This window comes from Phocoena phocoena, chromosome 20, assembly GCF_963924675.1.
Source record: "Phocoena phocoena chromosome 20, mPhoPho1.1, whole genome shotgun sequence".
NCBI classification, from domain to species: domain Eukaryota; kingdom Metazoa; phylum Chordata; class Mammalia; order Artiodactyla; family Phocoenidae; genus Phocoena; species Phocoena phocoena.
In genome coordinates this window covers 58,936,452-59,077,538 of record NC_089238.1, presented here as the reverse complement: position 1 = coordinate 59,077,538, position 141,087 = coordinate 58,936,452, and the positions used below count along the sequence as shown (strand labels likewise).

The 141,087-nt window shown below is 54.2% G+C and overlaps 3 protein-coding genes and 1 pseudogene across 3 annotated transcripts; 3 read left to right on the top strand and 1 right to left on the bottom strand.

Annotated features, from left to right (window-relative positions):
* Positions 1 to 28,263: 28,263 nt before the first annotated feature.
* Positions 28,264 to 59,034, top strand: ANKRD11 (ankyrin repeat domain containing 11). The gene is made up of 11 exons (XM_065898721.1): positions 28,264 to 28,350; positions 34,431 to 34,569; positions 41,976 to 42,146; positions 42,260 to 42,463; positions 43,143 to 43,285; positions 45,788 to 45,935; positions 46,260 to 52,735; positions 55,094 to 55,192; positions 55,264 to 55,407; positions 56,769 to 56,861; positions 58,849 to 59,034. Exons 1-11 carry the CDS (start codon positions 28,264 to 28,266, stop codon positions 59,032 to 59,034), a joined length of 7,890 nt encoding a protein of 2,629 aa, XP_065754793.1.
* Positions 59,035 to 65,061: 6,027 nt separating this feature from the next.
* LOC136140658 (small ribosomal subunit protein eS6-like) lies at positions 65,062 to 66,462 on the top strand (annotated as a pseudogene).
* Positions 66,463 to 88,950: 22,488 nt separating this feature from the next.
* Positions 88,951 to 113,335, top strand: SLC22A31 (solute carrier family 22 member 31). The gene is given in 12 exon segments (XM_065898423.1): positions 88,951 to 89,275; positions 108,541 to 108,681; positions 108,802 to 109,286; positions 110,575 to 110,678; positions 110,768 to 110,901; positions 111,281 to 111,324; positions 111,508 to 111,653; positions 111,755 to 111,856; positions 111,972 to 112,186; positions 112,549 to 112,660; positions 113,030 to 113,103; positions 113,106 to 113,335. Coding segments are annotated over 12 exon segments (2,112 nt in total).
* Positions 113,336 to 114,023: 688 nt separating this feature from the next.
* CDH15 (cadherin 15) lies at positions 114,024 to 132,913 on the bottom strand. The gene is made up of 14 exons (XM_065898422.1): positions 132,872 to 132,913; positions 127,071 to 127,229; positions 126,770 to 126,925; positions 125,544 to 125,688; positions 119,227 to 119,387; positions 118,371 to 118,499; positions 117,772 to 117,957; positions 116,610 to 116,863; positions 115,840 to 115,982; positions 115,443 to 115,679; positions 114,995 to 115,234; positions 114,742 to 114,878; positions 114,469 to 114,636; positions 114,024 to 114,248 (listed from the first exon to the last, which is right to left on the bottom strand). Exons 1-14 carry the CDS (start codon positions 132,911 to 132,913, stop codon positions 114,024 to 114,026), a joined length of 2,382 nt encoding a protein of 793 aa, XP_065754494.1.
* Positions 132,914 to 141,087: the final 8,174 nt, after the last annotated feature.

The following is a 141,087-nucleotide window of genomic DNA, read 5'->3' as shown; positions in this document are numbered from 1 at the left end:
GGCTCCGCCTGCTGAAATACTGACCGTCTTCAGCCTCTTAAGCATTTGGTGACTTGTCTAATATTCATGAAGTCATGAAGTCATTTCTCAGAGTTTCCTTTCACTGAAATTCAGAGGGAGCAGGCAACAGGACGCTGTCAAATCCTAGGGTGAGATATTGTGCTTCAACACGAGCATTTTTTTGTTTGCCGCACGTAAGGTTAATTCTTCGAGATGCATATGCCTCGCAAGATGTGCTGGAGGGGAGCTGTGTGTTTCAGCCACTGTGCCACGTGTTACTGAAAAGCAGTGAAATGACACGGCGGGTGCACCGTGAGGGCGGGGCGGGCTGTCCCCCAGGGGGTGCGGCGCGGGGCCCTGCCTGTCCTTACAGGGGGGGTGCCCAGCTGAGGAGGCTCCGCCCGGCCCCCCGCACATCCTGCCGGCCTGGCAGAGCGCTCAGGGCCTTGTTGTGGCGTCGCAGTGCCGCCGGGTGTGCCGTTGTGTTGGCCGTGTGTCTGTCATTAGAAGCGCTACCTGTACCCAGCTCCATCCAGCTGCCCGGGGCTGGTGTTCGTTTGTGAGGAGTCTTCCTGCTAATGCTTATGACCCTTCGAGATGCTCTTCAGAGACAGGTAGAAGCTTCCTGTTTACTTTCTCTTGTTTTATAACTTTACGTGTGTGTTCGCGTGAAGTAAATAAGCCCTGTAACAGTAGTATTTTCATACTGAAGGTTTAATCATTCCACCTCCTTCCTCCAAACTCGGGATTAAAAGTAAGCTGGTTCCGATGGTCCCCTTTGCTGAGCAGCTGCAGGGCGTGAAAGAGGCTTGGGGTCCGGGGGCGGGGTGGGGGTAGCCACCCAGCGGGCTCCTCTGAGCGCCTGGCACCCCGTGCGGCCCGGCGGGGCTCGGCGTGCAGGCTGGGTCATCCGGTGGACGGGCCACCACGGGAGGCATCCGTGCTGAGGAGTGGCGTGGCGTGGCCGGAGTTGGGCTTTCCTTGGGCTTTCCGAAGATAAGCTGCTGTGTGGTCCCCACAGGTGGGGCAGAGGTGGCCACGGCCCCGGGGGGAGGTGGTGACGTGGCTGTGCGGCGGTGTCGGCGGGGCGGCCCTGATGGCAGGGGCTGCGGGCACCGGGGCTCTGCTGAGGTGCGCGGTGGCCCACCTGTCACAAGGCCCTGTCTCTTTGACCCATCCATCTCTAGGGACCCTCGTCTCACGGTTATTTTTGAAGAAGGTAACAGCTTTGCTGAGATACAGTCGGCACACCACACAGCCCCGCCTAGCCTCTGTGTCCCCACGGCTGCCTGCGCACATTCTCACCACCTCAGCAAGAAGCCGCGCCCCTTGGTCATGGCGGCCCCCCCCCCCCTCCCCCGGCAAGCCACCCACCTGCTCTCTGTCTCCGAGGATTTGCCTCTTCTGGACCGTGTGTGTGCTGGAATCATACACTCTGCTCCCACGGAGAAACACGCACGTGTGCACCTGGGCACGTGTCAGGAACGCGTTGTCTGTGACGGCAGAAACATGGAAAGAACCCAGATGTGCTGAATGTAACTTGCAGACATGTTAAAGAGATTATATCTGATGTTTCATTTAAGAACTGTGGTCTGATCCTGTTTAAGTGAGACTGCATGTGTGCTCGTAGCACCAGCCATTCACTTGCTGAGCTGAGGGAGGCGGCTTCCTTCCCAGCCCCTCAGGCCTCGACAGGGCCTCTGCTGTGCCCCGGACCCCGGCTCCCGCTCCTGTGGGGCTTCCAGGAGACCCCCTCCCCGAGCCCCCTGCTTGTCGCCGGAGAGCTGAGCCTGGAGTGCGCATGGGCACGCAAGCTGCTGTCCTTTCCCCTTCTTTACCGAACCCTCCAAACCCACTGTACTGCCAGCTACACCCTGTTTCTTTGCTCCCCTCCACAGCAAAAGTCCTCTTAAAGAAGTGGTTGGACCTTTGTCTTCAGAGCCTCTCCTGCCCCCGCTCTTTGAGTGCTTTGTGGAGACAGAGTTTAAATACAACGAAATGCACCAGTTTTAAGTATACAGTGCGCAGAGTTTAACAAATCTTCGGAGCCACGTTCCTACCACCACAATCCTGACGCAGAAATCGCTGTCATCCCAAAGTGCCTCTTCAAAGCCAAAACCTTCGTCCCATCCCCTGGGCCCAGGAGACCACTGGTGTGCTTTGGTCACTGTAGATTTTCTTTCTCTAGACTTTGCTGTGAATGGAACCACACCACTCCATTCATCCTTCCACTCAGCGCCCATCCCATGGGTTTCGTGCAGCACCTGTCAATGTCTACAGACATTGCACTGTTTCCAGTTCTTACCTGTTATGATCAGAGCTGCTGTGAACAGCTGTGTACAGACACTGTGCCTGTGTTTTCCTTTCATTTTGGTTAGTGCCCAGAGCTGGGATTTCCAGTAGGGGAATGGTTAACTTTTAAAGAACCTGTGAGACTGTTTTTCAAAGTGACTGTACAATTTTGTGTTCCCACTGGCAGTGAATGAGAGTCCATCCAGTTGCTCGTAGCCTCACCGTCACTGGGTATGGTCGTTCTTTCTAATTTTGGCCATTCTAGTGGTATACTGTTGTGGGTTTAATTTTCTGTTTCTGTAATGACAAATGATGTTGACTGTCTTTTCTTGTGTGTGTGTTCCTTGTATGCTGTTTTGGTGAAGTATCTATTCCTTCATATCAATTTTATTTGGTCCATTTAAGAACTGGGTTGTCTTACTTAGAATCCTCTCTGATTCTATACTTTAGAGAGTTCTTTATATATTTTAGACACAAGTCCATTACCAGATTTATGTCATGCAAATATTTTCTCCCAGTTTGTGTCTTGTCTTTTCATTCTCAAGTATCTTTTGAAGATCCAAAGTTTTTATTTTAGTCCAAGCTAACAGTTTTTTTCCGATACTTCATGCTTTTGGGGTCTTAAATCTTTGTCTAACCCAGTGTCACAAGATTTTCTCTTATGTTTTCTTTTAGAAGTTAGGTAGTTTGGGCTCTTATATTCAGTTCTAAATCCATTTTGAGATTCTTTTTGTATAAGGTTAAAGGTTTTTTGTTTTTGTTCTTTTTCTTTTTTTTTTTTTGCACGTGAGGATATCCAGTTATTCCAGCACCACCTGCCGACCAGCTGACTGTTTGCCACGCGGTGGCTGTACCTTTACTGAAGATTAGCTGCATGTATATGTGGGTCCATTTCTGGGCTCCCCGTTGTGTCCCACTGATCTGCATGTCAGCCCTTAGGTCAGTGTTACATCGTCCTTGTGACTGTAGCTTTGTAGTAAGTCTTGAAATGAGGTAGTGTACGTCTTTCCACATTGCTCTTTTTTAACACTGCTGAGGCTACGCTGTGTGCTTTTCTTGTCCATGTTCATTTCAGAATCAGGTCATCAGTTTCTACCAAAAAAAAAGTCAGCTGGGATTTTGATTGAGGCTGTGTTAAGTCTGTAGATGAATTTGGAGAGAATCAGTATCTTAACAACATGGAATGTTACGTGTATTTAGAGAGGACTTGCACATATTTTATCCCTAAGTAATTTCGGGGTGCTATTGTAATCGTCATTTATCTATTTATTTATTTACTTTTCATTATTATTATTATTATTATTTTTTGCGGTACGCGGGCCTCTCACTGTTGTGGCCTCTCCCGTTGCAGAGCACAGGCTCCAGACGTGCAGGCTCAGCGGCCATGGCTCACGGGCCCAGCCACTCCGTGGCATGTGGGATCTTCCCGGACCGGGGCACGAACCCGTGTCCCGTGCATCGGCAGGCGGACTCTCAACCACTGCACCACCAGTGAAGCCCCCATCTTGCTTTTTTAAAATTTCAGTTTTCTAATGTTGGTTGGTACTGCATATACAAATAATTGATTTTTTTTTTTTTTTTTTACAGTAGCGACCTGTTTTACATATTTGCTAAATTCAGTTATTGTGATAGGTTTAAAAAAAAAACAAACGTTCGGGCTTCCCTGGTGGCACAGTGGTTGCGAGTCCGCCTGCTGATGCAGGGGACACGGGTTCGTGCCCCGGTCCGGGAAGATCCCACATGCCGTGGAGCGGCTGGGCCCATTAGCCATGGCCGCTGAGCCTGCGCGTCCGGAGCCTGTGCTCCGCAACGGGAGGGGCCACAACAGTGAGAGGCCCGCGTACTGCGCAAAAAAAAAAAAAAAACACATTCTATAGAATTTTCTGTGTGGTTATGTTTATCACATGTGAGTGGAGACGGTTTTACGTTTTCCTTTCCATTCTGTGTACCTTGTATTTCTTGTCTTACTGCACTGTCTAGTACTGCAGCCCAGTACTGAAGGGAAGTGTTGAGAGTGGGCACTCTTGGTGTGTGCAGTCTTTCACAGTTCAGTGGGTTACTGTTGAGTTTTAGTAGGTTCCCTTTATTAGCTTGATGAAGTTTTCTTCTTTTCTTAGTTTGCTCAGAGTGTTTAAGGCAAACAGGAGTAGAGTTTTGTCCTATGCGCTTTTTACCTATCAAGATGATAATTTTTGAAAACGCAATAGAGAAAATTCAGTGAAACCAAAAGTTGGTTCTTTGAAAAGAAATAAAATGGATAGACTTCTAGTGAAACTGATCGGGGAAAAAAGAAGACACAGATTTTCAATATGAAGCATGAGAGAGGGAACATCACTATGACCCTGTAGCTGTTAAAAGGATGAGGGAATGTTATGAACAACTTAGATGAAACGGACAAATTCCTTAAAAGAGAGAAACTACCTAAGCTCACTCAAGAAGAAATGGATCACCTTAGTAGCCCTGTATCTATTAAAGAAGTTGAATTTTTATTTAAAATCTTGACACAAAGAGACCTTCATTCCCCGGTGACCTCACTGGTGATTTCTACCACCCCTCAGGGAACAGGAAATGTCTGTCATACACAGTCTTCTTCACCTGTCCGTGAGGCAGGATAACCTTGATACCAGAATCAGAGGAGAATGTGATGAGAAAACTACAAGCCAGTTCCCACGTCAGTATGGCTGTAAAAATCCTTGCTTTGGAGCAAAATTGATTTAGCAATTTAAAAGGATAATAATGCAGGTAGGGTTTATCTCAGAAACTCACATTTGGATTAACATTCAAAAATCAATTGCTGTAAGGTGCCATATTGATGCAATAAAAAAGAAAAACCGTAAGATCTTCTCAAAAGCTGCAAAAAAAAAAAAAGAAAAGAAAGTGACAAAATTCCATATCCCTTCACAATTAAAAAACAGTACAAAGTGAGAACGGAAGGCGCTCCCTCAGCCTGATGAGCAGGTGTTAGGGGTCCCCGCAGTGGCTGCAGGTACTGCAGTGTGAACAGCTGAGTCCTCTCCTAATGCCAAGTGCAAGTAGGTTGCTGCTGGCACCTCTTTTGTTCTCTTTTTAGAAATAACCTTTACTGCTGAAGCAATACTCTGCATTGTGGAAAATTAGGAAATACTGATAAGAAAAAATAAAGCATACAACACCACGTTTTCACTGCCGAGAAAAGAGATCTTGTGTGTGTGTGTGCTTACACGTGTGCAGGCATGCATTGTGTGTGGGAGGCTCTGGGGCCCAGGTAGTCCACGTGGTCCAGGTGCTGCTGTGGGGCACTTGCCCCATGGCCAGTGGTCAGTGGCTGGAGTAAAGGTGGCTTGATTCCACGGAGGGGCCGTGTTTGCTGGCCTGCGAGCTGATTGCTTGCAGTAAGTCTCTTAGTATGTGTGTCTGTGTCTCTGGCTGACCCTGACTGACCTGATACGAGTGTGTAATGTATACTTATTAATTTTATAGAATCCCCTCTCTACAGTCAGTGACTGCCGCCTTCCATGTCAGTGAGCCCTGTCTTGTCCACTGCGTGGACCACGGAGAGACCTCCTGCCCCTGCTCCTGCCCACGGAGCCGCCCTTTCTGGTCCTGCCTTCATGCTCTCCTGTTGCACGAGTACCTCGTCCTGTGCTGTTCAGCTTGCCTATTTTATGGGTCATTAAAATGAAAATCCAGGGGCTTCCCTGGTGGCGCAGTGGTTGAGAGTCCGCCTGCCGATGCAGGGGACACGGGTTCGTGCCCCGGTCTGGAAAGATCCCACATGCCGCGGAGCGGCTGGGCCCGCGAACCATGGCCGCTGAGCCTGCGCGTCCGGAGCCTGTGCTCCGCAATGGGAGAGGTCACAACACTGACAGGCCCGCGTACCGCAAAAAAAGAAGAAAATCCACCTTTGACTTTGCCTGGGCTCCTGTTACACGTTTGCTTTCTATTGGTTTTGTGTAATTACCGTTATCACATGTTCCTTCTGTGCTTTGAGGTATATTCTGATTTGAAAGTCTCTTTATCGAGATACCTCGATTATTTTCAAAAAATAAATACATTTTCCTCTAAGAACCACTATGCCGCTGTTTCCCAGTTTACTGTGCAGCGTTTTGTCATCCCCAGTTTTGGAGGCTTTTAGTTCCCACTCTGATTTCCTTTCTGACCCTCATCCTTAGAAGTGCATTTCTTAATTCTCAGATTTAAGGTGTCCGTGGTCTCTCCGCCCCCCATCTAAACTGTATTGTGGTGTAAGAAGTTGGTCCTTTCAGATTTGTTAGACTGCTCTCTGGGCTGTGTGTGGCCAGTTTTCAAGACCAGTTGTCCTGTGTCCTTGAAAAGAATGGGCATTGAGCGATTACTGACCGGGATGTTTTGTATGTGCTCATTGGATCAAGCTGGCTATTGTGTTCCAGTCTCTCGTGTTCTAGTGTTTGCTGGGCTTGTCTCCTTGGCCCTTTAGCTACTGAAAGGTGCTTTAAAGCCTGTTCCTGTGATTGTGGCTCTGTCTTCCCTGTGGTGTCAGTTTTTGCTCTTTACTCTGAGGCTGTCTTCTGTGTTTCGTGAAAGGAGCCTCTGCTGTGAGGTAGTGACATACCTCATCACCTCCTGGGTTGGGCCGTGTAGCAGCCTCAGTTCCTCTGCTTACCATTTAAGCAATGTATCTTTTCTCTCCTTCTCTCGAAATCCTTCTAGGTTGTTATGTTCTTGATATCCCTTGCTCATTCTGAGCTAGGTGGATTGCTTTTTCCTTTCCAGTCTGACAGACTTCGTCTTTTAGCTGTATTTCTTAGTCCTCTTACTTTTGTACTTAATAAATATTTAGTTCTTTCACATTGTACTTGTTTATTCTGACTTTTCTGTCTCTTTTTCTCTCTTATTTTGCCTTTTTAGATCTTTTTCTGTTCCCTTTTTATTTCCTCTACAGGTTTGGGAATTACACACTTTTTGTGGTCACCTTGGACGTGAGAGTGACGTGTAGCAAGCCAGCCTTTTCAGACCACCTGGGACACCCCCCAGGTTGCCTTTCTTCGCGCTTCGTGTCCATTCTTGTTTCGACTGCGTTGTGTGTGTGTTTATATATTTTCACCTATAACTGCCACTTCTTCCGAATGATCTTCTTTACTGGTTTCTTTCATGAGGACCTTTGTAATGAAACCAGAGAAATGGACTTCGGTGTTTCCTTTCAGGTGAAGACAGGGCCGAGGGTCGGGGCCTCTATTGTGTGCAGGCCTTGGCCTAGCCTCCGCCGGCCCACGACCCTCGCTTCCCGCTGTGGTTCTCGATGTCTCCCAGACACCTTCTCCGGGCTGCGGAGAACTGCCCGCATTTGTCCTCAAGACTCTGAGGCAGCTTGTAGACAAGGGAAGGACATGACTCTTTTTATTCAGGGGCAATTTTGGAAGATGGAATTATTTTATCCCCGAGAGGATAAAATCTGTGTCGGTTGGTTCACTTGGAGCTGCTGACCCTGTGGCCGTGGCCCTGAGAGACGGTCCTCCGAGGCCCTGCCGGGGCACCCCCGTGATTATCTGAGCCCCTGCCTGCCTTTGTAAAGTGGAAACAATACCATCTGTTTAATGGAGGCTAGTTAGGGGCTCTAAATAAAATGACATATGAGAGTAAAGTACCATGCAAATGTAATTGGAAATGGATCATTAAACCCAGTCCCTCACTGAAGGGGGTGGGGCGTTGTCGTTAATTACAGTTGCTGTGTGTACCGGGCACTTGCCTGGGTTCCACGTGGCCCTGCAGGACAGTGGTTCTTTTCCTGATTTACACACAAGGAGACCGAGATTGCTCACGATTTCAGCCAGTGCGCACGGGTTGTTTGCCGCGTGGTCCACGGCCACACCACGCCACATGTTGTGAGGGTCTGACTTGCAGATGCCCTGGCTGGAAACAGCCCTGTCATTGTAGTTTCCCGGAGGCCTGCCTTCCCTCTACTACATCAGCTTTGGGGCAAGAACGGGGGGGGGGGGGGGGGAGCCTTCCGTGGCCCTGGGGTCCCTTTCTCAGGGCCCAGGGCGCTTCCTTGAACACCAGGAGCAGTGAGCTTTGGGAATGACGCTGGTGCAGGGCTTATCGACGCTTCTCGTCAGGCAGCACCTATGGACACGTCTTCACTCACGTGAGTTTACTCTCTGGAGTGGATTCGGGGCCAGGTCCTCTCTCTGTAGCAGGCTGTCGAGAGGAGACACAGGGCTTGCCTGCACCCACCCCCTTTCCCCAGCCCTGTGCAGAAGAATACCTGCGTACTGTGGCTTTTAAGGAAGTTCACAAAAAAGACAAATCTGAGTTGGTATTTACTTTGAAAGAATTTGCCACAGATGCAGTTTAAATAGCTGGATCTTTAAAACAGAGCACTGGAGTTTATAAATGTTGTTGTGTATATCTGTTCAGGAACTTAAATTTGCAAACGGACGTGACTGCAGTTTCTCCTGGTTTTGCATCCTGAGTCCAGGATTCTAAACATGTGGTGGCCCAGGCCTCCTCGCCCCGCACCTGCTCCCTTTCTTCCACCCCTTTGCCATGTGGGTGGAATCAGTGCGGGGGATGCTCCGAGTAAACGGAAGTTTGCTTATTCTGTAAAAACAGTTTCTTGGAACATTTTTAACATCTCTGTTTTAACTTGCAATTGTTTTTTTCCTTGGAATATTTAGTATTTAATTTTAATAATGACTGTCCTGAGAAGTGTATCTGTAGGGCCCATAAATAGATTTTTGTAACACAAAATATCAAGTTTGTTTTTTCTCTTAAAAATGTCAGCTCATGATTGGGGATTTAGTTGCCTAGTTTTCTGTACGATGGTGTAAAAATGTGGTAGGAAGAAAAAGGGGAAAAGCATGTTCTTCTCACCGCGCGCCGTGCTGCAAGAAGACCAGAGGTGATGGGGTGAATGCTGACAGTCCCAGAGATGGCGCTGCAGCCCTGTCAAGTCACGCCCTCACACCTTTGGCTGGGTTCACGTCAGCCGTCTCTCTGCAAGCCTGTCAAGCGCACACCTCCTTATACTGCTGCTTTATCCTGGACTGCATGATTTGCTTCCAGAGTCTCAAACTCGCCAAAGATGAAATGGACTGTGTTTTTCAAACCAAGTTGGAACTGGGTTCTGAGGCCGGAAATCTTGGACTGTCTGGCCTGGACCCTCCCTCGGGTCTCCTCCGGCTGCGGGCCTGCCCCCACTTCCACCTCTTCCTTTGAAGCCAGGTCTGAGTCAGTCCTAGGAACCTTGGCCCCGAGGGCCCCGGGGAGGCTCAGGTGACCGTGTGGGGAGGACCCAGAGATCCCTGAGGTGACTGCAGCCGCTGTGGGCTCACGCCCTCTGCTGTAGACGCTGCCGTCTCGTGGCCACTTCATGTCCATACACGAGTTTGCACAAAGCTGATTAATCCGGGCGCCTTATATTTTGCTTCTGTAGGTACATGATTTTGCAGTGTTTGGTATATCCGGGGATTAAAAGCACGTTTGCATACATGGAATTGCTCTGAGAGGTACCAGTGGGATTTAAGCCGTGGGCAGGGTAGTGAGGGGAGGGGGTGGGTGGTCCTTGCTTTAATCTGGAATTTTTATGCCATTATCCTCTATTTACAGCTTTCAGGAATCATCTGGTATCACCGCACATATGTTTAGAGCTGTTGCCAAGGTGACGAGCCTCGTCTCGCTACCCACACAGTCCTTCCGGGCCGGGGGACGCTTGGCGGGATCTGTTCACACAAGGGTCCCCAGGCTGTCCCATTGCCGTCACGTTGTCTGCCCGCTTGTAGCTTGATTGCCTGGTTGCTTTCCCTGCAGTGTGTTTCCCATGGAGAGAAGGGGACCCGCTTTGTTTCTGTGGTTGTTTTCAGCCGACCTCCTTAGAGATGCAATGACCGACTCAGGCTTTATATGTTTGCCAGTGGAAATATCCATTTGAACATTTTTACAGTGGTGCCTATAAACAGCTGCAGTCACAGGACCTGCGTTGTGGTTTATTGGTTTTTCCGCTGGGTTAAAGAAGTCTGAAGCCGTGTATATCACAGCGGTGCTCCTCCGGGTGTGACGGTAACTTCTCCGTCTCTCTGGAGGTTGAATTTGTACAGTGATGCGTCCTCGTGTTTCATTCGGGGCCGCCTTCTGTTCACCTGCCGTGTCGCTGTGCACTTTCAGGAAGAGAAAACTGTCAACCTTCTTTGGGTCATGGACTCCCTGGGGATTGGTTAAAAGCTGTGGATCCTCTCGCTTTTCCTGCACGGTTTCCGGAGCCTCAGGGCTCTCCAGACCCTTGGCCCTTCACCTCAGCTGTGCCTGAACTTCGTCTCAGAGGTTTGGCCCAGGAAGAGTCTCATATCATCACTCGAATTTACAGTCTCTATTTAGATGAAAGTTCCTGGTTATTGACTTTTGGGGTAGAACCTAGTCGCGTTCCACAAATGACTCTGTCACATGCAGAATACCTTTCCCCCTTTCTCTGTCAAGATCTCTTGATAATTTTACAACTGAAGACGTATGCCACCATCAGAAGTAACAGAGGGCATGGTGTGAATGACTGTGCAGTGTGAAGCTGCATCAGGTTTTTAAAAAGAATTTAGTTAGTTTCTTGCAGTTCCATTTCTAGTTGTGAACCCTAAAAGAAACTCTTAGGTATACATGTACAGAAGCGTGAAGACAGATGCTCATTGTAGCACTGTTTGTACTGCCCAAGAGCTGGAACAAAATAAATGCCAGTCAATAAGAGAATTTTTTTTCCTTTCAGACAATGAATACCACACTGCAGTTATAATAAAGTAGAACTACATTGAACAGAAGCATAGATAAATCCCCAAAGCATAATCTGGAGGGGAAACGGTTTATGAAGATCCGTGCAATGTGTTTCTTGTAAAAATATCCCGTATCATGTTTATAGGTTTACAGTGTAGCATGTAGCACGAGTGTGAAAACATGTATGGTGGTGATTAGCATCAAAATCCAAAATCTGGGCTTCCCTGGTGGCGCAGTGGTCGAGAGTCCGCCTGCCGATGCAGGGGACACGGGTTCGTGCCCCGGTCCGGGAAGATCCCACATGCCGCGGAGCGGCTGGGCCTGTGAGCCATGGCCGCTGAGCCTGCGCGTCCGGAGCCTGTGCTCCGCAACGGGAGAGGCCACAGCAGTGAGAGGCCCGCGTACAGCCAAAAAAAAAAAAAAAAAAAAAAATCCACAATCTTTGGAGAGGAGGAGGAGGAGGGATGATAGCAGGATTCATAGGGGCTCCAACTATGTATGTAATATTTTTATATAAAAAATTCCAAACCAAATATGGCAAAATGAACAGGCGATGGATACATGAATATTTCTTACATTATTTCTCATAGTTTTCTGTATGTTTCTACATTTTAATGAAACTATTAGCCATTGTTACTTTGTTATAAGATGCCAAGGATAGAAAATATTTGCTGTGAGGAGATCATAAAATGTAATAACCCATTTTAAACATATTTAGGGGCCTCCGGATTCCTGGAATGGTTTGAAAAGGAACTGCTTTTCCCCTCGACACTGTGAAAACGTGACTCAAACAACGTGTGCCACACGTGGGCTTTGGGGATTTAGAACTTGACCTCAGTTGGCTGCTGTTGACTGGGCACCAGTCTGTAATGTTTTCATTACAGTTTCATTGGTGAGGTTTTTTGTTTGTGATTGTTTTTTGTGTTTCATTGGCAGATGGTAGGGTTCGAACTGAGCTGGCCACTTGTCATGCCTTTGGTTGTGTCCAGGGGAAGCCCACTGGGTCCTTTCATGATCCAGTCCAGGCTTTGACCACAGTGGTCAGATGTCACCTTCTGTTCTGATCTTTAGTGGACGGGACTTGTGACAGTGGCCCTGGAGGGAGTTTCTAGGTGGGACGTGCGTTCTACTCCGGACTCTCCAAGCATCCTGCTTGCTAGTTCTGGGCGTGTCATTCCCACCGTGGGGATTTTGGTTTTCACCCTGTAAAATATCTGTCCTAGGACAAAACTCGTAGGGTTTTTCCAGATCATGTAGGTAAAATGATTAGTAGAACGTGAAATGTTAAATAAGGTTTGTGGATGCAGTTTGCGATTCCCTATGTTTGATTCTGTAATCAGATGATAGAGGCAGTGTATGTGCATGGTGGAAAAGCATAAAATACAAAGAAGACTGAAAGCACATTCCCGCGGGCGTCCCTGTGTTACTAGCTTCTGGAGTCTTGTTTCGTGGATTAATTGTATTTTATTATTACATGGTATATTTTAGCAAAAATGAGAGCCTCCTATCTTGTAACTGGTTTTACCTTTCCGTTTCAGATCTCAGAGCTGTTGTGTGGAAACAGGCTTTTTCTCTGTGACTGCTGATATGACCTGCTTTTTACTGTGTCTGTCAGTGCCTCGGTTTAACACAGGGTTGGTTGTCTTTTTCTTAAAGGGCCAGAGAGTAAATACTTCAGGCACCGCAACCTTAAGGGGCAGTGTTGAGGGTGTCACGTGGGTACTTGTATCGCCGTTCACAGGTGTGAGCACTGTCGGTGGCTCCGGGGTGGGCCCAGCAGGGAGGAAAGCCTGCGCTGGCAGTGCGAGGACTGTTAGGAGGGCCCCTCTGGGTCGCCTCCCAGCCATCCTCCTCTCCAGGGAGGGGCAGCAAGTGCCCACCAGCTTTTTGCTTAGGGCTCAACTGAGCCTTGCTGAGTTTACTGTGAACAAATCCCGGTTTCTGTGATGAGCATTCCCTGGCATGGAGCCACCACGCTCAGAGTCCATTTCCCTGGGTGAGGGGAGCAGCCAGAGACCCAGGCCTGGGGCCCTTCCTCGGGGTGGAGGTGACCCCTGAAGCTGGTGTGCCGCCTTCCCTCAGGGGTCCGAGGGGCCACACCATGCAGGGTGGAGAGCGGGGTGCAGCCTCTGTTGGTCTGGAGGACACGGGGAGGTCGTTTATCTTGGCTTTGGGGAGCAAGTGGCCAGTCGTAGGACACTCCACGAGTTTATCTTGCGTAGGTGTTGTGTTGGTTCCTAGGGCTGCTGTAAGTCACCACGCACTGGCTGGTGTAGGCAGCCGAGGTGCGTCCTCACAGTTCTGGAGGCCAGAATTTTAGGCTGCGGTGCTGGCAGGACACTCCCTCCCCAGACCCCTGGGCAGCACCCCTGGTCTCCTCCAGCTCCTGGCGGCCCACGCCTTCGTCGGCTCAGGGCCGCGGCACTGTCTCCCTTCTGTCACGGGGACGCTTGCTGTTGGGGTGAGGGTCTGCCCCGAGTATCCAGGAAGGTCTCCTCTTGAGGTCCTTCACTTGGTTACCTTATCCCAAATAAGGTCACACTCGCAAGCGCTGCGTGGCAAGATCTTTGGGAGGGGCCTGCCTTTCAGCCACTGCTGATGCTTCCTTGGGGTGACCATGTAGCTCTCTTCTCTTTCCCCTTTCAGATGCAATGTAGACGTGAACCAATGCACAGGTCTTAGGTGTACAGTGTAAGCGTGCCCACCCCTGGGCCTCTCAACGCCACTGAGAGGGCACTTCTGTGACGTGGTGGGGACCCCACTGTGGGGGGCCTGCCTCTGAGCAGCGCTGCCCTGTGGGCACGGTGCACCCGGCGCCGCTCGCTCGTGGACACGTGCTTTGCAGTTCGCGGCTGTCGTGCACAAGGCTCCCTCCCACAGGAAGTAGGGTGTCTGGGTAAATGCATTTTCAGTATATTCTCTCAGTGCCCTCTTGCTAAGGAAAAACCGCTCAGTTTCTCCAGGAGCCCTGCTGCTCCATCCAGCAGAGGATTTTTGTTGGGTTTTGCCAAAGTGAGCAGTACAGGGAGGAGGTGGGTCCAGGGCGAGTGTCAGCGCGTGTTGCGCTCCGAGTGGGCGGTGCCAGTGCCCAGGAAGGGCTGGGAGACGTGGGAGTGGTGCCCTGTGCTCCCGGGACCCTGGAGGCGGCAGGCCACGACCTCCACCTGCCCGCCGTGGGGCCCACGCCCCCCGTTGTCACAAAGGCACCCAGCAACAGCGCGTGAAATGTGGCCAACCATCACTACAAACAGGACTTGCGACTGGGGTGTGTGTTTAGAGTTACTTGTTTCTGGTGCGTGGAAACCTGTTTAGAAGAAGGTCGCAGTGAGTGTAGTTGCCCCGAGCAGTTACCAGAACGTCCCTCTGCTCAGGTTCCAAGGTGAAGCGTCGGGAACCGTGGACACGCGTGCCTCCCTGGTTTTTCATTCCCAAGTCTGATGAGACTTCGGGCACAGGCCAGGTGATGGTGACTTCTGGGGTAAAGGAGGTGGCTTCATGATGGGTTTATTCCTGGATGACTTAGTTGTTACTAATTTAGACTTGTTTTGCTCCAAACATCCCCTTGGCAAACTTGCCATTCAAAGAGGGAAATTACCAGCTGATTATTTAAACGTAAGGGAAGTGGAGAGGATCGTTCTTTTGGTAGCCTTTTCCTGCAAAAGACTTTCTGTTTCAGGAACCAGAGAGTATGGTGGACACAGTGTCACCAGCACAGACAGGTCTTTTCCAGGCTGCTGTGTGAGTTTAGCCACTGTGTCCCCTGTGACAGATGCCCGGGCTGGGGTGGGCTGTGTCCCGGGGAACCTCAGCAGCACACGATGGGGTGAGCGGCCTCGGCGGTGCCCGTCCCGGACAGGTGGACGCGCAGGGCTACAGGGGACAGTGTGCCACGGGGAGCAGGAGGACGCGTCTGGGGACGTCGCCCACCCTGAGGCGGGTGCCGGTGCTTGTCCTGTGGCACCGTGGGGCCCTGTTGTGACGCTGCTGCACTGAGCATGTCCGGCGGCAGGTGCGCCTCGGAGGCTGCGGTCTCTGGGCCCGGGCTTGTGCTGTGGGCTGAGAACAGAGCGAAGGGGAGGAGGCCTTCTCCGGTTCTGGCGGCCGGCCAGGGTGCCCTCCTGGGCTGGCTCAGAGGCCGAGCTGCAGTCCTTCCTAAGACGCTGCGAGTGCGTGCACACACCCGCGCCTGCGGAGCCGATAACCAGCTGCCGGGCCACCAGCCACACGGGCCACGTGCGCCCGTAAGAGCGTGTGGCCCAGCAGGCTGATGTGAACAAGCTTTTTTAAAAAGCAGGTTTGGAGGAGCAGGGCCTGGGCGCCTCACGTCCTCGGTGAGGACACACTGCGGGGCGTGGGCTGCAGGACAGGACACGTGGCACCCCGGTCTCCTGAAACAAGCCCCTGCTCACAGTTGCCCATGTGTGGGCACCGGGCCGAGACCGGAGGAGGACGGAGACGGCCGGGGTCCCTCTCCTGGATGCATCTGCGCATCAGGAGGTGTGCGAGCACCTCGACTTTGACCTTGATGCTCTGCTTGGTGTCTCCATCCATCTGTCCGGTTTCCTGATGGGAAGATGTCCCTTTATATGCAAAACGTTACACTTGTACGAAATCCTTTTGTCACCTGCCCTTTGGTTTTTCTGGCCACATAGACCATCCTGGGGGGACACGGAGGTGCTGAGGGTTGTGCAGAGTGGGAGGACTCCCAGGGCCACGTCAGCCACGGCCCCCTCCCTTTCCTGGGGAGGCACCTTTGTAGGCAGGGTGCCCCCAGCCTCATGAAGTTTGGGTTCCCACGGTGGTGGTGGCTGTTATTTGAGCTCTGTGTGACGGTGCCGGGAAGTGGGGAGGGGGTAGCATTTTCACACGGGGCCTGGCTCTCCAGCCTTCAGGGGTGAGTGTGCTGTGTGCTCCTGCGTGTGTGTGTATTCAGCCAGGCTGCTTCAGGCTCTGGTGGAGGCAGTGTCCTTGGCCTGGGCCTTCACCGCCCTGAGAATGGTGGTTCTGTGTCTTCAAGCCTCCTGGCTGCATGGTCACGTGGCCAGAAACCCATTATCGAAGTAACAATTAAGGCCTTTTCGAACCAACTGGCAGGAAAAGTGTCGAGTTTCCTGTGATGTTGCCATCACTTCTTAATTTAGAAACTGATAAAAGATCTACCCACGGGTGTCATCAGGTAGAGGGGGACGTGTCCACGGTTGCATTCACAGAGATGCACGGCAGAGGCAGCGTCCAGCCACCCGCCGCTGCGTGTCTGCTCCCCACCATCTGTACGTGCAGGCCTGGGGCAGACGCTGGCGATAAACCACCGTGAGGACAGTGGGCGGAGCCTGTGCCTGCCCGCCCCTTGTCACTGCCGGCGGCGGCTGTGGCTCTTCGCGGAAGTGACGGGACCTCACCCTTTGGGGGCAGGGAGGTGATGGCAGGAGGAGACTGGTTCCTCAGAGAGGGGGCACACCTTGGCTCTCAGGCAGAAGCCCATAACCGGGTGTTCCTTCAGGAGAAGCATCTGGAAGTGCCCTGGAGGAACACTGGCTTCAAGGGCTCCATCCTCAGCCCCCACCTCCCCAGCCTGAGAGACTGAACGGCCACTGATAAGAGCCCTGGGCAGGTGTCAGGTGTCATCCTGAGCTCTTAACATGAGGAAGGTTTACTTCCATATTTTACAGATAGAGAAACAGATATATCCAACCACAAACCCAGGGCTCTTTTTTTTCTTCATTGAAGTATTATCGATTTGCTTTGTTATATATATTTCAGGTGATACAGTATTTTTGCAGATTACACTCCAGTTAAAGTTATTATAAGATATTGGCTATAATTTCCTGTGCCATACAATATATACTCGTAGTTTATTTATTTTATACATAGTAGTTTGTGTTTCTTAATCCCCTCTCCCTATCTTTCCCCTCTCCCTTCCCGCTCCCAACTGGTAATCACTGGTTTGTTCTCTGTATCTGTGAGTCTGCTTCTTTTTTGTTATAGTCACTAGTTTGTTGTATTTTTTAGATTCCACATATAAGTGATCTCATACAGTGTGTGTTTTTGTCTGTCTGACTTATTTCACTTAGCATAACGCCCTCCAAATCCATCCATGTTGCTGCACATGGCAAAATTGCATTCTTCTTTATGGCTGAGTAACAGACCATTGTGTGTATAAACACCACATCTTCTTTATCCATTCATCTATTGATGGACACTTAGGTTGCTTCCATGTCTTGGGTATTGTAAATAGTGCTGCTATGAACATTGGGGTGCATGTATCTTTTCAAATTAGAGTTTTCATTTTTTCCAGATATATACCCAGGAGTGGAATTGCTGGATCATATGGTAGCTCTATTCTTGTTTGTTTTTTGTTTTTCTTTGCGGTACGCGGGCCTCCCACTGTTGTGGCCTCTCCCATTGCGGAGCACAGGCTCCGGACGCACAGGCTCAGTGGCCGTGGCTCACGGGCCTAGCCGCTCCGCGGCATGTGGGATCTTCCCGGACCGGGGCACGAACCCATGTCCCCTGCATCGGCAGGCGGACTCTAAACCACTGCGCCACCAGGGAAGCCCTATTCTTAGTTTTTTAAGGAGGCTCCATAATGTTCTCCATAGTGGCTGCATCAGTTTACATTCCCACCAACACTGTAAAGAGGGTTCCCTTTTCTCCACACCGCCAGCGTTTGTAATTTGTAGGCTTTGGTGACGGCCATTCTGACCGGTGTGAGGAGATACCTCATTGTGGTTTTGATTTGCATTTCTCTAATAATTAGAGATGTTGAGCATCTTTTCATGTGCCTGTTGGCTATCTATGTGTCTTCTTTGGAAAAATGTCTGTTCAGGTCTTTTGCTCATTTTTTGATTGGGTTTGTTTGTTTTTTTGATATTTAAGTGTGTGAGCTGTATCTACATGGTGTGTGTGTGTGTGTGTGTGTGTGCGCGCGCGCATGCACGTGCGTGCATGCATACACACACACATATGTATTTTTTTGCCGCGTCATGAGGCTTGTGGGATCTTAGTTTCCCGACCAGGGATTGAACCCACGCTCTCGGCAGTGAAAGCGCAGAGTCCTAACCACTGGACTGCAAGGGAGTTCATGTTTATATATTTTGGATATTAACCTCTTTTCAGTTGTATCATTTGCAAGTGTTGTCTCCCACTCAGTAGGTTGTCTTTTTAATGGTTTCTTTTGTTACGCAAAAGCTTTTAAGTTTAGTTAGATCCCCTTTGTTTATTTTTGCTTTTATTTCTTTTGCCTTTAGAGACAGATCCAAAAAAAATATTACTATGATTTATGTCAAACAAAGTTCTGTCTATGTTTTCTTCCAGGAGTTTTATGGTTTGTGGTCTTAGGCTTAGATCTTTTAATCCATATTTAGTTTATTTTTGTATATGGTGTGGGGAAATGTTCTCGTCTTTCATCTTTTATGTGTAGCTGTCCAGTTTTTCTAGCGCCATTTATTGAAGAGGCTGTCCTTTCTCCATTTATATTCTTGTCCCCTTTGTGGTAGATTAATTGACCATAGGTGCACGGGTCTCTATCCTGTTCCATTGATCTAAGTGTCTATTTTTTAAAAATCAATTAATTAATTAATTTTTGTCTGTGTTGGGTCTTTGTTGCTGCGCACGGGCTTTCTCTAGTTGTGGCGAGCGGGGGCTACTCTTCATTGTTGTGCGTGGGCTTCTCATTGCAGTGGCTTCTGTTGTTGTGGAGCACTCGCTCTAGGTGCGCAGGCTTCAGTAGTTGTGGCACGCGGGCTCAGTAGTTGTGGCTTGTGGGCTCTAGAGCACAGGCTCAGTAGTTGTGGTGCACGTGCTTAGTTGCTCTGCAGTATGTGGCATCTTCCCAGACCAGGACTCAGACTTGTGTCCCCTGCATTGGTTGGCAGATTCTTAGCCACTGCTCCACCAGGGAAGTCCCTAAGTGTCTGTTTGTGTGTCAGTACCATACTGTTTTGATTACTGGAGCTTTATAGTATGGTCTCAAGTCAGGGAGCATGATACCTCCCACTTTGTTCTTTTTTCCCTCAAGATTGCTTTGGCAATTAGGCAAGACTTGTGGTTCCATGTAATTTTTAGTATTGGATTATTTGTTTTAGTTCTGTGAAAAATGTCATACATACTTTGACAGGGATTGCATTAAATCTGTAGATTGCTTTGGGTAATATGGCCATTTTAACAGTATTAATTCTTCCAACCCAAGAGCATGGGATATCCTTCCGTTTCTTTGCATCATCTTCAAATTTCCTTTATCAGTGTTCTGTAGTTTTCAGAGTATAGATCTTTCACCTCCACAGTTAAGTTTATGCCTAGGTATTAGATTGGCCAAAAAGTTCGTTCGGGTTTTTCTGTAAGATGTTATGGAAAGACCTGAATGAACTTCTTGGTCAACCCAGTATTTTATTCTCTTTGATGCAATTCAAAATGGGATTTTTTTTCTTTCTCTTTCTGATAGTTCATTATTAGTGTATAGAAAAGCAACAGATTTGTGTCCTTAACTACTTAGGCCAGTGTTTCTGAAGTGTCCTGACAGCTTCTCATAATTTAGGAAAACAGTCTATTTCTGTCTTTGCCCTTAACACACACCCTGGAAACATGTTCACAAAATAACTCTTCATGAGATGGTGTGTGCGATGCCTCCTGATATTTTCTGTTCCGTGTTATTTCACTTTCTAACAAGTGGCTGTTGAACATGCTAAAACAACTGTGGGGCTGAGTGTGGTTTTGGAAACCCCCATGTAGGTGAGCTGTGTCTGCAGGGCACGTTCCCAGAGTTGCTCTCACTCTCATGTTTCTCCTTTGATGAAATGTCTCTGCACGTCTTTTGTCCATTTTCTAATTGGATGTTTGTCGTTTGCAGTTGTTTTGGTTGTTGTTTATTTTTTATTCATGCGAGTCCTCTGACTTGTGACTTGCAGCTTGCCTTTCCGTCCTGTGAACTGGGTCTCTCACTGAGCAGCAGGTTTTAATTTTGCTGAGACACGGTTGGCCAGTTTTTCCCTTTGTGAATGGACGGTGCTTCTGGTGTCATGTCTTAAGAACTGTTTGCCTAGCTTGAGGTCTGAAAGATTTTCTTCTTCTTCTCTTCTTTTTTTTTCCTACAGTTTGTACAGGTTTTCATACTTTTTTTAAATTTAGATTTATACCTGAGCATTTCAGTTTCATTTGACGCACTTGTAAGTGGTATTGTGTTTTAATTCTGTTTCCACGTGTTCTTGCTATCCGTAGACATGTGGTGGGTTTTCGTGTGTCGATCTGGTATTCTGCAACCTTGTTGAGCTCACTGTCTCCAGGAGTTCGGTAGAGAGACAGTCACATCATTATCACATAGAAAGTTTTATTTCTTCCCTTCCAGTCCGTTTGCCTTTTATTTCCTTTCTTCCTCATTCACTGGCTAGTGCTTCCAGTAAGATGTCCAGTAGCAGTGGTGGGAGGGCAGCCGTGTCCCGTGTCTCACTATTAGGGGTGATGCTGGCCGACGATGCTGTCCACCCTCCTGCTCACTCTGAGGGGTTCCCTGGACCCCTCTTGTGCCGAGGGTCTTCATCATGAGCCTTGATATTTGTTAAATACTTTTTCTGCACCAGTTGTTAGGATTGTGTGATTCTTCTTCTTTGGCCTGTTAATGTGGTGGATTGCGTGGATCGGTTTTCAAACACAGAGCCAGGTTTGCATGTTTCTGACCCAAGCATAGCTGCACCGGCCGCTCTAGTCGCCTTCTCCATGTGGTGACCCTGTGGGGCCCCCTCTGGTCCCGGTGCTGGATCTTCCCCCTTTTGTCCTGCAGCCGCCTGGTGGGTGGGTGTAGTGCCCGCACAGGGCCACTTTTCCCATCCCGTCCCTCCCCAGGGCTGTCCTCCTCTGGGTTCTCAGTCTGCTCTTTCTCTGGCTTGTGCTTTTGTCTCCGTGGAGCAGCCGTGGAGGCATGTGGACTCGTCCCCTGCTGTGCTCTTGGTCACCACGTTGTGGGGCTCTCAGGGTGCCGGCCTGTCCCTGTCTTCTCCTCTCATTTATTCTGCAGCTTGGTCCCTTCTCTCTAAGACATCTTTTTCCTCCTCTGTTTTAACCCCCACCCCCCAACCTTCCTAGTTCACCGTTAATTGATCAGGTTTTCATTTCCATTCTGGCCGCACAGTTCCAGTGGCTTGTGTGCTCTGTGCAAGGGAGGGTGGGTCTCGCCACAGGCTGGGAGCCTTGAGCTGCTGCCCCATTGTGTCCAGGGAGCTGCACTTCTGCACAGGGCATGGGGCCCCGTGAAGGGAGACTGTCCTGGGACAGGGTCTGGTAATTAGCCCTCCACTTTCTAAACGCCTGCCAGGGTGTAGCAGGTACATACCCCGTGTTTTTTTTTTTTTTTTTTGCGGTATGCGGGCCTCTCACTGTTGTGGCCTCTCCTGCTGCGGAGCACAGGCTCCGGACACGCAGGCTCAGCGGCCATGGCTCACGTGCCCAGCCGCTCCGCGGCATGCGGGGTCTTCCTGGACCGGGGCACGAACCTGCGTCCCCTGCATCGGCAGGCGGACTGCCTGCGCCACCACTGCGCCACCAGGGAAGCCCTACCCCGTGTTTTAAACTTTGCAATTGTGAAATGTAACGTAATATCCAAAAGTCTGCAAAATAAAAATGTACAATTTCATTCTCACGAAGAACACACGCATGTGACTTCTGTGTAGAAAACTCCAGGTCACACTCCCAGGCATGACTGCCCATCCCACCCTCCTCCAGACTTTTACTTACAATAGTCACCGCTTGATGTTTTTAATAGTCTTGTCAGCCGAGCAGTGCATCCCTCAGCACTGTTTTCAGAAACTTAGGGAAACATACAAAGTAACTTTTTTTTGCCTTGACTTGTGAGATGGTTGGGTTGTTGCAGGCTCCCACAGGGGCTGCTGGTGCATGCGGTACAGGCCTGCGTCCTGCACTGGTGTGGCCTCTGGGTGTCGCCCCAGGAGCTGTGGGCTGTTGGGCGCGCGTGCGTGGTGGTTCCTGTGGCTCCGCTCGCGCTCCTGTCAGGATGCGTCGTTTCCTCTGTTCTGCATCTTCGCTGATGCTCTATAGCTTATTTTGTTTTTTGTTTGCATTTTCCTGTTGGTTAAAGAAGCTGATCAGTTTTTCATCTGGATTTCCTCTTTTGTGAAAGGGCTGAGTCTCACTTCCATCTTTTGTAGTGGACGTTTTCTCTGTTCCTTATTGATTTGTGGGAGCTCTCTATAGATGCTGGATAAGAGATTTTTGTCAGTTATGTGTGTAGAAAATTCTTCTCTTTTGTGGGAAGGTGACCTTTAATGAACAAAACTTGTTGTTTTTAAAGTGTTAGAATCTGGGCTTCCCTGGTGGCGCAGTGGGTAATAATCCGCCTGCCAACGCAGGGGACACAGGTTCGAGCCCTGGTCCGGGAAGATCCCACATGCCACGGAGCAATGAAGCCCGTGAGCTACAGCTACTGAGCCTGTACTCTAGAGCCCGCGAGCCACAACTATTGAGCCCACGTGCCACAACTGCTGAAGCCCACATGCCTAGAACCCATGCTCTGCAACAAGAGAAGCCACTGCCATGAGAAGCCCGCGCACCACAACGAAGAGTAGCCCCCGCTCGCCGCCACTAGAGAAAGCCTGCGCGCAGCAACGAAGACCCAACGTGGCCAAAAATAAATAAATAAAATTTAAAAACAAAGTGTCAGAATTTTCAGACTTTGCCGTTATGGTTAGTGTTTCCGGTTTTGCGGGCTCTTTCTTTACCTTGAGGTTGTGAAGGTGTTCTCTACCCTGTTGTCCAGCAGCCTGTTCTCCTCTGGTCTGCAGTGTCTGGACTTGGGTTCTGTGTGGGGGTGAGTGGGAATCACCTTCATGTCTCTGCATGGACTCTGCCGGGGGGCTCAGGTGGGGGGCTCCTTGGTCGGAACATGGGTCACCGTGCACATGCGCTTGGCCTGTCGGTCGGCCCTTGTCAGCATCAGGCTGTGTCAGTACTGTTCTTCAGCTTTTTAACTTTGACTTTAATTTTTTAAATTAATATTTATTTATGCAATTTGAAGTCCTTTCCTTTTCATTTTAAGTTTATTAGCATAAGTTCTTTTTTTCTTTCCGTTTTTTTGGAAGGAAGATTTCTTTATTTATTTGTTTGTTTTTGGCTGCGTCGGGTCTTTGTTGCAGTGCGCGGGCTTCTCATTGCGGTGGCTTCTTGTTGCGGATCACAGGCTCTAGGTTCGTGGACTTCAGTAGTTTGTGGCACGTGGGCAGTAGAGCATAGGCTCAGTAGTTGTGGCACGTGGGCTCAGTGGTTGTGGCTCGCGGGCTCTAGCGCGCAGGCTCAGTAGTTGTGGCACACGGGCTTAGTTGCTCTGCAGCATGTGGGATCTTCCCGGACCAGGGCTCGAGCCCGTGTCCCCTGCGTTGGCAGGTGGATTCTTAACCACTGCACCACCAGGGAAGTTCCAAGTTCTTTCTTTTTTAAAGACCTTTTCCTTTTTTTTCTTATGCCAGTTTGGGCTTCTGTACAGGAGTCATCTTATGGTTTCCCAGCCCCTGCTCCTGGTTTGCACTCATTGTTTCCTGACAGCAAGTACTTCCATCTGGGTTCCCTCTGCCCAGGAGCCTCTGTACTGGTGCTGGGCCCTGAGTCCCTTACACACCTGGGGGTTTGCAGTGAGGACCCCACAGTAAACTTTACTGAACTTTTACTGAAAAGTAACTATTTTATAAAAGAAAACAAGTTTAGTGAGAAGAGTGGCATTGTTTCATATAGCTGCAGCTCTTTCTAATACCTGGCACCTTTACTCCGTCTGTTGCATTCTGCGGTTTTGCTTAAAGTGTGTGAAAACGATCCAGCCTCTCACAGACATGTATAGGGAACAGGGAGTCGCCTGGGAGCCTCCACGTGAGGGTGGGTTCTCCTCCGACTGGACTCGGGGCATCTGAAGACCCTGGGGGCTCCCTTGTGAAGCATTGGTCCCCTGAGGTGTGTGGGTCTCCCAAATGTGGACGGTCCATGATCACCACCAACCTCATTTGACCCGTCTTCAGGCTGGGTGCTAGGAAGCTAATGGAAGGGATACAAGTTTCCCAGAATTCATGTGAAAGCTCACATTTTATTGCTGGCCACAACTACTGTTAGTTTTCCTTGAAGCGATGGCCTCCTTTTGTTCATTTTTGAGAAAACACCTACCAGTCCTTAATAATCATAGCTTGTCTGAGAGAGTCTTTCAAGTAGCCATTGTGCCCCACGCAAACGCAGCCAGTGTGGCCACAGCCCCACCGCAGGGGCTTTTCCAGAGCCCAGTGCAGTCCCGCCAGCCCCACCGCCCGTCTGCTCAGAGTGTCGGGAGGGCAGGGAGTAGGGTTTGCAGAGTGACAGAGTGGACGACGTTTGCTGCTTTATCGAGGCAGTGCTAGGGATGCCGGCTGGCTCACCGCGGCCACGTGCCAGCGGGTGCTGGGCCACGCCGGCCGGAGAGGGCTTGGGGCGTCCTGGGGCCCTCGGGTGACACCAATAGGCCACAGTGTCCCTTGTGGAGCCCACAATAGTGCTCTGGGTGCAGTCTCTGTCCAGGGAGACCTTACTTATGGACACAGAAATTCTAATTCCATGCAGTTTTTCTGGTTTACAAAATATTAGTCGTGATTTTCTGACCCCACAGGAGAGGCTGGGCTGTGCCTGCGGCTGCCCTTGCCCAACACCCCCGGCTCGCAGGAGTGGGAGGGCTGGGGGACTTTGCTGCAGGCTCGCAAGTGCCTTTCTTTTGCCGTTACCCTGGTCGCCAGTGTGGCTGCATTTGGTGTTTGAGTCTGGAAATCGTTTTTCGGGACCGTTGCTGCGCTGTGTCCGCGTCCCCTGCACAGAGGCCCCCGTGCGGGAGAGGCGGGGCTCATTGGGCTCCTGCCCTTTGGCTGGGGTCCTGTCCTGGGCCGTTGTCTCTGGTTCCTCCTCGGGTAGCGTCTTTGCCTTGCTGTGACAGCGGGCTTTGTGGATCACTTCTCTAGGACTTAGCGTATCCTCTCGTTTTAAAGTTTGTGAGTCTTCTCTTCTGTCTCTGAATTTTTCTAGACTCTCCTGAAGCCCAGGTTGCTGCTGACCCGGTCCTCTCTAGCCCCTGCTCACCCTGCTCCTGTGTGTGTTGTCCCTCCGGGCCCCGCTCTGAGCCTCCCTCCCAGCTGCCTTCTCTGCCCCTGTGGTTGCAGCTTGTGGGGACGAGGCCGCTGGGGTGGGGGGTGGGGGGTGGGGGTGGCTGGCACAGGTCGGCAGGCGGTGGGCCCTCATCCCGCCCCATTGCGCCTTCCCTCCTGGAGCTGCGGGGCCGGGCTCTCCCTGTCCGTGGATTTGGGGCCCACGGTGCTGTGGCCTTTTCCACTCAGGTTCCAGCTTTGATCCCCACGAGGCCAGTAAAGCTGCCTTCAGGTTCCCCCTCGTGTCTTGCTTTTAGCTTGCCACTCGCAAAGGCAGGAGTTTGCTGAACGGCGGGTGTGGCAGGGGTGCAGCCACCCACCTCCCTCAGGGTTAGTTTGGAGGGAGCCTCTCCCCCGAGAGTGGCGCCTCTTGCCCACGGAGAGGGACTCGCAGGGCCGAGTTGTGTCGGGAAGGAGGAGGGTGCCGTGGTTGGGGCAGTCCCTTGTTGCGGTGCCTGCGGGGCTGGGTCTGCCCATGGTGCTCAGAGCGCCTTTGGGGAGGGACACGCCTCGTTGTGACACGAGGTCTCTTGACAAGGATGTCTGTCCTGCCAGCCTCTGTGAATGGACGTCTCCCTGGGCCCAGGACAGGCAGACGGGAAGGAGAGGCTGCCCAGCGGAGGGGCACTGCAGGGTGGTGTGGAGCCCGAGGGACTGGGCAGCCTCAGGGAGGGTCCTGCTGGGCACGTAGGGGAGAGGACAGAAGTGTGCCTGTGAGATCGCGACACAGCTGGGGCGGAACTGGGCCCATCGAGCCGTGTCCCTCCTCAGGAATGAGTGGAGACCTGGCACTCGGGGCCAGCTGCCAACACAGACGTCCTGGTGAGGCGCAGGCCTCCTCTGTCAGCTAGTGGATTGCGCCCAAAATGACGGCAGTGGCGAGTGTCTCCTGGTGGCCGGGACGCACCAGAGCCCGGGTCGGAGACGTGCACGCGGGTGTAGTGTTGAAATTTCACGCCGACGACAGCAGCGGAGCAGGAGGCGCTAGAGGAGCCGCAGGGTCTGCCGGTGTTTCCAGAAGCTGGGGGTGCGCCTTGGGGGGCCGCCGTGGGCGCCGAGGCCCTGGAGGAACGGGCCCCCCTCTTGCCCCCAGCCTCTGGGCAGCTCGTGCAGGGCTTCCCAGGAAAGGCCAGAGCCGCCGTGGGGCACTTGGTGACATCAGCTTTTGAGGCCTGGGCCGGCCGTCCACGCGCCCTCCTGGTTTGGACGCGGCAAGGTCGGGGTCTGGGACTCGTGGGTCCGCCCGGCGTGCGCTGCCTGGCTCCACACGCTTGGGGATTCGCGTCTGGGGGCACGAGCGTTGCGCGTCCACGGCTCCGTGGCCTGAGTTTCCATCTTGGGAGCAGGCAGTCAGGAGGCTTTCAAAACATTAACTTCCGGATAATCTTTAAATTTCTGTGGAAACATTGCTGATGAGTTCCCAGGTAGCCCTGGGATTCAGCAGCTGTCCTGAGTCAGGCTCTGATATGCCATTCCTCAGGCTGAGACAGCCCAGTTTGGTCGTGGAAAACTGGAAGAGAGCTCGGCGTTCACAGTTTCAAGCGCAGATAGGAACCATCATTTCCGGCCGCAGCCACGGGGAACGTGTGGAGGCAGAGCCTGACCCACCTGCTCTGTGGTGTGCTGCGGAGGCGGTGTCAGGAGGTGGCGTGGTCCCTCCACTGACTACAGTTAGATGTGTGTCGGCCAGTGAATAAGCAAGGGGACACTCGGGGAACCTTTGATCCGTTAACGTGGAAAAGGAGACAGGTTCTCCAGAGGCTGGTGAAGGGCAGGTCGGAGCTGCCACTCCAGAACGCTTCTGAACAGCGTGTTTCCAAAACCATACAGAGTAGAGGCTGTTTAATTCTGGGTGAGCTATTTACAGAACCCCTCGTCCAACACGACAAGGCGCCAGAGGTGTGATTCGGTTTGTGTGAACTGTTCTCTGGCCCTGTGAGGAGGACGTCTGCGAGGAAGGCTTTCAGGAGGACGGAGCAGACGCGCTTTTCCCTGTTCCCTCTGCTGAGCGCAGCACGCACCCCGGGTGTGATTCGTGGAGCAAGCACAGGAGGACGGGGGGTGAGGGGAGAGCTGTCCACATCGGGCAGGGGCGGGGCGGGTCAGTGTGGCCACAGGCAGAGACGACTCCACGCACAGGTGCAGAGCGCCTGGCTGTGCCGGCATGGCCTCCAGGGAAGCACCGGGCTTGTTGGGAGCAGCAGACAGGATTGAGAGACGAGTCGGCCAGCGTCTCCACTGGGGTCTCCATGGGGAAGGCGATGGGCGGAGTGGACAGTTCCGCGGGCTGTGGGGTGGTCTCTGGTTATGTGGTACCTGGGATGCGTTATGTTCGGGGGAGTCGGCGGCTTGTGTGTGAGAGGTAGGTGGGGTGGTGGGTGGTTTTGTGGGGGGTTCTTGGCCATTGCCAAGAAAGGGCTGGCCCTGGTGGGAGGGCGGTCTGTCCCCAGAAAGCAAACTGAAGATGCCAAAACATAAAATACAGAAAACACGATAACCACAGCATGTGTCCTGGGAAATGCAGGGGCCCAGGCCTCAGGCCCACGTGCAGGAGTGGGCGCCACAGCTACCTGACATCCTCCGGGCGTTCCCCAGCGGCGTCACTTGCCTACCTTCTGGACATTTGACTCGCGGGAGTTGGGGACTTCGGGGTGCTGGGTGCTTTCTGAGTGGCAGAGTAGCCCTCATCCTGACCTTCTGTTGGGGGTGGGGGCAGGGGGCTGTTTTGCAGGTGACGGCAGGTGGCCGAGAGGGTGGTGGGCATGATCCCCTGGACCTCGAGGTGTGACCCTGCCCGTGGGCAGAGGGTGCTGCCACCGAGCATGTGTGGCGCCTGACCCCCGGAGCAGGGCCCCGCGTGCACCCCGGGGTTCTGCTGTTCTCCCTCGTGGAGGGTAGACGTGCCGCTGCCGGGGCTGCCTGCCGGGCCGGTGCATCAGGAGCGGCCCCCTCAGAAGGCTGCTGCGTCCATGCGTCGTGCATCACCGACTGGAGGCGGCACCTGGGTTTCATGTGGGGTCACTGGACCTTAACCCCGTGCCCTCTGTTTTTAAGCAGACGGTTGACGATGAAGCGATGGCGGCGTGAATAAAGGCCTGCTGAGGAGGAAACGATGCCCAAGGGTGGGTGTTCTAGAACCCCACAGCAGGAGGAGCGTTCCCTGAGCAGCGACATGGTGGAGAAGCAGCCCGGGAAAAAGGTGAGCTCGTCCTCCCCCACCACTCCGCGTGGGCCTCGTCCGGGCCCGGGGGAGGGCTGGGGGTGTCACTGTCGCTTGTCCCTCTGCAGTGGGCGACGTCTGTGCCGCGAGACCCTCTTCGGGCGGCAGTAGAGGAACTGCTGTGCTGGGTGGCTGTGGAGGACACGTCTGGCTTTTTTTAAGGATGTTTGTTATTTGGGGGCCAAAGTGGAGCTTTAAGCACTAGGTCCGTGGACAGAAATTGCTGTCTGAGAGAACCCCAGTTCGGCCCCACCGTCTGTGCCTCAGGACCATGGGTTCCTGCCATATGGTTGCTGGCAGACTGAATCTGACGGTAGCTGTGCGAGTGGTCCCGACTTGAAACGCTGCTGGGTAGTTGTACTCCCCGTTTGCTTGTTGCCAGTGTGAATAGGAAAGCAGGTTGTAAATCTGCATCGTTGTGCCCTGTTAATGTGCTGGTGCCCTGGGCTCGGGGGTGTGTGCTGTGTGCTCCACAAGCTGTGACACCCAGTGTTCCCTCCAGACTGTTCTTAGAGGGACCCCCAGGCTGGTCTGTAGGAGTTACAGACTCACAGGCTTCCTGAGGGAGGGCCCACCTGCAAAGGTGGCCTCGCCCGTGCTCTGCGTGGGGTGCTGTGGCCTGTGCCCGGCCCCCTTTGATCCAGGAGGAGGACGTGCAGAGAAGCCCTCAGTGTGGAAGCTGGATGTGGCTTGTTGCTGCTTTGTCCCGTGGTTTTACGAGCAGGTCTGGGAAGAGGCCTCGGGCTCCATGCTCCTCCCAGCGCTGGGAAACTCTGGGAGTGCCGGTTCCCAGAATCCCAGAGGAATCCACTGAGGAGAGAGTAGGAGGCCGCGTCCAGATGCTGAATTCACAGGAAGGGTGGCAGGGGTCCATGGATCCAAAGCCCCTGGGAGCCCGCGCTCCTCTCGGGGCTCCAGACAGGCCTTCTGGTGGCAGTGAAGGGGTCGGGGTATTGCCATCCCAGGTGGACTCCTGCGGTCCCAGTGGCGCTGGGGATTGCAGAGAGGGAGATAGAGAAAAAGGCCCGAGGAACAAGCTGTGCCTGGCCGAGGAGCCAGCCCCGCGCCCTGCCCCGCTCTCTGCGGGACGCCGGCTGAAGCACATGCCACCCGCTGCGACCCCATCCCCTCCACAGGGCAGTGCTGTCCACCCTGGACGCTCCCCGGGCGTGGCCGTGTGACACCACAGGTGTCCACGCAGGTTTCGCAGGGGAGGGACAGGTCAGGCCTTGAGAGAGAGGAGCACCCTGACTGGAGCGGGGAGGGCAGCTGCGTTCCCCCAGACGACAGGGCCGTCTGTGGAGGAGGCCCGGGAGGTGTGCGCGGAAGCGGCGGGGTGCGAGTCCTGCGGAGCGAGGCTGTGGCCAGAGCAGCGTGCAGTGTCTTTTCTGAGCGCTGTTAGCCAGTGGTCGGGCGTGGAAGTTTAAAAACACATGTGTGGGGCTTCCCTGGTGGCGCAGTGGTTGAGAGTCTGCCTGCCGATGCAGGGGACACGGGTTCGTGCCCTGGTCCGGGAGGATCCCACATGCTGCGGAGCGGCTGGGCCCGTGAGCCGTGGCCGCTGGGCCTGTGCGTCCGGAGCCTGTGCTCCGCAACGGGAGAGGCCACAACAGTGAGAGGCCCGCGTACCGCAAAAAAAAAAAAGGCTACACAGACTGTTTAGGGATTAATTTGATGAAAGATGTGCACCCTGAAACCTGCAGAACTTTGCTGTGGGAAATTCAGGCAGTTCTGAGCCGCTGGAGAGGAGCAGGGCCTACGGGCCAAGGGTGGCTCCATAGTGTTCAGATACCAGCGCTCCCCAAGCCAGTCTCATAGAGCCGTCGATGCAGGTCCAAGCCCCTGAGGGCTTTTGGGGAGAAACCGTCGATGCAGGTCCAAGCCCCTGAGGGCTTTTGGGGAGAAACCGATAAGCTGCTTCCAAAGTGTGTTTGGAAATTCAAAGGACCTGGCGCAACGACAGCCACCTTGAAAAGGCAGGAGGCAGTCGGAGGCCCTCGGCCTTGGCTGTGAAGCTGCGGGGCAGTGGAGACAGGTGCACACCTGTCCTGGGGAGCAGGGTCCCCACAGGCACCCACGTGTGTGCTCAGCTGCTTGTCTACAAGGTGCTGAGGCTGCTCCATTGCGAAAGGGTCATCTTCTCAGCAGACAAAGGCGGGACAGTCAGATCCACCTGTTTGTGCTGTTTCTGGCGGCTGATAGAGTCCTCACTCCTACTGGCTTCTGTCGTTGTTGGTCATTTACAGATAAGACTCAGTTAGTCATAGTCGAGGTGGTTCCAGGGCAGGTGTGTGGGGTGCGGGTTAAGAGCCAGCCCTCCTCTCTCTGTACGTGGTGTGTGGGAGCTGGCTGAGCGTCCGTGGGGGACGCTGGTTGCTGGGCCACAGCAGTTTTCAGGGTGTGCCACGGTCTGACACGGAGGTTGAACTGATAGAGGTTGAACCCGATAGAGGTTGAACTTGACGTCTAGACATCCTGTTAGCATTGAGGAAGTAAACACACTGTGGAGTGTGTGTGGTTGGTCCCTGTGACGGTGCCTGGGTACTAGTGAGGGAGGCTCAGCGAGGTCTGCCCTGCTCTGCTCTGGCTGAGGGCTAAAAGCTTTCTGTGAGCACTTTTAGTGAAGTAGAAATGCACATTTCCTTTCTAGAACCTGGGATCACGGTGATCCAGACCAGGCTCTCGGGACACCCCCTCCCCCGCGAGCAGTCCCCACGGTAACACCCCGCCCCCACCCACAGGGGATGCGGACTCATGGTGGGGATCTCTGCTTCCTTCCGATGGACGTTCAAGCAGCTTCTCTGCCGATTCCTGTGCTGATACATATCTGGGTTCTTTCCAGTCCAGGTGTGATGTGAACATACATACATTGGGGTTTTTCTATGGAGGCAGCAGATAGGGTTTAATGGTTCGGCAAAGTGACTGCACAGTGCTGCACCCCCAAAGCCTAGGTCAGGCGGACCCATCCGTGCTAACACTTGGTGATGTCAGTTTAATTTGCCTTGTTCTGTCGTCTACTGGTCTCCTGTACCGTCCTCTGCAAGCTCTCCGTCTGTGATCCATCTGGACTCATTTTGAGTTTTGTGCTGTAAGGGAAGGTCAAGGTTTATTTTCTTCCCTGTGGATGTCCACATGGTCATTGTCACTGGGGAGACTGTCCTTTCCTGCTGGGTTGTAGCGGAGCCCTTGTCACCAGTCAGGTGGGGCTCAGCTTCTGCTCTTTGCTCTGAACCTTTGGCCCTTGGGTCCAGGGCCACCTATTGTGACTATAATTGTACAGTCTTGATACCTGGCAGTTTAATTTGCCCATCTTCGTTGTTCTTCAGAATTGTCCTTGCTACTTGTGACCCTCTGCGTTTCCATGTACATTTTGGAAAAAGCTGGTTGATCTCCACGCAAAGCCTGCTGGGTTTTGATTGGATTGCTTTGAATGTAGAGATGAGTTGGGGGAGATAATGCTGTGCTAACAGTACTGAACAGTGTCCCATAAGTGGGCCTGCATTTTTATCAGTCTAATTTCTGTTCTCTCAGTAATGTTTGTAATTGTCTATGTAGAGGGCTTGAACACCTTTTGTTAGATTCATTCCTATGTATTTAATGTCTTTCGATATAAATATGTAGTATTTCAGCATGATTTCCTAATGGTTTATAGTATATAGAAACCAATCACTTTCTGTGTGATTGAGCTTCTCATTCACTTACTAATTTGAAGAGTTTAATTGTAAATTCCTCTGGATTTTCTCCTGTGTAAAATCACAGCGTCGTAAGATAAATACTCCTTGTTATCCCTCAGGAAGAAGAGGGGGGCGGGGCTGGCCTGGTCTGACCGTGGAGGAGACCGCCCCCCTGAGGCGTGTTGTCACGGTGGGGCGCAGCCCGCCGGCATCTTCCCGCAGCTGTGGAATGTTCGTCTACGGTTGCACTGGAGTGGATGCACCCATTTGCCTTTTGATGGGCGGTTGCTCTTTCTTTCTTTTACTGTTATGAACAAAACTGTGAGTTTGTGTGGCACGTCACTCACTCCCCGGACTTTGTTAGAAACTCTTGAGTGGCCCCAAGCAGCGTCCGAGGCCCACTGCTCTGCCGGTCCAGTCAGCGATTCTTGTGAGAGTACTGGTGTTGCCTCCTGGTTTTAATTTGCATTTTCCCAATGCCGATCACCTTTCCAAACGTTAACTGGCTGTATGGATATTTTTTTCTGACAAGTGCGTGTTCAGATCTTTTGCTCATTAAAAAATAGGTTTAGTTTTTCAGTAGATGTGGTGAGTATAGGCATTCCTGCCTTGAACCCCCTCTCGGCGGTGGCACCCAATCTTCCGCACCAAACCTGTGTCAGGTGGGGGACGTCCCTCCCCACAGTGTGCTGGGGGTTGGTCTCAGGACCTCAGGGCTTTTCTGCAGCTGTGGAGATGATCATAATTTTCCATCCTTTTTTTTTAAAAAAAAGCATTTTTAAAATATTTATTCATTTGACTGTGCTGGCTCTTAGTTGCAGCATGCGGGATCTTTAGTTGCAGCATGCGAACTCTTAGTTGCGGCATGTGGGATCTAGTTCCCTGACCAAGGATCGAAGCTGGGCCCCCTGCATTGGGAGTGTGGAGTCTTAGCCACTGGACCACCAGGGAAGTCCCCGTCCTTTATTTTCTTAGTGTGGTGAATTACATTGGTTTTTTTAATTTCTTGCATTTCTGAATACGTTGTTATTGTGATTTGTGTTATCTTTTTTTGTGTCTGTCGATCAGATTAACCAACCGGACCAGGAGTTTTTTTGGTGGCAGGTTGCTTATTACAGTTTGGGGCTTCCACTGGTGGGTGCTGTTCTCCTGGCAGGGGCGGCGGGAGGCGGGGCGGAGGTGCGTGCAGGTGGTGACAAGCGGGCCTGTGTCCTGGTGCCTCTGGCACCGGCTCGGCTGAGGCTCGGGCTCTGCCTGCTGGTCCCTCTTCGCGCTCCGGGTGCCCTCGGAGCTGGCGGTGTGTTGTGGCGGGGTCTCCTTGGTCACCCAAGGGTGTCTCGTTGCCTGCTGAGACTGGAGGGCACGGCGTGGCAGTCAAGTGGAGGACTCTCAGGGCCCCGGGAGACAGGACTCGCGCCGCTCAGGGTTGGGCGTCCCCTCCCAGGAGCACCCGACGCCCCAGTGCTGTGAGGGCTGCTGTGAGGGCCGTGTGTTTGCCTCCGCCTCCCCGGGGTGGATTCCAGAAAGGAAGCCTGCTGCTGGAGAAGGGGCCGCCTGGCGGTAGCAGTGCCATCCTCCCTGTCAGCAACGCAAATTGGCTGGCCCGTGTGGTGCGGTGCGCTGCGGGCAGACGGGGCACTGGTTAGCCTGAGGCCCTGCTGAGCGCCCCCACCCCACCCTCAGGGCTCTGTGTGCTGCCCTTTCTGTGCGGGGCGTGTCACATCCCGATCCCCCCGCCCCCAAGGTGGCGCTTCCCCCGGTTCTGCAGACGGTGGCAGGCGAGGCGGACGCCCGGCTGGACCTCCCAGGTTGAGGCTGGAGTTCAGGCTCCCGGGTCCTTACAGGTCAGCAGGGCTGGGAGCGATGGCCACACCCGGCCGCCCTCTAGCCAGCTCCTGCTCTGGGCTGGGTCGCCCGCACTGGGCTCTGCTCCGGGGCTGCTGCGGCTGCAAGATCCGTCCCAAACACGGCCCTGCAGTGTCACAGGCCTGTGGTGACCAGAGGTGGCTCAGGCCCCGGGCAGGCGAGGGACGACACGCTGGAGGGGAGCCAGCATCTCAGGGCAGACATACTCTCCCGTTCGGTGTGAGGCCGGGCCCCTTCGTTCACGGTCACGGGGAGAGTTTCCAGTGGAGGGCGGGTTCCGTCTGTCAGCAGGCCCCTCTGAAGGTGCGTTTTCCCCGTTACTGAGTCCATCCCTGGGAACACGAGGCAGGAGGCAGCGAGGTGGTAGGGCCGTGGGTGCCTCTGAGCCTGGTGGGCAGGAGGGGTGTCCATTGCCCAGATAAGAGACTTGCTTTCCGGGCACGTGAAGTCCTGCTAGACGTAAGGACTTTGAGAGTCTAACTTGGGGCCAGCGTCTGAAAGCGTCACTCTCTTTTCCAGGATAAAGATAAAGTTTCTCTAACCAAGACCCCAAAGCTGGACCGCACTGATGGTGGGAAGGAGGTGAGAGAGCGAACGACCAAGCGGAAGCTGCCCTTCACTGTGGGCGCCAATGGAGAGCAGAAGGACTCGGACACAGGTACCCACCCGCCCCCGGCGCCCCGGTTCTGCCGCACGGACCCGGGAGGGGGTGACTCACAGCTGACAGGGCAGATTCCCAGGCAGAGGATTCCCGCACGTGTGCACAGAAGCCATGTTCCCCCAGCCCCAGCCTGCCCAGGGGCCTCCCGTGCGTGTGAGCACGGGCTCCTCTCCCTCAAGGAGAGCCTCTGGAGAACTTCACATGGGAGGATAAACGAGTTTCCCCTCAGGGCTGCAGAAGCACATAAATTAAACCCAGTTGTTTGAAATGGAGGCCAGAGGGAGCTGTGAGAAAGAGCAGGAGGCACGCAGGCCCCCGCGCGTGCGCTGCGGGCGTGCCCCTCACCGCCACGTGGCGCGTGTGCGTTCAGGTTGGTTCCGTCCGAGCTGCCTGCAGGGACGTGTGCTGGGTCCAGGCAAGAACCCGGCCCCTTTGCCAGCCGGCTCACACTCCTCCTCCTGGTCCTGGTGTCCTGGGCCTTCCCCGCCTGCCGGTCATCTGACTGCAGACCCCCTAAGCCAGGGGCAGGTGTGGGGTGGATCCACAGAGCCGCGAGGGGGCCTGGGTCCCCCAGGATGCAGCCACGGGGGAAGGAGCAGAGGTCCTGCCAGGACCGGGCGGAGGGCAGGGGGCTTTGCTGCACGTGAGGGTTTGTGTCAGGTCTCAGGGAAATGGCAGGCACAGGAATGACATAAATGAGAGAGAACTGGGAGAAACGGCAGGGGGGAACAGCCTGAAATGAACGTCTTCACTCACAACGCCTCCTGCACAGGGCGACCCCCAGGCGGGTGCGCCCCGGGCCCGCAGCCACTGAGCAGAGACCTGGGTTAGTTGCAGGCTGGTGAAGCAGGTTGGCGGGGTTGGTGGTGCCGGCTGGGGTATGGCTGGGGTCCGGGGCAGGCGGCTCGACCTCCGCGGGGTCCTCCGCAAGGGGAGGGGGTGGGCTGGGAGGAGGGCACAGGAGGTGGGAGTCCTCGCAGGGACCCTGTGCCTCGGGCTCTGGGTGCAGAAGAGACAGGCCCAGCTCAGGCTTGGGTGCCCGAGCCAGCTCTGGTACCGGAGGGCGTGGCGTCGCTGTTGGGTGCGGCTTCCTGGGTGCTGGGGGCCTGCAGGTCGGTGTCGTCCTCTGGGATGTCCCTGCCCGAGCACAGGCGGGCGCGGCGTCCTCGGGGGTGTCTGCGGGGTGCTGGCCGTGAAGGCGGCCTCCAGCAGGCCTGGGGGACGGTTGGCGTCTCAGCACGGGGCGCCAGGCAGGTGGGAAACTGAAGAACGTTTTGCAAGTGGGATTTTCCAGGCAGGGACAAAGTCTAAATACATGGAAAGTCCAGCATTTGTCCTCTTACTGTGGAGTGTCTATCCCTTTGGGGGCCCGTTTTGCTGTACCATTGACCCTTGAACAGCACCACGGCTGTGAGCTGCATGGCTCCGCTTATGTGCCGGCTTTTTCAGTAGTACACAGTGTGGGAGGAGGGGGGGGCCTTCGACTGGGTGACTGTGTCCTGCCCATCCCCGCCGCCCCCGGGGTTCAGGGGCTGACCGTGCAGCTTTCTTGTACACCTGCTTTGGTCATGTGGCAGAAGTGGTCTCCAGTAACTGGGAGAGTCTCATCCTTCGGGCCAGGACTGGGCACCTCGCCTGCAGCCCTGGTCACTGACCCCTCCCTGCCCTTCCTGATGAGCGGCCGCCTGGCCGGGCAGAGTGAAGCTCTTCCTCTGAGAGGCCTCGCTTCCACCAGGTGCCGCCTGCCCGCCTGCCCCACGGCAGATGGGGAGGCTCTTGTACAGAAGTGCCAACGCTGGTGAGCGCCGAGCTAGGGAGGCTGAAGGTCCCTGTGTTCCCACGTCCCCTCCCTGCCTGTTGGCTCCTGCCGTGTCCCTCCAGCGCCCCCTGCTGGGAAGATGTAGCCTGGCGCTCACGGGACTGTTGCAAGTGGCCAGTAGTTCTCCGGCTGTGCTCCCTGAGAGGGGGAGGCTGGTGAGCATCCCCCAGAGACCCTCGGGCTCCCTGGGAGCACCCTCCTGTTTCCCGGTCCCCAGGAGGCCCGCAGCGCTTAGTCAGGGCTGGGGCGTCCTCCCTGGAGCTCAGGCCACCAGCGGGCGGGCACCTGCAGGCAGGGAGAGGGGGCCCTGCTGCCCAGTGCCAGTCTTGGTGGGACCAGGACCTGCTTCAAATTATACTCTGCTGTCTGCTTCTTATGTGTTTAATTTCCCCGCAACGTAAGTGTACGCACACCTCCTGCTGAGGTCCGTGTGGATGAAGCCCTGCAGGCTTCTTGCTCAGTCTGACAGCAGCCCTCCCGCCTCCCACCTGGAGCCCCCAGGGCCCTTCAGAGAGGGGCCTGTTCTCAGCTCCCAACGTTTCTTTGCTTCTACTTTGTGCTGGCCCTGCAATGAGGATGTGTGAGCAGCTCACCCGTCTAGGGCTGGGATTTGGGGTCGGAGGCGGCGGGCACGCAGCTTCCCTGGTGGGCAGGGCCTGTCGGGACTCCTGCTCAAGGCTGCCCTGTGTGCAGGGATTCACTGGTGCTGGGCTCTGAGCACGCCCCCTGCCAAGTGCTGGAGGTCACGTGGGTGACCATGCAGGGGCTTGGCCGCCTGCCAGGCGTGACACGCTGTGAGTCTCTGGTTGGGAGGGCACATGCCACCCACACTGTGACCGTGGAGCTCTCGGGACCCCAGAGCGGGCAGGACTGATGTAGGACGCCGGCCACCTCCATCCCAGGCCAAGTCGAGAGGGCGTGGCTTGGCCCGCTTCTCTCTGGTCTGGGTCAGGGTGGCCGCTCCACCCGGTGAACTCCCGGGTTTGGGTGTGGGGAGCTTGAGGGGTGGTCGGAGGCCCCCAGGCAGGCTGGGGCCGGTGGCGTGGGTGATGCTGTTCATGCGGTGCTGGCGGTCTGGAGTATGATTTACTGCTGTAGTGAAAGTTGGGGTCAGTGGTTGGGAACCCCTGTTGTCCAGGCCCTTTATGCCAACCTCACCTCCGTAGATTCTGGCCTCCTGATCACGGTCACCTGTGGGACGGCTCTGTGGTCGCCCTTACCTGGAGCTGGAGCAGCCACTGCCGGGGGAGTGAGACGTGGGGGGTTCAGCCTGTCCCTCTCAGGCCGGGGACTTGCTGAAGGCCACACAGACCGCTCTTTCTTTAAAAGAGCAACGCTGGAAATTTTTTTAAAAAGGAAAAGGAGGAGACACAGAGCAGGAAACCAGAAGGGAAGCCGTTTGTCACCACAGCCTGAATGATGGTGCCCATGTGGGTCCAGTGGCGCTTGGAGGGTCGGAGTGTAATGCGGGGAGGACCCCGTGCAGCACGTCACCTGACGGGGTATCTGTCATACGTGGACTGTGCCTGGGCCGGCTTCTTGGTCAGAAGCCTGTGTTTGTGACTGATCGAGGAGGTCAGGCCCTGTGTGGTGTGGGAGGTGTGCTCTGAGGCCAAGGGACGGGCCGCTCTTGGGACAGCAGGTCCCAGTGCCGACCACCCACCTCCCATCAGCCTGCCGTGGGCCGAGCCTGAAACTTCATGGGAGACCGAGGACCTCCTCCGCCCCCTCCCCACCATAGGGTGGGGCCCTGACAATGGTGACATCTGAGGAGAGTCATAGATTTCCCACTTTCGGCAACATGGTATGCCCTGGTTGTCAGCCACGGGGCTTCTGGTGGCAGTGGACGGGCTGAGGGCAGCTGTGCCCGCCGACACCTCCGGCTGGAAGATGCCATCCTCCAGCCTGGGGGCCGAGAGGGCTCCCCAGGCTCACGCCGTCCTGCCCCCATGGGGCTGGCCCTCCCTGGGCCTGTGCGCCTTCCTAGGCCCCAGAGCGGAGACGAGGATTGGACCCAGAGATGGCCGCCACAGGAGGAAGGCACCCGAGCAGACACAGAGCAGCGTCCAGAAGATCAGGCAGGTTTTCACAATGTAAAACAGAGCATAAGGCAGCAGAAACGATTGCTGAAACGAAGCATTCGGGCGGGGGACGGGTTCTAGCGCTTACCGGGTCCACCATGAGCAGGGTGAGTGAGCTGGAAGCTACTGGACCTGAAGGCGCCGCCTTGGCTGAGGCCCAGAAGGAAGCAGGGGAGTTGCCGACCGGGGTCCAGGAGGAGCACACGGGGCCGCCGGTGTCTGCGCAGGGTGCGGGCTCCACGCAGAGCGTCGTGTGGAACCACGGGACCGCCCGAGGGGACACAGAAGGCGGCCGGGAGAGTGTCTGCAGACCACGTCCCGGAAGCCAGAGGAGATCTTCTCCCAGAAGCTCACTCTGTGTCTTTGCTGCCAGGATTCGCCGTGACTCGGGGAAGTTCTCCACTGGACGCCGTCAGTTTTGCTGGGGAGTGAAACTCCCCAGGAGGAGTGGACTCTGGGTGCTGGGTCCTGAAACAGAGGCCCTCAGGGCTGCGCCCTCCTCAGGCCCAGCCCCAGCAGAGGCCACGGGGGCTGTGGGAGGAGAGCAGAGGCGTGTTCTGGGGGAGACAGGAACAGCATTTAGGGGGAAACCCAGGGATGGCCTGGGGGGCTGGGGATCCTTGCATCTGCTAGCTAGGTGACCGTGTCCCAGGAAGAGATGATAAACGTGGCCCCAATTTCACAGAGGACCAGCGAGGTGATTGAGCGTGAGAATCAAGGCGCCATGGACATACAGGCCGAGTCACATGGCTGTGCTCTGCTTTCCTCACGGTGAGGGCACTGTCCAGGCTCATGAGACTGCCTTCCCCCCATTACCCTGGGAAGACGGCACGGCTGGCGTCCCCGGGGAACGAGGGGGCAGGGTGTGCTCCAGCCCCTGCGCCCCCACAGCACCCTTTGGCCTTGCTCGCCACTCACACGGACCTGCCAGTTTTCCAGTCTACAACTTGACACGCCGCCTGGGCTTCGTGTAACTTCTGTTCTGCTTCCGGTTGGATGTGAGAAACAAAACGTTGGCAGAGCGCTGAGGGAGCTGGGCCGTTGCCCGGGCACCTCCTCTGCCGTGTCCCCATCCCTGCGCTGGCAGGTGGGGCCGTCGCCCACCTCAGGGCAGGGCAGGAAGGACGTTCTGCAGGTCTCACCTGGGTTGACCCCCGGCTTGGCCCCTGCCGACAGGACGCAGTGGCTGGGCAGGAGGGCCCTTCTGCAGCACCAGCGCCCTGGCCTCCGCTCCTCTGTGGCCTGGGTTCCGTGGGCAGCCGCTCCACCTGCGACTCCCAGCCCGGCCAGACGTGGGCTCTCCAGATCCCGGCAGCCGCGGCACCTGTAGAGAAGTACACTCCACCACCGAGAAGTTGGCGTCTCAGAAGATGGGATTACATTTGGGGTTTTTTCCTGTGTTAAGCCTGGGGAGACCAGAGGGTTAGTCTGTTCTCCTCCACATGTGGGGTGAGCAGGGCCCCTGGGCAGGTGTGGACGCATGCTGGGGGTGCCTGAGCCTTACAGCTCTCCCAGCCCTTTCCTGAGACCACAGGCCGTGGTCGGTGCCACAGGGCCCAGCTCTGCCGCCGACATCAGAGTCTCTGGGTAGAAGTTGCTCCTTCGCTGCCCCTCAACAGCAGCGCAGGCAAGACCCTCGAGGCACCCTCCCTGGTCCTGGGCATCCACTGCCTGCACGGTCGCTTGAAGACAGAGGTGGCTGTGGCCCTTCTGCCGGGTTCCTCTGACATCTTAAATCACGGGCGCGTCTGTCCTGAAGACCCATGTGCCGCGGAGAGGGGGGCTGGGCTGCTTGCTTCCACCCTGAGGTGACCCAGTGTACTCAGCGGGTGCCACCCACAGCCCGGCGGGAGGCCGCGGGGTCACACGCTTCGCTGAGGTTCTGCTTCCGTCCTCTTCTCTGGGGGCTTCGTGTCTCCACCGCCCCTGAGAGGCCAGACACCCCAATTGTCTGAGGCCAGGCTGTGCTTCCCAGGAGGCTGGGCAGAGCAGGGCCCAGGTCACAGGGCGCGGGCAGGGCCACACGGCCTCCCCCTGCCCTGCCCCCCAGACCCATCTGTGTGGCGCTCAGCTGTGGGAGAGCTTCTGAGCCAGGCTCCTGCCCAGGTCCGGCCACTGCCCCAGCGTGGCTTCGTTTCTCGGGGCTCCTTGAAGCTGCTGGGTGCCAGCTGTGCCCTGTGCAGAGGCCTCCTCGAAGAGCCGGGGCCATGTGCCGCCCTTTCCTCACTGCTTTTGCCGGGTCGTGGGGGAACTGGGGGCGGGAAAGGCGAGCGGGGTCCTTGGTCACCCCTGAGGAGCGTCCTTTCTGAATTTCCCCCTTGCTTGGGCCTATGCCTCGTGCGTTGGTTAAAAACCAGTTGTTGCTGGCGGGGTGGCCTGTGGTGCTTGGGGGTCATCACCTAAGATGCACAGATCACCGTTGTCAGCAGATCACAGCAGCTTAAGGTACTTTTTAAGGAAATAACAGTTTACAGAAAACGCCTTGTAAGAAAATGGAAAGCGTGACACGCTTGTGGGGCCTGAGGTGGAGAGCAGCCCAGGGTTGTAGTTGTGGGAGTGGAGAGGTCACCCCAGCCCGGGGACGCGGAGAGCAGGGAGAGCCCCTCAGACACCCGGGCCCCGTGGCGACCCAGCTTCCCTCCCCGTGGTCCGCACCCGTGACCTAGGCCCCCCCATCCCCGGGCTCCCCAGAGCGCACAGGGCAGCAGGGGAGGGGTCTGAGACTTGACGGAGCCCCAGTTCCCGTGAGTAGGAGGGTGAGTGTGGAGCGAAGTGAGCTTTCGGCTCCTGGTCCGTGGAGTGGGGGGTGTCTCTTCTGTCCGCCCCCCCCTGCCCCTGTGAAAGACACGGCGCGGTGTTTCTGCCTGAGGCCGGCAGGGTGTTAGGTGAGGGGCCAGAGGAGCGCCTATGCTTGTCGTGAGGAGGCTGAGGGGCGCCGGGCTGGCGCCGTATCTCGTTAGTGCTCTGTGTTGATGCCTTTAGATGCCTCCAGCTCAGTCCACGCCGTGGTACTGCAAGGCTGGTTCGCTCCTCGAAGCGCCATGGCATGAGATGGAGGCTCCTAGAAGCAAGAAGAAAGGTACAGTACCGCCCAGCCAGCCTTGACCTCTCCGCGGGTCTCTAAGCTGTGTTTGCATTTACATCTGAACTCTTTGGAGGCGGGGTGGGGAGGAGGACCTGGACCACAGACACTAGGAGTTGCTAGACCGAGGCCCGTCCTGAGTGAGCCGGGACTCGGGGTCGTCCGTCCCGCCGCCTGGCGCGCTGGGCACGGTCTGGGGAGGCACCTGGAGCGGTGGACGGTCGGTGGGGGCCAGGCTTGGCTTCAGTGGCTGGTGACGAGGTGTCGGAATCGTGTCCCCAGCACAGCTACTGCCGGAAGAGGTGATGACGGGCAGCGTGCGTGCTGCCAGCTGTCCCTCCCCTCCCCCGCAGGCTGTGAGGCCCCGGAGTCAGAGGGCTCCGTGGCATGAAGTCTCCCCTCTCTCCTCCACGCCTCACAGAGAAGCAGGGTCCCGAGCGGAAGAGGATCAAGAAGGAGCCTGTCGCCCGCAAGGCCGGGCTGCTGTTCGGCATGGGGCTGTCCGGGATCCGCGCCGGCTACCCGCTCTCGGAGCGCCAGCAGGTGGCTCTCCTCATGCAGATGACGGCCGAGGAGTCTGCCAACAGCCCAGGTGAGCCCTGGGGGCAGGTGGTCCTGGGGCCTGGGAGGCCCTCCTTTGGGACGGTGGCCCAGCCCCGCAGGTCCCTCCCGGTAACCTCCCCCCATCCTCTCCTCGGCCTGCAGTGGACACGACACCAAAGCACCCCTCCCAGTCGACAGTGTGTCAGAAGGGGACGCCCAATTCTGCCTCAAAAACCAAAGATAAAGTGAACAAGAGAAATGAGCGTGGAGAGACCCGCCTACACCGGGCGGCCATCCGGGGGGACGCCCGGCGTATCAAGGAGCTCATCAGCGAGGGGGCGGACGTCAACGTCAAGGACTTCGCAGGTGAGAGCTCGGAGGGAGGGCCGCGGGGCAGACCCCCTTTTCCATAGGATGATTTGCTCTTTCTGTGTGTCCAGAGCTGTGCACTGAGAGAGGAGCGTTCGTGAGACCAGGAGGCCTTCCTGTGTGGAATCCTAGGTTTTCCCACGGCCCTGGGTGTTGGACCCAAACCTAGTTTAGCACCTTTTTTTTTTTTTTAAAAGCGATTTTCCTAAGTTGCGTTTTTCCAAAGCCCTGGGAACTGTCCACGGGGCAGCTCTGTGTGCGTGCCGACGTGAGCAGCCGCTCCCCGAGAGGCCTCAGCGCGTGCTCACGGAGGCCCTTCCAGATCTGCGGCCGTGGCCACGCTCTGCCTGCTTCCCTGTCTGCAGACGGGGCACATCCTCCCTGTGTGTTGACAGGTGACTTGGGCTGAGGCTGCCCCTTGTGACCCTGTGTTCATCGATCCTGTACCCTTGTCAGCTCGGTGGCCCACGTCACCCTCGCAGATTCTTAGTCTGTAAGGTTAACCGCTAGAGGTCACGAGCAACCCAGAGGCGCCCAAGTAAAGACCACTCGGCATTTCTAGGCGGGGTGCCCACCAGGCCTCTGTCCTGTCCTTAGCGCTTCCTGAGTGCCACCCAGAAGCGGGAGTGACCTTCCTGAGGGTTAAATCACGTACGTGCTGAGTGTGTGTTTCCAGGCTGGACTGCACTGCACGAGGCCTGTAACCGGGGCTACTACGATGTCGCGAAGCAGCTGCTGGCCGCCGGCGCAGAGGTGAACACCAAGGGCCTGGATGACGACACGCCCTTGCACGACGCCGCCAACAATGGGCACTACAAGGTGGGCGCCTCCCCGCAGACCCCACGGCAGGCCTGCCGTTAGACTGTGCACTGGTCCGCAGCCACCTGTTTCTCTGTCCTTCCTGTGTGCGGGGTGACCAGCAAGTGAATCTTTGACAGGCCCCGCCTCCCCTCCAGCCCAGCTTTCTCACCCTGGGTCAGCACCTGGGTGGCCTCTCGCCGTCTGTGGCTTGCGTGTCAGGGCCCTGCTCTGGCCACTCAGGTGTGGTCAGCCATTAGGAGGTGAGTGGCCATACCCAGAGGCAGGGGGGCTCTGCCTGTCCTCGTCCCTGTGCTGCTGCCAGACCCGGCAGCCTGGACGGGGGTAGACAACATGGGGTGAGCAGCCCAGGAGCCGCGAGCACCTGGGGCACGGCCCCTTAGGTCCAATGCAGGAGCCGCACGTGTAGGTGAGGGTCTGGCTGCGGTCACCACCACACTGTCCAAGAGGCCCCTGGCCAGAGCTGGGATGGTGCGTGTGATGAGGACACGTGGCAGCTGTTTGAGTGCATCTGGTCTGTCGTGGCGACCCCGCTGGTCACTGTAGGCAGGTGTCAGGGAACCGGCAGTGTGGCCAGTGTGGAAATGACACGTTGGCGCAGGGAGAGATTGGGGGTGCTCTGAGCTCAGGGTGCCGGGACACCTGGGACACCCGAGTGCTGATTACAGAGCTGACGTCAGGAATTAGTTAACGTTTTAGGGAAGACGATGGCATTATGGGGTTTTCGTTGTTACTGTTTCTTAAGAGCCGTTTTAGAGAAGTATGCTGAAAAACTTTATGAAATATCTGGGATTTGCTAAAAACAACCAGGGCAGGCAGGGACTTCTCTCGTGGTCAGTGCTTAAGAATCCGCCTTCCAACGCAGGGGATGCAGGTTTGATCCCTGGTCAAGGAACTAAGATCCCACATGCCATGGGGCAACTAAGCCCGCGCGCCGCAACGAAAGGTCCCGCCTGCCACAGCTAAGACAGACACGACACAGCCAAAAATTAAAAAAAAAAAAGATACCCGGGGCAGTGGGCAGGTATGGGGTATGGGTGAAATGAGGCTGGCTGGCTGGTAGGTGATGGAGCTGGGAGGGAGAGGGCCGCCGCCTGAATCTCCGCTTGTATAATTGTCTTTAAACTTGTTATTAGGGAGCAGTGAGAGACAATGGACACGTGGCCTCAGGTGTGGGCTCTGCAGAGGGGAGAGGGCTGAGGGCCAGGAGATGGGAGATGACCCAGGACTGTCCGGGTGGGCTGGTGGCCTTCGGGGCTGCATATGGTGGAGACCCTTTCTCGGCCGGAGGGAGGACAGCTTTGAGGGGACTTTACCTGTGTTGCTGGTCTCAGAGGGAGGGGCCTTAGCCAGGGAACGTGGTGGCCTGAAGCAGTTGGGGTGTTCATCGGCTGGCAGACAGCAAGGACACGGGACCAGAGCCCTGACTCTGACCCCAGGATTGTCCAACACTGTGGTGATTTGTCGGAGGGCAGGGGAGCGCCTGCCCAGGAAGCAGTGTCCTGCTCCCGCCATGCAGACCCAGGTACACCTGCGTGCAGCCCGGGCTGAAGTGGAGGCCGCCGTCCCGTTTGCCAGGCACCTGGGGGAGGCTGTCGGTTCCGCCCCGGCCACCCGAGTGAAGCGAGGATCGAGATGGAGTGAGTCACACAGAATTCTTTGGTTTCCTGGTGCATCTGAACGTTGTCTGCACGGGACAGTTGCCGTTCGGTGTGCAATGGCAGTATCTATAAACAAGTTTGCACTCCTTCGTTAAGAAATACATTATTGCGGGACTTCCCTGGCGGTCCAGTGGTTAAGACTGCACGCTTCCACTGCAGGGGACACGGGTTCAATCCCTGGTTAGAGAACTAAGATCCTGCATGCTGTGCCATGCGGCCTTAAAAAAAGAAAAAGAAAAGAAATACGTTACTGCTAAAAAATGTAACTGTCACCTGAAGCTCCAGGAGTCGTGATCTTTTTGCTGGTGGAGGGTCTGAAATACCGCGAGAACTACCAAAATGTGACACACAGACACCAAGTGAGCAAATGCTGTCGGGGAAATGGCGCCAGTAGACTTGCTGGGTGCAGGGTCGCCACAGACCCTCAGTCTGCAGACAACACGGCATCTGAAGCGCAGTAGAGTGAGGTCTGCTGTCCTTGCGTTCAGTGGGTCCTGGGCACGGATTAGCGACAGGTGATCTTACTTTCCTGCAATAAACAAACATGCAATAAACCTGCTTGCACAAGCTTGGTCTTTGTCTTCTCTACTGTGTAACACGCCCCCGCCCCCACCCCCCCATAAAAGCCTTCCCCCCAAGTTGCAGGAACCCGGCGGCTCGAGAGGAGCAGCCTGTTTGAGTGGTGGGTCTTTGGTGGGAGAGGCCTCGCGGGCAGCGTGAACAGCCTCCACCCCTCGGCCTGGTCGTGCTCAGGCCCTGTGAAGGGGCCGCAGTTGGGCATCGGCGTGGTGGCCGCTCAGTGTTTCTCAGGGTCCCTGACGGGCCTCTCACTGCTCCGCAGGTGGTGAAGCTGCTGCTCCGGTATGGAGGGAACCCTCAGCAGAGCAACAGGAAGGGCGAGACGCCGCTCAAGGTGGCCAGCTCCCCGACCATGGTGAACCTGCTGCTGGGCAAGGGCACCTACACGTCCAGCGAGGAGAGCTCGGCCGGTCAGTGCTGCGGGGGCGCGGGCTGGGCAGGTGGCGTCACCGCGGTCAGCAGGGCTCTCCCGGCAGCCTCCTTGGATGCCTGCAGCTGACGGGAGCTTCTGGCCCGTGAGGAGTCCCCCCCTGAGCCGGGATGGGGGGCTTCCGTGCAGGGCCTCCAGCCCCGTGTCTGTGCAGACCTCTCTGTAGCCCCTCTGCCCAGGGCCAGCCTCAACCTGAACTAAGCCAGGTGACGCGCTTGTTGGGCGGGCGCCTTCCCCTCCCCTCCCCACGTGCCCGCAGCCCCTGCCCGAAGCACCTCTGACCTCCTCCCCCCTGTCCCCGCAGAGAGCTCCGAGGAGGAGGACGACGCCCCATCGTTCGCACCTTCCAGCTCAGTCGACGGCAATAACACGGACTCCGAGTTTGAGAAGGGTCTGAAGCACAAGACTAAGAATCCAGAGCCCCAGAAAACTGTGACCCCCGTCAAGGATGAGTATGAGTTCGACGAGGACGACGAGCAGGACAGAATCCCTCCCGTGGACGACAAACACCTGCTGAAAAAGGATTACAGGAAGGAGACGAAGTCAAATAGTTTCATTTCTATACCCAAAATGGAAGTGAAAAGTTACACTAAAAACAGCACGATTGCACCAAAGAAGGCGTCTCACCGCATCTTGTCGGACACGTCAGACGAGGAGGACGTCGGTGTCGCCGTGGGGACCGGGGAGAAGCTGAGACTCTCGGCTCACACGACGCTGCCTGGCAACAAGACACGGGAGCCTTCCAGCTGCAAGCAGCAGCAGGAGAGAACGAAAGTGAAGAAGAAGCGGAAGAAGGAAACCAAGGGCAAGGAAGTGCGGTTTGGGAAGAGGAGCGACAAGTTCTGCTCCTCCGAGTCCGAGAGCGAGTCTTCGGAGAGCGGCGAGGACGGTGGGGGCTCGGCGGGGAGCCCCGGCTGCCTCAAGGAGTCCCCGCTGGTGCTGAAGGACCCTGCCCTGTTCAGCTCCCTGTCCGCCTCCTCCACCTCGTCCCACGGCAGCTCCGCCCCCCAGAAGCATAACCCCAGCCACGCGGACCCGCACGCCAAGCACTGGCGGACAGACAACTGGAAAACCATCTCCTCTCCAGCCTGGTCCGAGGTCAGCTCCTTATCAGACTCCACGAGGACGAGACTGAGCAGCGAGTCTGATGGCTCCTCCGAGGGCTCCAGCGTGGAGTCACTGAAGCCGGTCAGGAAGAGGCAGGAGCACAGGAAGAGGGCCGGCCTGCAGGGCACGCTGCCCGATAGGAAGAACTCCTTCCATCCTGGCGGGGACGGCGCCATCCCCAAGCTGGACAAGGAGGGCAAAGTCGTCAAGAAACACAAGACGAAACATAAACACAAAAGCAAGGAGAAGGGGCTGTGCTCCGTCAGCCAGGAGCTGAAGCTGAAGAGCTTCACCTACGAGTATGAGGACTCCAAGCAGAGGGCAGACAAGGCGATCCTCCTGGACGACGTGCCGGCTGAGGGCAAGCTGAAAGGCCTGAAACACGAGAGAGACCCCTGTAAGAAGGAGGAGAAGCTCAGCAAAATGAAGTCGGAGGAGAAGGAGTGGCTCTTCAAGGACGAGATGATCAAGGTCTCCAGAGAGGAGAAGTCGCTCAAGAGAATCAGGGAGCTGAACAAGGACGGGGGCAGGGCCTTCCGGGAGGAGAAGGACCGGTGTAGCAAAGCCGACAAGGAGAAGCTGCTGAAGGAAAAATCTCCAAAAGAGGAAAAGCTGAGGCTCTACAAGGAGGAAAGAAAGAAGAAGTCCAAAGACAGGCCCTCCAAGTTAGAGAAAAAGAATGACTTTAAAGAGGATAAAATTGCAAAAGAGAGGGAGAAGACCTTCAAAGAGGATAAAGATAAAGAAAAACTCAAAAAAGTGTATAGGGAGGAGTCTGCTTTTGATGAATATTGTAACAAAAGTCAGTTTCTGGAGAACGAAGACACCAAGTTTAGTCTTTCTGATGACCAGGACCGGTGGTTCTCTGACTTGTCAGATTCATCCTTCGATTTCAAAGGGGAAGACAGCTGGGACTCTGCAGTGACAGACTACAGGGACATGAAGAGCGAGTCTGTGGCCAGGCTGATCCTGGAGACGGTGAAAGAGGACAGTAGGGAGAAGAGGCGGGAGAACAAGGCCCGGGAGAAGCGCACGGACAGGGACATCTTCTCTCGGAAGAAAGACAGGGACTGCCTGGAACGGGGCTCGGAGCGGAGGAGAGAGCACGCTGCCGACAGGCACAGGGCCGTGCCCGGCTACCTCTGCGAGAAGGACAGGAGGAGGCGGGAGTGTGCGGAAGGCGGCCGGGACAGGAAGGAGCCCCCCGAGGCCGCCAAGGAGCGGAGAGATGGCCGTGCAAAGCCCGAGGAGGCGCACAGGGAGGACCTGAAGGAGTGCGGCTGCGAGGGAGTCTTCAAGGACAGGCCCGACTGCGACTTCGGGAAGAGCCTGGAGCCCTGGGAGAGGCACCACCCGGCGAGAGAGAAGGAGAGGAAGGAGAGGCTAAAGCTGGAGAAGCACAAAGAGAAGTCCAGTGACAAGGACAGAAACGAAAGACTGATGCTTGAGAAGTGTCAGAAGGACAAAGAACTTGATAAGTGTTTCAAAGAGAAAAAGGACGCCAAGGAAAAGCATAAAGACGTGCACAGCAAAGACAAAGAGAGAAAAGCATCTCTCGACCAAGGTAAAGACAAACGGGAGAAGACTTTCCCCGGAATTCTCTCCGAGGACTTCTCTGAAAAAAAAGATGAAAAGAAGGGTAAAGAGAAAAGCTGGTACATTGCAGACATATTCACTGATGAAAGCGAAGATGAAAGAGATGACTACGCGGCGAGCGGATTCAAAGTCGGGGAGGCCGGCGAGGGGCGGGGGGATGGCCCCCCCGAGAGGGAGGACGTGCGGGAGCCGCAACCCCCCGACAGGCACCGGAAGCACTCGGCCGACAGGCAACATGCGGAGAAGCAGAAAGACAAAGAAATCAGAGAGAAGAAGAAGGAGAAGGGCGCCACAGACGGGGGGAAGGACAAGAAAGAAAAAACCTTGGAAAAGCACAAAGAGAAGAAGGACAGAGAGTCCACGGAAAAATACAAGGACAGGAAGGACCGAGCGTCGGTGGACTCCACTCAGGACAAGAGGAACAAGCAGAGGCTCCCCGAGAAGGGGGAGAAGAGGCCCCCTGCGGAGGACAAGGCCAAGAGCAGGCACCGGGAGAGGCCGGACCGGGAGCAGGGCCGCGAGAGGAAGGCCAGCAAGGGCACCGACGCGGAGAAGAGCCTGCTGGAGCGGCTGGAGGAGGCGGCGCTGCAGGACTTGCGCGAGGACTCCAACGACAAGGCCAGCGACGCGTCGTCGGACGGCTTCCCCGACCGCGGCCACGACCCGGGCCTCGGCGCCCTCCTGGAGGTGCCCTTCCCGGAGCCCCCGGAGGAGCGGGCGCGGGAGAGGGAGCGGCACCGGCACGCCTCGTCCTCCTCCAAGAAGAGCCATGACCGAGAGCGGGTCAGGAAGGACAAGCCCGAGAAGAAGGAGAAGAGCGACGACTGCAAGGACACGGGCGGCCGGAAGGACAGCGGCCAGTACGAGAAGGAGGTCCTGGAGGCCGACGCTTACGGCCTCTCCTACGGCGGCATCAAGGCCGACGCAGAGGACGAGTTAGAGAAAACCATCGAGTTGTTTTCTACCGAAAAGAAGGAGAAAAATGATCCTGAACGAGAACCTCCCAAGAAGGTAGAGAAGGAACTGAGGCCTTACGGCTCTAGCACCGTGAGCCTCCTGAAGGAGAAGAGGCGGCGGGAGAAGCACCGGGAGCGGTGGCGGGACGAGAAGGAGCGGCACCGGGACCGGCACGGGGACGGGCCCCCGCGGCACCACCGGGAGGAGCTCAAGCCCGCGGCCAGGGACAAGGACAACCCTCCCGCCTCCTTCCGAGACAAGCCCAAGGACGAGGGCGGGAAGCTTGGCGAGGCCAAGCTGAAGGAGAAGGTCAAGGAGAATCTGGAGAAGGACAAGGGCGACCCCGTAAAGCTGAGCAACGGGAACGACAAGCTCCTCCCGGTCAGAGACCCCGGTAAGAAAGACGTCCGGCCGCGGGAGAAGCTCCTGGGCGACGGGGACCTGATGATGACGAGCTTCGAGCGGATGCTCTCCCAGAAGGACCTGGAGATCGAGGAGCGCCACAAACGGCACAAGGAGAGGATGAAGCAGATGGAGAAGCTGCGCCACCGGTCTGGTGACCCCAAGCTCAAGGACAAGGCCAGGCCCGCCGAGGACGGGCGGAAGAAGGGCCTGGATGGCCCGCCGAAGAAGCCGCTGGGGCTGGACCCTGCCCCGAAGGACAGGAAGCTCAAGGAGTCAGCCCCTGCCGCCCCTGCTGCCGAGAACAAGCCCCACCCGGGACCCGCGGTGGACCCCCGAGACTGGCTGGCAGGCCCCCACATGAAAGAGGTCTTGCCCGCTTCCCCCAGGCCGGACCACGGCCGGCCCACCGGGGTCCCCACCCCCGCCTCGGTGGTGTCCTGCCCCAGCTACGAGGAGGCCATGCACACGCCCCGGACCCCGTCCTGCAGCGCCGACGACTACCCCGACCTCATGTTCGACTGCGCAGACCCCCAGCCCGTGTCCAGCACGTCCGCCAGCGCCTGCTCACCCTCCTTCCTCGACAGGTTCTCCGTGGCCGCCAGCGGGACTTCAGAAACGCCGGGCCAGACGCCTGCGAGGCCGCTGTGCGCGAGCCTTTACCGCTCGGTGTCTGTGGACATCCGGAGGACCCCTGAGGAAGAGTTCGGGCTCGGGGACAAGCTGTTTAGACAGCAGAGTGCCCCTGCGGCGCCCAGCTACAGCTCGCCGGGGCAGCACCCGGAGGACAAGGCCCTGGGGCCCCCCGCACCCACCGGGAAGTTCGCCTGCCTGTCTCCGGGGTATTACTCCCCGGACTATGGCATCCCCTCCCCCAAAGCGGACGCCTTGCACTGCCCGCCTGCGGCCGCAGCCAACATCACCCCCTCCCCAGAGGGCGCCTTCTCCGGCTTACCGACCAAGTCCCCCCCTTCACACAGAGACGAGCTCTTGGCCCCGTCCATGGAGGGGGCCCTTCCCCCTGACCTTGGCATTCCCCTGGATGCCACGGAGGACCAGCAGGCCACCGCGGCCATCATCCCCCCGGAGCCCAGCTTCCTGGAGCCCCTGGACGAGGGCCCTTTCAGCACCGTCATCACAGAGGAGCCGGTCGAGTGGGCGCACCCCGCCACCGTGGAGCAGGGCCTCCCCTCTGGCCTCATCGGGGGCACCCCCGAAAACCCCGCCAGCTGGCCCGTGGGGTCGGACCTCCTGCTGAAGTCCCCACAGAGATTCCCGGAGTCCCCGAAACATTTCTGCCCTGCCGAGTCTCTCCACCCGGAGCCCCCTTACCCGGTGTCGCCCGTCTCATACCCTCTGTCGGTCCCCGAGCCGGGACTGGAAGTCAAGGACGAGGCCGGGGAAGCAGTCCCGGCCGCGGTCTCTGCTTCAGAAGAGCCAGCCGCGTTCGCCCCTTCCTCCAGGCTGGAGTCCTTCTTCAGTAACTGCAAGTCCCTTCCGGAAGCGCCCCCCGACGCGCCCCCCGAGCCTGCGTGTGTGACGGCCGTGGCTCAGGTGGAGGCCCTGGGTCCCCTGGAGAATAACTTCCTGGAAAGTGGTCACAACCTGTCTGCCCTCGGCCAGGTGGAGCCGGTGCCCTGGCCCGGTGCCTTCCCCGCCACCGAGGATGACCTCGACCTGGGGCCTTTCTCGCTGCCGGAGCTTCCTCTCCAGACGAAGGATGTTTCCGATGTCGAAGCAGAGCCTGTGGAAGAGAGTCCTCTCGTTCCTCTGGACAACACCCCCGCGCTCCCGAGCGGCGGGGATGTCTCTGTGGCAGCTGCCGAGGAACAGCTGGTGCTGCCTCCTGACCAGGTGGCCGCCCGGCTCACAACCGAGCCTGCGCCTGAGCCCCCAGAGGAGCCGAAGCCAGTCGTGCTGCCCGAGGCCACAGTGGAGGCCGGGGCCAGGCCGGAGGGGAGGGCCCCCGAGGACTCCGACCCTGGCTCTGGGCCCACGCCGGCCCCCTCAGAGCAGCATCCACCGGGGAGTGGGGACGAGCAGGCCGAGGGCCCAGACCCCTCGGCCACGCCCCACAGTGCTCCCGACGCCCCCGGGGACGGTTCGGCCCAGGCCCGCGCAGCGGATGGGGCCGGCCCCCAGGACAGTGCCGGGCTCGAGGGGCCTCCGGACGGCGTCCAGCCTGAAGCCCCCGAACCGGAACCCAAACCGACAGCCGAAGCCCCAAAGGCGCCCAAGGTGGAGGAGATCCCCCAGCGCATGACCAGGACCCGGGCCCAGATGCTGGCCAACCAGCAGAAGCAGAGCTCGCCGCCCACCGAGAAGGAGGCTGCGGCCGCGCCCACCCCCAGGGCCAAGGGCCGCGGCTCTGAGGACGATGACCCCCAGGCCCAGCACCCGCGCAAACGCCGCTTCCAGCGCTCCAGCCAGCAGCTGGCCCAGCAGATGCACACGTCCACGCGTCAGACGCGGGAGGTGATCCAGCAGACGCTGGCTGCCATCGTGGACGCCATCAAGCTGGACGACATCGAGCCTTACCACAGCGACAGGTCCAACCCGTACTTCGAGTACCTGCAGATCAGGAAGAAGATTGAGGAGAAGCGCAAGATTCTCTGCTACATCAGCCCGCAGGCGCCCCAGTGCTACGCCGAGTACGTCACCTACACCGGCTCCTACCTCTTGGACGGCAAGCCACTCAGCAAGCTGCACATCCCCGTGGTGAGTGCCTGCCCGGGCGGGGGGCGCCCCCCAGGCCCAGGACCCGCTGCGCCGTCCTCCCCGTCATTCCCCGTCTGCCCCATGGCGGCTCCCACCCAGTCCGCGTGCTTGGACCTCGGCTGACCCAGGCTCCGCCCACGTGGGGCACGCCTGGCCCCCTCTCTGGTTCAGTGCCCCCTCCATCCCCTTCAGCAGCCCGAGGGCTCCCCAGACTCCAACCCTGGCCCCCAGCGGCCCCACGGTGCCAACCCAAGGCCAGAGCCCAGACCTTTTCCTCTAGAGGCCTGAGGGCACCTCTCCTGCTCGGTCCTTCCTTGGGTTTCCGGGCTTCCCCACCTGCCCAGTCAGGCCCACGCCCCGCCTCTCGGCCGTCTGTTCGCGTGGCCCCTCCCCTGGGTGCTTCGCCCCACGTCTGTGCAGATGTGACCTGTCCGAGCCCCGCCGCGCACACCCCACCCCCTCTTCACGCCCAGACGCAGGCCGTTGGCAGGTCCTGCCACACGAAGGAAGCCACGCGGGGAGCGCGCATCCTCCACGTGCTGCTGCCCCGCCCGCCCCCCCAGGCAGCAGGCACAGGCGTCGCGGCCAGTAAAGCTGATCTCAGCCACCTGTGCTCAGTGGTAGCCAGAGCCGCCCCGGCCCCCAGGCTTCACGGTGCTGCCCAGGTGCTGCCCATCCACACCTGTGTGGCGGACTTGCCTCATTTTTTTTTTTTTTTTTTTTTTTTTTTTTTTTTGCGGTACGCGGGCCTCTCACTGTTGCGGCCTCTCCCGTTGCGGAGCACAGGCTCCGGACGCGCAGGCTCAGCGGCCATGGCTCACGGGCCCAGCCGCTCCGCGGCATGTGGGATCTTCCCGGACCGGGGCACGAACCCGTGTCCCCTGCATCGGCAGGCGGACTCTCAACCACTGCGCCACAAGGGAAGCCCTTGCCTCGTTTTTTGACCAGCCCACCCCACCCCTCCCCACCCCCACCGCCGCGAGGAAAAAAGCCCAGCTTTCGGCTTGTTCTGTCTCTCGGGCCTGGGAGAAGCCCCCCGTAACGGGCGTCGGTGCTGCACGGGATGCGTCGTGCGCTCAGACCTCGGCCTGCGCCGCCTGTTCCCAGGCAGGAAGTGGAGCCGAGAGGGGGGCCCGAGGCACTGGATGCAGGGGAACCTGGCCTGGGATCCCTGGTCAGTGAGACTTTGCTGCTGTTTGGTTTCAGTAACTAAAATTTAGACAAACAGCACCGTGGCCCCCTAGAACATTTGGAAACCAGAGAGAAAGCCATGCTCCTGCCTCCCCCTGGACCCCCGCCACCCGAGTTCACCCCGCAGCAGCCTGTGTGTCTCCTGGAGCTCAACCCTTTCTAGCGGCGGGCTCCGGTTCACAGCCTGTCGCCCCGCAGCCAGGCCCAGGCTGTTGGGGGTGAGGGCAGGCCGAGGCCTCATTCCCATACCCTCTGGAGCCGGGGAGGGTGAAATGGAGGTGACCTCACACCCACGACAGCCCCAAACAAGACCCCTATACAGAGACCACCGCAGGCGCCCAAGAGGCAAGGGGAGGCCGGCGCCCTGGGCCCCCGGGGCGTGATGGGCAGGACGTGCAGCCAAAGAGACCCGGCTGGGTGGCTTCATCTCGGGTTTTGAGAAGTTTGGACCGAGAAGTTGGAAGAGAGCATGTACCTTGAGCTTGGGCCTCGAGTCCAGCCCCTCAGAGGGTCTTGTCTGTGGTGGCCACTGTACCGTGGGCATGATTCCTCCCCTCCAGCCCGAGGTTGTGGCCACATGAGTCACCGCACCCTACTTGGCCTCGGCCACCAGGGAGGGGCTCCTCGGCAGTCCCGTGCTTCCTGGCCCCACGAGAGGCTCCAGCCGTATCTGGTGCTGTTGTGACACGCTTCCTGTGTGTTTTGGAAGCACCGGCTTCTTCTCCTGGGAGAAGCACCCTCCTGGGTTCAGGGGTGGCCCCGGCGAGCCCTCTCCTTCGCTGACGCCCTGGGAAGAGGGGCGGGCCCAGCTGTCCTGTTCGTGTGGCTTCTGGGCAGCCGTGTCCCAGTGGGTCTCAGGGTGCGTGAGGACACCCCTGCCCCTCCTCCGTCCCCTCTTGGCTGCGCAAGGGCCGAGGTGCAGATGCCCTCTGTTCTTAGCTTCCCTCGCCTCCCCCATCCCTGCCGCTCCCTCCCCGGCCACCCTCCTCCCAGCCCAGCCACACGCGGCGGGGGGACGGGCGCTCGCTCACCGACTCCTGGGGACAGGCGTTCCCCCAGCGCGTCCGCGTCTGCATGGGACCGTGGTCTCCGGGCTGACTCCTGCAAGTGGGGCGGCGGGGGTGATTCACGGCCCCCGCTGACCCCCGTCTCCCCCTGTGACCGCAGATCGCGCCCCCTCCCTCCCTGGCGGAGCCCCTGAAGGAGCTGTTCAAGCAGCAGGAGGCCGTGCGTGGGAAGCTGCGCCTGCAGCACAGCATCGAGCGGGTAAGCGGGCAGCCGCGGGCCCAGGGCGCCCGGCCCGGGTGGCTCTCAGCTCACCAGCCCCTCTCTTCCAGGAGAAGCTGATCGTCTCCTGCGAACAGGAGATCCTGCGGGTTCACTGCCGGGCGGCGAGGACCATCGCGAACCAGGCGGTGCCATTCAGCGCCTGCACCATGCTGCTGGACTCGGAGGTGTACAACATGCCGCTCGAGAGCCAGGTGGGCGTCCGGGTGAGAGGGCCTGCGGGGGGCTGGAGCGGCGCTGGGGTCACGGGCCCCCGGAGACTCACGTGCGGTCTGCCCGCGCAGCGGCCGGAGCTGCTGCACCAGGGCTTCCTCACCGAAGGCCCCAGAGAGGCTGTCACGCTGGGGACCACAGGGCTGCTGCCCCCGACGGGCACGCGGACCCAGGGCACGCCCAGCAGTTGGACACACGGTGTGCCTCGTCTGTCCACCAGAGTCCAGCCCGCCTCCCTCCGCCCCCAGGGCTGTGTTTGTCCCATGAGGTCACACCCTTCCCCAGCCGACCTCTGTGCTGTCCCTGTGGTACCTGTGCTCCTGAGGGCCCCACCCGTCGGCTGACACACTGGAGATCTAAAATGTGCAGAAAGCAAGTCGATTCCCGTCCTCCCTGATGTTCTCTCCTCCCCCGCAGCCACTGTGACTCTCAGCCCAGAGCGTGTCATTCTGGGCCAGGCCTCGGTGCTGAGTCCCCTCCTGACGGAGGCCCCTAGTGAGCCCAGGCCCCCAGGGGCATCACACAGACCCCTGGGTGTCTGAGCAGCATTCCCAGGTTGGCCGCATGGTGACGTACGGTGGTTCAGTTAAACCTGATTTCTTTCTAGTGCATTGAAGAGTCCTCACACGTAACCTTTAAGGATACCTCTTTAAGTTTCTACTTGAACGTACCACGCATAGCAACGAATTTTCCCTAAAGCAAAAACATTTGTCCACAAAGTATTTTAGGGATTGGGTGGAAGCTTTGCTTTTTTTGATATTTGCATCTGAAAGAAAAAAAAAAGAATCTGCTCACCTTTAAGGGATTGCTGGGTTTCCTCTGAATGTCAAGGAGACGACAGACAGGACTCTCAGGCTGCAGCCTCCTCCCCTCAAGCCCCTTTGTAGTGGGGCCTGGGCTTTCCCCAGGCAGGTGGTTGCGTGTGGCTGGGCGAGAGAGAGACTTTCCCGCCCCGAGACCCGGGAGGCCCTGCAAACCCAGCCGGCAAGAGCCTGTGGGGACCTACTGCTCCCAAGGCTGCCCTGCCTGTAAACCACAGTCCACCGTGGGCGGCCTGCAGCCACCCCAGGCCTCGCAGACGTCCTGTCAAAGGAGAAGTCACTGCCGCTTTTTAGAGAAGTCACTGCTGCTTTTTACCCTCGCCAGCTCGCCCTGGGGCCTCCCCAGGAGACGGAGGGGAGCCTGAAGGCGCCGCCGGGGTCCCGAGTCACCACTGGGCAGCTCCCCCAACGGGCGGCGTGGAGAGCTGGTGGGGGAGGGAGCCCTTGACCGGGGGACCCGGGGCTTGGCGTGCCAGGCCCACCCCTCCCGGACGCCCACACGTGCTTCACTCTCCCGCCAGGGTGATGAGAACAAGTCAGTGCGGGACCGGTTCAACGCCCGCCAGTTCATCTCCTGGCTGCAGGACGTGGACGACAAGTATGACCGCATGAAGGTGAGCCCCGGCCCCGGCGGCGGCGGCGGCGGGGCCAGGGCTCTTCTGGGCGGGGGCGGCAGGGCCGTGTTCGGAGGAGGCAGCTTCAGACTCGCTCTGAGCCCAGCTGGCAGTGAGGGAGCCGAGGCCTCCCCGCCCCCATGTTGCCTCTTAGAGTGTCTTCCCTCCTGTCCAGGTGTGCGGGGAGCAGCTCCTGTCACCAGCTTGCGGTCAGACCTCTGTGGGACCCCACCTTGAGCCCTCCTCAAAGGTCACAGCATCCACCCATCACCCCTGCCCCTGGCTGTGCTGACCAGTGCAGCGGGCAGAGGATGGGGGGGAGATAGAGAGAGATTAGCAAGTAAGAAGCAAGTCCTTGTCTGCGGGTGCGAGGGTTGCACCCGGGGTCCCCCGTGAACACTGACCGGCAGTGACGTGCCCGTTACAGAATTAACACCTAGAAGCCGGCACCACCGGGAAGCCCCAGGAGGCAGGGCCCGCTGCGTGGAGCTGATGGAGGCGTGACCCAGGCTCCTGCGCTGGGCTGCCAGCCTCACCCCTTGCCTCAGTGACCCTGCCTCCGGCACTGCGGCAGTGCACCCAGAGGGGCGGCCAGGAGGCCAGAGCAGAGAGGAACCAGCCTACAGGGCGTTCAGGCCCCGCTGAGGCCGGGTCCAGGCCGTGTTTCTAACAAGCTGCAAAGGTGACCGTTCGGGGGTCCCACGGTCACTCCTCCCACCACCAGCCAGCCTGAAGGGAGCTGCACGGGAAACTTACAAGAGAGAAAAAATTTCTGACCAAAGTAAAGTTAGATTCGGTACATTACAAAGACAACCTTAAGTCTCATTTCCTTAACGTGCCAAGAACTTACAAACCAATAAGAAAAATAGATGATGGATAGAAAAAGGAATTGGTGAAGTACGGAGAGTGCAGGGGCACGAAACGGCCACCCGCGTGGCCACTGGTCTCAGAGCACAGGGTGGACGAGGTCCTATTCGGGAGACAGGCTGCCCACCCTCAGTTCCTGCAGCCCTGGGACAACTCTCCGGACATGCTGGTCATGTTTCAGGGGTTTAGCCCAACAAACAAACAAACAATTTCATTTCAGTAACTGAAAACTCAGGGGTACGTACGATTCTAGTCAAGAATGCTTTAAATTAGGTGAAAGCAGCTGGACTCCTGAGGGTGTCTGAGCTGTCACGCCTTTTGTTCAAGCCTCCCTGAGGATGACAAGCGGCCCAGGCATGCCGAGGAGGACACGGCTGGCCGCTGGGGCATGTGGGGCTCGTTTCCAGAACACTTTTTTTAACTGAACTGTTTTAAGCAAATCAGAAGTTGTGACAGCTGGCCCTGCATGCTTGTGTGCACGTCGAAGAAAGTAAGGTGGTCTTCCTGCACACTGTCCCCTGCTCACTGTCCCCACGGAGGCTGGCCTTCCGCCTGCTGTGCCCTGTCACCCGCCTTGCACCCCAAACGCCGCCCCCACGTGCTGTGGTGACCCAGGCACCGTCATTCTTTCAGTTTCAACATTCTCCCTTCTCAACATGAAATACAGAGTACGCCTTTAGTAGGATAACTGTTACCTTACTTAGTACCCGCTTAAGAGTAAACACGTGAACGTTTATTTCTAAAAACTAACCAAGTGCATTTCTAAAAGGCACAATTTCCACTGTGAGTGCAAATGAAGCCAATGTCACCAACCATAAATAAGATAAATGGAAAATGAAAACAGAAGAGCAAAGAAAGCTATTATGAGTTCTGACTAGAGGCTGTGCTGAAACCCCCAGGGTGGGGGCACAGAGCAGGGACGATGGACAGACCCCCGTGTGGTCAGCAAGGCCACTCACCGCGCAGGACGAGACCCAGACGCAAGAGGTCGTCCTGAGGCCAGAGCGCGAACGGGTCCCCCGCCCCGACCTCCCGGGAGGCGCTGCGGCAGGGGGAATGGGTGCGGGGGGCGGCCGGGGTCTTGCCTCCCCTCCCCTCACCTGCTGCGTTTCCCGCGTAGACGTGTCTCCTGATGCGGCAGCAGCACGAGGCCGCGGCCCTCAACGCCGTGCAGAGGATGGAGTGGCAGCTGAAGGTGCAGGAGCTGGACCCCGCCGGGCACAAGTCCCTGTGTGTGAACGAGGTGCCGTCCTTCTACGTGCCCATGGTCGACGTCAACGACGACTTCCTGCTCCTTCCGGCCTGACGCGGCGGGACAGCTGCCCGGGGCACAGGCGAGCCCCCCCGTCCGCCGCCGAGTCCGGGCGGCGGAAGGAGACCACGTCCCCGGTGGGGACGTCCAGGGAGAAGCCCGCGCTGGGCCCCTGGCGCGCGGCTCTCTCACGCCCGCCGCCGCGGGAGGACGCAGAGCCGGGGACGTGGGCACGGACACGGACACGGCAGCCTCAGGCTCTTTTCCGGCGGCCGCACAGGCATCTCAGGAGCTGCAGGATGGAGAGCGTTTTTTTAAATTCCTTGTTTCATTTCTGATCGACTAAAGAGAATAAAAGTTAAGGCCTCCACCCCTCCCCAACAGCGGCCTCCGGGTCAGAGGGTGGGGAGAGCTTCGGGCCGGCAGCCGTCCTGTCGCCACGAAGCTGCCGACGGTGCCAGCCCGAGATCTGGGCTGGGACGCTGGGCCGGGTGAGGGCCTGGCTGCGCCGCCCGCCCGCCCGCCTCACAGGGACACGCAGGCAGGACTCCGGGTTGTGTTTTTAATGGAGTCAAATCCACGTGGTTTGTATATTTTTTCCTTTAATCTTGGGCATTTTGTTTCTCTTTCTGAGAACATAACTTGAAACACTACAGAGCCAATAATCATATAAAAAGTGTACCCGTAAACGCTGTACAGTTTTATACACGTTCACAATGTACTTTTGCTGCCTTCTAGATAATTTATTTTGCAACACATTACTGCACAGTTGTAAATAACTTATGTACTGTAACATCACTTCAGTTATGTGTAAAGAAATAAATAAATTAATTAAATGCTCTTTGTACACGACAGCCCCCTCAGGAGGGTGGACGTGGCTGTGAGGGAAGGGTTCCCGCCCTGGAAATCCCACTGTCTTCCACTTTTTTTCCTACCAAATGAGTAGCTTATAATTTTGAAACAAATACACTCACCCCCCAGCTTTCCTGCCCTCCTCTCAACGGACGACTGGGGCTGCTGGCCGGGACGGCACGGGTTACCCAGAGGCTCTTTCCCAGGGCCCATCAGAGCGGGCAGGACACGGGCGGGGCGTGTGCTGGGGCAGCAGGTCCCCTGGGTGGCACGGCTGTGGAGGGACCGCTGTCTCCCGACTCCCCGTGGGGCTGCCACGTGGGAGTCCCCACCCGGGATGTGTGTTCCGCCTGAAACCCAGCTCGCGGGGCCGGAGTCGGAGATCTGAGCCCAGCGTGACCTGGGGTCTGTGCTCCTCTCTGAGGGGGGCGCGCACAGGGCCAGGCCGGGGGCCCCTTCTGAGCAGAGGCATCCGTCCTGCCTGGTCCATCCACAATTCCCGTCCAACGGCTGGCTCGAGCTGGAGGGCAAGGGGTGGAGGCTGCAGGGCCAGGCAGGGCGTCAGGGGTGGCCCTGGCCCTCGCTGGAGTCCTCGGGCACCTCGCTCCCTCCCCCGTGCTTCCCGTACCTGGCACAGGCGGGAGCTGCAGACGTGACCCCACTTGGGAGTGAGAACCCAGCCCTGTGCCAGCAGCATGCCTCACAGAGCAGCCCTGACGGTGCCCCGGACCGGCTGGAGGTGGTTTCCTCTTTCTGGGCTGCCTGGCCCGACCCAAGCTCTCGGTTTCTGCCTCAGAGACGCCCCGGCTCTGCATTGCCCTTTGTGCGCATCCCTGCCCCCCACCGCCCCGGCCGGTCCCACCTCCAGTGACCCCGGGGCGGGGCCAGAGCCTTCACTGCCCAGCGTCTTTCTAAACAGCATGAATTAGGTCGCACCTGTTCGTCTGGCACATCCTGGCGTCAGCAACTTCAGGCCCCCCCGCAGAGACCCTGCACTCAGAGAGGTCCCACCCGTGGTAGGCGCTGGTCCTGCTACAGCAAGCGTGTCTGGAGGTGTACCCCACGCTCTGGCGCGTCTACACCACAATGATGTTGTGACATCATGACCTCCCTTTCCTGGCTCTCCGTGGGACTTCCTGCCGTGAGAGACAATGGCACAGATGCTCTCGTCACGTGGCTGTGCAGTGGTGGGCCCCAGAGAACAAAAAGGGATTAGTATCCAGGATATAAATAGAGAACCCATAAAACTCGACTGCAAAAAAAAAAAAAAAAAATTTCAAAAATCGGCAAAGGACTTGAATAGTCCTTTCCCCAAAGAAGATACACAAATGGTCAACAGGCTCGTGAACAAACGCTCAACATCACTAATCACTCGGGAAATGCAGATGAGAACCACGGTGAGATACCCCCCGACACTCATTAGGATGGCTGCTGACAACAACAACAGAAAACAACAAGCACTTGGTGAGGGTGTGGAGAATGTGGAACCCCGTGCACTGTCGGTGGGAATGTAAAAGGGTACAGCCACTACGGAGAACAGTATGGAGGTTCATCAAGTATACTTACCATGTGATCTGGCAATCTCCCTTCTGGGTGCACACCCAAAGGAATTGAAACCAGGGTCTCAAAGACATACTTGTACGCCCACGTTCATCGCGGCACTATTCACAACGGCTACGACATGGAACAAACCCAGCTATCCACTGACAGATGAATGGATAAAGAAAAGGTGGCGTATATACCTGATACATACTGATAGATGCTAGAGCATGGATGAACCTTAAGGACGTTATGCTAAATGAAATAAGACAAATACTGTACAGTTCCACTTATAGGAGGTACTGTGAGTAGTCAAAATCAGAGAGACAGAAAATATAACGGTGGTCACCTGGGGTGTGGGGGGTGGAATGGGTGCTGAAATTCCGGCCTCGGAGGCCAGACCTGGGGAGAAAACTTGGGTTGATTGTGTGGAGACAGCCTGGGTGGTAGGGCTGCGATCTGGCACAGCTGAGGGTGTACGCAGAGGAAGCCTGGGTTGCCTTGGAGGCCGGGCACCGTTGTTTGGGGGGTGCCTGAGAGGGGGAGCGGGACCTGCAATCGTGGCCTTTTCCCCTGCGTGTGTGATCGCCAACTGCACGGGCTCCAGGAGGCGTCGTGAGCCACCTCCACTCCCGTCGCATACTCCCGGGGTGTGCCTAAGCTGCCGCCACCGTCGAGAAACCCAGGACTGGTCGCCAGCCGCCACATCTGCACACCCCTAGCAAGGGGATTAACCGCCAGCACACACTGAGGAAAGAGCTGACAGGCATCCACGCTGAAAGCAGCCCTGGTACCAGATACGTTAAACCCACGAGAGCTACACAGGGATGCCCCCACGTGTCAACAGCCCTCCAAAACCACAGCTGAAAATTGTCTCTCCTGAACGCACAGAGTAAGAGAAATAAGAAGAGGAACCGCTCCAGTTAAAAGACCAAGAGAATGCTGCTGCAAGAAGCAACAACACAGACCGCTTCACTCCAGCAGACACTGAGTTCAAAAAGGAAAGTAAGGAATTAAGAAAGGCCATCGGGGACTTCCCTGGTGGCGCAGTGGTTAAGAATCCGCCTGCCGATGCAGGGGACACAGGTTCGAGCCCTGGTCCGGGAAGATCCCACATGCCGCGGAGCACCCAAGCCCGTGTGCCACAGCTACTGAGCCTGCGCTCTAGAGCCCGCGAGCCACAACTATTGAGCCCATGCACCACAACTACTGAAGCTCGCGTGCCTAGAGCCCATACTCTGCAACAAGAGAAGCCACCGCAATGAGAAGCCTGCACACCGCAACGAAGAGTAGCCCTCGCTCGCTGCAACTAGAGAAAGCCCGTGCGCAGCAACGAAGACCCAACGCAGCCAATAAATAAATACTTTTTTTTAAAAAAAAAGAAAGGCTATCGACAGAAATGCAGAGTACTATAAAAAAGAAACAAACTGAAGGGTACCAAAAAAAATTAGAAAACTCATTTGCAGAGACAAAAGCTGAGCTAAAGGCAATGAACAGCAGTATTAATAATGCAGAAGAATGAATAAGTGAAGGTAGACCAATGGAAATGAGGAAATGACCCAATCAGAAAAGCAGAAAGCCAAATGGAAAAAAAAAAAGCAATATAAGAGGCCTATGGGAGAATATAAAGTGTGCCAATCAACACATAATAGGGATTCCAGAATGGAAAGAAAGAGAAAAGGCTACCACAAATGTATCTGAAGAAATGACGGCTGAAAACTTTCCAAATCTAAAGAAGGAAACATATCCAGGTAGAGGAAGCACAGGGGGTCCCAAACCAGGTAAACCCACACAAACCTACAGCAAGACATACTATAATAAAAATGGCAAAAGTTGGGCTTCCCTGGTGGCACAGTGGTTGAGAATCCACCTGCCAATGCAGCGGACATGGGTTCGAGCCCTGGTCTGGGAGGATTCCACATGCCGCGGAGCAACTGGGCCTGGGAGCCACAACTCAGCCTGCGCGTCTGGAGCCTGTGCTCCGCAACAAGAGAGGCCGCGATAGTGAGAGGCCCACGCACCGCGATGAAGGGTGGCCCCCGCTTACCACAACTAGACAGAAACCCTCGCACAGAAACGAAGATCCAACACAGCAAAAGTAAATAAATTAATTAATAAACTCCTACCCCCAACATCTTCAAAAAAAAAAAATGGCAAAAGTTAAAGATTAAGAGAGGATTCTAAAGGCAGCAAGAGAAAAACAAAGAGTTAGTGACAAGGGAACCCCCATTAGGCTATCAGCTGATTTCTCTACAGAAACGCTGCGGGCCAGAAGGGAGTGGCAAGACAGTCAAAGTCCTGGAAGGGAAAAATCTGCAACCTAGGACATTCTACCCAGCAAGATTATCATTTAGAATAAAGGAGAGAGAAAGAATTTCTCAGACAAGCAAACACTAAAAGAATACTAAACCTATCCTAAAGGAAATACTGAAAGGTCTTCTCTAAGTAGAACAGAACTAAGAGTCTACAGGAAAGAGAAAAATCACAATTGGAAAATAAACCACTTAAATAAGCCAGTACACACATTTTTTAAAAATCAAAAAATTTCTGTGAAACTGAATAACCAGAATGAACAGCAAAAGGGTGAACATGAAGATGTAAAAAGGGACGTCAAAATCATACAATGTGGGGGAAGGGGAGGAAGCAAATGTAGACTTTTTTTCATTTCCTAGAATGTGTTTGAGCCTATATGACTACCAGTCTAGGGCAAGCAGATATAGGAAGGGGTTAACATACTTGAAAACCAGGGCAACCACCAAAAACATACAATAGCCTCACAAAAACCAAAAAGAAGAGGACATAAGTATAATTCAAGAGAAAATCATCGGGGAACTCCCTGGCGGTCCAGTGCCTTAGGACTCTGAGCTCTCACTGCCAAGGGCCCGGGTTCAGTCCCTGGTAGGGGAACTAAGATCCCTCAAGCCGCATGGACAAAAAAAAATCATCAAACCACAAAAGGAGAAACAAAAAGTTGTCAATAATTACCTTAAAATGTCAATGGACTAAAAGCTCCAATCAAAAGACACAGAGTGGCAGATTGGATTAAAAAAAAAAGAGCCTACAGTATGCTGCCTACAGGAGACCCACTTTAGGGCAAAGGACACACACAGAGTGAAAGTGAGGGGATGGAAAAGGATATTTCATGCAAACAAATGACAAGAAAGTGGGGGTCGCAATACTCATATCAGACAAAATAGACTTCAAAACAAAAGTCATAAAGAAAGATAAAGAAGGACGCTATATACTAATAAAGGATGAACACAAGGAGAGGATATTACACTCGTCAACATATATGCTCCTTATATAGGAGCACTCAAATATGTAAAACAAATAACAAACATAAAGACAGAAACTGACAGGAATACAATAATAGTATTGAGGCCCCACTCAGGGCCTCTAGACAGAGAATCAGTGAGGCAAGAGAGATCCCCAATGATAAAACAGAACAGTAAGACTTAACTGACATTACACCCAAAACAACCAGAATACACATTCCTTTCAGGGCACATGGAACATTATACAGGACTGACCACATACGAGGGCACAAAATAAGCCTCAACAAATTTCAGAGTACAGAAATTATATCAAGCATCTTCTCTGACCACAATGGCATGCAACTAGCAATTAACCACAGAGGAAGAAATGAGAGCTCTTTCACGTGGTGCCTTGCATGCAGCCGGCCACTTAAGGATGAAGCTGAAGATTTCTTTCCTGGCCACTGGCTGCCAGAAACTCATTGAAGTGGATGATGAATGAAAACTTTGTACCTTTTATGAGAATCCTATGGCCAAAGAAGTTGCTGCTGACACTCTGGGTGAAGCACGGAAGGGTTACGTGGTCCGAATCAGTGGTGGGCATGACAAACAGCGTTTCCCCATAAAGCAGGGTGTCTTAACCCGTGGCCGCGAACACCTGCTACTGAATAAGGGACATTCCTGTTACAGACCAAGGAGGACTGGAGAAAGAATTCACAAATCTGTATGGGGTTGCACTGTGGATGCCAATCTGAGTGGTCTCAATTTGGTCTCCATAAAAAAAGGGAGAAAAATATTACCGGACTCACTGATACTACCGTGCCTCGTTGCCTGGGGCCCAAAGAGGAAAAGCAGAGGGGCTTCCCCAGTGGCGCAGTGGTTAAGAATCCGCCTGCCTGGGGCTTCCCTGGTGGCGCAGTGGTTGGGAATCTGCCTGCCGATGCAGGGGACGTGGGTTCGTGCCCCAGTCTGGGAGGATCCCACGTGCTGCAGAGCGGCTGGGCCTGTGAGCCATGGCCGCTGAGCCTGCGCATCCAGAGCCTGTGCTCCACAATGGGAGAGGCCACAACAGTGAGAGGCCCGCGTACAACAACAACAAAAAAAAAAAAGAATCCGCCTGCCAACGCTTGGGACACAGGTTTGAGCCCTGGGCCAGGAAGATCCCACATGCCTCGGAGCAACTAAGCCCCCGAGCCACAACTACTGAGCCTGTGCTCTAGAGCCCCCGAGCCACAACTACTGAGCCTGTGCTCTAGAGCCCACGAGCCACAACTACTGAGCCTGCGTACCTAGAGCCCGCGAGCCACAACTACTGAGCCCACGTGCTGCAACTACTGAAGCCCACACACCTAGACCCCCGTGCTCCACAACAAGAGAAGCCACCTCAATGAGAAGCCCACGCACCACAACAAAGAGTAGCCCCCACTCGCCACAACTAGAGAAAGCCCACGTGCAGCAACGAAGACCCAGCACAGCCAAAAAATAAAAAATCAATCAATAAAAAAAGCTAGCAGAATCCACAAACTTTTCAGTCTCTCCAAAGAAGATGATGTCCACCAGGATGTTGTGAGAAACCCCTAAACAAAGGTAAGAAATCTAGGACCAAAGCACACAAGATTCAGTGTCTTTTTACTCCATGTGTTCTGCAACACAAATGTCGGTGTATTGCTCCGAAGAAACAGCATTCTCGGAAAACTAAGGCAGAGGCTCTGCAGAATGTGCTGAGCTCTTCGGCAAGAGAATGAAGAAGGCCAAAGGAAAATGCCGGGAACAGACTGTCAAGAGATGGAGGCTGTCCTCTCTCAGAGCTCCTACCTCTGAGTCCAGTCAAAAATGAGATGTTCCGACTTCCCTGGTGGCGCAGTGGTTCAGAATCCGCCTGCCAACACGGGGGACAGGGGTTCGAGCCCTGGTCTGGGAAGATCCCACATGCCGCAGAGCAACTAAGCCCATGCGCCACAACTACTGAGCCTGCGCTCTAGAGCCCGCGAGCCACAACTACTGAGCCTGCGTGCCACAGCTACTAAGCCTGCACTCTAGAGCCCGTGCGCCACAACTACTGAGCCCATGTGCCATAACTACTGAAGCCCGCATGCCTAGAGCCTGTGCTCTGCAACGAGAAGCCACTGCAATGAGAAGCCTGTGCACTGCAACAAAGAGTAGCCCCTGCTCATCACAACTAGAGAAAGCCTGTGCACAGCAATGAAGACCCAGTGCAGCCAAAAATAAAGTAAATAAATAAATTTTTTTAAAAAAATGAGATGTTCTAGGAGTTCACTGGTGGCGCAGTGGTAAAGAATCCGCCTTCCAGTGCAGGGGATGTGGGTTCAATCTCTGGTCGGGGAACTAAGATCTCACATGCCACAGAGCAACTAAGCCCACACACCACAGCTACTGAGCTTGCGCGTCCCGGAGCCCATGCGCCACGACTAGAGAGCCCATGTGCCACTAGAGAGAAGCCCGTGCGCTGCAACAAAGATCCCGCGTGCCACAACCGAGACCTGATGCAGCCAAATAAATAAAATAAAAATTTAAAACAAGAAATAAAACTGAGAAAATATTCATTATCTAACATGAAATTAACCAAATTTTTTAAAAAATGAGATGTTCTAACAAATAAGATCAGACATTAGAAAAAAAGAAATGGGAAAAAAACGATAACAACACGCTACTCAAAAACAAATGGGTTAATGATGAAATCAAAGAGGAAATTTAAAAATACCTTGAAAAAATGAAAATACAACCATACAAAAATAAAAAAAAAAAAAGGAAAACAGAACCATCCAAAGCTATGGGATGCAGCAAAAGCAGTTGTTACAGGGAAGTTCATAACAGTACAGGCCTTCCTCTAAAAACAAGAAAAACCTCAAACAACCTAACCTACCACTTAAAAGAATTAGGAAAAGAAGAACAAAGAAAACCGAAATTCAGCACAAGGAAGGAAACGGTAAAGATCAGAGAAGAAAGAAATAAAACAGAGATTAAAAAAATAGAAACAAATCAATAAAACTAAGAGTTGGTTCTTTGGAAGGATAAACACGATGGACAAACCTCTGGCCAGGACCACCAAAAAGAAAAGAGAGAGAACCCAAATAAAATAAGAAATGAAAAAGGAAACGTAACAACTGATGCCACAGAAATATAAAAAAGTGTAAGGGAAACTACTATGAACAAGGGTATGCCAACAAATTCAACAACCTAGAAGAAACTGGCAAGTTCCTAGAAACATACAGCCCACCGAAACTGTGTCAGGAAGAAATAGATAATTTGAACAGACTGAGCACTAGAAGTGAAACAGAACCTGTAATTTAAAACAACTCCCTACAAACACAAGTCCAGGACCAGATGGCCCCACAGGTGAATTCCACCAAACATACAGAAAAGAACTTCCACTGACCCTTCTAAAACTCTTGCCAAAAAAATGGAAGAGGAGGGAACACTCCCAAAGACATGCTATGAAGCCACCATCACCCTGGTAACAAAACCAGACAAAGACACCACCAAAAAGGAAAGTTACAGGCCAGTATCTCTGAAGAATATAGATGCAAAAATTCTCAAAATATTAGCAAACCGAATCCAACAACACATAAAAAAGATCATACACCATGACCAAGTGTGATTCATCGCAAGTTCACAAGGATGGTTCAACGTATGGAAATCACTGCGGTACACCACATAAGCAAAAACCAAATGGTCATCTCGACAGATGCAGAAAAAAGCATTTAACAAGAGTCAGGGAAGGAGGGGAAGATGGCGGAAGAGTAAGACGCGGAGATCACCTTCCTCCTCACGGATACACCAGAATACATCTACACGTGGAACAACTACAGAACACCTACTGAAAGCTGGCAGAAGACCTCAGACCTCCCAAAAGGCAAGAAACTCCCCACGTACCTGGGTAGGGCAAAAGAAAAAAAGAAAAAACAGAGACAAAAGGATAGGGACGGGCCCTGCACCAGTGGGAGGGGGCCGTGAAGGAGGAAAGCTTTCCACACACTAGGAGCCCCTTCGCGGGTGGAGACTGCGGGAGGCGGAGGGGGGGAGCTTCGCAGCCACGGAGGAGAGCGCAGCAACAGGGGTGCAGGGGGCAAAGCAGAGAGACTCCCCGCACAGAGGATCGATGCCGACCAGCACTCACCAGCCCGAGAGGCTTGTCTGCTCACCCGCCGGGGCGGGCGGGGCTGCGAGCTGAGGCTCGGGCTCCGGTCGGAGCGCAGGGAGAGGACTGGGGTTGGCGGCGTGAACACAGCCTGCAGGGAGTTAGTGCACCACGGCTGGCCGGGAGGGAGTCTGGGGAAAAGTTTGGACCTGCCGAAGAGGCAAGAGACTCTTTCTTCCCTCTTTATTTCCTGGTGTGCGAGGAGAGGGATTCAGAGCGTTGCTTAAAGGAGCTCCAGAGACGGGCGCAAGTCACGGCTAACAGCGTGGACCCCAGAGACGGGCATGAGACGCTAAGGCTGCTGCCGCCACCAAGAAGCCTGTGTGCAAGCACAGGTCACTGTCCACACACCCCTTTCGGGGAGCCTGTGCAGCCCGCCACTGACAGGGTCCCGGGATCCAGGGACAACTTCCCCGGGAGAACGCACAGTGCGCCTCAGGCTGGTGCAACGTCACGCCGGTCTCTGCCGCCGCAGGCCCGCCCCACACTCCGTGCCCTCCCTCAGCCCCGGCCTGAGTGAGCCAGAGCCCCCGAATCAGCGGCTCCTTTAACCCCCGTCCTGCCTGACCGAAGAACAGATGCCCTCAGGCGACCTACACGCAGAGGCGGGGCCAAATCCAAAGCTGAACCCCGGCAGCTGTGCGAACAAAGAAGAGAAAGGGAAATCTCTCCCAGCAGCCTCAGAAGCAGCGGATTAAAGCTCCACAATCAACCTGATGTACCTGCATCTGTGGAATACATGAATAGACAACGAATCATCCCAAATCGAGGAGGTGGACTTCGAGAGCAAGATTTATGATTTTTTCCCCTTTTCCTCTTTTTGGGAGTGTGTATGTGTATGCTTCTGTGAGAGATTTTGTCTGCATAGCTTTGCTTCCACCATTTGTCCTAGGGTTCTATCCGTCCGTTTTTTTTTTCTTAATAATTATTTTTAAATTTAATAACTTTATTATATTTTACTTTATTTTATTGTACTCTATCTTCTTTCTTTCTTTCTTTTTTCCTTCCTTCCCCCCTTCCTTCCCTCCTCCCACTGTCCGTCCCTCCCTCCTTTCTTTCTTTCCTTCTTTTCCTTCCTTCCTTCCTTCCTTCCTTCCTTCCTTTCTTTCTACTTCTACCAATTCTTTCTCTCTACCTTTTCTGCCTTTTATTCTGAGCCGTGTGGATGAAAGGCTCTTGGTGCTGCAGCCAGGAGTCAGAGCTGGGGCTCTGAGGTGGGAGAGCCAACTTCAGTACACTGGTCCACAAGAGACCTCCCAGCTCCACATAATATCAAATGGCGAAAATCTCCCAGAGATCTCCATCTCAACACCAGCACCCAGCTTCACTCAATGACCAGCAAGCCACAGTGCTGGACAACCTATGCCAAACAACTAGCAAGACAGGAACACAACCCCACCCATTAGCAGAGAGGCTGCCTAAAATCATAATTAGTCCACAGACACCCCAAAACACACCACCAGACGTGGACCTGCCCACCAGAGAGACAAGATCCAGCCTCATCCACCAGAACACAGGCACTAGTCCCCTCCACCAGGAAGCCTACACAACCCACTGAACCAACCTTAGCCACTGGAGACAGACACCAAAAACAACAGGAACTACGAACCTGCAGCCTGCAAAAAGGAGACCCCAAACACAGTAAGATAAGCAAAATGAGAAGACAGAAAAACACACAGCAGATGAAGGAGCAAGGAAAAAACCCACCAGACCTAACAAATGAAGAGGAAATAGGCAGTCTACCTGAAAAAGAATTCAGAATAATGAGAGTAAAGATGATCCAAAATCTTGGAAATAGAATAGACAAAATGCAAGAAACATTTAACAAGGACCTAGAAGAACTAAAGATGAAACAAGCAATGATGAACAACACAATAAATGAAATGAAAAATACTCCAGATGGGATCAATAGCAGAATAACTGAGGCAGAAGAACGGATAAGTGACCTGGAAGATAAAATAGTGGAAATAACTACTGCAGAGCAGAATAAAGAAAAAAGAATGAAAAGAACTGAGGACAGTCTCAGAGACCTCTGGGACAACATTAAACACACCAACATTCGTATTATAGGGGTTCCAGAAGAAAAAGAGAAAAAGAAAGGGACTGAGAAAATATTTGAAGAGATTATAGTTGAAAACTTCCCTAATATGGGAAAGGAAATAGTTAATCAAGTCCAGGAAGCACAGAGAGTCCCATACAGGATAAATCCAAGGAGAAATACGCCAAGACACATATTAATCAAACTGTCAAAAATTAAATACAAAGAAAGCATATTAAAAGCAGCAAGAGAAAAACAACAAATAACACACAAGGGAATCCCCATAAGGTTAACAGCTGATCTCTCAGCAGAAACCCTACAAGCCAGAAGGGAGTGGCAGGACATACTGAAAGTGATGAAGGAGAAAAACCTGCAACCAAGACTACTCTACCCAGCAAGGATCTCATTCAGATTTGATGGAGAAATTAAAACCTTTACAGACAAGCAAAAGCTGAGAGAGTTCAGCACCACCAAACCAGCTTTACAGCAAATGCTAAAGGAACTTCTCTAGACAAGAAACACAAGAGAAGATAAAGACCTACAATAATGAACCCAAAACAATTAAGAAAATGGGAATAGGAACATACATATCGATAATTACCTTAAATGTAAATGGACTAAATGCTCCCACCGAAAGACACAGATTGGCTGAATGGATACAAAAACAAGACCCATATATATGCTGTCTACAAGAGACCCATTTCAGACCTAGAGACACATACAGACTGAAAGTAAGGGGATGGAAAAAGATATTCCATGCAAATGGAAACCAAAAGAAAGCTGGAGTAGCAATTCTCATATCAGACAAAATAGACTTTAAAATAAAGACTATTAGAAGAGACAAAGAAGGACACTACATAATGACCAAGGGATCGATCCAAGAAGAGGATATAACAATTGTAAATATTTATGCACCCAACACAGGAGCACCTCAATACATAAGGCAAATACTAACAGCCATAAAAGGGGAAATCGACAGTAACACATTCATAGTAGGGGACTTTAACACCCCACTTTCACCCATGGACAGATCATCCAAAATGAAAATAAATAAGGAAACAGAAGCTTTAAATGATACATTAAACAAGATGGACTTAATTGATATTTATAGGACATTCCATCCAAAAACAACAATACACACTTTTCTCAAGTGCTCATGGAACATTCACCAGGATAGATCATATCTTGGGTCACAAATCAAGCCTTGGTAAATTTAAGAAAATTGAAATTGTATCAAGTATCTTTTCCGACCACAACGCCATGAGACTAGATATCAATTACAGGAAAAGATCTGTAAAAAATACAAACACATGCAGGCTAAACAATACACTACTTAATAACGAAGTGATCACTGAAGAAATCAAAGAGGAAATCCAAAAATACCTAGAAACAAATGACAATGGAGACACGACAACCCAAAATCTATGGGATGCAGCAAAGGCAGTTCTAAGAGGGAAGTTTATAGCAATACAAGCCCACCTTAAGAAACAGAAAACATCTCGAATAAACAACCTAACCTTGCACCTAAAGCAATTAGAGAAAGAAGAAAAAAAAACCCAAAGTTAGCAGAAGGAAGGAAATCACAAAAATCAGATCAGAAATAAATGAAAAAGAAATGAAGGAAACAATAGCAAAGATCAATAAAACTAAAAGCTGGTTCTTTGAGAAGATAAACAAAATTGATAAACCATTAGCCAGACTCATCAAGAAAAAAAGGGAGAAGACTCAAATCAATAGAATTAGAAATGAAAAAGGAGAAGTAACAACTGACACTGCAGAAATACAAAAGATCATGAGAGATTACTACAAGCAACTCTATGCCAATAAAGTGGACAACCTGGAAGAAATGGACAAATTCGTAGAAATGCACAACCTGCCAAGACTGAATCGGGAAGAAATAGAAAATATGAACGGACGAATCACAAGCACTGAAATTGAAGCTGTGATTAAAAATCTTCCAACAAACAAAAGCCCAGGACCAGATGCCTACACAGGCGAATTCTATCAAACATTTAGAGAAGAGCTAACACCTATCCTTCTCAAACTCTTCCAAAATATAGCAGAGGGAGGAACACTCCAAAATTCATTCTACGAGGCCACCATCACCTTGATACCAAAACCAGACAAGATGTCACAAAGAAAGAAAACTACGGGCCAATATCACTGGTGAACATAGATGCAAAAATCCTCAACAAAATACAAGCAAACAGAATCCAACAACACGTTAAAAGGATCATACACCATGATCAAGCGGGGTTTATTCCAGGAACGCAAGGATTCTTCAATATACGCAAATCAGTGTGATACACCATATTAACAAACTGAAGGAGAAAAACCATATGATCATCTCAATAGATGCAGAGAAAGCTTCTGACAAAATTCAACACCCATTTACGATAAAAACCTTGCAGAAAGTAGGCATAGAGGGAACTTTCCTCAACATAATAAAGGCCATATATGACAAACCCACAGCCAACATCATCCTCAATGCAGAAAAACTGTAAGCATTTCCACTAAGATCAGGAGGAAGACAAGGTTGCCCACTCTCACCACTCTTATTCAACATAGTTTTGGAAGTTTTAGCCACAGCAATCAGAGAAGAAAAGGAAATAAAAGGAATCCAAATCGGAAAAGAAGAAGTAACGCTGTCACTGTTTGCAGATGACGTGATACTATACGTACAGAATCCTAAAGATGCTACCAGAAAACTACTAGAGCTAATCAATGAATTTGGTAAAGTTGCAGGATACAAAATTAATGCACAGAAATCTCTGGCATTCCTATACACTAATGATGAAAAATCTGAAAATGAAATCAAGAAAACACTCCCATTGGGCTTCCCTTGTGATGCAGTGGTTGAGAGTCTGCCTGCTGATGCAGGGGACATGGGTTCATGCCCCGGTCCGGGAAGATCCCACATGCCGCGGAGCGGCTGGGCCCATGAGCCATGGCAGCTGAGCCTGCGTGTCTGGAGCCTGTGCTCCACAACGGGAGAGGCCCCAGCAGTGAGAGGCCCGCGTACCACAAAAAAAAAAAAAAAAAAAAAACACTCCCATTTACTTTTGCAACAAAAAGAATAAAATATCTAGGAATAAACCTACCTAAGGAGACAAAAGACCTGTATGCAGAAAATTATAAGACACTGATGAAAGAAATTAAAGATGATACAAATAGGTGGATAGATATACCATGTTCTTGGATTGGAAGAATCAACATTGTGAAAATGACTCTACTACCCAAAGCAATCTACAGATTCAACGCAATCCCTATCAAACTACCACTGGCATTTTTCACAGAACTAGAACAAAAAATTTCACAATTTGTATGGAAACATGAAAGACCCTGAATAGCCAAGGCAATCTTGAGAACGAAAAATGGAGCTGGAGGAATCAGGCTCCCTGACTTCAGACTATACTACAAAGCTACAGTAATCAAGACAGTATGGTACTGGCACAAAAACAGAAAGATAGATCAGTGGAACAGGATAGAAAGCCCAGAGATAAACCCATGCACATATGGTCACCTTATCTTTGATAAAGGAGGCAGGAATGTACAGTGGAGAAAGGACAGCCTCTTCAATAAGTGGTGCTGGGAAAACTGGACAGGTAAATGTAAAAGTATGAGATTAGATCATTCCCTAACACCATACACAAAAATAAGCTCAAAATGGATTAAAGACCTAAATGTAAGGACAGAAACTATCGAACTCTTAGAGGAAAACAAAGGCAGAACACTCTATGACATAAATCATAGCAAGATCCTTTTTGATCCATCTCCTAGAGAAATGGAAATAAAAACAAAACTAAGCAAATGGGACCTAATGAAACTTCAAAAGCTTTTGCACAGCAAAGGAAACCATAAACAAGACCAAAAGACAACCCTCAGAATGGAAGAAAATATTTGCAAATGAAGCAACTGACAAAGGATTAATCTCCAAAATTTACAAGCAGCTCAATAACAAAAAAAAACAAACAACCCAATCCAAAAATGGGCAGAAGACCTAAATAGACATTTCTCCAAAGAAGATATACAGACTGCCAACAAACACATGAAAGAATGCTCAACATCATTAATCATTAGAGAAATGCAAATCAAAACTACAATGAGATATCATCTCACACCAGTCAGAATGGCCATCATCAAAAAATCTAGAAACAATAAATGCTGGAGAGGGTGTGGAGAAAAGGGAACCCTCTTGCACTGCTGGTGGGAATGTGAATTGGTACAGCCACTATGGAGAACAGTATGGAGGTTCCTTAAAAGACTACAAATAGAACTACCATATGACCCAGCAATCCCACTACTGGGCATATACCCTGAGAAAACCATAATTCAAAAAGAGTCATGTACCAAAATGTTCATTGCAGCTCTATTTACAATAGCCCGGAGATGGAAACAACCTAAGTGCCCATCATCGGATGAATGGATAAAGAAGATGTGGCACATATATACAATGGAATATTACTCAGCCATAAAAAGAAACGAAATTGAGCTATTTGTAATGAGGTGGATAGACCTAGAGTCTGTCATACAGAGTGAAGTTAGTCAGAAAGAGAAAGACAAATATGGTATGCTAACACATATATATGGAATTTAAGGGGAAAAAATGTCATGAAGAACCTAGGGGTAAGACAGGAATAAAGGCACAGACCTACTAGAGAACAGACTTGAGGATATGGGGAGGGGAAAGGGTAAGCTGTGACAAAGCGAGAGAGAGGCATGGACATATATACACTACCAAACGTAAGGTAGATAGCTAGTGGGAAGCAGCCGCATAGCACAGGGAGATCAGCTCGGTGCTTTGTGACCACCTAGAGGGGTGGGATAGGGAGGGTGGGAGGGAGGGAGACGCAAGAGAGAAGAGATATGGGAACATATGTATATGTATAACTGATTCACTTTGTTATAAAGCAGAAACTAACACACCATTGTAAAGCAATTATACCCCAATAAAGATGTTAAAAAAACAAACAAAAAAACCAAGATTCAAATCCATTCATGATAAAAATTCTTACCAAAGTGGGTATAGAGGGATCATATCTCAATATAATCAAAGCTATTTATGACAAACCCATAGCCAACATAATACTCAATGGTGAAAAGCTGAAAGCCCTCTCGCTAAAAATCTGGAACAAAAACAAGGATGCCCAGTCTCACCTCTTCTATTTAACATAGGATTGGAGTCCTAGCCACAGCCATAAGACAAGAAAAGAAATAAAATGTAAACTAATTGGAAGGGAAGAGGTAAAATTGCCATTATATGCAGATATGACACTACATATAGAAAACCCTAAAGACTCCACACAAAAGCTACTAGAACTGATAAACGAATTCAGCAAGGTAGCAAGATGCAACATTAACACACAGAAATGGGTCACATTTCTGTACAGCGATGAAATATCAGAAAGGGAATGAAATATCAGAAAGGGAATTTAAATAAACAATACCTTTTCTTTTTTTTGCCTGCACCACCTGGCATGCAGGATCTTAGTTCCCCAACAAGGGATTGAACCCATGCCCCCTTCAGTGGAAGCATGGAGTCATAACCACTGGGCTGCCAGGGAAGTCCAACAATACCTTTTAAAACTGCACCCCCCAAAATAAAATACTTAGGAATAATCCTGACCAAGGAGGTGAAAGACTTATACACTGAAAACTATAAAACATTAATAAAGGAAATTGAAGCTGATTCAAAAAATGTAAAGATATCCCATGCTCTTGGATTGGAAGAATTATATTGTTAAAATGGCCATTCTATGCAAAGCAATCTACAGATTTAATGTGATCCCTATCAAATTACCCATAACATTTTTCACAGAACTAGAATGAGTAATTCTAAAATTCATACGGAACCATGAAAGACCCAGAATTGCCAAAGCAATCCTGAAGAAAAGGAACAAAGCAAGAGCCATATCCCTCCCAGACTTCAGACAATATTACAAAGCTACAGTAATCAAAACAGCATGGTACTGGCACAAAAATAGACATATGGATCAATGGAACAGAATAGAGACCCCAGAAATAAACCCACACATCTATGGTCAATTAATCTTCAACAAAGAAGGCAAGAATATACAATGGGAAAAAGGCTCTTCAGCACATGGTGCAGAGAAAGTTGGACAGCTGCACGTAAATCAGTGAAATCAGAACACACCCTCACACCATGCACAAATATAAACTCAAAATGGCTTAAAGACTTAAACAAAAGACATGACACCATAAAACTCCTAGAAGAGATCACAGGCAAAACATTCTCTGACATAAATCGTACTATTGTTTTCTTAGGTCAATCTCCCAAGGCAATAGAAATAAAAACAAAAATAAACAAATGAGACCTAATCAAACTTAAAAGCTTTTGCACAGCAAAGAAAACGATAAACAAAGTGAAAACACAACCTACAGAGTGGGAGAAAATATGCGCACATGATGCAATCGACAAGGGCTTAATTTCTAAAAGTTACAAACAGTTCATACAACTCAACAACAACAACAAAAAACAAACCACCCAATCGCAAAAATGGGCAGAAGACCTAAATAGACATTTCTCCAAAGAAGAAATACAGATGGCCAACAAACACATGAAAAGATGCTCAACATTGCTAATGGTTAGAGAAACGCAAATCAAAACTACAATGAGGTACCACCTCACACCGGTCAGAACGGCCATCATTAAAAAGTCTACAATAACACATGCTGGAGAGGGTGTGAGGAAAAGGGAACCCCCCTGCACTGTTGGTGGGAATGTAAATTGGTGCAGCCACTATGGAAAACAGTATGGAGGTTCCTCACAAAACTAAAAATAGAGTTGCCACAGGATCCAGCAATCCCACTCCTGGGCATATGTCCAGAGAAAACTATAATTTGAAAATATACATGCACCCCAACGTTCACTGCAGCACTGGTTACAAGAGCCAAGACACAGAAACAACCAAAAGGTCCACCGGCAGATGAACAGAAAAGAAGATGTGGTACATGTACACAATGGAATACTACTCAGCCATAAAGAGGATGAAATAATGCCATCTGCATCAACATGGATGCAACTAGAGATTATCATATGAAGTGAAGTAGGTCAGAAAGAGAAAGACAAAAACCATATGTTATCACTTATATGTGGTATCTAAAATATGACACAAGTGAACCTTTCTATGAAACAGAAACAGACTCAAGGATATAGAGAACAGACTGGTGTTTGCCAAGGGGGAAGGGCTGGGGGAGGGATGGAGTGGGAGGCTGTAGTGAGCAGATGTAAGCTTCTATATACAGAATGGATAAACAATAAGGTCCTACTGTACAGCACAGAGAACTACATTCAATATCCTTTGATAAACCATAATGGAAAAGAATATATAAAAACAGAATATGTATGCGTATGTATAACTGAAACACTTTGCTGTACAGCAGTTATTAACACAACATTGTAAATCAACTAGACTTCAATTAAAATACATACACACATAAAGTGGAGAAAAAAAAAGGAAGATCTGGGGAATAAAATGCCCATGAATACTCTTAAATGCTCTGACATACTTCTGGGGACACAGAAGTCCATGCACATGTGCAGCTCTGTGTGCGTGCGTAGGAAATAACTGAGAACATCCTATTTTCTCATTTTTGGTTAACCGTGAGGCCTTGTGGAAGCAGGAAGTAAAGGCCAAGGCAGAGCTGTAACCTGCTGGGACACTGAAGAGCCTCTGGGTAAAGGGTAGCTGACTTACTGGATCATGGTCTTTAAGGAAATCATTAGTTGAGTACCAAGCTAGGAGCACAGAGACTTCACAACCCACACACCACAGGGAGCCCAGACGTTACAGAATTAGTTCAGGAAAGTCACTGAGCATAGCAGCAACAGCAACGGCAGCAAGTCTGGGGAGTAGGAAACTGGTTTCTCCAGTCACCACATTATATTACGTACAATGTCTACTTTGGAGACTTCCCTGGTGGCGCAGTGGTTAAGAATCCGCCTGCCAATGCAGGGGACACGGGTTCGAGGCCTGGTCCGGGAAGATCCCACATGCTGCAGAGCAACTAAGCCTGTGTGCCACAACTACTGAGCCCACGTGCCACAACTACTGAAGCCCGCGCGCCTAGAGCCCATGCTCCGCAACAAGAGAAGCCACCGCAATGAGAAGCCCGCACGCAGCAACGAACAGTAGTCCCCACTCGCTGCAACTAGAGAAAGCCCGCACACAGCAATGAAGACCCAACGCAGACAACAATAAATAAATAAACAAACAAATAATAAATGTGTGTGTGTATGTATGTAAATTTATTATTTTTTTAAATCAACTAATAGGTATTATCTCTGAGTAGGCCCAGATGTTAAACGTACTAGATAAGTCAGTTTTCATAAATCATGTTCAAAGAACTAAATGAAATTATGTCTGAGGAATTAATATGACAGAATGGTTCTCACCAAATAGAGAATACCAGTAAAGAAAAAAATTATTTCAAAAAGAAAATGGAAATACCGTGGTTGAAAAGTACGTTAAATGAATTTGAGTGGGCAGAAGAACCAGCAAACTTGAAGATACGTCAATTGAGATTATCACATGTGAGGAACAGGGGGGAAAAAACGCATGAAGGAAAATGAACAGTTTCGGAGACCAGCAGGGTACGATCAAGGGCACCAATAACGCTTAAACGGAGTCCTAGATAGAAAGAGAGAAAGGGGAAGAAAGATGGTTAATTTCATGTCAGTTTGGCTAGGCCACAGTACACAGAATTTCAGTCAATTACTCTAGATGTTTCTGTGACGGTATTTTTTAGATGTGGTTAACATCTAAATCACTAGAAGTTGAGTAAAGCAGACTCTCCTCCGTATTATGGAGGTCACGTGAAGGCCTCATCCAATCATTTGAAGGCCTTAACAAAAAATGACTGATGTCCCCCAGTGAGGAGGGAATTCTGCCAGCCAGGCTGCTTAAAGACTCAAACTGCAGCATCGCCTGGCCCTGGGTTCAGCCTGCTAGCCTAACCTGTGGATTTTGGACTTGCCAGCCTCCACAATCAGAGAGACTAAGTGCTAACCATCGAGCTATCCATCCAGCTATATATCTTCTGATGATGCTGTTTCCTTGGAGAACCCCAATACATCAGACAAAGACAAAGTCAGCTTTTATATGTACAAATAACTAAGGGAAATCATGTCTGAAGAATTAATATGACAGTTAAGAGAACAGTATCTCACCAAAGACAGGGTACCAATAAAGAGAGAGAACAAAAGTTTTTAAAGACACAAGGGGGAACTCCATAATTGAAAAGTACAAAAGCTAAATTTGAGTTGGTAGAAGGAAGAATCAGCAAACTTGGAGACAGATCAACTAGTTTGGTCTAATTTGAGGAAAAGAAAGAAAAACAGTAAAAATGAACAGAGCCTCAGAGACCTGTTGGTTGCTATCAAGTGTACCAACTTATGCACAGCGGGAATCCTAGAGGGAGAGGGAGAATGGGGCAGAAAGAATATGTGAAGAAATAATGGCCCAAAGCTACCCAAATTTAATGAAAAACATTAATCTATCTCCAAGAAGCTCAATAAACTACAAGGAGATCAATTCAAAGAGCTCCACACCTAGAGCCATCGGAATCTTATTGTCAAAAGCAAAAAACGAAGAATATTGAAAGTAGCAAGAGAAAATCAGTTCAGGCCACCGGATGGACCCTCAGTAGGAGTAACAGTTGACTTCTAGTCAGAAACCATGGAGGCCAGGGACTTCCCTGGAGGTCCAGTGGCTTAAGATTTCGCCTTCTAGTGCAGGGGGTATGGGTTCAATCCCTGGTCGGCGAGCTAAGATCCCAAATGCCTCGCGGCCAAAAAACCAAAATGTGAAACAGAAGCAATGTTGTAACAAATTCAATAAAGACTTTTTAAAAATAATGGTCCACATTAAAAAAAAGCTGAAAAAAAAAAAAGAAACCATGGAGGCTAGAAGGCAGTGGGATGACGTATTCAAGGTGCTGAAAGGCTGTCAACCAGGAATTCTCTACCTGCTGAAACCATCCTTCAAAAAATGAAGGAGAAAGTAGGACATTTCCAGATAAACAAGAACAGAGAACTTATTGCTAGCATACCTGCCCTTCAAGAAATACTAAAAAGAGCCCCTCAGGCTCAAATGAAAATCACTAAATAAAAACTTGAATTCACATAAATAAAAAACACTGCTAAAGACAACTATCCAGGTAAACAAAAGACAGTGTAAATGCATTTTTGTTTTAAACTCTTCTGTTTTATTTAAAAGACAACCACATAAAGCAATAATTATAAAACGGTTGATGCATTTACAGTGTATAAATACGTAATTTGTATGTAATCTGCGGCACAAAGGTAGGAAGATAGCTATGTTGGAACAAAGTTTTTGGGTACTACTGAAATTCCCTTACTGTTCTATTAAACTAGGTTATTTTAGTTAAGATGTTAATTGCGAGCCCCACACCAATTTTTTTTAACATATAGTAAAAGAAATGGGAATTTACATGGAATACTAGAAAACATCTAACAAAACAAGGCAGTGGTGGAGGAACTGACAAAGAAAACAGACAACACATAGAAAGAGCAAAACGTCAGAAGTCTTATCAGTAATTACTGTAAATGTACATGAATTAAACTCCCCAATTAAAAGGTAGAGATTGACAGAAGTGATTTAAAAAAGAATATGACTTAACTATATGCTACCTACAAGAGAGTCAGCAAAAATTGGCAGTCCAGAAAGGAGAACTAGACAGACAACAGTCAGAGCTGGAGACTTCATTCCTCTCATTTTTCATAATGGCTGGAGTAAGTAGGCAGAAGATGAACAAGGAAACAGAGGACTTAACACCATAAACCAACTAGACATCCATAGAACACCCCACCCACAACAACAAAGTACACAGTCTTCTCAAGTGCACATGGAGTGTGTTCCAGGAAGGACCATATGCTAGGCCATAAATCAAGGCTGTGTAAATTTAAAAGGACTGAGATAATATAATATAAAGTATGTTCTCCAACCACAATGGAATAAAATCAGGAGTCAATAACAGGAGGGAATTTGAAAAATTCAAAACATATGTGGGAATTAGACATCTCACTCATAAATATTCTAGAAGAAGTTACAAGGGAAATTAGAAAATACTTTGAGGTAATTTGACAGAAAAGACATTGAGCTAATTCACCACATAATTAGCAAAAGAAGTATGTGGGCGGGGTGCCCACTGAGACCCCTGAGCTAATAAGGCAGCCAGAGCAGGACCTGGGCTGGAGGACATCCTTGGGGCCAGCACCGCGAAGAGAGGCTTCGAGTTCCAGGTGAGATGGGGCAGACACACTTTGCCCTTCTCTGCAGCTATACACGGCGCTGAGCCAGAGCAGAATGTCAGCACGGCTAGTTAAGGATGGAGAAGTGAACAGCAGCGAATGCAGCTGGGAGATACCGAAATCTGAAGTACTGCTGACCCAGCACTGAGTTCACAACTGTCTTTTCTTCCAGCGTCATCCAGCCTCAACTTAATACAGTCTGAAACCCAGAAGGCAGTATGTGGCGCAGACAGAGATCCAGGAGAAAACTTCCACTTCTGGCTGGAGGAGTGAACAGGGGGATTCCCAATGCTCAAAGTGAGCATGGAATCCCTCCATCCTCTCACGTGGCAGGTCCAGGCCATTCTGTGGCAGGACTGGTGGCGGCTGGTGCAGGAGCGGGGGCGGGGGGAGGGTCAGTACTCTGAGGAAGGAGAACTTCTCCCGCTCAGAGAAGCTCTGAGACCAAGAGGGTGGGGTCAACTCCCACTGCGTTTTTCCCTCTCTCTCCTCCCACTGCGTGGGCCTGGATGTGGACCCAAACATAGTTCAGGCAGAGCGGGGGAACTAGAGGCCCAAGTTTCTGCCCAGAGGATCAAAAAAGGGCTGGCACAGAAAGCACCAGGAGATCGTGGATAGAAAGCAGCTCAGGAAAGTGATCCCATAAAACGTCTTCTTTTACTCCAGGGCTCAGCCCCACTCATACATGCATGGATTTGTTTCTGATTAGCACACTACAGACTCTGGGAACACAGAGTCCACGCACACCCAGATCACAGACTGCCATTACGCCATGCACACCTGGGACAGTTCAGAAGAAAACCACAAAGGCTCTGAACTGAGCTGACAGTGAACTACCGCTCACGGAAGCAGGTTGAAACTTACTGCTTGAATCTATCCAGGTGGGCTGCCTGATAAAACATAAGTACCTGTCTCCGTAGTTTTAAAATAAGACCCAGGGTCTCACACACCTGGGATACAGTTAAAAAATTCTTCAGCATATGAAAACCACAAAACTTCAATTCACATAGGAAAACACAATCAACAGATACCAGTGCCAAAATGGCCAAGATGTTGGAATTATCTGAGAAATATGTTTATTACGCAAATACTCTCAAGAGGCTATCGCGAACGTTCCTCAAACAAATGCTGAAAATAGAGCATCTCATAAGAGAAATACAAGATACCAAGAAAACCCAAGTTGAAATTTCAGAACTGAAAGATAAAGTGAGCACCACGAACTCACTGTATAGACTCAACAGCAGGACGGACAGATTCAGCGAACGTGAAGAGAGAATAATAGACATTATTCAATTTGAACTACAAAGAGAAAAATTAAATGTTAAAAACGAACAGATCCTCAGATACCTGGGGGACATAAACAAAAAGTCTAACATTCATGTGACCAGAGCCCCAGAAGGAGAAGAGAAAGAAGGTGGTGCTGGGGCTTCCCTGGTGGCGCAGGGGTTGAGAGTCCGCCTGCCGATGCAGGGGACGCGGGTTCGTGCCCCGGTCCGGGAAGATCCCACATGCCGCGGAGCGGCTGGGCCCGTGAGCCACGGCCGCTGAGCCTGCGCGTCCAGAGCCTGTGCTCCGCAACGGGAGAGGCCGCAACAGTGAGAGGCCCGCGTACCGCAAAAAAAAAAAAAAAAAAACCTCAAGTGAAATAAAGACATTTATGTAATATAAAAGTAAAAATAATTAGTCTCAAACAGACCCACGCTACAAGAAGTCTTAAAAGAAGTCCTACAGACAAAAGGAAAATAGTATGAGAGAATTCTGCATCTACGTAAACAAAGATCTTTCAAATTGTTAACTGCACGGCTTAACAGATAAGATGCGGCTCATGTACTCCTTTAAAACGTACCCGCCTGTCTACAAAGTAACAACAATGCACTTACTGATTACAGCACAAGGAACAGAAAATGTTAACAACAACAGATCAAGAAAAGTGTGGGCGAAATGCAAGTGTGTTACTGTGAGGTACTCCAAGGTAGAACTGGGACGGGCCGGGACCTGGGGCCTCTGCTGCAGGGCCTGCACCTGGACACCCGTCTCCTCCAGCAACAAATACAAAGAAATTACAAGGGACTAAAACTGACGGCGTGCATGCGCAGTTGGGGCAAATTATGGACCAGATACAAAAAGACCAAAAACCCCAACTGCCACGTCTACAGAGCCCAGAGCAAAAGCAGAGGTCGGGCGCAAAAGCGGGGTACTGCGCATGCCCTCTGCACTCAGCACCACAAAGGGGCGGGCAGACCACCTAAGGCACCCCTCCGGCCTCCCCGCGACACATCCCTGCCCTCACCCCATAGAAGGAACCAGCTCGCCCCTCCCCGGGGAGCCAGCAAGGCAACCTGTTACTACGGCTTCTCCCTACCCGCTTCTGTGGCAGGGATCCCGTTAAAGCCTTGCCTGAATTTCTTCTCTGGTCCCTGATGAGTTTCTATTGATTGAGGAGGCCAAGAACCCTGGCCGGTATCAGACTTAGTGGCGCCCGTTGTGGGGCAGTTGTCCCCTTCTGGGGACCTCGGGGACCACCGAATGCAGCTTCCCTGTGGCTGACAGATGGCCACCTGAATCTCCTGTTTCAGCATCACGTTTGGTAAGTCTGCCTTCCTGGCCTCTGGGGGCCTCAGGCCCCTCATTCAGGCAACGCTTTCCCCTCCCCCTTTTCTTTTTCCCTCTCCTGCTCTCTGTCCTCTCCTTCCGGGAGAGTGGATGGCAGGCAGCTACAGCATCATTCGTCTCAGCTTGTGAGACCTGCTCCCTCCGGCCGGCCACGGCTCACTTTGACGGGTGACAAGCAGAGCGGGCAGAGGCTCGCCTTACGCTGTGCAGAACCTGGTCCAGCGAGCTCCCCTTGACCGGAGATTCAGGGCTGGAAGTCCAATCATCCCAGCGTTCTCACCTTTATTTTCCTGCTGTCTCTCCTTTTCAGTCTTTTCTGTCCCTCCTCCCTGTACCTCTCCCTTGAGCCTTATACCTGCACTCCTGTCCCCTTTACCCTGATAACTTCTTGTTTGAGTCTTTAAGTTTTTGTCATTGGTAGTTCTGTTTTATGTAGTTTTTTTTGTCCAACTGCTCCTACGAGCCTCTGCTGACGCTGTGGGCACGATGGAGTATTTAAGCCTTGAAATGCAAACACAGCCCACATGGCCTGAGACTCCAGCCTTGGGTTACTTACTGGGATTTTAAAGAGAAAAAAAAAAGGGGGGAGAGAGGCTTGCATCTCTCTCCTCTGCCTTTGCAATGTAACTATCCTGCCTGGACTCTCAGGAACTACCTGATCCATCTGTAGTCCCCCAGCCTGAGGAAAAAAAAGAGGCCTTTCTAAATCCAAGTGGGAAAACTGAGATCTCTGATTCTGTCTTTATGTAAAAATTAACTTATAAATGAGCTGTATTTAATTGGCTTAAAGGAAAGTGAGCACTTATAAACATCCTCAGAAATATAAAAGAAAACTCACCAGAATACATTTCAGGTTCATGTGATCTGAGAAATATTTGATATTAAATTAATATCTGGTATTAGAGCTAGCTTAAGCTTGTGGGTTTAATTAATACAGACCTGTTTTTGTTTTTGTTTTGGCCGTGCCGCGTGGCTTGCAGGATCTCAGTTCCCCGACCAGGGATTGAACCCGGGCCCCTGGCAGTGAAAGTGCCCTGTCCTCATTTGGGAATTCCCAATACAGACCTGTTTTTAGGGGCATCAACGTTAAGTATAATGCGTTTATTGTACCTACGGTTACTGGAAGTCAGCAAGAGCATGTTGTTTGTTATAAAATCTGTCAAGAGGGAAAATAACTTGATACAATTAAATTTTTAACTAAATGTAACTGAGATGAGTGCTTTTTGGTAAACACTATAGGAATAATTATGTTTTGGAAGTGTCCATCTAGATAATCCCTCCAGGGACTTCCCTGGTGGTCCACTGGGCAAGACTCCACGCTCCCAGTGCAGAGGGCCTGGGTTCCATCCCTGGTCGGGGCACTAGATCCCACGTGCATGCCTCAACTAAGAAGTCTGCACGCCACGACTAAAAAAAGATCCTGCATGACGAAACTGAGACCCAGCACAGCCTAAATGAATAAATAAACAATAGAACAGTCCCTCCAAATGCTGGTAACTTGAAACTAAATTAAGTTAAACGACAGGAATTCCCTGACTATTCAGGCCGTTTCAAATAAGATGAAGTATTGGAACATTAATTGCTAAACGGGTCTAAATTTACCCACTTTTGTCTTCTTGTGAGCAAGAAACCAAAGATGTTTGGTGCCACCTTGAGATGTTCTCTACCAATCTGTAGAATGCCAGTGTAGAAGACAGTCCACAGTTGCATAAGGGAAGTAGCACATGTGTGTCCAGAAAAGGTATGAGGAATGGAAATATATTTTGTTGAAAGGAAAAAGGGATGATTTTTGTCCTAAAACTGGTTATTTCTGAATGGAAAGAAAATAAGGGACAAATTATGGTTACAGAAAGTTGCAGGAGGTTTGCAGAAAAGGACCACTGGGAAAAGACTTTTGTATGTGGTTGGGATTTTCTAAGGTTGGATTAAGTTTCTTTAGGTAAATGGGTTTTATGAGTAGGCTGACATGAGACTGGATTTGGTTCCTCTCCCTCAGAACAAAATTTTCCTGGAATGCTGCTTTTGATAACAGATCGTGTGAGTTTCTGTGCCTTTAAGGGATCTGTATTAACGTCTGGAATCTCTTTTTCACCTTACTTGGCGCAAGGAACAATTGTTTCACAGCGACCTGTGATTCTGTCTGACCAGGTGTTTTAAAACTTTTGACAGACTTCCCAAATATCAAATTCTAACTAAAGTTCTTTTGATCTCCAGCTAACGTTGGGGTGCTTCCAAGGGCCCCTGGAGCACCCCAAAGAAAGACCCTAAACTAACTGGGTTCGTATGTTAAATTACATGGGAGACACTGTCCAAACTCGCTGTTGCCTGTGTCAGATGGAACCATCAGGCTCTCCCCAGTTTTATCACAGACACCAAAGAGGTAGGGAAAAGGGTTTGGGGTTCTTCCACTGTCTAGTCTCTCACCTTACTCTATGTCCAAAAAATCCCCAGTGGGAATACGCCCACTTCTAGGCCCTCAGGTCCTGACCGCTGTGTCATCTTCCATTGCTCCCAACTCCAATTCCCCCAGGAGTTCCTCTCTGTACCTCTAGGACCCCCTTCACTCCAGGCCTTGGCAGCCCATACACTGTTACAGACTACCTATTGGACTGGCCACTTCCAAGCAGCCCACATCCTAGGCTTTATAGATGCTCAGTCTCGAGGAATACACCCCGGCACAGGGAAACTTTACAGACCACAGATCCCCCTCAAGGAGAGTCCTGGCAACGCCCTGACACTGGTTCAAACATCCCTGACTGGGGACCCCTCGAGCGAGGGACGGGGTTGACCAGAGACATCTGGTTAGGCAATGGGAGAGTACAGGATGCTCAAAATCCCATTAAGTCAGGAGGGAATTTGGAGGACACTCCGACCCCCTTCCGACAAAAGCCTCCTCGTAAATGTCTCTGAGGCGGTGGACTTTATTTCTAGGAGCACTCTTTCCAAGTTGCAGGTTCCTCCACACGGGAGGATCCTCTAAGCCAGAAGAAACACCTCTGGAATGTATCCTTAAAAACTGGAAATTTTTTAAAATAAATGGGCTGAAAAGGGAAAAACTTGAACTTTCCTGTAACACTGCCTGGCCTTTACACAGGTTGGGGGATGCAGCAAAATGGCCTGCAAACGGGTCTCTAAATTACAGTACCATCTTGCAACTGGATCTTTACTGTCGCAAGATGGGAAAATGGACTGGGGTTCCCTATCTTCAAGCCTTCATGGTCCTTTACCAAAACCCCGCTCTACACTGCTCCGTAATCAAAAGCCAGGGGAGTCAGAAAACACTTCCGACAGTTCAGATGATCCCCTTTTAACCTTCCCCAGTTCTCAGGGGGGAAACCAGGTCTCCAGAGGCACCTCCTTCTTCAGATACCTCTGACCAATCTACACTCCCTACGTTTCTTTATACCCTCCGTTACCCCGGGAGGGAGAGACTCTGTCCCTCCGGGGTAACTGGCAGTGGAGCCTCCTATCACCCAGGATCAGGGAATTAGGCCCTCTTAGGGACGTGGCAAATGGCAAAGGGACAATCAGGGTGCTTGTGCCCTTCTCTTTAACCAACTTAGCCCAACGCAAACAGAGACTGGGCTGGGTTCCGGAAGACCCTAGGAAGTCTGCTGAAGGGTTTCAGGCCCTAACTCTGGCCTTTGATTCAACTTGGAAGGATGTCCAAATAGTCCTGTCTATTTGCTGTACCCCTGAGGAGAAACAGAGAATTGGGGGGCAGCCCAGGGACCCGCTGACCAGCTTGCCAGGGACCAACCTGAACATTTTGTTATGGGTGGAGACACAGTCCCAAATCAGGAGCCCCGCTGAAATTATAATTCCCGTGAGGGAGCAGAAGCCAGGAAGCACATGATCCAGTGTATAGCAGAAGGGATGAAAAAGTGCATCACAAAGCCAGTTAACTATGAAAAGCTTAAAGGAGTGACTCAGGAAGAAAAGGAACACCCAGCCCTCTCTTTCAGGGACGGCTTGTGGAGGCTTTTAGAAAATCTACTAACATTGATCCCTCCACTGCCAAGGGTAAACCCCTTCTGGGGCAACATTTTATCAGCGAATCCGCCCCTGATAGTAGGCGGAAACCCCCCAAATTACAATTAGGCCCACCAACACCTATGTCCTAACCCCTAGAGGTGGCCTTTGGGGTATTTAATAATCGAGGTCAAGCTGAGGAGGAAGAGAGAACACGACGTGAAAACAGGCCAGCGCTCAAGCTGAACTGATGGCCACAGCTGTCGGCCACGCCTTGCGACCTCGGGACAACCCAAGGGGGCCAAGGAAGCTTCACCACCCGCCCAGAGGTACAAACCAGCAAGGGGGAATGCTTCAGGTGCAAGTCAACCAGCCACTGGGCCCAAAAGTGCCAAAAAGAACCCCCTGGTCCATGCCCGGTCTGCAAACGAACACGTCATTGGAAGTGGGACTGCCCCCAGTCCCGAAGGGGAAGGGGGGCTCCCGCCCCCGAGACGGCCATGCTGGACGACTGAGGAGGCCTGGGGATTCCGGCGGCTCCCGCAACAAGATGTCTATCTCCATCAAGGAGCCAGGTAAGAAAATCAATTTTTCAATTGATACAGGAGCCACTTACTCTGTCCTGATCTCTCACCCTGGACCTCCTTCCTCCAAAAGCTGCGCAGTGACTGGTGTCAGTGGAAAGCCTCACACCCGCTTCTTCACTGGGCCTCTCGCTTCTCAATTTGAACAGGGTTTGATCTCACGTGGCTTTTCAGTTGTGACTGAGTGTCTTACCCCACTACTGGGGAGAGACCTTCAGGGCTCCCTCAGGGCCGTATTACAGTTAGGGGGCCCCAAGCAGCCCCTTTTCTTGACTCTAAAACAAATCAGCCGGAAGAACAAGGGCCTATTCCCAACCGTATTCTACACGCAGTAAACCCTGCAGTTTGGGACAAAGGAATCCCTGGGAAGGCTGCACGTGCCCAACCTGTGAAAATCAGCCTTAAGCCAAAAGTCACTTATCCTAACAAGAGACGGCACGCCATAAAGCTGGGAGCAAGGAAACGTTTGCAGCCCCTCATAAATGCTTCAAACGTGGCCTCTAAGTGCCCTGTCAGCCTTCATGCGGTTGTTAAACCAAATGGGGAATATCGAACGGTACAGACCTTAGATCAGTAACCGAGGCAGTCCCCACACATCTCCTCATGGCCAGGTTCCTGGAGATGCCAAATGGTCTACTGGGCTTGACCTCAAGGATGCCTTCTTTTGTATCCCAGTTCATCCCTCATCTCAGTACCTGTCGGCCTTGAAGTGAACTAATTCCCACTCAGGCCAAATGCAACAATGTACCTGGAGAGTACTGCCTGGGGGGTTTCGGGACAGCCCACACTTGTTCTCCCAGGCCCTAGAAAAAGAACTAAGGGAAATACACCTAAAAAAAGGGGGCCATTCTACAGTATGGGGATGATATATTAATACGTAGTCCCACCATGGAGCCCTCAGATCAAAATACCATTGAAGCCCTTAATTTCCTTGGGGCCCAGGGCTACAGGGACTCCCAGAAAGAGGCACTAATCTCAAAGGAACAGGTTAAATACCTGGGATATATCAGAAACGCCGGAAGTAGACAGTTATCTCCAGATAGAAAACAAGCTACCTTAGGTCTGAGCACCCCAAAGACAAAAAAAAAAAAAAAAATCTTCCTACTTTCTTAGGCATGGCCAGATTTTGCAGAATTCAGGCTAATGGCTAAGCCCCTGTATGAAGCCACTAAAGGCCCAGATACAGAACCATTACTTTGGACAGGGGAACAAGAAAGGGCTTTTAATAATATCAGACAGGCCCTCACCAGTGATCCTGCCCTGGTCTCCCCAGTTGAAAATAAAACCATTTATCTTGTACGTAGCTGAAAAGCAGGGGACGACTCTGGGGGTCCTTGGACAAAGCTAAGAGAAGTTTCTCCGCCTATAGGCTATTTTTCCAAACCACCAGACTCCGTGGCCCGAGGCTGGCCTGGCTGCCTCTGGGGGAGGGTAGCTGCCCCTGCTTTATTAGTGGAAGAAGTTGACAAGCTCACCTTTGGACAGCCACTGGAAGTCCAGAGCCCTTAACAAGTGCAAGGGATTCTGCAGATAAAAGGCCACCACTGGCTAACTGGAGGCCGCCTTACTAAGTACCAGGCTTTACTCCTTGACTCCGCAGAGGTAACCCTCAAAACCAGCTGCGCCCTCAACCCGGCTACACGGATGCCTGCTGAAGGCCCAGAACTAACACGTTCCCGCCGTGAAACCCTCGACCAGGTTCATGCCTGTAGGCCTGACCTGACAGACCAGGCTACAGAAAGCCCTGAGGAAGAATGGTAACTGACAGCAGTAGTGTCTTAAAGATGGAGGCAGGAGGGCGGTGCGCTGTCGTGAGCACTCATGGTGCCACAGAAGAAAACCTTTGCCACCTAACACTTGAGCCCAGAGACCTCGACTAACAGCCCTAGCCTGAGCCTTGAGCTTGGGGGAAGGAAAAAGTATAAACATATACAGACGTCAAATACGCCTTCCTGATTTTACACGCCCACGCGGCCATCTGGAAAGAAAGAGGACTTTCGAATGCAGTGAATTCCCCTGTAAAACATGGCTGAGATTTCACACGTCACAGAAGTGGTTCAGAGACCAAAACTAGTAGCACTCATCCACTGCCGTGGGGCCAAAAGGAAGATTCTCAAATTACCTGAGGGGACAACAGGGCAGACCGGGAGGCAAAGAGCGGCCCTGACGCCCACCCCAGAAACGGCATTAGTCGCATACCTACCTCTTCTAACGTTACGCCCAGGTACTCGACTTCCAAAGAGAACTGGGCACGAAACAGAGGGGGAACTAAGGGAACGGATGGCTGGTGGCACATAGACCCGAAACTGCTCATAAGTCTCTCTGACCAATGGAAAATTATTAAAGGGCTACATGATTCTCTCTATCTGGGGAGGGATGCAATGTCTACAATCGTTTTCCAGCTTTTTACAGGAAAACGGCTCCCAGAGACAATTACAAGAGTTACTCAAGCCTGTGCCCTTTGTGACACCCAAAATGCAGGGGGCAACCTCAAGCCTCCCCTTCTTGCTAGCCCAGTCCAGTGACGTGGGACTTACCCAGGAGAGGACTGGCAAGTAGATATCACTCAGATGCCCTCTTTCCAGGGCTTCAAATACTTACTAGCCTTTGTAAATACTTTCACTGGATGGATAGAGGGCTTTCCCACTAGGACAGAAAAGGCGACTGAAGTGGCTAAGGTGCTTTTAAAAGAAATTATTCAAAGGTTCAGGTTGCCCCGCCATCTCCAGAGCGACGATGGACCTTCACTTGTAGCAAAGGTCACTCAACAGTTCCTGCAGGCTTTAGGAATTAAATACCACTTCCATTCGTCCTGGAGACCTCAGTCCTCAGGAAAAACGGACCAGGCCAGTCACACCCTAAAGAAAACCTTGAGCAAACTGTCAGGAAACGTGAGTAGTTATCGTCTGCTGCCAATAGATCTCTTAAGCGTCAGGGCAGCCCCTGAAACAACTACTAAGTTGAATCCCTTCGAAATGACATACGGAAGGCCATTTCTCACTCTGGACGTGCTGACTGACCTGGAAACCCAAGCCCATCGTGAATACATTACGAACCTAGGCCTAATCCCGAGGGCTATACAGGAACGTGGCAAGAGTCCAGGCCTGCCCAGGTAACAACCCCAGTCACTCCACTGTAAACCTGGGGACTGGGTGCGCTTCAAGAGCTGGAAAGACGAGTCCCCTGGCGACCAGCTGCTCCCGAAATGGAGGGGCCCCTACCAAGTCTGCTGAGTACCCTGGAGCACCTAAACTCCAGGGACTCACGAGCTGGGTACACGTGTCCAGGCCTAAACCTGTCTCCACCAGTATGTCCCAGGAACCCAAAGGCACACGTCCCAGCTGTCCCTACCAACCTGCCCCCCCTCTGCGTCCTCACAAGACACAGAGGACCCTGGGCAACTTGAAAAACCCAGGTGGACAAGCGAAGCTCTTCAAGGCCTGAAGCTCTTCTTCGGGAAAAAGGACAAAGAAACCTCACAAACCCAAGGCTGGGCGCCCATAAGCACTATTTTCTTTTCTGCCTGCCAATACTCCAGCCCACTCACAAAAGAATTAACAGGCTCTGGCGGGTTTGGGTAATTACCGTCCTCCTTGCTCTCGGAAGTTTCCACGAGTGTCACTACAGTCCGGCACCCATACCCCAGAGGCAACTTCTTTGTCCATGCTGGGTGGTTTAATGTGAGTCACCTTAAAACCTCAGCGCCCCACACTTACCCCTGGGTTTTAAGTCACTATAGCATTTCTCTTAACACTGTTTTGCTACCTGCTGTCTGGTTATCTCTGAAGATCAGACCTCTGATTGGTGCAACTATGAAGCTATTAGCTACTCTCGCCTTCCCTGCTTCTCTCCCTCATCTGCAGGACGGACGGATGATCCCCTGGTTCGCACTGCTCAGACTCGCACTTCTTCCACTCGCTGGGTTTGCTTGCCTCGAGCTAAGTCTATCATTGACCACAGAGACCCCTCTGTCCATCCTGTAAAAGATTTTAGCCAAGTTCCTGAGGGAAAATGGTTTTCCACTGGAAACCCAAGAGTCGGTGCGGTGATGCACACAGTCAGACTTGTTCTCGTCCCTGCTGAAGAAAATTCTACTACCTCTTGCTTAACTCTTCCCTTAGCAAGAGAAGGGAAGTATGAAATCAAAATGTGGGGATGAAGAACTGGCATTACAGCACCCCGACATGTTACTGCGGCCCCTCCCAAGCCGGAGCTCCATTTGCGCTCAAACCCCAACGCGCTCCCTGACGGAGGGAGGGGACACGGACACACCGGACACGGATGGACCGTGTGGGGTGTATGCGGGAGCGTATTGCCACAATAGGGTTAGATGGCTGGGACTTAAAACCTTGGGCCCGCTGGTCTACTGTGCCCCGCCAGGACACGTTTTTGTGTGCCAGGTAGACAAACAACTGTGGGCTACTAAGCGCCTAACACGATTATTCCACACCCACGCAACGTATGCTGGGAACTTTAATTACCCCTTCCCTTTCTTGATTCTTTCCTTAAAGGAGCCCAAGCATTGGGCTAGTTCATTAAAACTGTGCACCCAATTAACTCGACATTTTTACCCGGAAACATCCCAGATGGAGATACCTATTTCTTCGGGTACACATTGCTACCATGGGGGGGGGGGGCTGCCCACCAACATGTCCTTTGGAACTTGTCTCACACCCTCACCACCCTAGCCAATGAGACTGCTAAATCTCTTACTACTTTACAACAGGAGTCTCTAGATTCCTTGGCCAAGGTGGTACTCGACAACCGACTGGCCCTGCATTATCTATTAGCAGAACAAGGAGGGGTTTGCGCCACTCCCAATACTTCTTTTATTTATTTTTAATTAATTAATTTTGGCTGCTATGGGTCTTCGTTGCTGCACGCGGGCTTTCTCTAGTTGTGTCTAGCAGAGGCTACTCTTCGTTGCGGTGCGCGGGCTTCTCATTGCGGTGGCTTCTGTTGTGGAACACGGGCTCTAGGCACGCGGGCTCAGTAGTTGTGGTGCGCGAGCTTCAGTAGTTGCGGCTTGCGGGCTCTAGAGCGCAGGCTTAGTAGTTGTGGCGCACGGGCTTAGTTGCTCCACAGCATGTGGGATCTTCCCGGACCAGGCCTCAAACCCGTGTCCCCTGCACTGGCAGGTGGATTTTTAACCACTGCACCACCAGGGCAGTCCCCATTCGCAGTACTTCTTGTGGCACATATGTCAACACCTCTTCCCAGGTAGAAACCAACGCTGAGAAAATTCGACAACAAGCCACGTGTCTTCAGCAGACAGTTAACCAACAATCCTCGCTATTTAATATGGGCGGGGAAACTGAAAACTGGTTCTCTAGATCGTTCTCTTGGATCCCACGAGGTATAAAAAGCTTTCCAGTAGGAGGTTTTCATTTTCTCATAACCCCTTGCAGTCATGCTGATTTATGCTATATCTCCTCTAGTGCTCTACTGTCTTCCCCACTGCTGTGAAACTGTGACCAAGACTTTGCGGCCCAGGAAGGAGACCTGGGACCAACAGGTCCAGACCTTCCATTCTATAAATAGAGAAACATGTTAAACTTTAATCCCGAGATTAACAAAAATACATACCCAAGCAGAATGGCTTCTTGGCAGGGGCACCATCACCGCTGTCTGGTCAACACTTAAGGAAGCCCTCCCGAAGTTAACCTGGGTCCTACCCTTTCCAGGCCCTTTAATGGCTACTGTTCTCCTTTTAAGCCCTTGTTTGTTTAACCTTCTGGTTAAGTTTGTGTCTTCTAGGCTCCAACAGTTTCAAGTGAGGCTCACGATGGCTCAAGGAATTCAGCCCATTCCAGCAGAGGGTGGCCTAGGTCCCTACAGGTCCTTGGGACATTCAGCGAGGGACTTTGACACCTCTAGGGTAGGCTACGCTCTGTGGCGCCTGTCCAGCAGGAAGAAATTTAGAAGAAGAGACATTCAGGCCCTTACTCCTTAAGAATAAGGGTGTATGGGCTTCCCTGGTGGCGCAGTGGTTGAGAGTCCGCCTGCCGATGCAGGGGACACGGGCTCGTGCCCCGGTCCGGGAAGATCCCACATGCCGTGGAGTGGCTGGGCCCCTGAGCCATGGCCGCCGAGCCTGCGCGTCCGGAGCCCGTGCTGCTCAACGGGAGAGGCCACAACAGTGAGAGGCCCGCGTACCGCAAAAAACAAAAAAAAAAGAATAAGGGTGTAGAGTCTCTTGGGAGGAATGAGACAGGCCTGGGACCTGGGACCCTTTGCTGCAGTGCTTGCACCTAGACATACCTCTCCTCAAGCTACAGAATACAAAGAAACTATATGGGACTAAAAATAACTGCATGCATGTGCAGTTGGGGCGAATTCTGGACCCAAAAGATATAAAAGACAAAAAAACCCAACCCCAACTGCCATTTCTGAAGAGCCGGGAGGAAAACTGGGTGTCAGGAGCAAAAAAAGCCTGGTACTATGCATGCCCCCCTGCACTCAACACCACAAAGAAGTGGGCAAATCACCTAAGCCACCCCTCCAGCCCGACCCCTGGACACACCCCTGCCCTCACCCCATATAAGGAGCCGGCTCGCACCCCCCTTAGGGAGTGAGAAAGGGAACCTGTTACTTGTTCTCACTCCCCCCTGCAGCCGGTGCAGGGCCCCAGTAAAGCCTTGCTGACTTTCTTGTCTAGCCTCACGTCAATTTCTATTGGTTACGCAGGCTAAGAACCCTGGTCAGAATCCTGGCTACCCGTCTAAGGCAAGGAGATACAGGAAGGGGTTACCATACCTGAAAAACAAGGTAACCACAAACCAAAAACATGCAATAGATTCAGAAAAACCAAAAAGCAGAGAGCACAAGTATAATACAAAAGAAAAGCATCAAATCACAAAAAGAAAGAGACAAACACGAAATATAAAATCAATGGGAAAACAAGGTTTAAAATGGCAATAAATACATATCTGTCAATAATCTCCTTAAATGTCAATGGACTACATGACAAATCAAAAGACACAGAGTGGCAGATTGGATAAAAACAAAACAAAACAAGAGCCTACAATGTGTTGCCTACAGGAGACCCACTTTAGGGCAAAGGACACACACAGAGTGAAAGTGAGGGGATGGAAAAGGATATTTCATGCAAACAAATGACGAGAAAGTGGGGGTCGCAATACTCATATCAGACAAAATAGACTTCAAAACAAAAGCCATAAAGGAAGATAAAGAAGGACGCTATATACTAATAAAGGATGAACACAAGGAGAGGCTATTACACTCGTCAACATATATGCTCCTTATATAGGAGCACTCAAATACATAAAACAAATATCAGACATAAAGACAGGAATTGACAGGAATAAAGTAATAGTAGTAGTAGGAGACTTTAACACCTCACTCAGGGCCTCTAGATAAAGAACCAATAAGGCAACAGAGATCCCCAATGATACAAGAGAGCAGTTACACTTAACTGACATTACATCCAAAAAAACCAGAATACATATGTTTTTCAAATGCATATAGAACATTACCACACACTAGGGTACAAATCAAGCCTCAACAAATTTAAGACTATGGAAATTATCAGAATCATTTTTTCTGACCACAACATCATGAAACTAGAAATTAACCACAGAAAAAGAAATGAGAAAATAATGATTACATGGAGATTAAAAAACATGTTACTAAAAAACCAACAGGTCAATGATGAAATCAAAGAGGAAATTAAAAAATATCTTGAGACAAATGACAATGAAAACACAACCATACAAAATCTGTAGGATGCAGCAAACGCAGTTCTTAGAGGGAAGTTCATAGCAATACAAGCCTTCCTCAAAAAACAAGAAAACTCAAATAACCTAACCTACCACTTAAAAGAATTAGAAACAGAAGAACAAACATACCTAAATTTAGCAGAAGAAAGGAAATAATAAAGATCAGAGAGGAAATAAATAAAATAGAGATTTAAAAAACAATAGAAAAAAAAATCAAAAAAATCAAGAGCTGGTTCTTTGTGAGGATAAACAAGATTGACAAACCTCTGGCCAGGCTCACCAAAAAGAAAAGAGAGAGAACCCAAATAAACAAAATAAGAAATGAAAAAGGAAACATAACTGATACTGCAGAAACACAAAAAACCATAAGGGAATACTATGAACAATTATATGCCAACAAATTTGACAACCTAGAAAAAATGGACGAGTTTCTAGAAACATACAGCCCACCAAAATTGCATCAAGAAGAAACAGAGAATGTGAACAGACTGATCACTAAAAGAGAAACAGAATCTGTAATTTTCTTCCCTTTCTTTCTTTCTTTCTTTCTTTATTGGCCTCACCATGCAGCATACAGGATCTTAGTTCCCCAACCAGGGACGGAACCCATGCCCCCTGTGGTGGATGCATGGAATCCTAACCACTGGACCACTAGGGAATTCCCTAGAATCTGTAATTTTAAAAAACTCCCTACAGGGACTTTCCTGGTGGTGCAGTGGTTAAGACTCCACACTCCCAATGCAGGGGGTCTGGGTTCAATTCCTGGTCCAGGAACTACAGCTCACATGCATGCTGCAACTAAGAGTTCACATGCCGCAACTAGAGAGCCCGTGTGCTGCAACTAAGGAGCTGAAGAGCTGCAACTAAGGAGCCCTTGAGCTGCAACTAAGGAGCCTCCCTGCCACAACTAAGGAGCCCATGTGCTGCAACCAAGGAGCCCATGTGCCACAACTTAGACCCGGTGCAACCAAATAAACAAAATAAATAAAAATCAGAATTAAAAACTCCCTACAAACACAAGTCCAGGACCAGATGGCTCCCCAGGTGAATTCTACTAAATATATAAAAAAGAGCTTCTACTGATCCTTCTCCAGGTCTTCCAAAAGAAATGGAAGAGAAGGGAACACTACCAAAGACATACTATGAAGCCACCATCACCCTGATACCAAAACCAGACAAAGACACCACCAAAAAAGAAAATTACAGGGCAATATCTCTGATGAATATAGATGCAAAAATTCTCAACAAAATATTAGCAAACCAAATCCAGCAACACATAAAAACAGATACACCTAGAACAAGTGGGATTCATCGCAAGTTCACAAGGATGGTTCAGCATGTGCAAATCAATGTGATACACCACATAAATAAAAGAAAAGACAAAAACCACACGATCATCTCAATAGATGCAGAAAAAGCATTTGACAAAATTCAGCATCCATTCATGATTAAAACTCTCACTAAAGTGGGTAAAAAAGGAACATAACATAATAAAAGCTCTTCACGACAAACCCACAACCAATGTATCATGACTTTCTTTTTTTTTGGCTGCGCCAGGCAGCATGTGGGATCTTAGTTCCCCGGTCAGGGATCGAGCCTATGCCCCCTGCCTTGGAAGTGCAGAGTCTTAACCACTGGACCGCCAGGGAAGTCCCACCCACAGCCAATATAATACTCAATGGTGAAAAGCTGAAAACCTTCCTGCAAAAATCTGGAACAAGACAAGGATGCCCACTCTCACCTCTTCTATTCAACATAGTATTGGAAATCCTAGACACAGTTATGAGATAAGAAAAGAAACAGAAGATATTCAAATTGGAAAGGAAGAGGTAAAATTGTCATTATATGCAGGTGATAGGATACTATATATAGAAAACCCTTCAGACTCCACACAAAAACTACCAGAACTAATAAATGAATTCAGCAAGGTACCAAGATACAAGATTACATACAGAAATTGGTTGCTTTTTTTTTTTTTTTTTTTTTTTTTTGCGTTACGCGGGCCTCTCACTGTTGTGGCGTCTCCCGTTGCGGAGCACAGGCTCTGGACGCGCAGGCTCAGCGACCATGGCTCACGGGGCCCAGCTGCTCCGTGGCACGTGGGCTCTTCCCGGACCAGGACACGAACCCGTGTCCCCTGCATCGGCAGGCGGACTCTCAACCACTGCGCCACCAGGGATGCCCTGGTTGCATTTCTTTACACCAACAATAAAATATCAGAAAGGGAATGTAAAAAAAAAAAAAAACATTTAAAATCTCACCCCCAGGGACTTCCCCGGTGGTGCAGTGGTTAAGAATCCGCCTGCCAATGCAGGGTACACTGGTTTGATCCCTGGCCTGGGAAGATCCCACATGCCACAGAGCAACTAAGCCTGTGAGCCACAACTACTGAGCCCTCGTGCCACAACTACTGAAGCCCATGCACCTAGAGCCCATGCTCCGCAACAAGAGAAACCACCACAATGAGAAGCACTTGCAACACAATGAAGAGTAGCCCCCGCTCACTGCAACTAGAGAAAGCCCGCGCGCAGCAACAAAGACCCAGGGCAGCCAAAAATAAATAAATAAAATAAATTTATTTTAAAAATAGCACCTCCAAAACCAAAATACTTAGGAATAAACCTGACCAAGGAGGTGAAAAACTTATATACTGAGAACTATGAAACATTAATAAAAGAAATTGAAGATGATTCAAAGAAATGGAAAGATATCCCATGCTCTTGGACTGGAAGAATTAATATTCTTAAAATGGTCATACTACCCAAAGCAATCTACAGATTTAATGTGATCCCTATCAAATTACCCATGACATGTTTCACAGAACTAGAACAGGTAATCCTAAAATTCACACGCAACTATAAAAGTCCCAGAATTGCCAAAGCAATCCTGAAGGAAAAGAACAAAGCAGGAGGTATAACCCTCCCAGACTTCAGACAATACTACAAAGCTACAGTAATCAAAACAGCATGGTATTGGCACAAAAACAGATATATGGGTCAAGGGAACAGAATAGAGAGCCCAGAAATAAACCTACACACCTACAGTCAATTAATCTTTGACAAAAGAGGCAAGAATATGCAATGGGAAAAAGACAGGCTCTTCGGCAAGTGGTGTTGGGAAAGTTGGAGAGCTGCGTGTAAATCAATGAAGTTAGAACACACCCTCACACCACGCACAAAAATGAACTCGAAATGGCTTAAAGACTTCAACATAAGACCTAACACCACGAAGCTCCTAGAAGAGATCACAGGCAAAACGTTCTCCGACATAAATGGTACCAATGTTTTCTTAAGTCAGTCTCCTGAGGCAATAGAAATAAAAACAAAAATAAACAAATGAGACCCAACAAACTTACAAGCTTTTGTACAGCAAAGGAAACCATAGATAAAACAAAAAAAACCACCTACAGAATGTGTGAAAATATTTACAAATGATGTGACCGCCAAGGGCTTCATTTACAAAAGATACAAACAGCTCATACAACCCAACAACAACAACAAAACAGCCCAATTGAAAAATGGGCAGAAGACCTAAATAGACATTTCTCCAAAGAAGAAATACAGATAGCCAACAGGCACGAGAAAAGATGCTCAACATTGCTAATGATAACAGAAATGCAAATCAAAACTACAAGGTACCACCTCACACCAGTCAGAATGGCCATCATTAAAAAGTCTACAAACAACAAATGCTGGAGACGGTGTGGAGGAAAGTGAATCCTCCTACACTGTTGGTGGGAATGTTAAGTTGGTGCAGCCACTGTGGAGAACAGTACAGAGGTTCCTCACAAAACTAAAAATAGAATTATCATATGATCCAGCAATCCCACTCCTGGCCATATATCCAGAGAAAACTATAATTTGAAAATATACATGCACCCCAACGTTCACTGCAGCACTAGTTACAATAGCCAAGACACAGAAACAACCAAAAGGTCCACCGACAGATGAACAGAAGATGTGGTATATAGATACAATGGAATATTACTCAGCTGTAAAAAAGCAACAAAATAATGCCATTTGCAGCAACATGGATGCAACTAAAGATTATCATACTAAGTGAAGTAGATCAGAAAGAGAAAGACAAATACCGTATGATATCACTTATATATGGAATCTAAAATATGACACAAATGAACCTATCTATGAAACAGAAAGAATCACGGACACAGAGAACAGACTGGTGTTTGCCAAAGGGGAGGGGTTTAGGGGAGGGATGGAGTGGGAGGTTGGGGTGAGCAGATGTAGGCTTTTATATATGGAATAGATAAGCAACATGGTCCTACTGTATAGCACAGAGAACTACACTCAATATCCTGTGATAAATCACAGGGCAAAAGAATATTTTAAAATGTGTGTATGTGTGTATATATATATATATATATATATATATGTATAACTGAATCACTTTGCCGTACAGCAGAAATTAACACAACACTGTAAGTCAACTACACTTCAACAAAAAATATACCGATAAACCAAAAAAAAAAAAGAATGAAAGAGAAACAAAAGCTGGAATAGTTCACTGCCACCAGACCTGCTCTACAGAAATGTTAAAGGAGTCCTTAACGGTGAAATGAAAGGATGCTAGACTGTGATTCAAAGCCATAAGTAAGATAAGGAACACCAGTGTCTCAGTCAACTTGGATGCTGCAACATTTTATCACAGGCTGAGGGGCTTAAACAACACTTACTCCTCTCAGTTCTGGAGGCTGGGAAGCCTGAGATCAAAGTGCCGGCAGATCGGTGAGGGTCCTCGTCCAGGCTTGCAAAAGGCCAATTTCTTGTTGTGTCCTCACATGGTGGAGCGAGAGAAAGAGATCTCTCTCGTGTCTCTTCTTATTAAGAGCACTAATCACATCCTGAGAGCTCTACCCTCAATACCTAGTCACCCCCAAAGGCTCCGTCTCCAAATACCATCCCATTGCGGGTTGGGGCTTCAACACATGAATTCTGGGGGACACAATTCAGTCAATAGCAAATAGTAAAGGTAATACATAGGTAAGCATAAAAGCCACTATTATTGAACTTTGGTTTATGACTCCACTTTTTCTAATATTATTTAATAGACAAATGCACACAGTAATCATTATAAATCTTTAAACACAATATATAAAGATGTAATCTGTGAAAATAACAATCTAAAGGAGGGACAGAGGGGCCTCCCTGGTGGCGCAGTAGTTAAGAATCCGTCTGCCAATGCAGGGGACATGGGTTCAATCCCTGGCCCAGGAAGATCCCACACGCCGTGGAGCAACTAAGCCCGTGCACCACAACTACTAAGCCTGCGCTCTAGAGCCCGCAAGCCACAACTACTAAAGCCTGCATGCCACAACTACTGAAGCCCATGCACCTAGAGCCCGTGTTCTGCAACAAGAGAAGCCATGAAAATGAGAAGCCCAGGCACCGCAAAGAACAGTAGCCCCTGCTCGCTGAAACTAGAGGAAAGCCCGCACACAGCAACAAAGACCCAACACGGCCAAAATTAAACAAATAAATTAATTAATTAAAAAATAATTTAAAAAATAAAGGAGGGACAGAGATATACAGGAGCAGGGTATTTGTATATTATTGAAACTAATTGGTATTATTTATATAATACAAAAATGGTGTTTTTAAATGGTATTATTTAAATAAGTTTAACCTAGGTTGTCATAAGATGTTAACTGTAATCCCCAAGGTAACCACAAACAAATAACTAAAAAGCATATGGAAAAAGAAAATGGAATCAAGATGGTATACTTAAAAAAATTAACTAAATACAAAAGCAGACAGTAATGGAAGAACTAAGGAACAACAACAACAAAGAATCACACACACAGAAGACATACATAAAACAAATAAATGTAGAAGTAAATCCAAAAGAGAGCTGGGGTGGCTATACTATTATCAGACAAAACAGAATGTAACTTAAAAATTGTTACAAGAATCAATGAAAGACATTATATATTGAATTTTTTTTTTTTTTTTTTTTTGCGGTACGCGGGCCTCTCACTGTTGCGGCCTCTCCCGTTGCGGAGCACAGGCTCCGGACGCGCAGGCTCGGCGGCCATGGCTCACGGGCCCAGCCGCTCCGCGGCATGTGGGATCTTCCCGGACCAGGGCACGAACCCGTGTCCCCTGCATCGGCAGGCGGACTCTCAACCACTGTGCCACCAGGGAAGCCCTATACATTGATTTTTAAAAAGACATTATATATTGATGATTTAAAAATTGTTACAAGAATCAGTGAAAGACATTATATATTGATTTGTTACAAGAATCAATGAAAAACATTATATATTAATTTTTTAAGATTATATATATATATATCTCCATCAAGGAGATATAAAAATCATAAACATATACACACCAAATTACAGAGCCCCAAAACGTATGATCTAAAAACTGACAGAACTGAAGGGAGAAATAGATAGTTCTATAACAATAGTTGGAAACATCAATTCCCCACTTTCATAATGGATGGAACAACTGGACAGAAATTCAGTAAGGAAATGGAGGACTTGAACACTATAAACTAGTTAGATCTAACAGACATACACAGAACATTTCACCCAACAACAGCAGAATAAACATTCTTCTCATGTGTACATGGAACATTCTCAAGAACAGATAACTCACTAGGCCATGAAACAAGTCCCAGTAAATTTGAAAAGACTGAAATAACACAAATGATCTTCTCTGACCACATCGGAATGCAGTTAGAAATCAGTAACAGAAAGGAAAGTGGAAAATTCCAAACACGTGGAAATTAAAGAACACACTCTTAAATAACCAATGAGTCAAAGAAGAAATCGCTAAGGAAATTTTGGAAATTCTTGGAAACTATAGAAAATGAAAAACTTATAGGATGCAGGGAATACAGTACTCCAAGGGAATCTTATAGATGTACATGCCTGCTACACAAAAGCAATGAAATCAATAACCCAACTTCACACCTTAAGGAACAAGAAAGAGAAGAGAAAACTAAACCCAAAGGCAGTAGAAGTGAGGCTTTGGGTTTAGTTTAAAGGATAAAGATTGGAGTGGAGATACACGAAATAAGAGAATCAGCAAAACAAGCTGGTTCTTTGAAAGGATCAGTTAAGTGGACAATTCTTTATGGAGGCTAAGAAAAAAGAGAAGACTCAAATTACTATAATCAGTAGTGAACAAGGGGACATTACTATGGGTTTGGCAGAAATAAGGAAAGGTTCTACAATAAACAACGGCAGTATATTAGAAAACCTATATGAAATGGACAAATACCTAGACACACACAAATCACCCAAACTGACCCACGAAGAAATAAGAATAGATCTGTAAGAAATAAAGAGACTGAGTCAGTAATCAAAAACATCCCAAGAAAGCAAGCCCAGGAACAGATGGCTTCACAGCTGAATTCCACCAAACATTAAGGAATTAACACTAATCCACTCCAAACCCTTGCAAAAAAGCAGAAGAGGAAGGAACACCTCTGAAGTTATTGGACGTGTACCCTATTGGACGTGCCCTAAGTTATGAGGATAGCATCATCCTGATTCCAAAGTCAGACAAAGACACCAAAGAAAAAAACTACAGATCAGTATCTTTTTTTTTTTTTTTTTTGCGTTATGCGGGCCTCTCACTGTCGTGGCCTCTCTCGTTGCGGAGCACAGGCTCCGGACGTGCTGGCGCAGCGGCCATGGCTTACGGGCCTAGCCGCTCCGCGGCATGTGGGATCTTCCCGGACCGGGGCACGAACCCGTGTCCCCTGCATCGGCAGGTGGACTCTCAACCACTGCGCCACCAGGGAAGCCCCAGATCAGTATCTTATGAATAGATGCAAATGTCCTCAAGAAAATACTAGCAAATATCACTCGTATGCGGAATCTAATTTTTAAAAATGATACAAATGAACTTATTTACAAAACAGAAATGGACTTACAGATATCGGAAACAAATTTATGGTTACCAAAGGGGAAACGGGGCGGGGGGATAAATCAGGAGCTTAGGGTTAACATACACACACTACTGTATATTAAATAACCAACAAGAACCTACTGTATAGCACAGGGACCACTACTCAATATTCTGTGATAATCTCTATGAGAAAAGAATTTGAAAAAGAGTGTATATGTGTATACGTATAACTGAATCACTCTGCTGTACACCCAAAACTAACACAACATTGTAAATCAGCTATAAATCAATAAAATATTTTTTTAAAAAGAAAGGAAATACTAGCATGCTGAATCCAGCAGCACATTGAAATGATTATACACCATGATCATGCGGGATTTATCTGAGGAATGAGAAGGGTGGTTCCACACACAAAAATCAATCAATGTAATACACCACATGAATAGAAGGAAGGGAAAAAATACCACGTGATCATCTCAATTAATGCAGAAAAAGCATTTGATGAAATTCAGCATCATTTCACGATAAAACATTTTAAAACCAGGAGTAGGGACTTCCCTGGTGGTCCAGTGGTGAAGAATCTGCCTTCCAATGCAGGGGACGCAGGTTCGATCCTTAGTCACGGAACTAATATCCCACATGCTGCGGGTCAGCTAAGCCCGCGCGCCACCACTACTGAGCTCGAGCGCCTCAACTAGAGAGCCTGCGTGCCACAAACTGTGGAGCCCACGCACCCTGGTGCCCAGGCGCCACAACTAGAGGAGACAAAATCCGCACAGCACAACTAGAGAGAAGCCCGCGCACCGCAATGAAAGATCCCGCATGCCTCAACGAATATCCCACGTGCCGCAACTAAGAACAGACGCAACCAAAAATTAATAAAAATAAATAATAAATCTTAAAAAAAAAAGGAATAGAAGGAGAATACCTCAGCAGGCCCCAAGCTAATATCCCAAATACCCAACGCTAATATAAAATCAGTGATGAAAGACTGAAAATTCTTCCTCTAAAATCTGGAACAAGACAAGGATGTCCATTTTCACCACTTCTATTCCATATTATAGTAAAAGCTCTAGTCAGAGAAAGAAAGAAAAGGCATTCGAATTAGGAAGAAGTAAAACTACCTCTATGTGCAGATGACTTGATGTCACGTGTAGAAAGTCCTAATACAGAAATCCAGCAGAATTGTTGGACAGCAGACCAGTAGTTTTTAACGACTTGTACGTCTATACACTAGCAATGAACAATCTGAGAAGGAAATTTATAAGGTAACCTCACTTACAACAGCATCAAAAATAATAAAATACTTGGGAATAAATTCCATCAGGTCCAAGATCTGTATACCCCAAACCACAAAACCCTCCTGAAAGACGTTAAAGGTGACTTAAATAAATGGAAAGACACCCTGTGAAACTTAATATTGCTAAGATGGCAATATTCCCCAAGCACTCTATAGATTCAACACAAGCCCTACTAAAATCCCAACATTCTTTTTTGGCAGAAATAGAAAAAGTGATCCTAAAATTCATATGGAGTTGCTAGTGAAAAATAAATAGCCGAAACAATCTTAAAAAGAACAGAGTTGTTTGACCCACACCTCTCAATTCCAAAACACACTACACAGCTCCAGTTCTCAAGACATTATGCTTCTGGCATGAGGTCAGACACAGGGATCCTTGGAATAAAATTGAGAGTCCAGATATTAACCATACAACTGGTTTCATCAAGGGTGCCAACACAATTCAATGCAGAAAGAATAGGCCTTTCAACAAATGGTGCTGGGAAATCTGCATATCCACATGCAAAACAATGAAGTTGAACCCTTATCACATACCATATAAAAATTAACTCAAGGGGCTTCCCTGGTGGCGCAGCGGTTGAGAGTCCGTCTGCCGATGTGGGGGACGCAGGTTTGTGCCCTGGTCCGGGAGGATCCCGCGTGCCGCGGAGCGGCTGGGCCCGTGAGCCATGGCCGCTGAGCCTGCGCGTCCGGAGCCTGTGCTCTGCAACGGGAGACGCCACGGCGGTGAGAGGCCCACGTACCGCAAAAAAAAAAAAAAAAAATTAACTCAAATTGGATCAAAGCCTTAAATCTAAGAGCTGAAACTATAAAACGATTAGAAGGAAACACAGGTGTAAATCTTCATGATCTTGACTTTGGTAATGGCTTCTTACATATGACACTACAAGCATGAGCGTAAAGAAAAAATTAATTGAAACTCATCAGCGTTAAAAACTTTTGTGCATCAAAGGACACAATCAAGAAAGTGAAAAGACAACCTACAGGACGGGAGAAAATATTTGCACATCATGTATCTAATGCTGTCTAGTATCCAGCATACGTAAAGAATTCTTACAACTGAACAACAAAAAGGCATGCAACCCAAGTAAAAAATGGGCAAAGGATTTCAACAGTGATTTCTCCAAAGACAAACACACATCCAACAAGCACATGGAAAGATGCCCAACATCACTAGCCATTAGGAAAATGCAAATCAAAACCTAAGTAAACTTTCAACTGCTAGGGCCCGGGTTCGATCCCTGTTAGGGGAACTGTAATCCCACAAGCCTTCCCACGTGGCAAAAAACAAACACCTCAGTGAGATATTTCACACCAACCAGGATGGGGCTAGTTCTGTTTTTTTTTTTTTTTTTTTTTAAGAGAAAACAGGTGTTGGCGAGGAGGCGGAGAAACTGGAACCCTCATATATTGCTAGTGGGAATGCAAAATAGGCAACCACTGTGGAAAACGGCTTGGTGAGTCCTCAAAAAATTAAACACAGACTCACCACATGACCCAGCAATTCCACTCCTAGGTGTACACCCAAAAGAACTGAAAACAGGGAGTCAAACACTTGTACACAAGTCACAATAGGCAAGAAGTGGAAGCAACCTAAACGTCCATCAACAGATGAATGGATAAGCAAAATGTGACGTATAATGGAACATTATTCAGCCATAAAAGAGAATGAAGTCCTGACACCTGCTACAATGTGGGTGAACCTTGAAAACATTATTCTAAGTAAAAGAAGCCAGATCTCAAAGGCCACGTGTTGTATGGCTGGTGGTTGCCAGGTGGCTGAAGAAGGAGGGCTAGGGAGTGATCGCTTAATCATTACTTAATGGGTACCAGGTTTTCTTCCGTGGTGGTGATAATATACTGGAACTTGATAAAGGTGGTGGTGGTACCTTAAATGGTTAGTTTCATGTTATGTGAATTCTTCTTCAATTAAAAACAATTAAGCATAATCTATAGGACCTATTTTAACTTTCCTCCCTGCGAAAACGAAAAGTGAAAAACGCGACTTACCTTGTTCCTGGGATGGAGACCCTCCAGGGTGACGGTGTCGGCTAAGCCGAAGTGCAGCGTATTCCGAGCCAAGCTCACAGGAGGACCAGCGCGGGATAAAGTAACTTGGAAGCTCGTTTTGCCGAATAACCCTACGATAACCCTCAAACTTCTGAGGACGCGCAGCACCGAGTGGGGCCTCTCCTTTCCGGCCACCACGCTCCGCCGGGGCTGCAGACCGGTGGCCACGCAGGACGGTCCCCGGAGGACGAAGGGAGCTGGACGGGTTAGGGTTCGAGCTGGACGGTCCGAGCTGGACGGCCGGAGGCGCTCCCTCCCTGGCTGCAGCGCCGCGGCCGGCCGCCGGAGAGCAGTGGTGGCCCGCGCTACGCAGGCCTGGCCCGACCTCCTTCCGGCTCCGACGCCGCTCGGACCTCGCGCGCTCCCAAGCGCCCAGAAGGCCGCGGCCCCAGGCCACGCTCCGTGCTAGTACGTCTCGCTGACCACGCCCCCGCGTCCACGGCCAGGCCCCTCACCTGCCCGGCCCTCGATGGCCCCGCCCCCAGCCCGCTCCAGGCCACACCCCCTCCGTCCCGCCCCTCGGCCCAGGCCCCGCCCGGCGGCCTGCTTTGCCTTCTGGGGCTCCACCCAGCCGATACCGCCGCTCTCCGGCCCCCGCCCAGGTCCCGATTCGCCGGCCTCCAGCGCGCAGACACCGCCCCTATGGGGCCGCGCCCTCTCAGGCCCCGCCCCTCAGGTACCGTCTCTCTCTCTCTCTCTCTCTCTCTCTCTCTCTCTCTCTCTCTCACCTGGAGGCGCGCGTGCTGCGCGTGGCGGGAGGCTTCGGCCGGTCCCGGTGCCTGCTGGCCGCCGCCTCGTGTCTGCCGTGCGTGGCGCTGGGCTCGGAGCTGCTGCTCGCCGCGCTGCCCGCAAACCACTGCGGTCCGGACCCCGCGCTCGACCCCGGCCCCTGCCTGCCGCTGAGCTACCCCGAGCCCGCGCCCGGCGTTCGCCCCAACGGCACGCGGTCCTGCACGCGCGGCTGGCGCTACGCGCTGCCCGCCGCCGGCCTGCTGCGCAGCCCGGTCACCCAGGTCTCCTGCACCTGCCCCTCCGTCCCCCGCCCCGTCCTCTGCTTCCCTGCTCTGTCTCCCCTTCCCTCCGTCCCCCTGCCCTCAGCGCCCTTCCTCTGTTCCCCCTCCTCCAGTCCCGCCTCGCTCTTCGGCCCTGGGGCTTTCGATTGCGCGGGGCTCAGCCCGCTCCTGTCTGACGGTGCAGCAGGTGTCCATAGGCAGGGTGCCGGGCCTAAAGGCAGAGTCCGAGGCTGGGTGCTGCCAAGGTGGGCAGGCAGTCCGGGAGGGAGGCGGTAAGCTGAAGGTTTGAGCAGGTAGGTGCCCAGCGGTCAGCAGGGCCTGGAGTTCCCTTCGGTGCCATGAACATTCTAGCAACCTGTGGCTTTGGGCTATGCAGGTGTTCAGGTTGGGCTCCCAAGACTTTGAATCAAGAGAGTGACTGGGTCACTTCCGTTTTTGAAGAGCAGACCTCCCACCTGTAAGGTGTGTGCAGGCTGGCCTAGGGGCAGGGACGCCAAGGACACATCCCAGGGCTCCAGGAGCGGAGAGGGTAACGGGGCCTCCCTCCCCCTCCTCTGGCTAGGCCAGCCCACCCTGCCTTCCTCTTGGCAGCCTCTGCCCGCAGCCCCACCCCCTGCCCCTGGGAGGAAGGGCCCCGGGTAGAAGCTTGGACAGGGTTGCCACATCCCTGCCAGGCCCACCTGGGGCCCTGAACCGGCTGGGCTTCCCCCTTCTGGCCACCTGTTTGGTGTAGTGATGGATCCTCGCCCACCAGCTTTCACAAGCAGTCGGATTTTAAAATAAAAACTCTGACGTAGTGTTACCCAAAAGGGTGTGTCTAGCTTGAGGAGAAGACACAGAGTAGCCCGGGAAAAGCCAGTGGGCGTGGCCCTGCAGCCTGTTCCGGGAGTGGCTTTTGAGGTGCACAGGCCAGGGGAAGGGCAGGAGAGGCCCTGGGGCCAGGCTGGCAGCAGAGTGATGGCCGGAGAAAGGCAGGTGCAACCCCGTGCAGAGCAAAGGAGAAACCAGACTTGGGGCTCCATGCGGGTGTCCTGGGGACCCCAGGCCTCTACCCCCTGGGGGCTCAGACCAGGAATTGTCCAGTGCCATGTGAAGACCACCAGGGTCTGGAGGCCACGCCGTGTGACCCTGAGCAAGTCAGTCCCTGGGTCTCTCTGTACCTGTTTCCTCTGGTCTCCAGGGAGGAATCGGAACAGGGTACCTAGGGTCCCTTCCAGCGTGACATTCTGGGAACTCCAGCGGGGGTAGGGGTCCTGGCTAGCTGACAGGTGACTGGTATCCCCTACAGTGGAACCTCGTGTGTGAGAACGGCTGCAAGGTGCCCCTGGAGCAGGTGGACTACCTCCTGGGCTGGTTGCTGGGCTGTGTCCTCCCGGGCTCAGGCTGTGACCGGTGAGGCGCTGCCCCTGCCCTTCTGCCCTGGCAGCCCTCCCCTGAGCCCTCCTGACCCAAATCCACGTGTGTCCCCTGCTGCCCACTAGGTTTGGCCGCCGGGCTGTGTTTGTGGGCTCCCTGGTGCTGGCCACTGGCTTTCCCGACCTGCTGGTTTTGCAGCTGCTTCGTGGGGGGGCCTCAGCAGGGGCCTCCCTAGCCCTCTATGTGGCTCATGAGTACCGTGGGGGGCTCTGGGGGGCGCCCACTCAGACTAGGCCTCTGACCCGCTGGAGGGTGCCTTTCTGGCGCTCCAGTTGAGGGCCCTTCTCCAGAAGGTGGGCGGGGAGCTGTTTGCTCCGTGGGCTCTGCTCTTTGTGGGCAGGCCCGGGTGCCTCAGCTGTCCAGGTCCTGGGCAGGCCAGCGACTGATCACCACAGCCCTGGACAGGGCAGCCCTCCCGAGAGGCCTGGGCCCCAGGCCGTCTGTGTCTGCCCAGGCCTGGAGCTGTGTGACGCCCCGCACCACCTGGCATTCTCCATGGGGGCGGCCTCTTCTCTGTGGCGGGCATGCTGCCACTGCCTGGCCTGGCCCTGCTCCTGGAGGACTGGCACCTTCTGCAGGGGCTGAGCGCCCTGGCCACGGGACTCCTGCTGCTGTTTTGGGGGTGAGTGAGAGGGTTTCACATCCACTGTGGAGGCCACGTGCGTTGCTTCCCTCTGATCTCCATGCAGCAGCAGGAAGATGGGCACGGGCCAGGGACCCAGGGACACAGAGCCATGCACTATGCTTCGCCACTGGGTCCTTCTCTACCGGGAGGTCCCCTGGCATCCTCACCCCAAACCCGCAGGTCTCCAGCCCTGTTCCCCGAGTCTCCCTGCTGGCTGCTGGCCACAGGGCAGCCGGCCCGAGCCAGGAAGATCTTGTGGCACTTTGCGGAAGCCAGCGGTGTGGACCCCAAAGACAGCTCGGAGGAGGAGAGCTCCCTGGCTACGGGTAATGGACCAGCCAGGGAGAAGGGAGGCCTGGGTGCTGGAGGAGGGAGGAGAGGTGTCATCCCCTCCTTCATGCCCCATTATGTCCCCGGGGCCACAGAGCCGGACGTGCTGTGTGCAGGGAGCCCCAGCCCCGGCCCCACTCGGTCCTGGAACTCTGGCATACCCGCGTCGCCTGGAGAAACGGACTTCTCCTGGGCTTCAGTTCGTGAGGAGGGGAGGGTGTGGGTGGGCGAAGGGGAGGGAGGAATCTTGGCCTTCCCCATGGGGTGAGAGTCCACGGCTCTGGCTGGGCCTGCAGCTTTGCCGTGCCTCCCAGGCTGATCGGCGGGGGTATCAGAGCCAGCTTCCTGCGCAACCTGGCCACGCATGACCCCGCCTTCTGTTGGCCCTACTTCCTGGAGGCCAGCCTGGAGGCAGCGGCCACCGTCTTCCAGCTCCTGACAGCAGACCTCTGGGGGCGCCGCCCAGTCCTGCTGCTGGGCACCTTGGTCCTGGGCCTGGCACCCCTGCTGCTCCTTGCAGGGGCCCAGTGTGAGTGTGGGGCCCTGCAGGCTGGCAGGGTTGTCATGTGTGGCTGGGGGTTTGCCCAGTGGTCGTGGGGATCCCGGAGAGGCAGGCACAGGGCATGAGGCATTCGCATGACGCTGCTGTTCTCTGCCCACCCACCTCCCCAGTGTGCACCCGGGGAAACTGAGGCCCAAAGAGGTGAGGACCAAAAGGATTCTACGTCAAGGGGCTTAATATAAGGGCTTGGTGTGGCCGGGGGGGCAGCCTGCAACCCCTGACCCCAAGTGCAGGAGCAGAGGTGGAAGGCTGGGGAGGCCCGGATCCCTGAGACACGGGTGAGGGGAGGGAGGGAGTGTGGGCAGCGTGGGGCCTCTCCTCCTCCCCAGACCTGCCTGGCTGGACGCTGCTGCCCGTCTCTGTCCTGGGGCTCCTGGCCTCTCAGGCAGTGTCCACCCTCAGCAGCCTCTTTTCAGCCGAGGTCTTCCCCACGGTGAGCAGGTCAGAAGGATGCAGGGTTGGAGGCCAGGGCCCTGCCTGTGCGCCCCGCGCTTCCCACACCCCAGGTCCATGCCATCGGGACCAGAGTTCAGGCGTCTCTTCCTGGGTGGCGAGGGGGACAATGGCCGCAGAAGGGTCTGCATATCAGCTCAGGAGTGGAGCGGTGGGTGGTCGGAAGTGAGAGCCCCCAGACAGGGTCGGATTCCAGGGCAAAAATAGACTTTGTTTCCTAATGGAAAGGACAACGCTCGATCCAGGGCAGCTTCCCCCCAAGATTCTGCAGGTGTCTTCCTGGGGCCCGCTAAGGGCCATCCACCCCAGGAGCGCTGGGTGCCCCGCTGGGCCGTGTCCCACCGCCCCCTCTTGCAGGGGTGCCGGGCTGGGCCTGGTGCTGGGAGCTGGGTTCCTGGGCCAGGCGGCCGCCCTGCTCACCGACACGCGTGGCAGCATGGCTTCTTTCTGCAACACGTGGCCTTCCCGTCCTTGGCCGTCCTCGCCCTGCTGCGCGTCCTGCTGCTGCCCGAGAGCCGTGGCCGCGCACTGCCCCCGTCGCTGCAGGACGCCGACCGCCTGCGCCGCTCCCCGCTCCTCTGGGGCCACCCCCGCCAGGACTACCTGCCCCTGCTGCCAGCCTCCCTCCCCAGGGCCGGGACACAGCTGGTCCGGGAGGGGTGACCAGGCTGCAGAGACACGCCACCCGCCAGTACGGGCCGACGGGTCTCGGGAAGGAACGGGAGGGTGGGGGGAAGGGGGCCTCTTTGCCGGGGGCCCTGGTTCCCCCTCCACGTGGGTAGCATAAAGGCGTCCGTGGAACTTGGCACCCTCGCTGGTTCTTCCCTCAGGCCGCACCCTTGGCTGAAGGGGGCTTCTGGTGTCCACCTCCCCCTCACAACCGGGCATCCGCAGCCTCTCCAACTGCCCCCACCCCCTCGGGGGCCAGCCGGGGGCCAGCCCACTGCCGCGGCTCTGGTGGGACTGGGGTGCAGAAAGGCCCTGCAAGTCGCCGTGCCAACCGTGCATTGGAGAGATGAGCACGTTTTTAATTCATGTTTGCCCGAGAGCTGCTTCCTTTCATACAGAGATGAGATCAGCGTGGGTGGGAAGCAGAGCTGGGAATGGGGCCTCTGACCCCATTGGAGGCGACTGACGGGGCAAGAGGGGCGCCTCCTTCTGGCCACTCCACTCTAGGCTTTGGGCCCTGACTTCCCCTGGCGGAGACCAGGCCGGCCAAGGCCCCAGGGCGGGGCGCAGGGCCCTCTGGCCATCTCGACACACAGCCGAGTCCGGCATGTCCGCTCAGACGCCTGTGGTCTGCCCTGTGTCCGGGAGGCCGTGCCCTCAGCAGGGTGGGTGCAGGTCCCCATCAGAAAGCCTCTTCCCTGGTGCCCTCACGGGGCCCGTACAAGTCGGCCAGCCGGGCAAAGCGGGGCCCCCAGTCCCAAAGGCAGCTGTAGTCTGCGTCCTCGTCACCCAGGCTGGACAGGATGGAGCTCAGCGTGCCTGCCACGGATCCGTCCCCCTCGTAGTCATAGATGAGAGCCGTGTCGTAGGGTGGGACGGCGGGGTCGCTGTCCACGGCCTCTAAGCCCTGTGGAGAGGCCTGGGGCTCAGGACCAGCACGCACCGGCCAAGCGCCCTTCGCCACCGGCTCGGCCAAGGCCTGGCCCCAGGAGCCGGGTTGGGGGCAAGGTTCTCTCTGGGCGATTCTCCTTCCTCGGCAAGAACCACCACCCCTGTCCAGCCCCAGAGCGATGCCTCAGGCTCGTGGGGTGGGGGAACGGGGTGCAGGGCGCCCCTGGGGCACCTACCTCGTTGATGAAGTCAGCGATGTCAGACGGGCTGGTGGGCAGCACGCGGGGGGCCTGGGGGTGCGGTCGGCTGAACGGGGCGTCTCTGCGCAGAGAAGGCCGTCCCAGCGGGGCGCCCAGGGCCGCCAGCTCTGCCGGGTGGCGCAGCTGGTCCATGTCATAGGCATCCTGAGAAGGGACAGAGCGCGTGGGGGTGAGGGTCGGGAGGCGGCTGGCCAGCTGGGGCCCCTGGGGAGACGCCCCAGCACTTGTAAGCCACCCCGGCCCCCTCACCTGGTCCTCCTCCCCGCCCCCCTGCTCATCGTAGTTGAGGATGTTGTCTCGAAGGTCGTCCTGCAGCCCGTGCAGAAGCCTCTTGTCACACGACTGCTGCCGGCACCGCACCAGGAGGGCCACCAGCAGGGCGAGCACTGGGGGTGGGGGGGGCAGCGGAGGTCGGTGTGGGGCGGGGGCGGGGCAAGGCGGGCGGGGCGGGGCTGCCCGGTGGCGCGGGGCGGGGCAGGGATCTGCAGGCGCGGGCACTCACAGAGCAGCAGGATGACACTGGCCAGCACGATGACCAGGGCGCCCAGGCTGACGCCCGCGCCACCCGCCCGCAGCGCAGCGGCCCCCGGCAGGCAGGCGCCGTCCAGGCCGCAGCGGCACACGGTCACGTTCAGGGGCTGCTCGCGCTGCTGGGGCGGCTGTCCCGAGTCCCGGAGCAGCAGGCTCAGGCGGTGCAGCCCCTCCTGGACCTGGAGCCTGGGCCGCAGGCGCGCGTGGCTCACTGCGGAAGGTGCCGGCGGTCAGCGGGGGCAGGCGCCGGCCACGCCCCCCTGCGCCTGTGCTTCCGGCGACGGCCGGCCTCGGCTCCCCACCTGTCCCGTGGGTGTGATAACTGATCCCCGCGGGCCTGAGGATGCAGTGCACTGAGGTGGGAACCAGTGGGGACCTGCCCCAGGCTCTGGACCCCCAGGGGCGTGGGGCGAGCTCACCGTTAACCTGGCTGAGGCTCCAGTTCCGGGCCAGCTCTGGGAGCCTGGGGCTCAGCTGGAAGTGGAAGGGGGCCCCGTGGGGGGGCAGGTCCTCATCCGTGGCCCCCAAGAGAAGGCCGGAGCCCTGCTCTGGTGTGCTACACAGGCTGCCCCACGGTGCGGACAGTTCAGGGCCGTGGTCGTTGACCTCCAGGATCTCAACGGACAGGGTCCCGGTGGCCGTGCTGGGTGGGGAGGCTGCAAGCAGGAGAGGCCTGGTGGGCCCCTTGCCCCCGCAGAGCCCCCAGCCACCCCTTAAGTCTGCTCTGCGGAGCGCCCGCTCTCAGCCCTTGGGCGGCAGCAGGGGCCCCAGCCAGGGTTAGGGAGCCCTGGAACCCAGGCCGAGCTCCACGCTCACCATCATCTCGGGCCAGGATGATGGCCCTGTACCAGCCGTCCTTGAGGAAGGGGGATGCAGGGCTGAGCACGCGCTGGGTCTGGACCCGGCCGGTGGCCCCGTCCACTTGCAGCCAGTCTTCAGGGTCATAGTCCTTGGAGTAGCTGTTGGCGAGGAGGGGAGGAGGGGCCCTGAGCCTGAGCCGGACCCCCGGAGGTGTGGTCACGTGTAGACGCGCACACACGCACACACACACAGGCCTTTAAGAACAGTCCTTCCACAGCCCTAAGCTGGTATTTTCCATCCCAATCAACAGATGAAAAAACTGAGGCTCGGGGAGGGCAGGTGTGCCACCCAGGGCCCCGTGGCCACTGAGTGACAGCCAGGATTCAACGGTGCGCACCATGTTGACAGACAAGGGTACACAGGACCAGGGCAGGGGGTGAAATCCAAGACAGTAACAGCCCGTCGTAGGGGAGTAACGGCTCCCTGGAACGGACAGGGCCGGACACTCAGAGGCTAGCCAACACAGACAGGCCGTGTCAGCGTGCGCCAGATGCAGCCCAGTCCTGCCTACAGGACGAGGTCACGTGAACACGCACGCACGCACACATGGTACTTGAGAGCTCCTGGGCTCTCGGTGATGCACACAGATGAGCCCTCTGCCCTCTGACCAGGGCCCTGATGGGAACCCTCCGGGCACAGGGCTCGGTAGCCTTAGCTGTGCTGCTACCCTGGCTGGGAGGTGGACTGGGGCTGCGAGTTCCCCCCGCTCACCCCGGGGCCCCCACCTGAGCCTCTGCGGCTGCTGTGTGTCAGGGTCTCGGGCAGAGAAGGTGGCCACGGGGGTTCCTGGGGCCGCCCCCTCGGCCAGGCTGGTCCGCAGTGGGTTCTGCTGGAACACGGGCGCCTCGTTGACATCCCGCACCTGCACGCTGACCCTGGCCTGGCCCCGCTCGGCCCTGGGGGCCGCCGCCTGCAGGGGAGCCTCGTTCTGTGCCGCCACTTTGAGGTCGTAGCGCTCCCGACTCTCATAGTCCAGCGGCTGCAGGGGAAGCGGGGCGGCCGCCCGTCAGGACTCCGGACCCCTCCCCCCATTCAGGGAAGCCTGAGGCAGCTGCGGCCGGAGAGGCCTCTTCTGCTCTGTCCTCAGAGCCCCTTCTTTCCTTCTGCTTTTTAGCCTCGGAAAAATAAAAATCATGCAGGACAAAAAGGCACAAAAAATAATGCCAAAATGACGGCTACTGATCACGCAAACGTATTTGTTGGGTGTTGTGAGGCCCGTTTCCCGTCCCCTGGCCGGGCGTCCTCCGTGCCTCAAGCAGACGCTCGCCTGGGTCTTGCTAAGAGGGTATTTGGTGGACGTGGTTGAACTGACCTGTCCAATCAGCTGACTTTAAATAAAGAAGATGGTCCTGGAGAACCTGGGTGGGTCTCATCTGTGGGTGAGAGCCTCTGAGAGCAAACCTGAGGTTGCCCTGGGGAAGAAGGGGTCCCACCGCCAGATGCAGCCTCAGCTCCTGACTTTGCAGCCTGTCGCAGCCCCTCAGACTCCGGACTCGCCAGCCGCCTGCACGACGGCCGGTGTGAGCCGGTCTCTGGCAATAAAGCTCTTCCTGTGTTGACAGCTCACCTGCATCTCTCTGCACGTGTATGCACGTGTGTGTATGCACAGGTGTATGTGCACACGTATGTCCTGCTGGTTTTGTCTCTGGTCTCAGTTTGGCCAACATGTGAGGTCTGTATTTGTGCATGTGGATCATATACTTTAAGTGGCAAGACACTGGAAGTAACGTGGGCTTGTCCCCTCCTTCCAGCCCTGTCCCCCTGTGTTCAGCGTGGCCCGAGCCCACAGTCCTAGCGTTCTTGGTCCCCTTCGCTCCCCTCCTAAGGATGCACAGAGGATCCAAACGGGGTCCCAGGGTGTGAGGAGAGGCACCCTCCTCAGCTCACCTTCACCACAGACAGCACGCCCTCGTTGGTCCTGGGGTCGGTGCGGATGGCGAACTGCCCGTCAGGGTCGCCCTCCAGGATGGTGAACCTGGCCACCCAGTTGGGGGAGCCGGGCAGGTCCCGGTCCTCTACCTCCAGCCGCCCCACGTCCACTCCGCTGACGGCCTCTGTGGCCTCCAGGAAGAACTGTGGGAACTCGGCCCCGTTACCCACGGGTGGACGGGGGACGGTCCCCTGCAGGGTCACCCTCCCACTGCCCACCCATGAGGAGTCCAGGGCACCAGGAGCCCCCTCCCAGTCTCGGCCATGTGCTGGGCACATCTTCCCCGGAGGGCAGGGCTGCCGCTCCCTCCCACCCAGGAAGGCTTGGGGACAGGTCACACCCCAGGGTCTTGGTGGCTTTCCCCCAAGGCCCTCTAGCTCCTGACATGCTCACAGGCCCCCCCCACCCGATGCTGGCCTCTGGCAGGGTATCCTGCACGATCCACACAGGATGCCTCCTCTGTGGAGCACCTAGCCTCCCACCCACCAGAAGCCCCAGGATCGGGGGGAGGTCAGCCCTGAGCAGCGGCCGGTGGAGGTGAGGACGGTGGCAGCACCTGACCCCTGGTGAACTCGGGGGCGTTGTCATTGACATCCTCCAGTGTGATGATGGCCGAGGCAGTGGCGGTGAGGCCGTCTCCAGACATGTCCGCCACCTGCAGGGTCAGATTGTACACGGCGACCACCTAGGAGCACAGTGACATGGGGTCAGGAGACCCAGGTGGCGTGCAGGGCGGGACTGGTCAGCCACCTTAGGGCCTGGGGGCAGGGCAGGCAGACCCCAGGAGGCTCCAGCATCTGCCCTGCTCCCAAGCTCTGGGGCAAAACAGGCTGCCTAGCCTCTCCGGGTGCGACGGCACCACTGTCGACCCCAGACTCTGCCCCAGCCTGTGAGTAGGCAAGAGGACAGTTGCCGAGCCGGATGAGCACTTACGGGGCACCTGCTGCACTGGGGTGTGGGGTCCCTGCCCTGGGGAGCCAGGTGCAGCTGCCGAGAGAGGGGACAGAGATCAACTAACGCAGTGAGTGGCCCTGGGGAAACCAAGGAGGGCTTCCTGGAGGTGAGGTGCCAATGCCACACAGAAGCCCGGCAGCCAGGGGCCGCAGAGGCCCCACAGGGGAAGAGTGGGCACGGCCGGCTGGAGGGCGACTGTTTCTCTGCAGCATGCGTGGTCGCTGTGGGCCCACCCCAGGCCGAGGAGCCCTACTGCTCTGTAGGCAACAGGGTGGGGGAGGTCTCTGGCAGAAACACATGCTGAAGGCCCCTCACACCATCCCTGGACCAAACCACACAACTACCCGTGGGGCAGGTCTGCCGGAGCCCAGGGCCACGGACAGTGTCCGCGGCACTCGGACCCCTCGTCTGGGGGGCTGCCCTGCCTCAGCTGTCAGGGTGTAGCGGCATGGCCTCACCTCGCGGTCCAGGCCCACTTGAACCGTGCGGATCTCCCCTGTGTGCGGGTCGATGCTGAAGAGCTGGGGGCCGCCCTGCTCCAGAATGGAGTATCGCAGGGCCGCGTTGTCCGTCTCCGGGTCGTCCGCATCCGTGGCCTCAGCCCTCGTCACGTAGGTTCCTGGGAGGGAGGGGACATGTGGGGGTGACACCCATGGATGCCAGGGCGCGTCGCCCACTCCCCTGCGGCCCGCCGCACCGGGTCCAGGCCCCCAGTCAGCCTCGCACGTGCAAGCATCCCGGCGTCCTGGCTTGTGTTGCTTGTGGGGATGAGGTGGGGTGTCCAATGCACACTGCTGACACCTGTCTCCTACAGGACCCTGAGACATCGCCCAGGACCGCACCTGCGCTCTGGGGCAAACAAGGCCCTGGATCTCAGGAGAGAAGGGCCTCTGCAGGGGTCCTGGAGGCGCCTCAGCACCTGTGCCCACCTGTTTTCTGGAGTAATTCAGGTCTGACCATCCCTCCCCACACCGGCCCAGATCAGGTGTACTAAAATTATCCTGGTGAGGTGGACCAGCCTCGGGCCACCCGAGGAGCTAGCCCCCCCCCACCTGTGACTGGGCTCATCCCAGCCCCTCCTGGGCCCTGACGGGTCAGCTGAGTGTCACGCTGGTGTCTGACGAACGGTAGTGACCCGGCCGCTGACCCAGCCTTAGAAGGTGGGAAGCTACCTTAGCAGGTAACTCCTGGCATGATGCTGGACCCCAGGCTAAAGCCAAAAACAATGCACCGGGATGCAGGCAAGCACTTCCAAAGGCACCTGTCGGGCTCTCTACGACGGAGCAAGTGCGCAAACTCCTGGGGTGACTGGAGCCCAGCTTCTCGCCAACAGAGAAGAGGACCCAAAAGGAACCCTGCAGAGCTGGATCGGAAGTGGAGGTGCCAGAGAGGACTCGTGACTTGTGATGAAGGTACAGAGCCATGTTAACACAGCTGTGAGAGAGTACGTGCACACACGCACGTCTGCACGTATGTGAGCTTATTTCCCAGCCCCGGCTGCTGAAGGGGCCTGGGCCGGTGTGATGAGCTTCTGATCAGCCATATCTGGGACGATTTGAGCTTCGAAACAACAGTGCAAAGAATCATAACCCACTGAATGAAGCAAGAATACATAAATCCAGACAGATCCATGTGAACAAAACACATACGAGACAGGCTGGGACCCGGGACCCTTTGCTGCAGGGCTTGCGCCTGGACACAGGTCTCCTCGAGCTACAGAATACAAAGAAACTACAAGGGACTAAAAATAACTATGTACCTGGCAGTTAGAGCAAATTCTGGACGACATACAAAGAGACTAAAAAGCCCAACGGCCACTTCTGAAGAGCAAACACCGGCCGGGAGCAGAAGCAGGGCACCTGTGCGTGCCCCGCGCACACACCACCGCCTATGGTGGCGCCTGTGGATGTCTTTCCCAGCACCATCTGCCGAGGAGACCGCCCTCTCCACGTTGAACGGTCCTGGCGTCCTGTGTAAAGTCACCTGCCCGTGGTGTGAGGTTTATTCCTGGGCTCTCTATTCGGTTCCATCGGTCTATGGTCTGTGTATCTGTCTTGAGGGCAGGTGCGCACTGATTGCTGTACCTTTGCAGAAAGTTTTGAAATCAGGAAGTGTGTCCCCCAGCTTTGTTCTTTTCCAGGATGGTTTTGGCTGTTCAGGGTTCCTTGAGATTTTATAGGAATTTTAGAATGAGTTTTCTGTTTACGGCAAACCCCCTAAGCCACCCCCACGGCCTGACCCCCTGGACACACCCCTGACCCCTGGACACACCCTATATAAGGAACAAGCTCGCCCCCCCCTCAGGGAGCAAGCTAGCAAGGGAACCTGTTTCTTGTTCCCACTCCCCACCGCTGCAGCAGGGGCCCCAATAAAGCCCTGCCTGAATTTCTTGTCTGGCCTTTGATCAATTTCTATTGATTAAGGAGGCCAAGAACCCTGGTGGGTAACACATACACACCTATGTTCATATACAGGGGTACTGAAAGTCCCATCATATAATAGAGAGCCGAGTGATGACCAAGAAGAAACAATGAATTAGAACAACACCTGATGCAGGCGAGAGCCGCCAGAGATGCTAACGCTGCTGGGCGGCAGCTTGAGGGGTAGCAGGACACCTGCACGGTCTCAAAGGGGCTCCCACAAGACACCTATTAATTACAAAGGGGAAAGGAGAAAAGCCAGAGCGGAGAAGCTTGGCGGACACCCCCTGAACTACAGACCCAAATCGGCATCTCCAGGAACGGGATGTGCACGCCTCCTGAGGGGGCTCAAGCCACGCGGACTCACGCAGAGACAATCGTCACAACTGCCTAAATGCCCCAGGATGTCAGTGTCGTGACCAAGGAGGTGAAAGGCTTCACAATGAAAACTACAAAAGATCAGTGAAAGAAATTGAGAAAACACAAATAAATGGACAGACCGTGTTCATGGCTTGGAAGACTTGTTGCTAAGATGTCACTAGCACCCAGAGCGACCTACAGATTCAGTGCGATCCCTATCAAAATCTTAAGGACAGTTTCTTTACATAAATAGAAAACTCATTCTAAAATTCCTATAAAACCTCAAGGGACCCCAAACAGCCAAAACAATCCTGAAAAAGAACAAAGCCGGAGGACACACTTCCTGATTTCAAAACTTTCTGCAAAGGTACAGCAATCAGTGTACAGATACACAGACCGATGGAACCGAATAGAGAGCCCAGGAATAAACCTCACATCACGGGCAGGTGACTTTACACAGGACGCCAGGACCGTTCAACGTGGAGAGGGCGGTCTCCTCGGCAGATGGTGCTGGGAAAGACATCCACAGGCGGAAGGATGGAGCTGGACCCGTAATTGCGTAACAGCATATGCAAAAGTCAACTCAAAGTGGATCAGACCTAAGTGTACAACGTAAAACTACAAGACTCTCAGAAGAAAACATAGGACACTGGTAATGTCATGAAGGTAATGATTTCTTGGATATGACACCAAAGGCACAGGCAAAAACAACAAAAATAGACAAACCGGACTTCATGAACATTTAAAAATGCATCAAAAGACGCTGTCTACAGAGTAAAAAGACAACCCACGAAATGGGAGAAAATATTTGCAAATCACATATCTGATAAGGGATTAATATCCAGGATATATAGAGAACCCGTAAAACTCAACCAGAAAAAGAACCAACAAACAACTCAATTCAAAAATGGGCAAAGGGACTTCAACAGGCCTTTCTCCAAAGAAGATATACAAGTGGTCAACCTGCACATGAACAAACGCTCAACATGACTAATCACTGGGGAAATGCAGGTGAGAACCACGAGGTAGCCCCTCACACCCATCAGGATGGCTGCTGACAGCAAGAAAACAAACAAAAAGCAGCAGGCGCTGGGGACGACGTGGAGGAACTGGGACCCTCCTACACTGCTGGTGGGGATGTAAAATGGTGCGGCCACTGTGGAAAACACCGTGGAGGATCCTCAAAAAATTAAAAATAGGGCTTCCCTGGTGGCGCAGTGGTTGAGAGTCCGCCTGCCGATGCAGGGGACGCGGGTTCGTGCCCCGGTCTGGGAGGATCCCACATGCCGCGGAGCGGCTGGGCCCGTGAGCCGTGGCCGCTGAGCCTGTGTGTCCAGTCTGTGCTCCGCAATGGGAGAGGCCGCAACAGCGAGAGGCCCGCGTATTGCAAAAAAATAAATAAATAAAAAATAGGAACTTCCCTGGTGGCACAGTGGTTAAGAACCCGCCTGCCAATGCAGGGGACACGGGTTCGAGCCCTGGTCGGGGAAGATCCCACATGCCACAGAGCAACTAAGTCCGTGCGCCACAACTACTGAGCCCACGAGTCACAACTACTGAAGCCCGCACACCTAGAGCCCGTGCTCCACAACAAGAGAAGCCACCGCAACGAGCAGCCCGCGCACGGCAACGAAGAGTAGCCCCCGCTCGCCACAACTAGAGAAAGCCCGTGCGCAGCAACCAACACCCAACACAGCCAAAGATAAATAAATAAATAAATTTATTTTAAAAAATTAAAAATAGAACTACCATTTGATCTAGCAGCCCCACTTCTGGGCATATACCCAAAGGAATTGAAAGCAGGGTCTCAAAGACATATTTGGACACCCATGTTCACTGTGGCACTATTCACAACAGCTAGAACGTGAAAGCAATGCAAGGGTCCACTGAAGAAAAAACAGATAAACAGAATGTGTATAAACATCCGACAGAGTATTAGCCTCGAAAAGGAAGGTGATTCTGACACGGGCTACCACACCGATGAGCCCCGAGGACAGGACGGTCAGTGAAATCCGCCAGACACAGGAGGACAGGTACTGTACGCTTCCACTCACACTCAGTCAAACCACAGAGACGAGAAGTAGACAGTGAGTGGCAGGCGCTGGGGCGGGAAATGGGGAGTTAGCGTTTAGTGGGGACAGAGTGAGCGTTTCAGTCTGGGAAGGTGAGAAAATTCTATGGATGCTGGTGGTGGTTGCAAAACGATGTGAACGGGCCTAAAACCGCCGACCCGTACACCTAAAAACGGTTAAGATGCTAAATCCTGTTATGCGTATTTTGCCACAATAAAACTTGGTAGAACAGAAGTCAGTGTCATGAGCCCCTGACGGCTGAGGACCTGTCCCCAGTGAGGGGGTGTGAGCGGGCGGGGGCCTCAGTCCTGCCACCACGACGAGAACGGAGGGGAAGCAGGATCACACCTGTGTGTGCCCGTCAGATGGTGACGCACGGGCGACCTGACACCCCCGAGTCCAGGCTGTGACCCCCCAGGAGGTGCACACGCTGGGGCTCCCCTGGTGGGGCAGGTGCAGCGACCCCACGGAAGCAGGAAGAGGGGCCGAGATTGGCACAGCTGCTGGCGGTCCCTGGGTGCCCACACGGGGGCCTGTGCCCTCTCCCACGCGCCCACTGAGTGCTCCCAGGGAAGGCGGGGTGGGAGCAGACCCGGACGGCCCCTCGGCTCAGGCCACAGGGTGGCCCAGGTGTGGGGAAGGCCATCGGCGGTCCACAATCACAGGGTGAGGGTGGGGCTGCTGGGCTGGAGGGATGGCGCTTTGCCTTTGGGGGAGGAGCAGGGACCCTGAAGCAGCCCCACCCCTGGGGCTCAGGGACCACCTTCGACCGAGACTGCCCACCCCACAGTACCCCAGGAGCCCTGCCAGGTAGCACACAAGGGTTGTCACCCTGCTAGGGGCCCCTCTGCACGCAGGGCTGCGCTGCTGTGGCGGGAACGCAGAGGCCCCCGGGAGCTGAGCTCCAGCAGTGGCAGAGGCCAGGCCCATCCCCTCTCCCCACAGCGGGCTGGCCCCCACCTCTGCTGTGCTCTTACACACAGGGAAAGGGGAAAATTCCACCCTGGTGATTAAACAGAAGCAGATGTACGGCCAACCAGACACTTGGGCTTTTAACTGACAGAACTGAAGCAACCACCCTCTGCGTGCAAAAGGCCCTAAAGGGAAAGGTGGACGGCATGCAGGAACAGACAAGGCTCAGACAAGAGGCAGGGACTGTGGACAGAGGCAGGACCTCCTTTGCTCTAAAAGGCTTCGTTGGGCAGCTGAAGCTGAACAGGTGTGCAGGTGAGATGTTACTATGTGTTTAGTGTCAACCCCTGGCTTTGAAGTTACACCGAGTCCCTGGTGTGCTCTGAAGGCAACAGCCTGGGATCTGACCAGAGCCCCGGGGACCCGGTGGGGAGGGAAGGAGCAGATCGCTGTCTGGAATGTCTGTTCTGCCTGGAACAGAATCAGGCCAGCGAGTCTGCCCTGTGAGGACGCAGAAGGGACAGAGGGTCAGCGGTTTCCGCACTCAGTGTAGAATTAATAAGCGGTGAGAGGCAGTGACTGATAACGGGCAGGGGGTCGCCTCTGGGGGGATGAAGGAGACAGAGGTGTTGGTCGCACAACACTGGGAATGTGCTAAATGCCACTGAAAAGTTCGTTCCAAAATGGTTAATCTTATGTTATGTGAACGTCACCTCTATTTAGAAGGAGGAGGGGGGAGGAGAGGGAGGGGAGAGCGACGGAAACCACCGGAGCTCTGCCACCCAGGAATCCTCTCTGAGCTCTGGAGGATTTGGGGGTTCACATTTATATTGCAATGGGAAGAGGCTTGAGTCGACTTGTGGAAATTCCCTCCGTCCTGGAGACTGTTTACGTATTTTTAGACTCTCTGAAGGACCTCTAAAGTTCTTGCTGAAGGGAAATCCTGGACTTCTGACCTACCCAGCGCCCTTCGCGAAGCTCCCTCCCCCACCGGGAACCCACTCGGCTCACCTGGGATGGCGCCCTCCAGCACCTGGCCAGTGAACACCTCCTGCCGGAAGACAGGCCGGTTGTCGTTCTGGTCCACAACCACGATCTCCAGGTCCGTGGGCTCCTCCAGGGTGGACCCCCCCAGGTCCAGAGCAAAGGCCCTGAGCTAGTCAAGCAGAGAGCAGGGGCTGGCACTGCGGCCCCCACGAGGGCAAGAGCGGCAGTCAGTGCAGACTCTGTGTCCTGCTGGAAACAGGTGAGAAGCGGCACGGGGACGGGGCAGTGCCGGGCAGGTGGGACTGCCCTCGCGGGGAGCCCGGGTTCTCCCAGCAGGCGGGATGGCCACCACGCGCCCCCTCTTGCCTGGGCCACCAGGAAGCCCACAGCTGTGCTTCGAGCGTGGCTGCAGCGACGCTCCCCCTGGCGCCCCTGGTCTCTCTCCCCCTAGCGGCCCTGGTCTCTCGCCCTTTTTCTGTGAACAGCCATGGCTGCTTTTGAAGTTTCCGCTCCACACGTGGAATTGTAACTTCAACCACCTCCTGTCCCTTTGGAGAACAGACTTGGTACAACTTCCAGGGGAAACACACCCTCTAACTCTCTGTGTAAGGGAACCAAGAGCTGGTTCTCAAAGTCTGAGGGAGACTCAGGGCACAGGAAAGGCAAAGGCTGCAGCCCCCTCCCTGGGGCAAGTCTGAACATCACCTTAGGGCGGCCAGGCTGGGGGGCGGATCATCTGTCTGTAGGAGACTCAGGCGAGTTCCAAGCTCCCCTCCTTGGCCCCTCGCTCACCCCCTCCCCACTGCCCTTTCTCTCAGACCTGACAATCCCAAGGCCTCCAATGGGCAGATCCCATCCCACCTCCCCCGACGTCCCACCCTGACAGTCACGGGGCAGCTGCTGCTGGGGGCAGCCAGTTCCGTGGGATTCCTCACGGCACCCCACGTAGCAGGCTCAGGGGAGAACCGGCCACACCAGTGTCTGGTGTTGCTTTCCTGGGAAGGCTGCCGCCCACCCTGATGCCGGCTGCCCAGTCCTCCTGGGCAGGAGCCAGCGTTCAGTCTGCTCACGCACCTGCCGAATGAGCCTGTGATCCTGGGGCAGCCGGTCCCAAATCCCACCCCTGCCCCCCAATTAAGGATGCTGGGTTTTGCTGGTGGAGGTGTGGCCATGGCCCCCACGGGGAGGGGAAGGGAGGGGAGGGGAGGGGAGGGGCGGGGCGGGGCGGGGCGGGGCGGGGCAGGGCCCACCCTGAAGCGGTCTGTCTTCTCTCGGTCCAGCACGGCATTCAGGGACACCTTCCCTGTGAACTTGTCTATGGAGAAGATCCCCCGGGGCTCCTCGTCCACGCCCGGCCCCTGGATGCTGTAGATGATGCCGCCCAGCTGCTGCTTGTCCGACTTGATCTGTGGGACAGGTGATGGGCTGGGGAGGTGCCCCAGGGGAGGGGTGTCCCCTCTCTGCAGCCCTCGGTCCCTCCCCCAGCTGGGATGGGGTCACTCAGCCTGCGGCCCCAGGGGTGTGCCCGCCCTAAAGCACGCGGCCCCTCACCTGCACCAGGGGGAAGGGCAGGCGCTTGTGGTTCTCGGACACACTGATGGGAGGGATGACCCAGGCTCTCCGCACGCGGCCCGGTGCCGGCACCCGGTGCCAGGGGTACAGGGTATGCGGCCTCCTCAGCCCGGGGACCCCCACTGACAGACACAGGCTCTGCAACAAAGAAAAACCTCCGTCACCACCACAGCAGCGCCCAGAGCTCCCCCACCAGGGCCGGGACGTCCCCTCCCTGACTGCCAAGCCCTCCGCCGTGTGGCCCGCGGAGGTTCGGGCTTGGGGGGCATGGGGTGCTCAGGGGGATGGGAGGCAGCCTGGCTCCCGGGAGCCCGGGGATGGGTGGCGAGGCCCGGGAGGGAGGTGGGTTGAAGAGGAAGGACGGCTGGGCGGGGCTGGGGGCAGTGGGGGGACACGCAGCCACCCCAGGCCTCCTGGTGATGTGAACTCTTGAGGGCTGCTCGAGGTTGACCAGGCAGCGCTTCTGTCCTCAGAGGCCCAGAGAGGGGGCCACCTGGGGGCCCTCCCGCACCCAGGGCAGCTGTTCACGTGGCAGGTCCCCTCTGCCAGGCTGGGGAGGGGGACACGCCACACGCCTCTGGGAATCAGGCGGTGGGGCTGTCTGTCCCAGGGCTGCTTTGTGGAAATGGAACGGAGCTGAGCTCCCAGCTCCCCGCCCCCGGTGGCAGCTGCCTCTGCCTCTAGGGACCGGCGGGGTGGGACGTGTGCAGCTGTGAGGCTGAGGGGCCGGCGGGAGGACAGGGCAGCTGGAGTGTTTTGGACCCCGATCCCCCAGAGCCCAGCCCCAGCCCGTGCTGTTTTCCTCCCAGAACCGTGGAACCAGGTGTGACCGTGTAACCAACACTTTAGTACCTGGAACCCGGGACGCTGTCTCCGGCTCCGCACGCCCAGGGGACAGGGGGGCGCTGTGTGCAACGTCCCCGAAGCCCAGCGCTCGGGGCCTGCGGGGCTGCAGAGGCAGGACAGAGTGTGGGGCAGCCGTGTCCCCCGACGCTACCCCACGGGCGGGGCCAGGGATATGCACCCACCGCCCTGCCACCACCCGCTGAGCTCTGGGCTCAGCACTGAGGCTAGTCAGGAACCTGGCAGGGGGCAGGGCGCCTGCGGTGCCGAAACCCTCCCCAGACCCACTGTCAGCTCGTCCCCCCCCACCTCTCAGACAGGGAAACTGAGGCCCAGAGAACAAAGCCACCTGGCGGGGTGAGGGCAGAGCTGGCGGCAGCCCCAACAAACACCCAGAGTCTCCTGGGACAGCCCTGGTTTAAACACGTGGTCTCCGTATCCCACGCCCTGATCGGCCAGTGGCTGGTCTGAGCGTGGGCTCAGGCACTGTGGCCGGCTGGGCGTGGAGGCACTGGGGGCCCTCTGTGCTCCCCGAGTCATGAGTGGGGCCGATGCTGGGGCACCCTTGGAGGGCACAGAGCCTGGCTGGACTTGGATAAGGGCTGTCAGGGCCCAGGGCGGGGGCAGGGATGCTACTGGGACCCAGCTCGGCTTGGCTATAGGAGAACGTGAGCAACGCGCCTTCCATGGCTCTTATGACCCCCCCAATCCCCCTGCGTTTGCAGCTGCCCCCTGCCCAGCCCCCCTCCAAATCCAAGGCAGGGCGGCGGGGGGAGATGCAGTGGAGCTGCTCCTGCCAGGCCCCTCCCCAGCTCTCTGCGCTGCGAGCTCCCTCTGCCTCCCACGGCCCTTTCCCTCCTCGACCCCTCGACCCCACCTCTGGCCAGCCGGTCCCCCAACTTCTGCTGAGGTTTCCATCCCTTTCCTCATCGCAGTCGGTAGAGGGACCGGGCCTGGGCTGGTGGCCTCAGGGAAGGGGGGCTTGGTGACTGGTGAGTGGGGGGACTTGGGGGGCAGTGGAGGGGGGAGATGCCCCTCAGCCAGGAGGCTGCTCTTCCGGGCAACCTCTGGCCTGTGCCCCCCTGCATGGCCTCCCTGTTCTGCCCCCCTGAGTCCTTGTACACTTTGCTGACAGAACTGCACTGACATCCAGACTAAAGTCAGCCTCCCTGGGGGGCCCCGGGCCACCTCCCTGGTGCCCAGACCTCGTCCTGCCACCGCACTTGAAATGCCAGGGGCCTGGGGTCCAGGCAGCAGCACACCCGGCTTGGAGAAAGGGCCGGGCGGCTCACCAGGCCCCTGAGCTCCCCGTGGCCCGACAGATGGCAGCACTGCCTCCAAGCCTCCCGGGCAGCTGGCTTCTCACCAAGACGGCCCAGCACAGGCCAGTGTGGTGTTCCCGCCAAGCGGAGACCTGCCGGCCTTTGTCACAGGCTCGGGGGGGATAGCGTCTGTTTCCTGGGCATCTTGGGGCAGCAGCTCCCTTGCCCCCGACCTCGCCATTCCCCGCCCCTCCCTCCGCCCCTCCCCAGCCCCTCTCAGCCCTCAGGGAGCAGCAAAGGCGGGAGCCACAGGTCCACCAGCGCCGAACCTCCATGGCAAGGAGCATTTCTGTGATGCCCAGTGACACAGAGGCACCGCCCTGACCTCAGCAGGGAGTGAGGGACAGCCTGCAGATGCTCCTGGGCCACTGGGGGACACGCTGCCCTGTCCACACCTGGGCCGGCACCTCCGGCCCTGCAGCCCCCCACCGAGCCCACGGCTGCCCCCTCCCTGCCAGCAGCCTTGCTGACACTCCAGGACACCCACCGGCTCAGCACAGGGCACGTGGCCGGGGCGGAGTCTGGGAGTCCTGGACCCCAGACTCTCCACGGCCCAAGGTCACGAGGTCAGCAGAAGCCGCAGAGCCTTGGCAGGGGCCCCTCGCCCAGATCGGAGGCTGCAGTAGGTGGCGTGGCCAGACTGGGCTGCAGCCGACTTCCGGCTCTCGGGACGCTTCTCAGTTTGTCCTTTGTCCTCCCGCCCGCCCCTTCCCAGAAGATGCAGGTGGCCGGGGAAGGCCTGGGAGCCGCCTGGGAATCACAGGACACTGGAGCCGGGACGAAGCCACGTGCATAGAGCCGTGGACGTGGAGTGCACATCGCTCACAAACGCTGTCACCCTCACCGCCCCCGCACCACACAGAACCAACGGGCATCAGGGACCCACTTCTCCCAGCGGGTGCCCGGTGGCACCCCCATGCTCACCCTCCGCCGCTCCCTTAGCCAAGAGCCTGAGAGAACAGCCTGGAAGCCCTAGAGATGCCGGGCCACTGCCCCCTCGCTGTGGTCCCAGCCCCGCCCCCAGCCCCACGGATGCCGAGTAAGAGAGCTCCCCGTCTGGTTTGGAGCTCTGGGGCTCTCCTGAGCCACGTGGCCTCTGGGAGGAAGCCGCAGCCACACTCCTGGGGGCTTTGCAAACCGTGAAGACCCCCTGAGGCAACGGGAAAGTCCTGGAACAGGACGGTCCCCACAGCAGACACGCATGGTCTTCTCCAGAACAGGCAGGGGCTTCAGCCCCACGTCGCTGTGACAGTAACCGGGGCCACGGAGGGAAGCCAGTTCGGGGCGCTGTCCTCTCAGCGTGGGCAGGACAGCCGGGAGCATGGTGCCTGCCCCAGTCAGCGGGGGTGGGGGTGGGGGGGGAGGCTGGAGAAAACAGCTGTCCCTTCGCCTCGCCATCTTGCCCCTCCTCTGAAGCCCGCAACAGCTGGAGGGGGCTCAGGGGAGAGCCGCAGGGGCCTCTCTGGGCCAGGCGGACAGCTGGGTCCATTCCTGGCGCGCCTGATGCCTGCCAGGCCGTCCAGGAACAGGGTGGCCTGGATTCCAGCCGGGGGTGGGGAAGGGGCTCAGGCCTGGGGAGCTTGTGGGGCCTCTCCCTCAGCCCAAGCAAACCCCACCCACGTTCCCCCGGGCTCCAGGCCTCGCACCTGCTTCCTGGAATCTGAGGGACCCAGGCCCAGAAGTGATGCTGGAGGGGTGTCCCCGCACGTGAGTGCACGGGCAGTGACATGGCTCAGCGGAGCCGGACGCAGGCTTGGGGCCCATTCCAGCAGCACGTGGGTCTGCCATCTGGGCTCCCCACCCCCAGGCAGGGGGGCGGTCCCAGTGAAGGCCCAGCTACTGGGGACACCACAGGCACAGGTGAGGAGCCGATAGAGGCCAGTTCCGAAAAGACACACGCTAAGTCCCCTGGCTGAGATTTCAGGCAACACAAGGGAAGGGTGAGCCTCGTCCAAGGCCACCAAGCAGATGACGGGCCTGTGCGGAGTCTGGTCAACAGGCCCCCACCCCAGGGGCCCACCCGAGACAGCCCTGCCGGGGTGCTCCCGGAGGTGGAGGAAGGTGTGTCCGGGAAGCGCCACAGGACCCGTGTGGCTGGACAGGAGAGGACAAAAGTCTGAAAGCTGAGCTGGATGGGGGAGGGCCGTGCGAGGTCCTGACGCAGACATATGTCGGCCAATCCCAAAGTCGCTCCCCTCACACCGGAGCTAATTTGAGCCGCGGGGAGTGCGGGAACATGAGTGGCCAGGCCTGTTGGCTGGTCTCCCAGCGCCACCAGAATTCCCGCAGTCCCCAGCTGTCTGGGAGCGGGTGCATTGGGCATGACCCTGGGGGAGGGGAGAGGCATCTGAGAGGGATCTACTCCCCTCCCCCGCAGCAGAGTCCCCCTGGGGCCCGGTCAAAGGATGACACCCCCAGACCCAGGAGTGGGCCTCCGAGGACATGCCGCCTGATGCGGGGCAGGGGCAGGAATAGTGGGGAGGGGGCGTTGCAGCCTGGAGCCTTCTGGAGCGCATGGGGGCACCCAGGCCCTGGGGTGGGGGCAGAAAGCCCGCTGCCCTGGGTGGGCTCCCAGCAGCGGGCCGAGGAGCACAGGCCGTGGGCAGCCAAGCTGTGCCGGGCAAGGGTGACCACGGCGTCCCTCTGGGTCAGCCGGACATGGCAGTGGGGAGCGGCCAGCACCGCCTCCATGGGGGTCAGTGAAGTCCCGGAGGCAGGGGTGTGGGTAGCTGGGGCGGGGGGCTGGCGGCACCTAGTCAGCTGCCAGGGGCTGAAACCCGAGCTGGCGAGCCGGAGCCGGGGGCGCTGCGGGAGTGAGGGGCGACTCTCACCAGCGGCCGGTGCTGCGTGATGGGTCTGGAAGTGTAACAGTGAGTGATGATTCGTGGGCGCAGGGCCAGGCCCTGTGCTCATCACCTGTCAGGTGTAAGAGGCCTGAGGCCGTCCTCCTGGCCCCCAGCCCTCACCAGTGACCACCGCTCAGCCCAGTCCCCTGAAGCCCGGAGACCACTGAGGCCACACGCTGCACTCCTGGCCCCAGCCTAGCACCTGCCCAGAAGCCAAGGGCCGAAAGGATGTGGTCCCAGCCACCCAGGGGTGCCCGTGTGGCGAGTGGGGCGGCCTGTGTTTCCTGCCGCCCGTCCTGCTCCCACCAGGGAGACCAGGGCTCCCCAGGGAGAGGGGGTTTATGGAGGGCAGAGCCCACAGCTGCCCCTGCCGGCCGGACACATGGGGGCTCGGACTCCACCTAACTAGACAACGGAGAATCACCTGCCGCTCACAGGGGTCCCTAGGGACCAGGCCTCCAGGCTTTCCCAGCTGGGGGTGCTCCTGCCGCCCCCTTTCCCTCTCCTCCCGCGAGACTGAACACTCCCAGACCCCCGCAGGGCTGAGGGGCGCCCCTCCGGAGTGAGGGCCCGCCTTCTGGGTGCTCTCCCGGCCGTCCCCGAACTTGGCTCCCCGTCCGGTCCAGCGGAGGCGGTTACACTCCCCCCTGGACAGGGCTGCCCCGCACAGAACCCTCGGCCCTCGGTCCCCGAGGCCGGGACGCCCCACTCTAAGACGCCGGCGCTCAGGGCAGGGGCCAGAGACCCCCGCGCAGCTCCCGTGCCTTACCTGGGCCAGCAGCCCGAGGGCGAGGAGGAGCGCGGCGTCCATGGGCCGGCGGCGGGCAGCGGGCCGAGTGTCCGGCGGCGGGAGCGACGCCTTCTGCTGGGACAGGACCCGGCTGAGTGACAGCACAAGTGTGCGGGGCGAGCCTGGCGAGGGAGTGATAATGTGTGCGGGGGCGAAGCTGGGCGGGGCGTGGGGCTGAGTGACAGCACGTGTGTGGGGCGGGGCGTGGGGGGCCGAGTTACAGCATGTGGGCGGGGCGTGGGGGCGGCTGAGTTACAGCAAGCGTGTAGGGCGGGGCGGGGGGGGGGGCTGAGTGACAGCACGTGTGTGGGGCGGGGCGTGGGGGGCCGAGTTACAGCATGTGGGCGGGGCGTGGGGGCGGCTGAGTTACAGCAAGTGTGTAGGGCGGGGCGGGGGGGGGGCTGAGTGACAGCACGTGTGTGGGGCGGGGCGTGGGGGGCCGAGTTACAGCATGTGGGCGGGGCGTGGGGGCTGAGTGACAGCACATGGGCGGGGCGGCTGAGTTACAGCACGTGTGACTGACAGCATGTGTCCGGGGGCGGAGCAGGGGTCGGGCACTGTCCCAGGCTGGATGCGGGGCTCCTGGAAGGAAGCTGTCAGAAAGGCAGCGGTGGGTGGGGGCTGGGGACTAGGGTGGATTCCCTCATTCATTCTGAGCACCAGGCACACTCTTGCCTCAGTGCCTTTGCACCGGCCGGCCATGCCCTCGCCAGGACTGCCCGTCCGGCTCTACCCAAGGCCAGCCGCTCGCTGCCTTGAGGGCTTGGATCACATTTGCTGTGTCCCTTTACTGTCTCCCGCTCTGGGGTGGAGCCCCCCAGGGCAGGTTGTCCACTGCTGACCCCCAGGGCTAGCACACAGGAAGGACAGGCACAGACCTGGCCCGGTGCCCAGCTCTACCCGCCCCTTCCTTCCTCCTCGGTTGGCAGTTACTTGGTTGGTAACTACCTGGTGGAAGGGGAAGGCTATCTCTCCCCTCCAAGCCCCTGCACTCCTGGGCGGCCTGCGGCTCAGAACCAGGGGAGGGCGGGGAGGGAGGGGGCGGCCCTGCGGACCTCGAGCCGTCTTCTGGGCAGGGAAGTGGGGAGTGTCCTCTCCGAGAGCCGGCCTTCTCTGCAGCAGGAGCTGGCACGGGGGCCTCTGCTCTCCTCTCCAGATTGCGGGGCAGCTGAGCAGGTGCGGCACCATCTGTGCCCTAGGCCTGCTTGGAAGGAGGCCAGGCTGCCGGGGATAGGGGTGAGGGCAGGGGCTCCGCACTCACCGTTCCAAGGTGGGGGTGGAGGGCGGGAGACCCTTCCAGCTGCAGGCTCTGAGGCCCTGGGGCTGAGCAGCTCCTGGAGGCCACCGTCCTGCCTCTGAGGTCAGATGCCAAACCCGGGTGGAGGAGCCCTCTGAATGTTTTTGGGTTTCTGCCCCCTGAACGGGTAGAGGGTGAAGTAGACGGGGGCGGGGGCTCAGCTAGGCCATCCCTCCTCTTGGCCATCTGTGTCCCCCTCAACAACCTCCCGGGTGCGGGGGTGCTCCAAGGGGGAGGGTAAGCTGGGTCTGGTCATGGGAAAGCCCGGAGAGCAGGAGGGGTCCCTGGGGGAGGCGTGTGGTCCGCAGACTGGTTAGGACCCCCCCACGGCCTCGCCCCCCAGTCTCGTGCCCGGGCAGCCGGGGCTGGGGACGCAGAAGCCTGGGGTCCAGTCTGGCTCTGGGCCCTGCGCAGGAAGCTGTCTCCACTGACCTCTTGTGTCTGAGCCCCGAGGTCCCGTCCGGCGCTGGTCCACCCCAGGCTGCAAGGGCCAGTTGGCCTTCCTTGCCTGTGGACCGGCTCCTCCAGAAGAGACCTTTTTCCTGGTGGACTCAAGGCGACGGACCCTCCAGGCGCCCCCTCCGCTTACCAGGCCGCCAACCCCAGGGTTCAACCCTTCACCACCAGCGGACCCTCCCTCAGGTCCTGTGCGAGTGGGAGGGGCCTGAAGTGTGGGTCCCGCCGCCCAGCCCAGTGGGGCCATGACCGCCCCTCCCTGGGTGGCCTCCTCTGTCTCCGGTGGGACACGGTTGGGCACCTGTGAGCTGGGAGGAGGGCAGTGGCTCCACTGGACCAGGGTAGGATTGTGAGGGAGCGTTGGGTGAGGGGGTGTGGGGTGTGGGAGGGGGCGTTCCAGCCCTGGAGGTTCATCCACCCATCTAGGGATTTTCAACTTTCTCTTGATAAAAGGGGGCACCGAGACTTTCAGCAGAGAAGTGAAGCTGTTATAACTTTAGAAATAAAGGGCAGTTACATTAGAACAATACCGTAATTGTAGTGTAATAAGAACCATTATGGGGGCCCCCCGGCGGTCCAGTGGTTAAGAATCGGCCTTCCAATGCAGGGGACGTGGGTTCGATCCCTGGTCAGGGAACTAAGATCCCACATGCTGCGGGGTAACTAAGCCTGTGCGCCACAACGAGAGAGAAGCCCGCATGCCACAACTAAGACCTGACACGGCCAAAAATAAATAAATGTTAAAAAAGAATTCTCTGTAAAAGTATGCAGGTTTAGATAAAACTGCACAGAAATACACCCCCAATAAGGCCCAGTGTTTAGTCCCCATAGTCCTATGAAGCAGGGGCCTCTGTCCACGTGCAGGTGAGGACACTGTGGCCTAGCAGGCATAGCAGGGATGGCCTCCCTGAACCTGTGAAAACGTCACGTCCCTTGACAGAGGGACCCTGAGGTGGGGAGGGGGTCCTGGATTGTCTGGACCAGCCTCACCTATTCACAGGAGCCCTGAAGAGCAGAGAACGTGCTATCCCTTAAACAGTCAGCTGGAGCCAGAGAAATGCAGCAAGAGAGGAAACCAGAGAGATTTCAGGTGCCAGGTGGACAGACACGTGGGAGCAGGAGCGGGAGACCCACAGCCAGCGGAAATGGGGCCCTCAGTCCTACAACCCTGAGGAGGCTGAGTCTGCCAAGGACCTGGATGAGTTTGAGGAAAGCTGTCCCCTGAGCTCCAGGTAAGAGCCAGCCCGGCCGACACAGAGCCTTCACCCCATGTGACCGGGAACAGACGACTCGGTAGAGCCCACTCAGACGACTGACCTAAAGAAACAGTGAGGGGCTTCCCTGGTGGCGCAGCGGTTAAGAATCCGCCTGCCAATGCAGGGGACACGGGTTCGAGCCGTGGTCTGGGAAGATCCCACATGCCGCGGAGCAACTAAGCCCGTGAGCCACAACTACTGAAGCCTGCGTGCCTAGAGCCCGTGCTCCGCAATGAGAAGCCCGCGCACCGCAATAAAGATCCAACGCAGCCAAAAAAAAAAAAAAAAAAACAGTGAGATAAAGTTGTGCTCTTTCAGCCGCTAAGTCTGCGGTAACTGTTCTGGCGGTGTAGCCGGGTGTGCACCTGGGCCGCTCGGCTGATATTCAGCAGGCATTTGCTCGCTGGGCTCACTGGGATAATCGCATGACCCCACGCCCCAGCACAGCCCACCCGGGGCTCCCATGCACACGTCCATTGTGGAAGCGAGGGGCAGCTAGCGTCGTGTGGCCAGGGGATGGCCAGGTGAACGCAACTTCTCAGGCTGCACGAAGGGGTGTCCGCCTGCCCGCCCGGGGTTCAGGCTCCCGTGTCCAGGATGGGACACAGAAGGGAGGGAGCAGAATGCCTGGGGGTTCAGGAGGACCGAACAGGAAGGACGTGACCCAGACACGAGGCATTGGCCTGGGCGGAGCACAGGTTCCTCGTAGATATGAACTGGGTGCCTGTGCTCATCCGGGTGGAGGTGCCCAGTGGGCAGCCGCAGGTAGCCACAGTCAAGGGTAGCAGTGCGCTCTGGGAGGCCCAGGCACTGATCTCACCCCACACGTGGCCCGTCCCTCTGGGGCCTCATTTTACCAGGCAAGGACCCAGAGGCCAAGGTGACACGGCCAATACAGGTGAGGCCTGGCCAGGAGCCTGGGCAACGGGCTTCAGGGCCCACGCCCTTTCCAAGTTCAAGCCTGGTCTGGAGGTCAGGAGAGAGGCTGGGTGGAGGCAGACACTCCCCTACAACCTCTCCCTCCCCTCCTCCCCACTCCCATCCCTCCCTCCTTCCGCAGTTCCCCTGTGCCAGGCCCCTTCCGGGCCCTGGGGCATCAGCCCTCATAAGTCTGCCCTCCCAGGGGAGTCAGGCACCAACAGACCCTAATGTGATGAAGTGGCACGAGCGGGGGTCCTCAGTGGAGGCAGGCAAATGTGGGACGGATCTGGAGGGGCCCTGAATCCCCGCCTGGCCCCCATGGCTTGGATGGAGCAGTGGGGCCCTGCAGAGGGTTTCCTGTCCCTTAAATGGGTCCCAGGGTCAGAGGGGATGGCGGGGTGGGCTGGAGCGTGGGGAGTGCAGAGTGTCACTGCCTGGGTCCTCTGGTGGCCAGGGCACAGCCAGGCGGGGCCTCCCAGGACAGCAGAGGTCTGGGCGGCTGCTGTCAGGTTTGGGGGCAGCCCAGTGATGGGCCCCCCACCACCACCACCACGGAACAGTCATTCTCACACTAAGCTTCTAAAGTCTTGGGTGCTCAAAAATACGGATGGACAGAGATAGAAGAGAAGCTGGGGGTACCGGCGGCCCCCACCGGCCCGGCGGCCATGAGAACCGGAAGCCGGGCTGGAGGCCCTGGGTCGGCAGACTCTGTCCCAGCCTCCCCCAGGGCTGTCCCTGAGCTCCAAGCCCCCACGTGCTGGGGCCGGGGTCCCTTCCTGCCCAGCAGCCCTGACACGGGGGATGGAGGGTCCCGCCAGGCACCGGAGCAGCAGGAGACCGGGGGTCCTAGCGGCTCCCGCCATGCCCGGAGGCACCAGCAGAGGGCAGTGTGGCTCCAGGGAAGGCCGGGCGGAGGCAGTGGTCTGGTCCTCCCACGTGCTGGCCCTGAGGTCTGGGGGTATGGCCTCGGCCAGGTGGCACCTTCGTTGGTTGCGCCAGGCTGCCCCGCCGGAATCCCGAGTTCCTGAGGGCCGTCCAGGCCCCGGGCCACGGCGAGGACCCGCGAGGTTCAGGGGCGCAGGCCTGGCCACACTGACGGGGGTTCAGGCAGGGCAGAAAACAGAGGTCTCTGGGCTCGGGTGGTCAAGCTTGAAGGCAATTTGTAAGCATAACTGTCACCCCCAGAGGGTGGCTTTCATGGAAAAACCCACTGCAGTAAAAACCTTCACCAACGTGGGCCGGGGCCAGGGCACCCAGGCACGCATGCACCCCAAGACTCCGGGGCAGGGATGTAGGCCCCCGTCCTGCTCATTCCAGGGTCTCAGAGTGCTGAGGACCAGTAGAGGAGGCTGTGCCGGCTGTGCCCGAGCTGGGATCAGGGAGGGCAGGCACAGGCCCTGCGGCGGGTGCGAGAGCCCCACAGGGCGTGCACACCAGCCTGGGCCTCCATCATCACCCACTCACCAGCGTCTTCACTCCCAGCTGGCCTGGGGGGCAGCCTGTGCCCGTGGGCCCCGGCAGTAACTGGTGGAGCAGGGCATGCGGGAATGTCGTCGGGGAGACCCGCGGAGCTGCCTGGGACCTGGCAGCTCTCCGTTTGGATTTGGGGCTCCTGGGGCCGTAGGAGAGGCCTCAGTGAGCCTGTGTCCTGCACACAAATCACGTCACAGCCCTCATGCGCCAAGTCACATCTGCACCCTGGTGCACGGCCCGGGCTGGGGAGGGTCCTTGTCTGGAAGAAGCTGGGGTGACGGGCTCCGGGCAAATGAGGCCGCCCAGGGGCTGGTCTTTCCTGGCCTGGGGGGAGGGGAGGGGAGGCGGGGGGCTGTCTCCCGGCACTGCTGGCTCCTGGGGGCTGCAGGACAACGGCCCCCGTCATCTGCCTCATGGCTCTTCCCATGCGGCCCAGAGATGCCACCAACACAGCTGCTCCTTGGCACCTCCCCAATCAGAGTGGGTGAGAGCTGGGAGGGGTGGAGGGGTGCTGGCAGGGGAGGGGGACACGTGGGGCCCCAGGGGAGCTCCAGAAGGAACGTGTCCCCAAGCCCGCCCAGGCAGCGCAGCCCCCGCCCATTCCCCAGCCCGCCGCACTGGGCACCAGCACCACTGTCTCTCAATCAGCATCAAGGGAGCTGGTGACAAATTTGGGAGCAAACAATCCCAAGCAGACGCATAAATCACGTTAATGGCCGTTCAAATGAGATCAGGCGCTGTAACAGACACGCTGCTGCCTCTCCGCTCCCCTCCACCCCCGTGGGCGGGGGAGGCGCACTCAGCAGGCACCGCCCACGCGCAGGCTCTCCTGGGCCCGCCGTGCGTCCCTCTCCAGGGACGGGCTGAGGAGGAAGATGCGGGCTGGGGGGCTCAGGAGCCTGGGCCCTTCCTGCCGGCCTTTCTCCTCCAGACAGAGGGCCTGGTCAGGACGGTCAGGGAGAGGCCTGCACAGGCCGGGGGCTGGCGGGCCGGGCCTCGCCCAGCCTGCGGCCTCCTCGCTTCTCTGGGGAGAATCGCACGTTTCAGCCACTCTCCTTGGCCCTAATGCCCGGATCTCTAATGAACGCTGGGAGCTTGTGCGCACCTGGCAGGTGCCCCCGAGCCCCCACTCCTCCCCCCACGCTCTCCATCCAGGCTGCTGAGCTGGAACCCCGACCTTCCAGACTCGAGTGCGCTCTGGCTCCCCCTCTGGCCAGTCCTCTCCCCTGCGACCTTTCCAGGAGTGCTCTGGCCCTGCCCCTGCCCCAGGCCCTAGGGGCTCTGTCCTGGGGGCGTGGGAGTGAGGCAGACACTTACTGGCCTTGAGGACAAAGAAAATCTTTCCGGCACGGAGGAGCAGCGCCGCATCTTATGCCCAGACAGCCTGTCATTCGAGAGTGAGAAAAAGTAGAGACTCACCTCCACGCTGAGCGGCGGTTACTGAAGCAGCTACTGCAGAGAATTAGTCATTAAAATGAAATCCATTGAGCCAAGAAGGTGATCAAATGTCAGTAAATTTAATGACTGACCGTGAAAACAAAGCCTATTAATTTTTGTGTCCAAAACAAAACAAAACCGAAATGCTACAGAAATATCAAGACCGCGGAGGAGGAACTTCCCTGGCGGTCCACTGGTTAAGACTCCAAGCTCTCACTACAGGGGGCGCAGGGTCGATACCTGGTCGGGGAACGAAGATCCGACATGCCGCACGGCATGACCAAAAAATAAATAAATAAAGATTAAAAAAAAAAAAAAAAAAAGATGAGCAGGTATTGGGAGCCTCATCCCAGCCGTAGGGGAGCACCGTGCTGCATTACTGTGAACAACTTAGACTTTATAGCAAGTATCTAAACGTTTTAAGGCGCTCAAAGAACAGAAATTTAGTTTATAATTTCCAAATAAGCAAAGAGAAAAGAGTACAGAATTATTTTATTTTATTTTTTAAAGTCTTTACGGAATTTGTTACAATATTGCTTCTGTTTTATGTTTTGGGTTTTGGGCCATGAGGCATGTGGGATCTTAGCTCCCCAACCAGGGCTCGAACCCGCACCCCCTGCATTGGATGGCAAAGTCTTAACCACCGGACCGCGAGGAAAGTCCCAAGAAGTTTATCAATACAATGAAAGAGAAGGCAAAACAACAAACGCCATATCCCTAAGGTGGTGGCAGAAAATGCAAATGGGGATTGTAGAAATAAGTCTAAAGACATCAATAATCATAATAAATGGACTACATTTGCTCATTGAAGGAGAGACAGAGGGACTTCTGTCGCAGTGGTTAAGAATCTGCCTGGTGGTAAAGTGGTTAAGAATCCGCCTGCCAATGCAGGGAACACGGGTTCGAGCCCTGGTCCAGGAAGATCCCACATGCCGCGGAGCAACTAAGCCTGTGTGCCACAACTACTGAGCCTGCACTCTAGAGTCCGCGAGCCACAACTACTGAGCCCATGAGCCACAACTACTGAGTCTGCGCTCTAGAGCCCACAAGCCACAACCACTGAGCCTGTGTGCTACAACTACTGAAGCCCACGCACCTAGAGCCTGTGCTCCACAATAAGAGAAGCCACCACAATGAGAAGCCCACACACTGCAACGAAGAGTAACCCCCACTCGCCGCAACTAGAGAAAGCCCGCGTGCAGCAACAAAGACCCAACGCAGCCAGAAATAGTAAATAAATAAATTTTTTTAAAAAAAGGAGAGACAGGAGTTAAAAACACCAGATCCAGCTGTGCTGCTCACAAGAGACAGTAAAGCCACATGGGGGGGTCAGTGGGAGGGGGATGAAGGAACCC

Coding starts and splice junctions, on each gene's coding strand:
- ANKRD11 (XM_065898721.1), top strand. CDS start 28,264: ATGCCCAAGGGTGGGTGTTCTAGAACCCCACAGCAGGAGGAGCGTTCC. Junction 42,147..42,259: donor GGAGTCTGCCAACAGCCCAG/GTGAGCCCTGGG, acceptor CTCGGCCTGCAG/TGGACACGACACCAAAGCAC. Junction 55,193..55,263: donor TGCAGCACAGCATCGAGCGG/GTAAGCGGGCAG, acceptor CCTCTCTTCCAG/GAGAAGCTGATCGTCTCCTG.
- CDH15 (XM_065898422.1), bottom strand. CDS start 132,913: ATGGACGCCGCGCTCCTCCTCGCCCTCGGGCTGCTGGCCCAG. Junction 116,864..117,771: donor GCGTGCTGTCTGTGGTGAAG/GTGAGCTGAGGA, acceptor CTTCCCCTGCAG/CCGCTGGACTATGAGAGTCG. Junction 115,235..115,442: donor GAGCCTCAGCCAGGTTAACG/GTGAGCTCGCCC, acceptor CACCTTCCGCAG/TGAGCCACGCGCGCCTGCGG.